We start from the raw sequence: 144,179 nt of genomic DNA, 5'->3' as shown, positions 1-144,179 counted from the left end.
TTAGCCCAGCTTTATACAGGAAATTTCAGTGACATAGCTGAGAATGTAGAGGTGGCAGCATATAGCTTTTCATGTTTATCTAAGAAAATCCTCTGATGCAGTGCTTCATTTTCCTTTCTCTCTTGAAACGCCAGCTTAACAGTAGTATTGACTGGGCACAGCATGGTTACAAGACTTGCGGGCTGTCTCGCACAACTTCAGAATCTTCTATCACTAGACCATATAATCTGGTTTTAGCTGATACTGAGTAAACATCACATTCAAGGAACTCAGGATGAACAGACTGCAGACAGCAAGTGTTAGTTCACCTTCCTATTGCTTGCATTTGCAATTTTTAAAATGATTTATTGCTTGAGGTCAAATCTCAAAGGGAGTTTCCCAAGTGAGAACAAAGCTAAAGTTTCTTTTTTGGGGTTTTGTTTGGTTTTGGGTTTTTTTGTTCTGTTCTGCTTTCTTAAAGAGGACTCCCTGTTCTTCCAGCAAGAGCACGGAATAACTAAGTAAGTGGATGGTTCAAATAGTGTCAGATGTTGATTTTTGAGAAGTTCCGGGCACTCACAATCTAGACTGATGCCAGCAGAAGCTGCAATTACTCCAAGCCTTGAACAATCAGGGCTTCACGATAAAGCTTCTTATCTAGTGTGCTTTTCTTCACAAAGCATTCACTGTAGAAATGAAAAGCTATTTTATAACATGATTTACTAGAGCAGATGTAATCTTTACAGACTACAGTGAATTTTATCACATGTAAAATACTGAAAAGATTAACATATGTCACTATGATCTTATTAAATGTTCCTGTAGTAAATAAGATAAACAAGGTGTTCAGTAAACTAGACTAGAGGCTGTTAATAACTATTTATTCTAAAATAGAGACAGAAATTCACTTATTTAGATCCTTCACATGCAACTTTAATTAAACAGCAGTTCCTCACAGTGATCAAATAAGATGTCACAGTCATGGTCTGAGAAGAAAATACAGACTTCACTTATCTGTGCAGACTCTACTGATAAACAGATAATTTCCTCCAGCATTTAAATGGTGCATATAGTTCCTATTGGTAGTGTAGAGAGTACTGGAAATACTACAGGAAAGTTAAGAATGAATTAATGGTTCTTTGTTTTAATTGAATCTGTTATCTTCTCCTTTAAGACAAAATACTGCATTTCAGCTTGTTATTTAAGTGAACTATTTTATGGCCACTGAGCAATATTTTATGAGAATTACTATAGTAGAGCGAACTCTGGACATCATATTTCAGTTTTTATTTAAGCATGCTGCCATACTGAATAAGCAAGCCTTTAAACGGAATATATCCTGAACTTGAGAAACACACATCAAAATGCTTACGTCTTGCTTAACTACAGACTGTCTCTAGACTGTGCTGTTGTTAAGAAAGTGAGTCTGATTTTTCTTATTGTGCCTACAGTAAGATTTGTGTCTACAGCAGAAGAATCCCAATTAACACACTTTTTGTTTCGAAATCCTCATAGGAAAGAGTTCTAAAACCAGTAGCATCCTTCCGTGCTGCCATGTAAGATGGCTGTTCAAAGTCCCATTGTTTTCACAGAGTTTGGGAGAAGGCCAAAATATCCAGTTGTAATCAGATTTTGTGTATAATGACACGACTTAATTGATTGTGGATCTGGGGTTAGCTCTGAGCTGAAAAACTACTTTAGAAAATACTACATCCTGCCATAATATCAAGGGGAATTTTTGGAGGCAATTAAGTCAAAAAATACTAGTTAACTTCTAATTTTAAAAAATTAGAAGGTGATGGAAGATTATTTAGATGGCAAAAGACAGAAATCACTTAAGAAAACTTAATGCAAAGAGGGATTTGATTAGTTCCAGAGATCATAGTTTTTTCCTTTCCTTTTCTCTTTCCCCTCCTCCATCTTTCCAGGTAAGGATCAATAGAGAAAGAAAGGTCTGAATTTCATACCCTGGCCCTCTTTAGAACAGAACCATCTCTTTGAGAGACAGTTGCAGGAATCCAAAATATTGCTCTCATTATATCCTTTCCAGCAGTCACAGGGCATAGAAGAGATTGACAGTCTCATTTGATTTGTAGTCATAAAAGATAGGGCTCCACAGACTGAAGAAGAGCACACCATGTCAAAACACAGTTTTACTTGAGGAGAGACAGACAACCATGACAATGTGTGAAAATGTCACACCCCCTTTAATTTTGGGATAATCCGTTTTAATTTGCGTAAGTATGCATTGGTGCCATCACGTTTTGCTCTGTATGCTGCTACGTTTCCTCCCTGGCACCATGCAATTAAGGAGTGCTTTTTCAGGGCTGGCAGTTCTGAGTTCTTCAGCAGACCCTGCCAGTGGTCCACCATGTCTTCCTTCTCCTCCAGTGTAGGATCTGTACCGAGACAAGGAGCTGTTGTGGTGCAAGCAATAGTGTTAGATGTTGTTAACAGCTATATTTACAGAATTTCTTAGCGTTCTTACTGGAAAAGACTGATGAAGAGAGCTTCTCAGCCTCTACACTATTTGCTGTGATGCGCTTCAAGATCTGACAAGTTAAAGCTACTTCAGAATAGTTGTTCCAGAGATGTACAACGATGTTCCTGCCAAACACTAATTCCCTTTTAAATTTTATTGATACCACGTGTAATTGGCAGCACTGTGCACTGAGTTAACTCAAGGAGAGAACAGCTGCACAAAACTTAAAGCTCCTTCATCAGTGTTTCTAGTTTCTAGTTATCATAATTCAAAAGTTTTGTAGCATTCTTGTAAGTATTCTTCCAGGATGCTAAGAAGAGAATTGAAGTGTTATGTTCCTTTTACATTGTCTCTCTTTGGACTGAAGGATGACCTGTAAGCCAGCAGGGCCTCACAGGCAATATAAGGACATCAGCCTTCTAAGTAATGCTTAGGGAAAGTCATAATGCAATAAAACATCAACTGTAGGAATACTGTATACTAGGTCTTTTTTTTTTTTTTTTTTTTTTTTTTTCTGCTTTAAAGCCATAACCTAACCTGAATAGACTGTGACACTCCTCCCTTCATAGGCCTATCATTGTTTTCTCATGACTTTTTAGGGTTGATTTATGCTGCTAAAGATTTTAATTAACTTTTGTTGCTGACATACTTGTTCCTTCAACAAGTTTGCTCAGTTTGAGTCTTAGTGCATAGTGTTAGGGGGCTTGTCAGCAATTGGAAAGCTATACTTTTTCTCCTTAACCATCAGGACGCTGGTAAACTGCATGATGTTGGAAGCTACTGGCAGGGAAGGTTTGAAAACTCGAAAGCATAAAAGCATAAAAGTAAAGTATAGTAGGTTTGGGCCACAGATGCTTGTAAGGAACAAAGGGAAGGCAAAGAGAAAGAGGAGTACAACTGGAGTGCAGATAGATTGGTGCCAGCCTTCTGAATCTGCTCTAGTCATTTTTGCTGCAAATCTATTCATTCCAGGCCCGTACTTCAGACAAACTTGTAACCGTGTGCTTAACTTAAAACATGTGCTTGAGACGCAAGGAAATTGATAGCAGAGTGAGTGCCAGGACAGAAAAAGATGCTGTTGATGCCCTGTCTGTCAGTTGGCTGGTACTCTCGTCCTTTTGCTGCAACTTACATCAGGGACTTGTAAGCTTATCTGCAATGTCTTTAGTGGTTGCATAAATTTTCAAATTTGATACTGACACTTGAGTAAGGCCACATATTAAATGGTTTTGTTCCACCAGAAAGATTTTGGTTTCCATTTCATTTTCCTGTATCAAGTCTGTTCTGTTAACAGAGTTTGGTTAGCCTGCACTGTGTTTCTTCTGAAACAAGAGGTATATGAGGTCTACATCCTTTCCCAACGTGACTTATTTATGAGCAGAATTAAATAAGCTAGTCAGTGCTTTTGCTCCAGGTTATGACTTAACCCTATGTTTCGTGTATATGAAGCTTTGTGATATTTTAAGTTCTCTCACTCAAAGTCAGGATGTTTCTGTTCAAATCCAACCAAAGGTCTCCCAGCAGAAACTTCCTGTTCCACACATAATGGTGAGTATACCTAGCAATACTCAGAGGAGACTAGAAACATGCAGGGTATTAGTTTACTTAATATCCCATTTCCTTTTACATTGAAATCTAAATTTCACTCATATAAGGCTCCCCAAAACATTTGTTATATGTGGGAATATAGAGGGTTTTTTTTATGACACAGCACCAGAAAAATCATAATGGTATTACTAAGTACCACAGTGTGAGTTACACTTCAACAAATGTGTGCTTTTGGGAAGGTCTTTTTCTTTCTCATTAAATCCCCTGTCCCTTGCTGGATCTGAAATCCCTGTGATGCAGGGAAACTTCTCTGGTAGCACAGAATTCCCTTTTTTCCTGCGTCCCACAGTGGAGAATCTCCTCCTACCCCAGCAACCTTCCTCCCTGGTGCATCACTCAGCTCATATGCATGGCATCTTCCAGGAAGGGAGAGTAATCTCTCCATTTCTGGAGAAGAGAATGGGCACAGTGCACTTGGGCAAGCTGCATAAGTGGGACTCACTAGATGTAGATTCTATTGCTCTGACCATGTAATTTTGGTACTGCACATATTTAGATTTGTGTGACAATGGTGTGGTATCGTTATGTTGTGTATTACTCAACAAGATGCACATGTAACATGAATTGCTTTTTATTGGTTGCCTGGGTATCTTTCTTACTGAAACTCTAACAACTTAATTTATTTTAGGGATTCAAGAGAGCTGGGTGAAGTTATGTTTTAATGCTACTTTTGCAGCAATTAAATGAGATCAGTTAATAAATATGCTGTTCATGTTGAGCGTTGTTTTTAGGCATTTCCAAGGTTTGACTGTTCCTGGTGTTTGGGGATTTATATTTAGCCAAATATTAGAGTTTTGTAAATGAATTAGAGACCTTTAACGGGAAAAAAAAAAAAAAAAAGGTGTTTTACAGTTCTCTTTTCTACTAAATCTCAGGTTCACAGGTAGTTTGGATGTTGCTGAAAAGATATTTAAACCATTTAAAACTCTTTATCCAAGAAGCGGAAATACTGATTATACACATCATAACATAGACTGGATTTATGAGAGTGAGGTCATCATACTGGAAATACTTGGTCTTGTTTTATGAACTTTTTTTTGCACCTATATTTATTTCTGAATTCTTGAGTAATGACTGAGGGTGCTGCTTTCCTCCTAGCTTTACGATCACCGTCTTCTGAGCAGAAAGATTGGACAGAATCTCACTTTGAAATGCAGAAGCCTAAGGGACCATCACAGAGTGCAAATGTGCGCTCTGTTCCCACATCACAGAGACCCAGCGCACTGCCATTCTGATATTCCAGATGCTTGTTTGTTCTCTTAGTGCTCCTACCAAAACCCTCGGGACACGTAAAGGATTAGGTCTGAACTTGAATATCAGAGTTAGAGTAGGTAGTCTTATCGCATGTCAGTGAAAAGCTTTTTCACTAGTTATCTGATCTAACAATCTATTATCCATTGTTGAATCAGAATTAATTTATTAGTTCTAGAATGTCTTAAATATTATATCTCCCCTAGTTCCTGGGAATCCTTTCTCATGCACCAGAAGGAACCCAGTTATACGCACGCAAGTTCCTTCTTCACACTTATGTTTGGTTGCAGCAACTATACTCTGGCATTAAAAGAAGCAGGGATGACATTCCACACTGTGCAAAGAATCCAGGATTGATTTTAAAATTTTTTTATATTGGTATCTATATAATGCCTTTGCATCTTATTGAAGAAATTTTTAGGTCTTAAGTATGCAACCATCAAAGCAAGCTGTATGAGTGAAAAAGGGCTTTTTCAGAGTATCTCATACATCACCCAGAAGTATTACAGGTCTCTTGTATACTCTCTACAAAGGGTGTTTTTGTTTCCCTCTTTAACTCTTCAGATGTTTTTATGCATCATAAAAAGACTATCACAGATTACAGAAAAGATTCAAGCTCAGATTCTCCAAACACAGATGTCTTGTCTGAGAAATACCTATGGGCTATATCTGAAAGAATGCATGATTGTGCCAGTTGCTGTGCAGCATATAAAGAGAAACTGTTCCCACTTTAAGTAGTTTGCAATATAATTTGAAAAAGACAGAAAACAGTGGAAAAAACCCAAGTGTTTCTTCTATTTTACATATGGGGAATTGAGCTGTGATTAATTGCCTTGTTGTGAGTTTCTATAGGAAGTCACCACTGGAAGTTGACTCTGGATTTCGTAAGGCTCGGTCCCGTATGTTAACCACAGAAATCATACACAGCAGTAGTACTGCTGTTATAAATGCTGCTTATGTATCTGGGTGTTTCAGAGTCTACTAGTCAACTCACGGGAAAACTGGAAGGTAGAAGAAAAAAAGATTTTATATAGAAAAGGAAATCTGTTCTCATTGTAAGGTTAGAGAACTTTGATTTATTTATTTATTAAAATGTAGCTGCAGTTACTCATTCTACGGCTTCCAGTGTTTAATGTTACTAATAATAGAGAAAACAGTTTAGGCAAGTACATCTTGGAAATCTGGTGAATTAAGAAAAAAAAAAATTCTGAAACTGCTCTTCACATAATGTTACACTGGGGCAGTTTATTTAAAATCACAGGCAAGTCTGGTCTCTTATTTGGAGATTTAGGACAAGAATTCTTATTTGTTAAAAGTCTTCAGAGATTCAGTCTTTATGCTGACTATTGTTTCACCTAATAGAAAGAAAGGGGAAACCACGGGCTTTTTAATGAAAGATGGACAAGGATTTCTTATTACCTCTTAGTACTTCTCCTTCTTTGCAATTAATTTAGCTTCTAATGATCTTTTTTGATATGAAGTAGAGGTAGTTGGGAACTTGACAGAGAAAAGTTAAATTAGAAAATATGTATTTGCTCACACCTTCCCATTCAGCTTTGGGCAGGTATATGTACACCAATTTCAATAAGGGCAGAATTTAAAGAAAAAAAGAAAAAAAATTAAAAGGAGAGATCATTAAACAAGCATTCCTCTCCTAAGTTAGGCAGAATGGGCACTTGAACAAATGGAAATGGTTCAGTCAATCAGCTAGTCTACACCCTGTCTTATCTTACTTTAATGTAATTTTTAAACAAAAGTAAACTTCAAGTTTAACTGCATACATTAAATACAAGTACTCAGAATTAATTTGGCCACATAATAATTTGTGCACACAATTATTTGCTCCTCTGTGTCAATAAGATAAACTCATATGTCTGTCAAATAATAAAAAAACCTCTCACACTTTAGCTATGAATGAAGATGGTTTAAGTTTATTCAGTCAGTTAATGTTTGCACCACACTTTGTAAATGTAGTGAGTTACATAATGCTTGGAGTAATGTTTATCTGGAAACTTAACTGTTTATCTTAGTGAAAAGTAACAGTATTAATCTTTAGTTTTGCAACTCAGTTTCAAGACTGCCCAATTCATGCTGTAAGGAACGGGCTATGCCACTTATTTATGTATAACATTATGACTTTTTAAACCAAATTTGTGCCTTTTTATTTTTAAAATGTAATACGTAGAATTATTTACCCTGGCTTCTCTAAACAGGTCAGATCTATAAATACCAAAAAGTATGTAAAACTAAATATGATACCTTCATCTTGCTTCTAAAAGTAGCTAGAGTTTGTATGCTAATACAATGGATTCTTTGTGCCTATTAAATCCCATGCTTTTCTTTGAAATTCAAGTTGATTTATGGTCTAATATATACAAAATTTATATATGCCCTAGAGAGAACATCATACAACTACTTGAAGCAGGTCAATAGCTTCATGCTCAAGTCTGCATAAATATTTCAGTAAGATGATCTTAATCAAAGGGTATCTTATCTTGCTTTCTGTAGTACAATAATATCCTGTAATCACACATGGTTCACGCATGCAGAGCTGTGATTATAACTATAGCGAGGTATGTCCTTATGCATAAAGCACTTCATGACTGCTGCGTATAATGAAGAGACAGTTCATGTGTTAACTTCCTTACTCTAATTTTTATTTTAACATCCTCAAACTGTTCTGTTGCTGCATAACCAGCAGCTGGGCATAGATCACTGCATTACATCAAACCAGTGAAGCCTTCAGCCTTTTCTGAGGGCTGCTGTATCCCTCAGGCCATGCAGCCTTCCCACTGCCTTGCCCATATTGATCTGTTGGGAATGTGTCACATTTCATTCAGTTGCTCACAGAAGTCTGCATCTTACCTCTTAACTGAACAGCCTGCATCAAGCCTTGTATTTATCCTTATAAGAACATAAGAAATGCTCTACTGGGTCAGAGCTGTGGTCCATCCCAGTTAGGACAGTGTTCTTGATAGGGGCAGTAGAAGATGCTATTTCGGGAGAGCATCCTTGCCTAGTCTCGAAGCTTGAGACAGGCTGGAAGCAAAGCAAAGCATGGCTGAATGAACACATGTGAACACAAAATGAAATATTCAGGGTCAATCTTCTCTGACTTCAAATAACATACACAAGTGTTGATGCTTTGAGCAAGTTTGCTCAGCATCTAGAACCAGCCCCTCAGTTCTGGGGGAACCAAGACAAAACAGTAGTAGAAATCAGTCTCCAAGAGAGTTTCTTGGCTCCTGCAAGTACTTTTACATTCTTCCATCATGAATGATGTGAATCTGTGTGGAATATTTAAGTAGAGCAAATATTTTCAGCAGAAGGTTAGCTACTATTTTACAGAAGAATTATACCCTCTTCCCTATTTCCAGGTCTTGCTGTGTAAGAGATGTGATGAGTTTGCTTTGCAAGATGTAACTGTCTAAGCCAGAGTACCTCAGCCTCCAGAGTTAAACATGCTTTCAGTATGTATGATGGGCAGACTTGGGGAAAATGACAGCAAGTTTAGGACTGGAAAACTTTCCCACACAGTACTTAGTGTTGCAACATTATTTCAGCTGGACTTGAGAACTGTGGTGAAGGAAAAGAATAAAGAAATAGTTAAAAGATTCCTCCTCAACCAGCACACATTATGGTCAGCTATATAATGGCCACTGCTGAACACCCACTTGAGGGATCACTGAATTACTGAAAGCAGTTCAATGACTTGTTCCCTGCATTTTGAATGGGCATGGCAGCGTGAGACAGGTGGGTTGGGAACCTTGTGTCTTGACCATTGGCAATTGTTTCAGCAGCAGATAGAAAATGACAATACAAGTGAAAAACACAGTCAAGAGTGTGCCAGTCACCTCTAATGATGGCTCAGAGCAAGGGGGGATTTCATGAACTACTGCAGAAAAGGGCAGAAAAGTTGTACCAAGGGTGACTGGCAGGCCTTGGAACTCACAGTTGTTGAAATTGTTTGACAAATTTGGTTCTGTATGCTTACCTTCTCTCCAGCTACATAAATCCTCAGGCCCTTTTGGGTTGCTCACAATGCATGATAGCGTATGTAACACTGATTTAATTGGGTTTCTCTGAAGTTTATGCTTTGTGGATGGGACTTCTCTAATTTTATAAACTCTGCATTTATGATAGAAGGAAAAAAAGATTTTTTTTTTAAATTATAGCAGCTATGCAGACTGGATAGCAGCTTTCTAGGAATGCAGAAATTTCACAAGGAGAAAAGCATCCTATTTTCAGATACAGCAGTTCAGCTTACCTTCAGCTAAAATGTTTACTTCCATAACAGTTGCTCGTTTGACTTTGCACTATGTTACAATGCCTAGAAGCAGAGAATAAGTACTCAGAATACTAACTATGCAGAGAAAGCTCTAGAAAAAAGAAAATGCAGCCTAGTGTTCACTCATACAAATTCTCCACTTGTTCACCATGAGTTTTAAATGCCTAGTTTCTCGCTTAACTCAAGAAAATTAATGGAAAAATCAGAACTGAAATAAAGTACACTTCAGATTTCACATATAAGACTCTTAACTCTAGGAAACCTTGCAACCTGTAACACTTCTTCCTGGAAGTGAAGAACATAAGTGAAGTTACTCTCATCTGGGAATCCCCTACATTTTGAAACATAACAGAGGTCCTGAAGAACATACTATTTTACTGTAAACTCCTGATTCTAATTCTGAATTGAATGGTGTGATACAAAAAAACTCCATCCTCTCTAAAACCATGACTCTGCTAGACCTGTAATAAGAGCAAATAGCAGCAATTGCCCGAGGCTAGTTTACTTGGACCCTCGCAACAGTGGTTAACTTAACAGATTACATGATCAGATGCATATTTTCTTAAGGCAAACATAGGGTATCTGAACAACAGCTGTCAAGATAGATTGCAAATAGACTTCTTAGTGTTATGATGTACATTTTCTGCTGTAATTCAACCAGAAGAATAAACTGAAATGAAGCCAAGTGAAAGAGATCATTTTAACAAGTCAAAGAACAAAGAAGCGTCCTTCAAAAATCCAGAAAATTGTGCGTGAATGAAAACGTTTTAAGAACGGGCCCTAACTTATAATAGAAATGTGTCCTGTATCTCTCTTCTTAAGTCCAAGAAAGTATCTTTGAAGACAACATGGGCCAATCTGGAAAACTGGCTTTCCTCCTATTTCACTGAGTTGGTGCTTTCCTACATTATCTTGTGAAAGAGTAGAGTTTGTTGCAACTTTTTAAACTTTTCAGTCTACTTTCTCTACATTTTTTTCACTTTTCTTCCATCTTGTCTGAGTTAACTCTTAGCTAGCACTTTTTTTCTGTCTTAGCAAATTCAGGGTCCCTCCTGCTCCAGATGCTTTTCTCCCAAATTATTCTTCTGGAAATAGAATGGGTGTTACTACTGTAACAACAGAGAAGCCAACAAAGCCTGCTTTTCTATAGTTTCAGCATTTTCAGTCCTCAATTTGATCTTAAACTGTCAAAAATCTCATTTATGACTTATGACTTAAGATTGGATCCTCTGTTGTCTAATGAAGTGTCAGTTTGACTGAAAACTATTCCCTTAGGGCACTTACAACATCTCTCCTGTGTGGATGCTTTGGTGCGTAAGCAAAACTGACCTAACACTCAGCCTTTTCCTACAGGTAATACTTAATAGGGTCACTAGTGTCTTCTTTCATGAACTGTATACTTTGATGGAAGTTGACAGTAAGCTCCAAAGTTACTGTGGGTGACATGAGATGAAAAGTGATTAAATAACCCTTGTTTCTGAAGGGAGAACCTGGGAGCAAAAAATAGAAGAAGCTGTTTTCAGTAACTTGCTGTTCCATTTATATTTTTCTCACTCTTAATCTCATAACACTACTTCTAGGATGTGTTTAGGCTTTATTCCAAGACATCAAAGGTCTCTAGTTCTACCAACCTCTTTGAAAAAACCTGCACTATGACCTGGGGCATTACTCATCTATCTTATTTGGGAGATGATGTTTTATATAACCATGTCTCTTGTGTCCTGCATCTGCAGAAAATTCATTTCACTTCCCATCCTGGAATTTAATATTTATCTGTATTTCTTTGCCTGTTGAGCATTTCAGGCATACTTTGCAGTAACTTATTAAAAAACCCACAAAAAACACCCCCCAGCCCCCAACCCAAAGAAAAACCACACTGCCAAGTGTTTATGTATTTTGAGATCATGGTTGGTTTGGCTGCTCTAATTAAGTTATTTTAAAAGAGTTAAGTTACTGATTATGTTCTTAGCAGGTTAGACATCATGAAAACATCAGTAGAGAAATACACTAAATTTTTGAATAGGTATGTATGGGATGAAGTTTTCACTCTATCTCTCAGGAGGAGGATACACCTTTATATATATATATATTTTTTTTTTTCTCATCCTATTAAAAGAAATGAAAGGCTACATCTGGTGGGCTTAATTAATTAGTTTTTAATTCAAATTCCCCTCCCATCCTCCCTCAAGAAATTCCTTTGCAATTTGCCATCACAGCATTGCAGAAATCTTTTTTTAGATCTTGGTAGTTGATGTATGATGTAAAGTTGCCTGAGAACAAAAGCTACTTTTGAACAGATTAATCTAAATATACATATCCAAGTAGAAAAAAAAAAAGGGAAGTAGACACCCTAGATCTTCAAAACTGACTTTCATTTTAAGTAGTTTCTTGAAGTTGGAGGAGAACCTCAGGTATTACATCATGTCTTTTCAGAAATACTAATTTTTAAACACCAGAAAACTTTCTTTTCTGATCTGATTTTTAGCCTGATAGTGTCTGTTAAAATTAAATCATACAGACTTAGAAATATCATTTCTGACAGAAAGAGATGAGTCTAAGCATATCAGAGCCAACGGAAATGCATGCAGTTTAGGGATTTTGTTGTTGTTATAGATCGTAATATTCTCATAATACAAGAGAGATTATGGAAATATGGCATAGTCTTATTTCGTCTGACATTGTAAAGAAAGAAAGACTTAAAGGATTAGTCTTGGTAATTTAGCTGTTCCTTCGCAACATATTGTGATATAATAGGAAATAATGCAGTACATATCCTGAACATGAAAGAGAGCCTCTGGTCAGAATCTTGTTAATGCCAGAAATTATTTAAAACTAGCTAGAAGTCCCATTTTTCTGCCCCAGAAATGACAACACAAGATGTGACACCTCTTATTCTAATGCTACATAAGAGCATATCATGCATATGATTATGATATCATTCAACATGACTAATACCTCAAGATTCACTTCTCTTCATTGTTAGAAACCTGAGGACAGCACAAGAAAGCAGGATTAGGTTTTAAATGGAAGCTGCTACTTTGACAGGGAATGAAAGTATCTTTTCCAATGTCTGTTGAGAGGGATGGGCTAAGGAGGCAAAGTGAACTGTTTTTCACTCACGTCATCTGAGCACCTAATTTACACATTCATTGGACACAAAGCTTCACTCACTGTGCTAACAAATCACCATAATGAAGCATTTGCACACCCACACACATTTATACACATGCTGTTGCTCAGCTTGCACCTGCAATGATGGTGAATAGATGTGTAATTGCATATGTAAGTTGTTGAAAGCACAGCTACTAGGCAAGGTCTATATAGCTACAGTAAGTGGCTGCTTTTTTTTCTCCACATCGCTGTGGTTGGCAACTTTTTGGAATCTGTTTTACCACATAAATCCTGCTCTTCCATTATACAACCCTCAAAGACTTCCAAGGAGCTTGTATCAGCTCTACAGGTGTTGGTATTGAGTCATGAAAATGTTGGGTAACTGCTCCATGGATCATGTCTCTTGCAGAATCAGAGCGCTGTGAATCTCCCAGCTCCTGACTCTGATATGCTCAGAGCACAGGCCAAGTGCTAGAGGGCCAAAGTTCAAGCATGCGCAGACCTTACAGCTAAATGAAGTTGTGTAGAAGAGGTCAAAAACTGGTACTAGAAGATTCCCCTGAGAATAAAAAATACTCTGGGCTGAAATCAGGAGAATTTGTCTTGTATCTGTTGCTAATGGAAGTACTGTATTTCCTGCCTTCCAAATATGACAACTTCCAAGTCAGATCTTATGGGCACTTATACCACAAATCAGTAATTCCATCTTCAGAGAGGCCGCTAAACTGCTGAAGTCATACCACTTCATTAAACACCCGAGTCAGGTTCAAAACCTTAAAATCATGACTGTTACTGTGAAATTTTTAATTATACCTTTTCCAAATCTGTTTTTTGTTCCCTCATTTCCCGTGTAACGTACATCTGTGCACAAAACAAAATCATTGGTAACTTGGATGTTTTGTATCCTCCAGAAGTAGCACTGAAATTGCTTTGTAGGGATTTTACCATTGGAACAGGCTTGGCTGACCCAGTGCTCCTGCTCTCATCTCGTCATTTGGTTAGCTACCAGAAGGTATGACTTCAAAGCAACTCTTCCAAAATAGTATGTCTGCAGTGGTTTTAGGTAGCTGCTTTGTCTCTTTGTTGTTCTGCCTGTAACACACTCTGCCTTCTGAGATGTGAAGAAGGCTTCATCTGTTTTGCTGCCATCTAAGTCGACTTGAGGTGACAACCTTGTTATTTGGGATTATTTCTCATGACAGGTAGGTTATTTACAGCAATTGTTTCCCAAAGATGTACATAGTATCGTTTTCATAAATTGTCCACAGCTTTGGGATCACAAGTATCACAGTGTATTTATTTAGTCTTATCCATTCATCTGCAAACCAGCAAATTCAAAGGGGCTCCAACATCAGATACCAACAGTGGTTTGAATAGTAATTATATCCTTCTTTTTAGAGTTTTGTCTGAAATGTTACTGTTTTAACTGTACGTTTTAATGGGCATTTCACGTCTGTGTTTGATACCACTGTCCATCAGTTTGTTTGACTGAGGATAATGGAAACTCACAGTTGCACACCTAAACTCGTGCATCACTGCAAAACTATTTGCACTTTAAATGCATGACACTAAACTGTGATTTTTTCTCCGGTCTCGTGCTATCATATAAACTATATCCATTGAAAATTGATCTCTTATGCCTAATCATTGTTTAACTGTAGTATCCCCTGAGAAGGCTATTTTATGTAAGTGAAAATACTAGTGTAGGACAAGTATATGGTTTTCTCTAACAAGCAAGCTATTCTGATTACCCCGTCCTAATAGCATAATTGCATTCTGTATGGTCTCTCCTCAACAATAACTCTGGTAATTGAAGTCTACATGCGGTCCAGGTCCTGATGGGAGAGGAAGGGGTTTGGGGTTTTCTTGTTGTTGACGTTGTTGGTTGAGTCTGAATTTTGGAAGTATGTAGCTAGATTTTTCTGCACTGTAACTCAAGCTCTAGGATAAGCTTGAGGATAAGGGAGGGTAACCATCAGGTTTTATGAATTTTTCAGTTCTTAACATTGTTGCTGAAAAAATAATATGTACAGCCCTTATTGGTGGGGAGAGGTGAGAAAAGGAGAGGTAAGGAGGGGATAGGAGCTGTCACCTGTTAAAACTTTATATTTTGGTGTGTTTTCCTGTCAACGTATTAGGTGAAAAAACACAACCCAAAGGGTAGCCTGGATTTCCCATGTTTCCTTTCTTCATGGCTCACGTCACTATAAATCCATCAAGCCTGCAGTCATGTCCTCAAACTAGCTCTGAGTGAACTTAGGAGAAGCCAATTTAGAGAACCAACTTTGCCCCTAATATCCATGTATGAGAGGTTGCTAAAACTCCCGTTATATTTAGGACTGAATTTCAGCTGATGAAGTACTACTACAAGGGCTGTTCCTCTAAAACAATTTAGAATTCAGAGCCAAAGATGAAGTCATTTGGCCATCATAAGAGATGAGAACAAAGCTTTTGGATTCAAGAGGATTTAACTGTGGAACAGTCTTTAGAGGTGCTTGGGCAAATCTAGTCTGATTGTTCTTAAGAAATATTACACAATCATCCTCATTTTCCATTTTTTCCCAACAAAAATTACATTCACAGATGTAACATCCATTCTGTTTCCAAAATATCGTATTCTTATTCTCTCATCCCTGAAAAAGTCTCCAGAAAACCCAACCCCAACCAAAATCTGGCCCCTCAAAGAAGAGCCAGGCAATTATATGTGGAAGTAACTAAGTTATTGCTAATGGTTTTATGCAGGAAGTGCTTAAATACTGGGATCACAGACAGCATAAAAAAAAAGCATATAACAGCCCTAACAGAACACCCAAGGTTTGAAGGAGCCCAAATAACCCATCCTGGTGATGTGACTAAGCCCTGATAGGAAGGACTGGAAGGACAATTTCACTGCTATTGTATGTGGAATTCTTGTTCTGTAAACAACAGAACCTCAAATCTTCTGGGAATGCTGCAGTCACTTCAGGAAAAAAATATAGTCTGCAGTTTGTTAGTTCATGATATGCACTTTGTTTACTATACAATAAGAAATTTAATGAAATGGCTTGGGGACTGAAAAAGAATTTTTCAGCTATTCGTAATTTTGTAGGTGATTTAACCATTCACCTAGAATTGTGATGCAGAGCAAGTAATTGCACATGTTAATGACAATTATAATAACTAACAGGCATAATTAAGTGGTTTGCATATGCACTCATGGGATTTTTGTGCATACAAATGATTTATATATTTTGGCATCTGATTTTACGATTTGTCTTCATTGTATGTAAAAGAACTCTTTTTTTTATATTTTGTTGCCATGCCTATTTCATTTTCCACAGTATATTATACTAATCATTGAAAGCATTTAAGCACACAATTACCACAGGTATGTATTTCAACCAAATGATTGTAACTGACTGCTTAACCAGATTGGTTGAATAATGGTGGGGCTTTTTAAATCAAAGACTGATTCTTATGTGTTTGTCTAGTTCTTTGGTAGATCGAGGAATGTCTTATTTACTAGAAATGCACAAATTTTAGAAACATGGTTTTGTAACTGAACTTTGAAAAAACACCTTTATGTGTCTTTGGGGTCTTTCTTGAGAATCTGCCTGTCAAAGAACCTACTTACTAAAGTGTTGATAGCACAGAGGTCAGAATTTGCCAGACTGCTTTTCTTTGGTTTTGTTTCATTACTTTATTTTTTTTTTTTTTTTTTTTTTTTTTTTTTTTTTTTTTAGACTGAATAAGTCATGCTACTAAATGATGATCCCATTCCTGCTCTTTAAGTTCTGTTTTCAGTTTGTCAACAGTCACTTTAATCTTGTTGCAGGGGTTTTAAATGTGGCAAACGGCACTGATTCTGAACTGGTAAAGACAGATTATTGCACGTTGGTTGAGACAGGAAGGGCTTATTCTAGAGCTGCGTACCTCTAGGGTGTGATCATCTTCTCAGAAGAAGAAGAGGACAAAGTCTTTTCACTCCCATTTACAAAGGGACAAATTTTAGTTTGAGTGGCTCCCAGGTTTGTCTGAATGAACCATAAACACAGGAGCTGCCATTAAGCTTTTTCACTATCACTGACTCCTGGTTTCTCCACACCTAAGATGGGCCACTTCCTTTCCAGAGTGAGACAGGTAGAGTCCTCCCAGAGACCACAGCTGATGTGACTTTGTTTGGTAGGGTAAGGGGGTTTCTCTATATATTTTCACTTTTGGAAAAAATCTGCTGAGATTTGCCAGAGGTATCTGCATAACCCATTTCACACTGAAATGGAAAAAAAGAAATGGGAATCAATCCCCTAAATTCAGAGAACCAGCTTACATAGGAGGACAATCCAGAAAGTTTTAGCTGTATCAGTTGTATTGCTTGGCAGTTTTATAATGCAGCTAGACTGTTTTTTCAGGGAGCAGAATGACTCACTACAGAAGAGACAGAGATAATGATGGTTGAAGAGTTCTAATGATGCCCTTTGTGTACAAACAAAGTACAAATCCATTATATTCTGCTTTCATTTTATTAATTAGTCATTCATTACCCAATGCACTATCAATTAAGCTTCTCTGAAGAAATTTGTAGTATCCTTCTGTTCCTTTTATTCATAATAAATATATTAGTCTCTGATTAAATGCCTGACTCGTTAGAACAGGTTTAGAGGATACAACATAGTCTACCTCTTTACAGTATGACCCAGGGCTCTGATGACATAATTCAAGCATGCTCTAGTGGACAGACCAGCTACCCACAGTGTGCATCCTCAGTGGTCTCATCCAGAGTCATAATGGTTATGGTTCCAGTCTGTGCTGGAACGAAGCACGTAGTAAAACCAAATAACAATCCATGTTTATTAAAATCACAAATTGTTATTTCAGAGCATTTGCAAATAGGTAAAATATTTAAATTCTTACAAGCAAGGGACCAAATGGTCATGTTAGTCTGGGAACGCACTCAAATGGTTCAATCTATTCTAATTTGGCTAATTTCTCCTAAAAGTTATAGTGGTCTCGCCCATTTAACAAAATTAGGCAACATCTGTACAAAGCAAGGTTTGAATAATCAAGCATATGTTTTGCACACATGCAAATAAAGTTAATTAAGAGTTGCACTCAGTCAGAGTGAACTGACATAAGGTATTGGACTAGAACTGAGCAATGCCACTTATATTTGGCTGCTGAACTCATACAAGACACATTTTGAACACTGCAGAAATAATCTAGCAAGTAGAAGTTGATGATAGTGTCAGGAAAACTAATACAATCAAAGGGAATATGTAGATAGAAAGTAAGGTGCAAATATATTCCGCATCAGTAATTATTTGCTCAGCTATAATGGATATCATTGCATCTTACGGAAACAGTAAAGGCTGTAAAACCAAATTTGGGTCATTCTGTAACCTTAATTAGTAACTACTAATCTTCCTAAATTTACTGACTTCTCAACTAGTCAAAAACCCCCAGACTCCTGCCTCCAGTTCCCCAGATGACCTGTAATAACTTTTCAGATTGTATTTTATTTAACTGATGCTGACTTGAAACATGAACAAGTTCTATCCTTCTCAAAAAATACAAAAATAGCTAAAAATAAGAATTAGAAAGCCCTCCTTACTTCTTTTTATAGTCACAGTCTGAATTTCATGCATGGGCAGTAGCTCTAAGGCATTGAAGCTATTAGATCATTTTTAGTTCTACCTATTATGTGAACTGTTTTAGAAGAGAGAAAAACCTACTCAAATATATTTAAAGATAAAAGCAAAGCATGAAACACAGCATTTTGAATGTAAGCCAGCATCTGCATCAATGACATTCATGAGCCAACTGCATTCTAAAACGATCACGCAGAGCCTGAATTCACAGCCATTAGAGCAAAACCTGCCAGATTTAAAGTATGAAGTTGTTTAATCTCCACTGTAGTATTGCAAGACGGCAACCATACATCCCAGCCACAGTGTTTCATTTTGTCATTAGTTTACACCAGTTTTTACCAGTCACAGCAGTGCAAAGGGTGGCTTTATACTCAAACGGGGAAAAGTTGTTATGAGGGAAGGCCACTTAGTTACATACGACTGGTACCAAAATACTTGAGCACCTGTGATTTCTAATGGCCTAGATTTTTAGCTGGTGGAAAATGGCTGTCTTCAGTGGAATTGGGAAGAGTTAACTCAAGCTGAGGAACTGGTATGTTCTCTTTTCTTATCTTTCACTTTCTCCCACATACACCCCCATTATCCTTAAAACATTTTAACTGCTTCTACTGGGCAGAGGAGGAGAAGAGAAGCAAGGTAGCTTCTTGTCAGAGTGACTGCCTTGTTCTCTGGTTTAATTGAGATGATAGGCCTATGTACCCTCACATTCAGGAGAGCAGTCTTGAACTGCTGTTGAAGAACCAGCCTGGAAAAGTCATCCAAATATGTATAATGAAACATAAACTGAATGGGGTGCCTAAACCCCTCTAGGGTATTGCCTTTTCAGAGGGCCATTAATTCTTAGAACAGCCTGGAGTATTGTGTCCACACCTGAGTTTGCAAACATTGCAATGCCTGCTGCACTCACACAGAAAGTCTGGGGTAATAGGACATCCTCCTGCAAATAATGCTTGTTAGTACAAGCTCCTGGGCAGTGGGGAATACCCACATCAAATTACAGAGTTGTCTAGTTGCTTATTTTCTTCCCATATACTAGAGGCAAATGGTTACCTAATGAAAGGTAAAGAGACAGCCTGGGTTTTTTTTGTTTTGTTTTGTTTTCTGATGTCTCTAACAGTATTTGAGCCAGTTGTGCAACTTTTCCTATTATATTTGTGCTACCATTTATTTCAAAGGGATTTGGGGGTGCTTAGTGTTTCACAGTGTTTCAGACAAAGCGTATAAGCGAATGTAGAATTCAGACTTTGGAAATCACTTCTGCATAGATTCCTGTGAAATTCAACAGGAGATGGTCTTAGAAATAACCACTGCTTATTAACATTCTACTAGAAAGACTGCTTGTGTTCCATATACTATTTTTTTTTTTCTTATGCTTTCATAACCTGTGGCTATATGGGTTATACATATTTTATATACGCTGAGTTTAGCTAAAGGTATTTTTGCTTTAAGAAGCTCCCATAGCATTCTGATTGGCCTTGTCCTCTGATCTGTTACAATCTCTGGGTTGACTTAGTGCACTAATGATGTGTTCCTGAGATACTTCCTGTACCTAAGTCACACATCTGTGAAACAAAAAATTGAAATGTACAGGGAGTCTAGTGAAGATCAAAAGAATCCATATCTTAAATTTCATCTTTCACTACTGCTATGCCAGTAGGAATAGAAAAATATTTTGCCTGTCCTCCGCATCACATGATTTTAGACACAAAGATCTTCATTCTGTAGATGTAGTAGAAAGATACTGAAACAGATTTGTTAAAAACTACCATTCACACTATTTTTCTAATACAAGAACATCTGTGTTTTCATGAACAGAAGTCACATGTTGCTGAAGTAGAAGTTGAAAAGATCTTTTAGTTTCCATTGAAGAAAACAGTTGAACTTCCATCTACTTCAAAGAATCTCTATATGTACTCTTGGCCATTTTAATGGTTCTCTCTAGTAAATCTGAAGGCTAGAAGATCAGTTGTCATGGGAACTGGCAACAGATGACTCAAGAAAACAAAATTATATGTTGGCTTGATGTCAACAGCTAATCTAGTGCCCTGCCAGCTGAAATCACAGTTAACACGAACCATGCCTAACAAGCTGTGATTTGAACAGAGTTGCAGCCAAAGATAGAGTTTCTCACCCCATGAACAGAAGAACATTTTAAAAATTTAAACTAATGAGGGGACCCGACAAGTTTGGGAACAGTGAAACATAAAAAAACATTGTTTATAATTGTTGAGTTAGAGCCTTAACAGCTATAAATCAGTTTCTTCTTTGACATCAAAATCATGATATCAAATTAATTACCATTTCTAGATCTGTCTTAGCATTTTCAGAATCCATAAGATTGATTCGTGCTGGGACACAGTCCAGAAATTGTTTCAAATTGTGGTTTTAGCACATCTTTTATCTAGAAAATCCAATTCTTATGCTATAAGCTATTTTGCAAAGAAACATCTTTAAGCACATAATTTTTAGACTTGGAATTTAAATAAATACTATTTTTTTCTAAAGAATCATATCTATCATCTTTTGTTCATCATCAGTAGACTTTAAGACCTAAAGGGCTACATTAAGGACTGTAATTCAGAGAATATATAAAAAAAATGTCTTTTATATACAGTAATGGAAAATAGTCTCAGTTAAGAACAATCCACTAATACTTGGCTCCTCCTAGTGACTGTTAAATTAGCCCATATGGAGTGTAATAGAAAATAGAACAGTCTTGAAATAACATAAAAGTGTGTTTAGAGCTTGTTTACATAAACATGGACTATGAAAATCCATGCAGTTTAATTTATGAAAGTACAGTGGATTAATTAACTATTAAAATCTATGTGGACACTCATGTTGAAAATTAAAGTGAGCTCAATTTAATTTAGCGTTATTCTTTTCCAAGGTAAATGAACCTAAATTGAATTAAGATTAATTCTAAGAGAGAGCATTCATGCAAATTTAGTGTGGTTTAATTAAACTATGCCAAGCACACATGGTGAGATAATTTGGATTAGATTTTGTAAGCTTTGCCACGTAAAAAAGCCCTTAGAGTCATGTAAAGGACAACCTTTAGGCAGTACTGTGTGCAGTACTGCATCAGTCTGGTTACTTCTATAAATGTACAGTGATTGACTTTACTCTTGGGTTTGGGATTTCCCATGTGCATTTTTGCCATGTTCTCACTCGTGATACTACATATTCCAGGCTGCTGTACTGGGAACATTTTCTAACCTTACTGCAGTTTTCTTTTTTTTGGACTATGTACCAGAATTGTCTACTACCACAACACAATCATCTACACAATGACTTTGATGTTTTAGAAGTTTTATACTGTCAGTATAGCTTTATTGTCATTGGTGGATTGCCAAAGTCTTCTTCAGAACCTATGAGACAACTCATTCCCTTAAAATTAAAGCATTCTTTGGCTTGATATGTAATAAATCTAGTAGGACCACATTTGCCTATTTGCATGTATAAAATATAGAGAGGTCTTCCGAGTTAGCATTTCACATGCATTTAGATCAATTTAAGGTCAGGAATAGATTCATCTCAGTCTACCCAATGCATCTCCATGTTTCAAGTCCACATTCAAAGGAAATATGTCAACTAAACCTACACAAAAAATCTCTAGGTTTGTGAAAGACTACATACATCTGTTTAAGAGAATGAAAATGTATATCTGTCTCAGTCTGCATACGAGAGGGCTTACATGCAATCTGTTACCTATGACATCTTTCTTCTCTGGAAGATGAAATTGAGGAGTAGACAAGGAGAAATGGAAAGACAAACAGACTCGTCGTAACAGTGCAATGCCCTGGTTAGTGTGTGTGTCTGAGACATTGCAGGCATGCTGCAGACTGCTTCTGAAAATGTTAATTTGTGGCTGGCCTATCATGAAGCAAAGAGGGAGTTGTGCTACAATATCATGTCTTCTGAGATTGTGCAATTTATGATCTTTGTTCAAGACTGTGCCTAAAGGCACAATTTAGCCCATATTTTGTACACAGGCAATTCAAAGAAAAGTAGATGCAAGCACAGTGCACAATTCATCTGTTTTATCTTCCACCAGACATACAGGTAGCTGCAGTGTGCAGTACTAAGAGTAAATAATGTTACAAAAATACTGTATCTCACATCTAACCTTTTGCATTGTATTCCACATAGAATGTTCTTTAAAGAATACAGTTAAGGAATGAAAATTCAGGTTTAGATTTTTTTTTTTTTTTAAATAAAATCCTATCAGGATTGTTTATTTCCAAAAAATGTTTTATTAATTGGAGACTGCTCTATATTTCTGATAAGAGTTTTGACTTTTTAATGAATCAAGGTCCTTTTTGACAGGTTGTGTATGGTCCTGAGCTGACCTTGGTGCTGAATATCGGAGTGGTCTCCTCTCGTACAACTCGCTATATCCCTGGTACTCCCAGTGCTGGAGATAGATGTGTACTTATGAGGATATATATCATGTTGGTATATATTATTTTCGTTGGCTGATTAATGTATAGCAGTTTTTGAGGGAGGCTGATGGAGAGCCTCAAAAGAGCAGTTCATGAAAGCAGTATGACCAAAGACCAAGGGGTCCTGCACATGGGTCAGGGCAGTCCTCAGCACAAACCCAGGCTGGGTGAGGAGTGGATGGAGAGCAGCCCTGAGGAGAAGGACTTGGAAGTAGTAGTGGATGGAAAATTGCCTGTGAGCCAGCAATGTGTGCTCACAGCCCAGAAAGCCAACTGTGTCCTGGGCTGCACCCGGAGCAGTGTGGGCAGCTCCCACTGCTCCGCTCTCGTGAGACCCCCCTGCAGTGCTGTGTCCATCTCTGGGGGCACCAACATCAGAAGGACATGGACCTGCTCGAGCGGGGCCAGAGGAGGCCACGAAGATGATCAGGGGGCTGGAGCACCCCCTGTGAGGACAGGCTGAGAGAGTTGGGGGGGTTCAGCTGGAAGAGAAGGCTCTGGGGAGACCTTAGAGTGGCCTCCCAGGACTGAAAGGGGCTACAGGAAAGGTGGGGAGGGACTCTTTATCAGGGTGTGTAGGGATAGGATGAGGAGTAAGAGTTTTAAACTGGAAGAGGGCAGATTTAGATTAGGTATAAGGAAGAAATTCTTCCCTGTGGGGGTGGTGAGGCTCTGGCACAGGTTGCCCACAGAAGCTGTGGCTGTCCCCTCCCTGGAAGGGTTCAAGGCCAGGTTGGACGGGGCTTTGGGCAACCTGGGCTAGTGGGAGGTGTCCCTGCCCAGGGCAGGGGGTTGGAACTAGATAGTCTTTAAGGTCCCTTCCAACCCAAAACATTCTATGGTTCATGATTATTAGACAAAAAATCAACAGTTCATGACATGCTGATTTTGATCTATGTATAATGCATAAAAATATTAGCCAGATTTAGTCATCAGAGCAATGAAAATATGATTTCAAGCCTATGGCCTCTGCAGCGTACAGTATACTTATGTTCAGTTGTTTAATGATTTATCCTGTATAGAGAGGACAGAAGTCCATGTTTTCAGAACTGACTGCAAACAAAATGCATACTTTTACACAGTGTGCAAATTGCCTTCTCCTTGATTATTCTCTTGAAAGATCATCACAATTTCAAATGAAAAGGCAAGAGAGATTGTGAAGTAAGGCTCATATAGTGTGAGAAGAGATAAGAAAAAAAATCTTGGAGGGAATTACAGTTCTGTGTTACTGCTTTTTGACATTGCTTTTTTCACTCTTATGTTGGCTGGTGGAAAGATGGTCATCTGTGTTTCAAGTGATATGCTCTGTGGTGATGAATGTTAGAAGTTACAAGGATCTTATTTTAACAGGTGAGAAGAAAAATACATATTGTGTGTGATATTAGATAATATCTGTAAAGCTTCCTTCAAAAATGTATTTGGAGCTTAAACTAGCAAGTTCAATTACAAATACAAAAATTCATCCCAAGAATTTAAACAATGCCAGCTTTTGGTTATCAACAATTGTTCCACTTCTGCTCATTGTATTTTATGTACTGAGCCAAAATGAACCTGACTTACTATTTCTTGTTTTCAAAAGTTACTCTAACAGTCTAGAATACTGGATAATTTATAGGCTTCTGAGCTTTTCCAGCTTTGGTCAATTGGAATTTTCTATTGCACTTCAGTGTTTCTGCCTGAAGGTCAAAAACATACATTTGGGACATCTGTAAAAATATAGGTAAATAAGTGATGCCTGTGGACATGGATTTTATTTGTAAAGGTTACATAAACAGATCATAGGATCATAGGTGATTCAGGTTGGAAGGGATTGCAGAAGATCATCTAGTACAATACAAAGGTTCTGTGCAAGGAAGTTATATCTTCTGATTGCAGAAACAAGAGTATAGCATGATTGCATTTCTCTATTCTGTCAAATACCTTACGATGAGCTCTTATTCCTGTGGAAGTCAGTGCCAGTGAAATAAAAAATGCAATGTTAGGTCTTTCACTTCTTTTGGAGTAGTACTTACATATAATCACTTTAGAGTCAAATTATCCAGCTTTCATTCATAGACTAATGCTTTGCTGTATAGATAATCACAACAATGGTCAACAAAAATCTGTATGATGTAGTGATGTGAGAGTAATACTGGCAGAGTCTCCCTTTGCATGAATTGCTCCCTGATCCTCACTCTGAATAGCTGTATATGCTGGCACAGTAGCTAATAAGCTGTATCAATGACAGCTATGCCAATCGGTAATATTTCCCATCCATTGTATTCATTTACAGGATTTTAATGAGCACGGATAGAAAGCCCTTAGGTTCTGACTTTAGTGCAGTTGGAATACTGCATTTATCGTTCTGTTGTTAAGACCAGGCTTAATGATTTTCATAATAGCTCAGCATTACACTGAGTGACTTCTGGTTGGAAAACTAACCATGAAATGGAGCTAGCAATGGTTGACATAACCATTTCAGACCTACGTAAAACAGATATGGTACTACATATTCCCCATTGGCTAAATTATGACTCTAGGGTCTTGACTCTTCTGGGAACAGACAGCAACTATTCATTCCTGACCCCTCAATCTAATCTTCTCTTCCCTTTCACCCTCACAAGGTAACAAAGAGAGTAGCTACTCAAAATCACATATAAAAAGATACGAATACAAATAGAAAGCACATTTAAATTCTCAGCCTTTCACCATTTTGCTGTTTCCCCCTTACAATAATTTCTGGATTTGGACAGGATTTTATACAATTCAGTTGCATAACACCCTTTCAGCGAACCATTAAATTGCTTACACATACAACAAATTTTTGTGACAGATGATAAAAATAAAAAAATTACAAAAGCCATTATTGAGAAAACAAAAGAAACTTATTGCCATTTTAAAACCCCAAAATATCCTAGTTAAGGCTGATCAAGAGACACAGGGATAGTGGTATATGAATTCTGTAGCTTTTGAAAATACTTTTTAGGACATTTTAAAGATACTTCCAGGAAAATATTGGAATATTTGGTCTCTCTTTCTACTGACCATAACATTAATTCCAAAACAGAAAAGGTTACAGATGTTAATTACTGAAGTAGTAGCAAAGTACTCCAAGCCTGTTAAGTGTATTCAAATGAAAGAGGATTTAAAATAAGAGGGATTTCTTCAGGTTTGTGACAATAGGGGAACAAATGTTTCATTTTAAAGTCTTTCTAAATCTAATCTCGAAGTTTCCGATTTTTATAAATATGCCTCTTCTGTAGTTATTCATTAAATCTGATAGAAGAAATCCCAAAATCAGGTCCAAACACAATTTATGAGTATTTAAGTAATACTGATTAAGTTATAGTCCTAATTCACCTAATTTAAAGCCTGTTTAAGAGGGATTCCACAAATGCCAGTTTTTCTTCAGCGTGTTTCAAAGAGTCTACTGATTCTATTTGAAGAGTTCTAAAATTAGCGCTCAGCATTCTGATACACAGACAAATTTCCATATGATATTTTTTTCTTGAAAAACAGAAATCGGAAGCCAAACACCTTGAATTTGCAAGAGGTAACCTTGCCAATTTGCATCCCCCTCTTCCTCAATGGGGAAACCAGGTTTCCAGTATCCCCACAGGTTTTGTATGCCAAGTTTGTGATACATCAGTTGCTCAAGCCATTACCTAGTAACATTGACAACTGAATCTCTTTTTATTGGAAGACTTTTAAACAAGCTGCACAATAAAATATTGGAAGATGGAATGTTGCCCAGCTTTAATGAAAAAGGGTTACCATTTGTTACCAGCAAAGAATATCTTGTATTTTAGTTGTAATCCAAAGAAGATCTATGATCTCATAAATAAATGAATGTCTTATAACACAGAAATACAGACAGCTGAAATGTAAAATATTATATCCAAAACTATTACCACATGCACACAATTTTACATGAAACATTTAGAATGCTTTATAAAATTCACATACTTGAAGTATGTTTGCTAAGAAAAGCTTAAAACTTAGTTCTCCAGTACATGGAGAACACCAAAGTGTATGAGGGGAGTTCACATTCTTAAAGAGATTTTTAAAAAGGCATGAATTCACTGTAGAGAGTATTTATTCTTATAGTTTAAATTGCCAGAGGTGCTTCATATATGGAAGTGTAAAAATGTGAGTTCTGAATCTCATGCAAAACGGCAAGATTAAAGTCTGAGTCCTGTTAGGGAGGAATATTTCTATTTTATTCATGGCAATGGAAAATCTGAATCTGAAGTTAAGCCATTCCAAGGTTTTGGGGAATTTTGCCCATCAGTAAGAGTACAAAACATCAACTTTCTCAATATGTTCATTCATTAGCTCAGTCCTGTATCAAAAGTTTTGACTTGCCTTGGTTGCTACAGTCAGCCTGAGAAGCCCTCCAACATTACCTGTGTGGCCGTGACAACTTCTCTGTTGGTGAACAACCAATTCTGTTGGCCTGAAGAGTAAGAATTCATATAAACTCCTAAACCAGAAAAGATCTGTTTTGTATTTCAGCAAAACATTTAAGAAGCTTTTGCCAGATTTTCAAACTTGTGTGCCTAAATTTCAAGTATTTAGAAGTTTAGCAAATGTGGTTTTAAAACTCAAAGAAGCATGTTTGCGCATAAGGCATCTCACTGACAGATGATTCCTATTAACCTTGTTAGGACTACGTGCTTAAATTTAAGCACATGTTTGGGAATTTTGCTGGGTCAGAGTCTTTAATTTTTAATAGAGATTTTGCTTAATATTTTATATTTACATTTGTAAGTTAGGCCCTTGGTTGTCATAGCTTTTTCCAGAACTTCAGTAAGTAGAAGGGATGAATTCTGTACAGAATAGTGAGTTAGTCCTTGTCTTTTTTTTTTTTCTAAATTAACTAAAGACTTCAAGTAAGGAAGCACACTTTTAGATAAGAGAATGTTTGTCCTTTTCCTTGTTCAACTTTATCTTACACTTTACCCATCTTTACCTAGCTGTCCAGTATTCTGATCAAAGTCTTATTTACCTCCCCAATTTTAGTATTCTTCCATTCAGGAATCATTCAGAAAAAGCTTGATTTTCCAGCAACAAGGTGAAGAGACTTACAACATGACTCAACATCCTTTTTTTTCTCTTATGGTAGAACACAGAAAGATCATTAGAGTTTGCAGCACTTGCCTGAAAGATTATAATGGGAAGAATTTACTGAATATCAATTAGATTAATGGCCAAATACTGATTGATAGGTCAGGATAATGCTTGCTGGCAAACTTCTACTAAATACTAAAGAAAAATTGGGATTTTTTTTTTTTCAACTTGTCATTGCATTTAACCCCCTAGGATATTTAATCTCTTGTCACATTACAGATGTAATTACATAAAAGCAATCAGGAAACCCAGATTTATCAAAAAGCAAAGTTCCCAAATTTCTGGGCCTGGCTCCCATTTTAGAGAGAATCAGATACTTCTGAAATGCAAAAATTATACTCAGAAAATGTAAAGAAGTTCTTAGCTAGAACATATATATGTGTATATATTTTAAAATATATAGATGTATACAAAAATTTTGACCTCAGTTATGCCATTGACATTAATTAAAAGACTCCCAATGATGTTAATAGTCACTGAAACAGTACCTCATTCAACTTGTTCCTTAAACTATCCCTCAGGGAATAAGTAACTGGCTGTCCATTGAAGTCTTGTTTATGACTGAAAATCTATGGCTGTGTTTTACATATGTTCATTGAAATAAATCAATCTTACATTATTCATATGATTAGTGCACTTTTTTCAGAACAAGGGATTTATCTGAGTTGCAATGGATCATTCAGTCACTGACTAAACTATTCTGGAATATAAATGTGGGTGGTTGTAGAAGATGCGTAAGAAGTCTCAATAAGAGAAAAACTGTTAATATATCTTTCATAGGGTAAAAAAAGATGTGATATAGTTTAAATTCATAAGATTAAAAAAAAAAAAAAAGAGTTTAGATTATTCTCCCTGGATTTTGGAAGTTCACTAGCCATTTTCAATGAGCAAGAGGTCTGCTCAGTGCTCCGAAGTGGAATTGTTTGCCAGAACACTATTTCAAGAATTATATGACCTAGTATCTACAGAAGCAGACAGTGCTCAGTTTATTTAAAAAAAATATTTTTCTGTAGAACTGAAAAATTATAACTTTGGAATATGGGTTTAATGTCCAACATTTCAATCTGCTAACAGCTGTAAAATAATACTGCTTGAGAGTATGGACAAGATATTTCTGTGCAGTCAACAAAGAGCTGAAGCAGCTGCAGAATGAGACTTCAGCGAAGAGCTGTGAATAGAGATATTATATTTGAAAGCATATGAGAATTCCTGTACCTGTGTTTTTAGCCAGTTCTGTACAGACACCTTGCAAGCAAATATCTTCTCAAACAAGAACTGTGTTTCACTTTAATCTTATTTTCTGTATCGCTGGGATAGAATACTTGAACAGAACAGTCATTGTGGTTTTAAGTCTGCTTTTGCCTTCATGCAAGGAAGCCAGTGCTTTTAAATTTAGATGGTAATAATATGTTCCCAGTGACAAAATAATGTACAAAACCATTCTGAGACACGGCTTGCGTGAAGCTGAGAGCAATGCAGCTGTTCACTGAGAGTCATCTCTTGTTTCTTTTAAATCTAGAGCATCTGCCTTTCCAAAACACTTCAACGTTAAGTCTCCCTAATGAAGGCATTTAGGACTGCAGGAAGGAAAGACAGTTTTCCTGCATTCTGGGAAGTATGGTTAAGACTGGGTGGGGAATAATATGAAATTTAAATATTCTAGAAAAAAAACAGTAGGGGAAGAGCCCAGCACAGGCTTTCACTACTGTAATTTAAGCTGGAATCTTTTCAGACTGTGCTGAAGCAGTTTGCTGACAGTGCTATAAAACAAAATTGCCTTGGGAGAGAGGAATCACAGGTTTGATGTGGTAGCTGACCGAAAGTTACAGTGGGGTTAGAGGCACTTTAATGACCAAAACATCTCTAATGTGTTTGTTTTCTGGTGTTAAACCAAGCCTAGAGGTCTCCTCCAGCATTTCCAATGAAAAATCCATACTGGTTAAACAGTGACTTCCAGCTTCTTCTACAGAAGAGAAAAAAAGAAACTTTTGCAACAAAGAAAAGTTGATTTGCAGATTTTCATCTGGTTCTTCATTTAGAAAACTGAGCCCAATTCTGAGCATTACGTGGGTTTTCACAGTTGCATACAGTATACTATTAATGATCCAGGCGCCTGTCAGTGAAGACATGATTTTCATGGTTAAAATAGGAAATGCATTCATCTGTTTTACATAATATAAACAGACCCGGGTAGAGCCCACAGGGTCCATCCCTGTATTCCTATGCAACTTGAAAAGAAAAAAGTGAAGGAGTTTCAAGGGAGAACAGTAACAGAGGGTGAAAGGAAATAACTGTTTTCTTCCTTGGATTGAGCTGGTGCATTCTGTGTGCTCCAAGCAACAGCAGCACTCAGAGGTAAGTAGCAAGGAATAGAAGAAATTAATAGAAAAAATGGATAAAAATTTACTTCCTGCTACTGATGCCTTATTTTGTTGAACCGATCTTGGAGTTTTAACCGAGGTGAGTGGACATTATGTACCCTAAAGCTTTGGACGTTTTTTTAATATTTCTGAGATTCTGTATTGAGGGTATGCAGCTAGCTTTTAACCTTAAGGAATTAGGACTCCTGTGATATTTTGCTTGGGATACGATATGCAAAAACCTGTTATTTCTGTGATCATTAGGAGTATAGAAAAAAAATTCCATTTGCTATCTTTTAGCTGAAAAAGTAGGATTGTTCTTTCATACTTTGTGCTCTGAAATTCATACATTTCATAACCGTGAATGTGTCCCTGCAAAACTAGGAATCAGTGACGGTGCTGGCAGATTAATTGCATAACTGTCTATTACACGTGCTTCATTTCAATATTGATATACACACTTTTTTCAACAGGGAGAGGGATTTATGTCTACAGTTATGTTGCAGAGAAGCTGGGGGGGGGGGCAGGGAATGGGGAATTTTTCCCACTGCAAGTGTCACAATGCTTTTTAGTTTAGTGTGTTGGTTAGCTGGTGTCTTTCCTCCTGGCACTGATGAGGAATTTCTCTAAACGAGCCAACAGAGTGAGAAAGTTTATTTCTGTGAAACCTTTAAATCTGGTTGGGTAATCTCACGGTTGTCCAGCATGCCTATGATTGCATTTTGCTGTATAGTTTGAAGATGCAGAATGTTTTCATGTTACCTAGTACTTCAGACATTGATGTATATTCATTTTCAACCTACAGTTGAAAAAACATTTGAAATGTATTATTTTGTAAAATATGAACTTTTTCAGTAATATATAAAACAACATATTGAAGCATTCAGAAGGAGATCCTCTTTTTTTTAATATAAATTTGGTTGTGCATTATGATTAAAATAAAGTGCCTGGTGAAATTAAATTCACATAGTTAAAAAAAAAAGTCATCAATTCCCTTCCTCTCTCACTCTTCCTACACATTATTCATCTGGTATGTGAAAAGCTGTTCTGTGGCTTCCACACAAAAGCAAAGTGAAAAGAAAGCCAAAGATGTTTTAGTTAAATAACGATTATTCTTCAGAATCCTTTTAAAGCACAAAGCTAAATGTTCTCCAGATACCGAGAAAACATCACATACGTAGTTTCAGATAATTACATGTTATACACCGGAAAGCCACTATATTAAGAACACATTATTAAGATTTTAAAGGCAAGCACTAAAAAGTTAGGAAATGCCAGAATTATGGTTGTCTGTGCAACCTTCATTTGGTTCTTTGTGCATATGCATTGTGATGCAGCCTTTAAGTGCATGATCACAAATGTTTTTCTTCAGTACTCTATGAAGGCAGAATTACTGATATATTCAGAAGCTTTTTTTACAGTGCCTGTCACTACAGTATCTGCTTCACAAAAGCCCTAAGTAGTGTGGGGCTGGTGTGTCCACCTTACATAGCTGAGGAGTGTGCAGAGCATCAGAGGGAGATTTAAAAATTCTGACTGCCTCACTTGAGATGTGTATGCTATGATTTTCCAGAATTGTTAGATAAGGCAGCATTTTAAACGCTTTAAGAATAATGTCTACTAAATTCTGCTGTGGATTCTTACCTACCTGAAGATTTGCATGTGAACTGTAGTTTCAAGATGAGAACCCTGTTTAAATTACTTACTCCTCTCCCCCATGAGCAGTCTGGCAGGGGTAAGGAGAGAGAACTCAGTTCTCCAAGTCCTTCTCCATCTACCTTTTCCCACCTTTCCCTGGCCCATTCACAACTTCTGCAGCAAAGCCATCATACAGTTTCTCAGTGAACGACTATAGAATATTGCATTAAGATTATGTAGCCAACAGCATGCATGTACGAGTTGTAGTAAAGACTTCAGAAGTTAAGTTAAAACAGCACCAGACCTTCTGCCACGCAGATCAACCTTACTGTTTCATTGGCAGTATTTCAGCCAGTAGATCTGCAGGGAATAACAAGGTAACTGAACTGAACCAGCAGATAGGAATGAAGATGAAACCTTTACCAGCACCCATCAAGTATTTTCCCATAGAGGAAATGTGTTCTGAAGTCTTGGATTCCATTTGAGGCTCTGGACAACAGTGTGTTTTGAGTTTAACATTTTTTTTTTCCCTTTAAATTTCTTCAACTGAGTTTTGCTTCTATTGAAATTTTGGCTCCAGGTCTCTCTCATTCGTATTTCTAATCCTACACCATTCCCAGGCACAATTTTTCTTCTCTTAAATCTAAGCCCAGGACAGTTTCAGGACATGTGCTTTGAAGGCAAAGCCAATTAAGAAGTTGTTCTGTCCTTCATTTTTGCCCACTGAATGATTTCTGAGGCAATGTTGTGAAGTGTAGCACTGAAATAGGCCAAGTTAAGAGCACCCTTTAAAAAATAAGTTAAATTATACACATTAAAGGGTTAAGGACACTTTCAGTGGCTCTTGGGGGTAACAGTTTTTAAGTAAAGCTACATAAAATATTTTAATCTCCCTTTAAATGAACAATATTGGTTTTGCCATTGGATTTATAGTGTTAGTCAACAGACTGAATCTGTAAGGTGTAATTCCTAGTAGCACCAATCCTCATACCTGTAATAATCTATAGTGGCTATGTTGTCAGCATTAAACACAAGAGCGTGCCATGAATGCTATATTATTATTGATATTATGAGTTGATAGATGATACTTTATTAATGTATGGATCACAAATGTGTGGAAATATTTTATCCACCACCAACCCCTTGTTTCTGCTGGCAATCCAGCACTATTTTGCAATTATAAAGCAACCCTGAGTTAACAGAATGTGATTTCTGTAGTTTTTGTAGGGTTGAAAAGGAGCTGATTTATAGTAGAGTTCCATGTGAGTAGCAGCATGGTATTTACTTCAGCATGGTCTTGTCACAGTGACACCTGCCCAATACAACTTCAGACTTGTGTGACTGGAACACTTTTTTTCACTCTCCTTCTGGTGTTAGAGGTGAACAAATCTCAACTGAGAGTGGGTAAAAGATTTCCAGTTTTGTGTGAGTATTTTCCTGTTCTGAGGTTTTGACCTAAACACTTAACAGGCATTTGTGGTAAAGAGAGAGAGTGGGGTACAAGCTGTTTGGAAGAAGAAATCTACTAACCTAGGGAAATAGAAATGTTTTCAATGAATGGACATCATCTGGAATCAGATTAAGCTCATAAAGTATGAAAATCCCAATGGCCCATGTGGTGAACTGAATTAGGTTGCTGTTTGATTTGTAGGGGTCATTTTACCTTATTATTGCACTTTGCTTTTTCTATTTCTAATCTCCAAAAGTGACATCTATGAGAGGTAACTTTGCAATCGTATGACATTTCCCATCCTTTTTTGTACTTCAGAATAAAGACTCACTTTTCACTAAAGCAGCTGGTAAGCAACTTAATAGTGAAAATGCTTTAGCTGAATAAGATGAATGACTGATCTGATTTAGGCAACAGTTCCTACTATGACCTGGGAAAATTGTTTCCGAGCATTTAAAAAAAAGGTTCTATTTTAACATAATTTTGAAAATTATGCATTTTTTTCAAGGCACAAGAAATCCTGTTACTGTCTATTTCTAATGTTTATGAAAGCACTTTTCATTTGATGTATATTTTTTTGCTTACATATTTTTTACTGGAGAGTTCTGTGGCAGATCCTCGGTTGATATAATCAATAATAGATCAACTGATTTCATAAGTGCTGTAACAATTTATAACACTGTGAGTCTGCCTTTGAAAATTTATTTTTGAAAGTGCTTAGTTTTCTGTGGTAGGAAAAAATTTTGTGGTTATAATACTGGACTATGGAAAGGATCTGTTCTATATCCAGTTTTTCAAAACTTTGTAAAAATCATTAAAATCTGTGCCTGTCTTATAAAGTTTAACTAACTCTTTTTTTTTTTTTTAATAGTTATATTTCAGTCGCTTCAGAAAGACACTTTTATTTATCAATTATTTTCTTGGTTGCTTTTACAGCTTATATCTTGGAGTGTTATATGGCTCAAAAAAAAAAAAAGAAACAAAAAAAGAAAAAAAAAAGAAACCTGCCCTGCAACTTTTACAACAATCATTTTTGAATTCGACGAGGCAAATTGCAAAAATACCCCACCTCCTTATTTGACATGATTGTAGAGCCCATCACTGTAGATAAACCTGAGCTGTTTACAAATAGGGGCCGGTAGTAGTGATCACACAATAATCATGTTATGACAGAGATCTAAAACAAGAATGAAGATGTCAGAGCTACCTAGCAGCAAATGTAAATTTAATCTTAAGATAAAAGCATATCAAATATACCCGAGTGGCTTATTGCCAGAGATGCTAATTAGAAAATACTGTATTATGCACACAGCCATTTGTTGTAAATGGCTCTTCAGGGACCAGGTTAAGGAGGCATTTCTCCTGTGTGGTTTGTTCTTGTTTACAGAGGTTGTTAATATTTGCATAACCCTCTCAGTCAAAAAATATGTTGAGTGAATTAAATAGACTTATATGTGACACTGGAAATTGCATTTTTCAATGAAAAAACTTGTAAGACTTCAGGAGCTGAAATTTTAAGGAAAAGCTGTAAATTACAGACAAGTATCAATAGTAGAAGATTTCAGCTCCTCTTCAGGACAAGATATAGGGATAAATAGTTATGGACACAGTAAATGACTGCTTCATCAAACAGCTAATCTTAGAACCCACAAGAAAAGATATCATTCTGAATTTCATCTTGAGTGGTGCCTCAAGACTCTGTTCAGAAGAGGTTAAGTGGGTAACAGCCAAAACACATTTGTGGGGGGATAGGAGGCCAGCATACAGGTACTTAATTTCTAGAAAAGGGACTACATAAAAATGAGGTGAAAAATGAAATCTTAGAATAGAAATCCAAAAAGCAAGATGCCTACCAGATGCCTTTAAGTTGGTAAAAACATACTATGTTTGAAACCCAGGTGAAATAAATGCCCATAACTCAGGATGAAGCTGTCCTAAAATACCATGAATGGAAATGAGAAACTTAAGGAGATACTATAGGGAGAACGTTGGCATGCAAAAATTAAAGTTTGCTCAAATGAGGAAAGAGGATCACCTTAGAAACTCCGTGCATCTTTATCATTTCCCCCTCACTAGCACTGCATGACGCTAAAGCCATCAGATTTCTCTTTGCCTAAAATGGCATTGAATAGCTCCTGTCACAGGGAAGGCATCATCCTGCCAAAGCAACTGCCAGGAACATCCTCTCTATTAACCAGACATCCATCCATTATCTTAAGAGTCCAATGGACATTGCAAATGATAGTCATACTTTTCACAGTAAATTAAAGTACTCGTATCCTTTTACTCAAAGAGGATACATGAAGCCAAGAGGGAGGAAACAGGTTGCTTAAAGCCACCAGACAAGTCAGGGGCAGGACTGCACTAAAAAAATATCAGCAGTACTCCCAGGTATCTTGGCCCATGCACACGGAGTGTCTTTATGAAAAGTGAGGCAAGAAATGTAAATAGTGCCCAATTTATGGATAATTGTCTGAAAAAAACCCCCACACTGTAGTGCAAATACCATAAAACTGGGGGTAGAATCCTGAGCTGGCAACACTGGGTGTGTCAGAAGAATAATTGATCCTTCTTGATAAGGATTTACTGAAAACCAAGTGAGCTGCCCCTTAGCAACATTTTTTCCTGATATATCCACCAAAGCTGGCTATGCTATGAACCACTCCCAGTCATAGCAACGCCATAATTATTTTTGCTAAGCATTTAGCAACTGTGTTGCCACGTGCCATTACAAATAAATAATGCATCTTCGAAGTGACAAGTAAGGGAAGTGTGAATGAGGAGTTGTTACAATACTTTCACCTGGTCGGCAGTCAGCCCAACCTGAGTGAGGGTGCCACAAGCTGTTATTGGGGACCCTCACAATCGGAGCAGCTTCCAGCCCAGAATGCTCTGGAAAGGTGATTAGTTTTGGCAGAGCTTTATCTTATCAAAAGCCAAAGGAGCAAACTTAGTAGTATAACTGCATCCAGCAAAGAAAAAACCTGTTAATTCCCTAATAAAATAATGAACCCTAATTTGAGTAGACCAGAAGCCCAAGGGGAGGCTCTGTACATCAGCTGGGAACAACCTGACGTTACCCAGCAGGACAAGTGAGCAGGGCGGTACAGTCTACACAGGTTCCTGCCACACACTTAGGATTTCAGGTGCCTGCATCACAGATTTGTCATCCCACAAGATCTCTCTGACTTTAAGACCGCCCATTGGATGGCCGTGCTGCCTGGGGAAGCACATTGCTTGTGAAGATTTTACCACAGCCGTTCCCCACCCTAACCAGCTGTTTGCCCACTGGTCACTGCTAAACCATGCAGGTCAGGGGAGCTACTGGTGGCATTTCCTAGGATGAGAAGTCACTGAAAGGTCAGGGGCAGTTTTACCACATCCTTTCTGCCTCTTATGCAGTGCAAAACCACTAAGCTCTGAGAAGGGGAATCCATGTACCCTGTGCCACAGCAGCTCCTGGAAGCACCTCTTTGCTTTTGCCCTGGGCTCTTACTTGCATTCCCCTACTCAGTGTCACTCAGATCCTAATTGTGCCTGTTCAGAGCAATTCTTGCTCTCCATTCTGCAATGTGGGTGCACATGATGCTTTATTATACCTATCAAGGTGGTCTGTAATGTACTTGCTCTTATATATCCAGCTCCAGATTTACAGAGAAGCTGTGCAAGCAGATGCCTCGGTCCAGTTTATATATACAGCTGTGAATCTATCCCATGTGCACAGTTATGACAATTATGCACGCAAGCTGGATAATGAAAAAACAAAAATATCTAATTAAACATGAATTTGCTGTTATGCAGCACGTAGTACTGTGAGAGCTTATAAATAGTGTACATAGATCTCCCTTGCTGGATGACACAGGATTACTGCTGTGAAATTTTTGCAAACCTTTGAAAACCCTGCAAGACAGGGCATCATCAGGCCAGTATAGAAAGAGATGACAAAGAGAGGAGGAGTCTGAGCAGAGACAGTTGTGAGAGAAATACAAGACTGGCCTTATGAACAGAAAGCTGAATTTCTCCCGTTAGTTAAAGACACTGTATCACAATCCCTGCTCCAGCCGCACTACCTTCAAAGTTGTTTCAGTTTTAATAGATTATCTGACATTTAAAAATACAAGTGTGTAGAGAGTTGCTAATACATTTAGCCTGTGGAGCTTCATTTTGGTCATCTCTGCCTCTAGCTTCCTCTTAAAACATTTAATAGCAGCTTCATTCCTTTTGGCTTCTATGAAGTGGGGATTTTAATTTATTTATGCTGATGAGGAACTTTTCAATATCCTCTTCCCCTCTTGTCACCGTTCCAGAGAAGAGGGCAATGATTTTTAAAGGAAACTGTTTTTTATGTAGAACATGCAAAATTTAAAAGATACTTGAAAATGCAACATAATTCAGGCTCACAGAACTCTGGAGACCTAGTTAAAGAATACCTGTTAATGGAATTAATTTTTCATGCTCCACATATGCAGAGGAATGTATTCCAGGGAATATATAGGCCTACAACATAAAATCAGAGTCAATTGCAAAAGTAATGTGATGAAATGGCAGAAAATTGACCTGATGAAAGTACTGATTTGTTTAAATATCCCCTGACTTGTTAATTGTACAACAAATGCTCAGCTTCACCCATTGTGCAGTGGTTGAAGAGGAAAATGCCACATGTGAATAATCTGACAGTTGCTTGTAAGATTTAATGCAGTCAGCCTCCTCTCAACCTTCTGCTTCTGGTTAATCTATTTATTTATAACTTTGCTGCCAAGTATTACTTTAAAACTATAACCAAGGACAGGATTCAAATATGAAGCATGGGTCACTGCCATCCCATGTTCCCCTGGGGCTGCTTGTGCTGGCTTTCTCCAGATTTTGTGCACCAAAGTCCTTCAGATTTATTTCTCCAGTCCTTCTCTGTTCTTTAATTCTTTCTACAGAAAGTTTACCTCCCTCCTCAGAAAATCTGGAGATTTTCTTAGAAGTCATGTAACTTAAATTAAACCATGGGTTATTGAGCCTTTATGACTCACTTTACCAAGCTCTTCTGAATAACCATGTGGGCCAGAGAATTAATTAATTTGGAAAATCTATTAATGTTCTTCAAGCTCTGTCACTCACAGAAAACTGAACTATCAGACCCCAATGTTATTTTTTCAGCAATATATTTTTCTCTAAAACTAGATCTCAGTCTATTGCAAGATTATCCAGGTGTGGTCACCAAGCACCATCCTACCTAGGCAGCACTTTGGAAGATTAGAAAATATATTCAAGTATCAGAAACTTTAAGAATACAAATTTCTGATTTTCACTTTTAGAGAATAAGCCTTGAAAATCTGATCCACATGCACCTTAATGGTTCAGAACCCAGACAGCCAAGGAGATCCCTCCGCCTTGCCTCTCTACCACTGAAAAAAATAAAGGGGAGGGGATGCAATTTTCAAGAAAATGTTACAATTCAGATACCTAGCGATAGTAGTACAGACAAGCCAAAAGTCTTCTCCCTCATTTGTAGTGCCAGGGAAATAGGACTAGGCCTATTTGTGTGGCACAGGCACAGTGCCCTTTGTAGAATATAACTGGTGTGCTACACCTACACTGCCACTGGAAGTCAGATATAAACAGCTGCACAAAGTAAAGAGAAACAGCAGGATCCTCTCAGCTCTCCATTACCCCAGATAATGACAACTTTTCCCAGTTTCTCTTATTCATCTCAGGAAGATGAAAGATAGATGGTAATTCCCTTTCAATACAGCATTTAACAATCATCTGAAAGGCGATAAATGCCATATTCCAGAGGGATTAGCACAGTGAAACCCAACTATAATGAATATAATGAGACAGCAACTGCAACAATCTGCAAATCCAGTGATCCTTGGAGCTGTGGAAATGATATTTTCTATGCTGGGAGTTCTGAAAACATATTCTGTTTGAAGGAAATGTTCAGCATTTCATACTTTGAAAAATTGAAGTAAGGTGAAACATAGTTTCATAACAAAAATATTAATCGGAGTTTTTTGATGGTGGAAGGTCAGGATACTCTTCAACTAAAAGGTGCCACCGAAAAATTTTATCTAGAATATTTTCTCCAGCTCTAGCTTTTGCTGTCTCCAGCAAACTGATTGTATAGGTTAAAAGGCTTTGGATCTGCAGAGCTGTCAACTAGTGAAATTTTATAATGAGCATCACATTTAGAATTTGGAATTCTGGAATCAGGAATTTGCAAAGAAACTTCAGTTTTCATGTAAAAACCTGAACTTTTAAAAACTCTTCCTGACTGCAGACAAGAAACGAGAAGGCAACCATTAGGCTAGAGAGTCCTTGAAGGCAAAATAAAATCCGAAGTCAATCAATCAGTCAATCAATCCTGTGATTCTAGATCTCTTGACTCCTGATTTTAAGTAGTTTGAGGCAAAGAAACTGGTTTGGCCTTCCTTAGAATAGATGTTTACTGTGGATACGCACTTCTGTGATTATTTAGAAGGCATTTTATGCCAAAAGACACACCATCTTATTTTATTCCACTGAAACACACTTTGATGCTTTTCCCACTGGGCTACTTTTCGTTTTATAGTAGTTCATTATTCATGATTCAGAATTCATAATAGAAGGCAACACATCCCTGAATAACATTAAGATTTTAGGGACCATCTGTAAATGAGGGGCTAATATATAATAGTGCAGCTGTAGTCTGTCTACATAGCTCTCACTTTTCTCAGTTGGGAATGGAGCTGGGTTCATAAGCAAACCAGGAAACAACCCTTCCCTCTGCCCTGAAAGGCAGAGCCCTGTTTGACAGTGGAGAAAATCCCAGGAAATTTGCATTGCTTATCAGTACACAAATGAACATTGCTGAAGCTTCAAAATAGCGCTTGGAAGATGCTTGTGAAGTTCTTTGAATGAAATACTGAACAGAGGTCTAAAAATGAACTCTGGTTATTCCAAGTAAACAGTGTAGAAAGAAAATTAGTATTATTGTAGAGGAGAAAGGAACTGTTTACTTTTTATGTTTCTGCTCATTAAAAGTGTGATTAAATTGAAGAAGGCGAGATGAGATAGACCATGTGTCATGTATTTCCACTGAAGACAGCCAGGCAGCATCATATTTGACTTCGAAATAAATTCCCCTGTAGCTGTGCATCCTAGTAGGGCTTGATTTTATTAAATGTCATGCTAGAAACGATTACTTTGCTGTGTTTGTATGAAGTAGTTACTGGTGCCATCCCATCTGTGCCTCAACCCTCATTAGCCTCTGCTCTCAGAGATTAGTCTATTTTGAGAAAAATCATGGCAAGAAATTATGCTTGTATAGCAAGGTCTCATTCTGCAAATTGTGAGAACTGTGAAGTTGTCCTTCTGTTTGCACTGAATCTAAGGCCACAATGTCAGAGAGATGATTAAATGAGTCTGCAAAAAGGCGTATATTGGCAATCCTTGGTTTTGCTTGTGTAACTGAGCGGTTACATGTACGTAATCAAAACTGGCCAAGAATACAGCCATTATGTGATTCATACATACAGCTGTGGCAACTATATATCAAATTAGGTCTAAATATGCACATACTTCATGTACAGCTGCACACTACAATAATTGAAAATATTTTTCTGTGACTGTCAGTGCAGTCATTCTACACACCATTCAGGTCTGTTTAAAAAATCCATTTGTGCACCTTTGGCTTGCACTCACTCCAGTGACCTCACAGCTTCAGAATTCTTTCATGTTCATAGCAAGACAAGATATATCATGGACAATGGGCAACTCTGTGAAACTTCCTCAGTCTGTGACTGCAGTCAGAATTTTCTAGGCTGCAGGATTTAGCTAAAGAAGCTGAAAGGTAGAGTGCTGGACCAATATTCAGAGGTGATGGTTCTTTTTCCATCACTGGTTCAATCCGAGACAGGTCACACGACACCTTGTGTTTTAACTTTCCTCCTTTGTAAAGCACTTGGGTATATACTTAGAAAAAGGGATTATGTAAGAGTCAGCTGTTATATTAACATAACAACTGGAAAACACAATATTAATACGTGATTATAAGCTATTTCATGTGGGGTTTTTATAATTTTTAATGACCATAGAGTATTCAGGTAACTTTGTAGAACATGATGCCAAGGACCACTTTGCTGAAAAGTTTGTATGTCTCGAGTGGCTTTACAGTTGCCATGGTAAAATTTATTTGCTGAGTGCCAAAGTGCATGGTTGGGGAAGAGAGTTGTTTTCCTTCTTAAATGGTCAAAACCTAAGTTAAACCTGCCTTTAGGCAGGCTCAGTGTATCGTGCAGTCACCCTGGAACATTTTCAACAAATAAGAAAAGTTTGCAATTTGAAATAGGAACATTTGGGTTTTTTTTTTCAGCTGGCTTTGCCAGTTTTGGCTTGGGAGACACTTAACTGTCAAAGCTTTTCACTGTTAATGTTAACTAAATACTAAGTAGTACTGCACTTCTCCCCTTGCCCTTCTGCCAGCTCCTGGGGAGGCGGGGGGGAAGAAAAAGGAAACACAAAAATCAGAGGAAAAATCTCAAGGAAAAAAATAGCAGGAGAGGTGAGGAGAGCTAAAGAACTCTTTAATGGCAACTTCAGTTCAACTCTGTTCACAATCCTTTCACTGTGCATTTAGGCATTTGAGTGTTACTAACATGAACATTCAAGACAGCCCTGTAATAGATGCCAAAATTTAACTTCGAACTTGTGCCTTATCTTGTTTTATTTGAAAGTCATCATACCTGCTACTAGGATGAATTAGGTGCATTACTGAGAGTGGGTTAGAAACAGCATGGCTAACCTTGTTAGACTTTGCACTGGGTTCTGTTAGGACACATCTGCTAGTTCACTTGGTTGGATTTACAATATCTCTGATGCTGACTATGCCACCCTAAAATCAAGCTCCCAAACCCTCTCTCACTCTGACCTACATGAGAAGTAGCTATTTTATAATCAAATCCATATTATCAGCAGACTTCTTTACTTTTTTTTTTTTAGATTTTTTAATATGTAATTATGTAATATAATGTATAATATTGCATGCATACATATATACACTGTGTGGATACAGACACATCATACAATACTTACTGAATTTGGGGAGAGTAGACCATGCATGCATTTGTAGTGCATAACCAAAAGGCTCAAAGCCAAAACCAAAGAAAAGCAAACATGAGGAAAAGGGTGGTCTATTTTGCTCTGAAAATTGAGGTGTTCTGCATCACCCTGCTGCCTAGCTGAATGCAGCAGCACAGCATAGGCTCATGCCCTGCAAAAATATTCTCCTTGCTGTTTGTGTAGCACGTAGCTGCTGTTGAAAGGTGAGATCACTGAGCAGAAGTGATCTGTACAGAGGCTAGAGCCACCATGTGATGTCTCATTTTGCTTCTTGCCCCCGAGACCTCTGTGCTGGGGCAGCAGGCAGAGACGTTCCATTAGTTTCACATCACCTTCTGGCACTGACAGGCTCTGCCGTCGTATGAGCGGCTGATGTTAACACCAGATCTGCGCACGGTTGTTTTTAACAGCAGTACAGGTTTCATCCAGATCAGGCATGGGCAAATGACCATATTTCTGTCAAATCAGCCAGAGCTGTGATACAGAGTTTATGCCAACTCTGTGCTTTTATGCCAGATTGATGCCAACTGTGGGAAGACAGACAATTGCTTGATATGGCATAAAGTGCAAGTGGCACAGACAAATGATACCTGATCCAGCAAAAAGCTTGCAGGAACAAAGTTGACTGATCAACATTTTTTGAACACATTTGAGAGGGCAGAATGAATCTCTACTGGCTCTGCACTTTGCATCACTGGGACCATGATAGTTTTGATCTCATACTAAATACCCTAAAACTAGATTTATTGGATACCAGCCCAAGAGTTTGTAAATCAAGGCCTACTTCTTTGTGTCTTTATCTTCTAAGGTTTTATCTTCTCAGGGTTTATCTACTGTGTGGAAGAGAAGCTGTGTTAGGGAAGCTGAGCTGCTGTATCTAATTCAATGCTATGCATAGATCATGGAAATATATAACTCCTTCCCATCCAGCACCCTGCTAACTGACAGCACTTCCTAGATCTCCGTTTTAGAGCTCATAGCTGTACAAATGCTGCAGTGATATTTAAGCACCCTGGCTTGTTTTGGTTACTCGGACATCTCTAGCACAATCCCTCACTGTACATTTTACAAGTATCTCATTTCCATTTCCTTATTAAACAGCAGAAAGAACAATAGCATAAGATGTATTTTATTTTCAGCTTTAACCATTCTGTTCTGGTTTTGGCGGTTTTATTGTGAATCATGTGTTTTAGGTAACATAGCCATGTGTTTTTCCAAATACGATCTCTGAGTGATCCCACCAGGAATGCCCAATACACGTAAATCTCATCACTCCAGAGTAAATTGCTAGAACGGCACCTGGGCCGTGTGGTCAGCACGTGAGTAAAATCACCGAGCGCCAGCACATGTCAAAGAGGTAAAGCCTAATGGATCAGGTGCCTGGAAGCAGGATATGAGCTATTCAGTATAAAATGTCCTCTTTAAACTCCTGGGGAGGTATTCTGTTTGCTGATTTATTGTGACAGGAATTCTTATTCCTGTGCCCACACGAAATGTCATCACAGCTAGTATCAATTTCATACCTCTGCAGGAAGATCATGGGGACAGACTAACACCTGCTCTGCTAATCATGGGCCATTTAGGTCAGGGTCAAGCTTTGCTGATCAGCAGCGTGGGGGAGTTACGCTGCTTCATTAGCTGTGCATGAAGAAAAATCTGTAGTTTTCAGTGCTGTCAATCCAGTATCCTCAAATTTGCTTCCCTCAGCACTAAGGGACAAGCTGGGTGGGCTTCTAGCAAATATGCAGCCACTGCATGCAACTGCGTGGAGAAGGGATGTCTTGTTGATCGTTCAGCCTTATTTCCAAATAAACGTATTTATTTTAGAACCACTATCTGAACTCATCATCCAAAGGCTATAACCGATAGCCAGATGTCAGAATCTTAATTTTTGTTCTTTCAAGCTTTTCCCCAGTAGCTTTAAATAGAAGAATAAATTTTCTGCAGAGAAAGAATCTTCTATTAATAGCATTAGATCATTTCAGCACTTGAAAGGAAGAAATTAGTTGATTTTTTAAATGCTTTTTTTTTAATACTCTTTAAAATATTGTAAGTTCTTTTATCGTGCAGGCAAGAGTGTCCGCCTTCAGAGTTTTAATTACTGGAGAAAAAAAATAATTCTCTCTTTCTCTGAGTTCAAAAAACAAAAATAGTGAATGAGACTATGTGAAATGGCTTAAAATAAACATCTTCAAACAATCTGGTCCTATGTGTCAGTTCTTTCTTATGCTTTGATAATCTCATCTCAGTTGTTGAAACAGATTTACACAGATTGCACAGGAGGCTTGAAGATAATTGCATGGACTACTGCTTATCTGGTGCAGCGAATTGAAAATAAGAGGTGTTGTTCTAAAGGGCAGTCTCAACAAATTTCCTCACTATATTTTCTCATAATGGAAAAAAATTGGCCAGTTACACTTCCGTGATCTCACATTCTAAGATCTCTCCTCATTCATTTAAGAAAATGAGAAGAAAACAAGCCGTAGGCTTCTTTGCCTTTTCCAAATAAATTTTGTTATCCTTTTATGTAAAACACTAAGAGAATATTCCAAGTGGCAAAGAGCTTTATACACAGCTTCACTTAAAAACAAAAACATAAAACATGTTTTGTTCTGCAGTCACAGAAATTTTAGTCATTTATTGTAATGAATGGGCAATGTCAAAGGAACATATGGTATTTTAAGCTCTGCTTCATTACCCAATGTGGTAAATGAATCCTGAATACTTGTAACATCTGAAAGTTTTCTCTGAGAAGAAAGGCTTTTCCTGCATAGTCTTGATTAAAGTCAGACTGTTAATGTCCAGAGGATCAGTAAACTGTACTGAGCAGGAAGAGAAGGCTGCCTGCAGGATAATAGTCAGCTCTGTACAAATGGTGAAATGATAGCAAAAACCAGAACTGGGTTTAAAAGCAGAATGTGTATAGAGAAGAGGAAGGGTACCCCAGTGGGAAAGGGAGTAGTGTCTGATGGGAGACGTAATTTCCGTGTGACAAACACCTTGTTTGACCTTATGTTCAGGAATTTAGGACTGAAGATTTATGTTAGAGGCAGATAAGCTTAAGCTAACATGACTGAAACAGGGCAGTATAAGGCATAATAATACATGCCTGTAAAGACAATAGAACTGACAGGCACATTTGATACCAATATCCTTTGTTAATATGTTTCACAACATTTTTTTACTGTTATGTTTGCCATATGAGTCCATTTGACCTGCCAATGAGTATGGTTTATGCTTGACTAAGTGGACCAACCTTTATTTTTCCTCTCTTATTACACAAGATCCTTGACCTGGTTTGATATGCTCTGCTCAGTCTAGACATGAGCCAAAGTATGAGGGATCTGGCTTATTCTAAACAAAGTTACGGGTTTTCAGAATGAAGAATGGTTTTCTGCCATGAGCTTCCCCCATTGTTTCTTAACCTAATATTATAGGTAGCTTCGAACAGATTTGGTTTAGATATAACTTGCACTGTATAGGAAAGAATAGGCAACAATCAATGTTAGCTCGGAATAGAGTGGATCAGCGTGGCAAGCACTGAACACCCTTCCAGTTCTCATAAAAGCCTGTGGATTCCAGAGTTTCTTGGAACGTCACAGAATCAAATCCAAGTTATGCCTAGACCAGTGAAATTCAATACCATCATTACACAAAACAATCCACAAAGTCAACAGCAGCCTGAAATCTCTGCAAATGCCGAAGAACAATAGCATAAATTTCAAGACAGAGTGATATGGAAATCTTTAAATATCTTAGTTTTCATTACACTCATAAGTAATCAGTTTTTGCAGCTAAGATATTGTAACTTCCTCTATTAGTTCCTATGCTGGTTTCTGGCAGAAAGAAGCTTTCAGGAGATTTTTGTGTTTTTTTAGTGGTATACCCCAGAACACACATAGGCTTCCTCATGAGGAAGCAGTTATTATATTGGGGGGGGGTGTCTTGTTTCCAGCTCTCCATGACTCATGAAAGCAGCTGAGAACACAGTTATAAAATGAAAGCTGAAAAGAAACTGAGAAGAGGGAGTAGTTATACCACTTCTCTTTCTCTTGGAAGAACTAAAAAATACATAAATTTAGGTCAGACAGGGTAAAAATATTCCACACTGTTTTTCCTTCCATGCTATTTGGGCTTTGTGAGGCTTATAAAAACAGGCCCAGGATATGGTTGAAACGAACAAGACTATTATTTACTTGTTTAATAAAAACCTCATGCATTGAAATAGAAATTCAGTTCATATTCTGTGGTGGTTTTAAAATGAAAGTTTTGTCACAGATCTGGTTCTCTCTTTTGCATAAAAAAATAATAATTTTTTTTTTTTTTTTTTAAAAAAAGAGAAGGGAACAGAATCAGAGGAAAAAGTCAAAATGTTCTTGCTGATGAAGGGCAATGGTTAGAAAAACATTCATTAGATGATTCCTTCTCAGAAACATGACCCAAATGAAAATCAACAGCTGGAGACCAAAGAACTACCTGGGATTGTTACTTTTAAAAAGCCATGTGAATTTAAAACCTGTTGCCAGGAAAACTAGCAAAAGTCATCTGTACAAAGACAGACCCTCCTGACATGCTTTTTATTTTGAAAATGGTAGTTATTTTTTATTCTTTTGCTTAAGCACTGACTAGCAGAGTAGAAGCATAATCCTGTTCTCCTAGACACTTCTCAATATCAGTATTCTTTTTTACACCATTACATTATAAAGTGTGTAAATGTAGAATTGGGGCAATCTGTAGAAGAGGATTTTGATCAGCAATTTCTGTATGTATGTGAAACAAGGTACTGAGAAAATTTGTTATGCCAAGGCAGATTTGAGCTGCTCCACATTCCCCATGCTGGCCCTGACCACTAAGTTGCCTTGACAAAGCCATGGGAAAATTTATTAGTAGGAAAATAGAATTGCTACAGCCTCTCCTGTTTCACCCACAACCTGATCTAGGGTGAGCAGGACAATGCCTGACACATCAGCCAAATGGTGACACGTATGGAAACCTTCCAGGCACTTAAAGGCAGATGTGGGGAACTTTTACCAATGCTGCAATAGACTTCTAAAAGCAAATGCTGCTAGTAGACTTTTAAAATATCAAAAGAGCCATTTCTCAGCAGTTATCACTTATATTTTAGTTTAGCTCATGGCATTCTTTGTACCCACTTTGAATATGTTTGTATGCTATCTCCTTCCTCCTCTGTTTATATCAGTTTCAAGTAGTTCTTTCCAAGATGGTGTAAGTATTGTAGTCATTAAATATCATGCTTGTACATAACTATTGCCTAATATTCCTAAAGATAGTAACCATCTGCAAACATACTGTTGAAGTTTATTATGTGACCTTTGCAGTTGTTGTAAACAGTACAACCTAACTAGCCCACAAAGTTTATCTTTGAAAAGAACATGAATATTAAAATGGCATTTAAGGCATTTCTCTCCCCGTCTTTCAAATGTAACCACTTCAAGAAATTATTATGATGCATTTTCTGACTTGTTTCTAGCAACAATTGTCTAGTTTGTGCGGAAAGAATGTTTTATGAAGTCAAAATTAATAAAAAATCAGTTCTTGTACCTAACTGCATAAAGACTCACTCCAATTAATGAAATCTGTTGAACCTTGGTTAAATGCAAAGCCCTTTCTCCACTAAATTCAGTGCACTATAAACCTTAGAAAAGAACAAGCTAAAAGAAACTTGTCCATCTGTGCATTACAGTAAATTTGCTTTTTCTGTCACAACCAGCACATCATTCTAGCAAGTTTGAAATTCTCATTATATTTATTTTGTTAATTTATGCATAGCAATTTCATTGATGCTAAAATGTCTTGCTGAAGGCCTCTAGGAAGATATATGCCATCCTGGTCATAGGGATATATAACAGACAAGTGTAGTATATGGATATTTCAGATAAGCTGTAAGATGGGCTAAGACACAATACAAGAGAATTTTTACATTACCAAAAATTTAAGAAGCAAAGTATTGATGAAAGTTAGTGACTTTCAGTACCAACAACTCATCAGAATTTGCATGTGTGTTTAGGGACTTAGTAAGAGAAATAATGATCTTTATCCTTCCCGTGGAAAGAAAGTACAGGATTTCTTAGTTCATTTTTTGGATGGATGTATGTTTAGTTTGGTTGGCATTTTTGTTTTAAAGAAGAATCTTGTTTCCCTTGCACTTTGTAAGGAAAAAGAGCTCCTTCTCTGTCAAGTTAGAGTCACAAGATCACGCTCCTTAAAATATGCACGCCAGATGATGTTGAGTCCTCAGCACCAGCTGTTCACAGACCCACTTCTAATGGGCTGTGTTACTTGCTAATGTAGACACAGGCAATGTATTACATTAACAAAAGGAATAGCAGTTACTTTCATAGTTGTTCTCCCTGCTTGGCTTCTGGGCGACAGAGAGAGTTAATGGACAGAGATCACTGTTCTCTTGCCAGATTCTCATTTTGTTGCCATTTGGGACATTGTCTCTCTATTCTATTTCTTACAGAGGGCAAAGATTAAAACTCAGTAGCTTATTTTCCTAGCTCCTATCACACAAGAAGAAAACAATCTGGAATGAAGGCATTCCAGGAGCTGCAGAAGAGACAGCTTTATATGTTTTGAGTAATTTCCATGTCCATTCCTTGCCCTGAAGATCCTGCCATTCCCATTAGGAATAGATTGTGGTCTTGTTCCAGACAAACAGTGATAATCAATGCAGTAGATCTGATAAGCAGTTATTTCTCTTGGCCCTTGACCAGTGAAGAATTTTAGAAGGCATATTGCTCTATTAGTACTTTAAAGATTATTAACCAGAGCCCATCAGTTTGGAAGCAGAATCTCAATTTTTAGAGAATGGACCTCCCAAGAATTCATTAATTTTTAAATATACTCAGGGCTCTACAGTTAAGCATGTTGTAATTTTGTTAGATCAGTGCTTTAAAGCCCTTATCTGAACCTTGAGATTGTGCCAGAATAAGGAACAGATAATATTAACTTTAACACAAGATTTAACACTTGAGAAGTGCCATCGCCCATGGGGACTCTGTAGTATCTGTCGTTTTGCTCTGCGTGTATGCACATATTTGTGTGTCTTTTCAAGGATGCTGAGGACAACAGAGGGTTTGCAGTACCTTGCCATCTTTTGGAGAATGCTGAGTATTTAGTATAAATTGCCTCTTTGGAAAATACCAGTAGACAGTGGGATAAATGGATCTTTAAAAACAATGCTCTGCTCAAAGTATCTCCTACGTTTGTCTCATATTTACATAATGTCACGTGAAGCAGACCAAGCCATCTCTAGAAAGTATTTAACCATTCATTCAGGTGATATGACCTCCTGAGAAAGGTTTCATCACAATTTACATACCAACCAAATGTAGAAATCACTGGCAGCTTTATAACAGTTTTACAAGGAGCCAAACTGGATGCATAACCTTTAGACAAAAGTTGAATTCAGTCACTGTGTCTGGTTTCTATCTACCTTTCTCTGTAGCTGTTCTGGTTTATGTCATATTTTTGTTGTCTAAGTATTTCTTCTTCCAAATTTCTGCCCGATTTTGTATAGCAGGCTTGGAATATGCACCAGAGACTGTTGACTAATGTGTATTTGTTGCCAACGGCTATAAGGAAAGTGAAAGTGCAAAGCAGCAGGAGTGATAAAGGGAAAAAAAAAAAAAAAAGGTGGATGCTTTTGTGTTTCACAAAGCAAAAAGAATGTTTTCTATCTGCAGTAGTGGCATTGAACAGTGACAGAGCTCCAAAAGAGAGCTGTGTGTTTGAGGGAAGGAGGAAATTATGCATTAAATTACAAGAGCATAAAAGTGCATTGAACATGAGGATTTGACTATTTCTCTAATATACAAGTTTGGGATGGATGTAAAGTGAGAGATGATTTTATGTCTGACAGACACAGACTCCCATAAACAGAAGAAACTCTAAACAGGTCAATTCTGGGGTATGAATCCCAGAAATAAAGCCATGCATAGTTCCCAGTTAGCAAGCATGATGCTCTGACACCAATGACTTCCCCGGGTGTTACACATCTCTCTCTAAATGTAACTTCTGTCAGGGATAAGCTGCAGTGAAATGGATTTGAAGGTGCCTCCTGGAGACAGCACAGGGCGTGTTTCAGTCTGCAGACTCCCCGAGGAAGCTATAAAAAACATCCTTTCAACAGGTTTGCAGCAAGGCTACAGCTAATTAAACAACTGCAGGTGATGAAACACTGGTCCTGCAGTGCAGACAACAGCTCTACTGCGAGTGCATGGTAAACCTAATTCCAGCCATTCCTGCACTTCCTGGGCTTGGCCTCCCTGTGTCCTGCAGAGCAGCATCTCTCCAAGAGGCTTGGGGAAACCGCCCAGTCCTGGGCATTTTTAATGTGTGTGGTACAAAACCCTTTGCAGATGCAGGATGTACAGGGCTTGGTGCAGTCTGGCTCTTGGCCCTCTGCAGAGGCAGTGCTCATTTGACTTTATTTGAATAGATTTTTTGTGAATCTCAGGAGATGCTGCTCTGTCTGCTGCCTGAGCAAGCCCTTGCTGGGTGCGAGGCATGCAAATATCAAATTTTTCCTCTCAAAAGAAGACACTGTACAGGCTCAGGTAACTAAATTAACTGTGATTATACAGCAGTCCTTCATGAGCCTCATTTTCGTACCATTATTTAGTTCTTTCTTATCCAGGTAAAGCATGTTGTAGGTTCCTTTACACAAACACTGGAAAATTTACTCTGTTAATGAATAGCTAATGTCACACTGTGCATTGTAAATCACAGGAAGTGCTATTGGGACTTGACACAATGATCCAAAACCATGAAAGGTTCCTGATTAATTTCTTTGCACCTTGGCTCATATGGTGGTAATGCGGTTAGGTGATATGTCAACTTCCTGAAGGAACATTTTCTGGAAGAAATCACAAATCTCAGGCATATAAAGTGTATTTTTATCTAAGAGATTTAGCTGGAGTTGCCACTTCCCTGCTCTCTTTCCTTCGATAAGTATAATCTGTTTCCCCGTTCATTTCAGCTAAAGCTGGTTTTAAAATCCAAATACTTTGAAGGGAGGCTCAGCATGACAGAATGGAAATAAACTTCCCTGGCAAGCACAGCCCCCTCCTACCACCCACAAATTATGTTTGGGTTTTTTTTTTCCTCCTTCAATTAAAGAAAAATGTTAAATCATAATTTAACATACTAAAGAGCAGTGGAAATTATAGAACAAGAATACATGGCAAACGTTTGCATACGAAGTGAAAATGGAAGCTCAGACTCTGGAGACTGCAAGAAAGGTAGAGGAAAGCACAGTAACTTGCATTTTTGTGCAGGGAAGTATAAAATCAGGATTCATACCAAACAGCTAAAAGAAAGGTGATACAGCCCAAGAGCAGCCTGTGTGCAGTGGAAGCTGAACCTGGAGCTGTTTTGGGTATGGTGCTTATAAAGGGCTCTATTCCCCTTTGTCATTCTGCCATTTATCTTAGTATTTTCAACGTGCCTTCATGTATCTATCTCTGTGAGTCTACAGTCTGCACAAATTTGCTGTGCCAGATTTTCCCCCCAAGGTAACTCGGTGACTGACGTAGTTATCATGTGGATGAACCTGGCCCACTATCCATCTGGTTCCTTATGAGATTAAACTATTGGGTGAGATGAAATCTAAGGGGAGAAATCATGAACATAAAGGATTACAATTCTGGGAGCAGAGTGATAAGAATTCAAGCCATTTTTACCTACACTATTGACCATACAAACCCTAAGAATTTAGATAGATAAATGTCTGAATTTGCACCTCAATCCTGTAATTTTCCTTACTTTGTTTCAATGTTTTTTCTAGTGTAACAAATATGATGTGTCAGAGCAACAGTCTATGTTATGTCAGCAGCTGTGCATCCAAAATTAGCTTACAATTACATTAAATAATGTACTACAGGTACCTTGTCTTTTCTAAATAACTAAACTGTACAGAACAAGGTTTTCTGCTTTACAAAGGATTCTGTATACGTCTTTCCATACCAATATCGAAACACCCACAGCTTCAAATACAAGGTGCTTCAAATTTTAAATAAATTTCAGGTTCATCAAAAGCTTTTTTCTCATTTCTAGTTTTAATTTCTAATTTCTAACAGCCAGTCAAAATTGGAAAAATCTAAATACTCTATGTTCAAAAAGCTGAAATGGAAACTTCAAACTGAAACATTCCACTGCAGTTTTCTTTCAAAGAGACAAGAAAGAGAGCATGTCTGCAGAAATGCAGGTGACAGAAAACATTTTTAGAACAAGGAAGAGCTCCATCACAGGAAACATCTAACTAGTGCAATAAAAAAGCTCTTCAGTTTGAATTCTGCTTCTCTGGAACATGACAGAAGTGTTCAAAGGCTCCCAGACACAAACAATTTACCCCTATCCTGCAGATTCAATCACTGTGATCAGTTCTTCCACTTTTAGGATGCTAAACTAAGGAAAAAGGGGTTTGTTCCTGCTGCTAATTCTCTTTCCCAAAGCTCAGGATAGTCCTTACTCTAAAGCCAAGACAACCTTTCTGCCTTCTTTCCCGTGCAGGTTTCACTAGATAAAAGTACCCTTTGTAGAGAAGTGCTGCTTCTTGGCTAACCTCAGAAATGTCTGGCTTGCATGATTCAGGACTGACCAGTAGTAGACATGAACCCTTTAAAAACTCACCTCTCCCTGTGACATCTTCCTTAACATCCTTTTCAGAGGTAGGCACTAGTTCTAGGCAGCACTGAAAGCTAGTAGTGGTAAAGGCACCTGTATCACAAAAGCCCCAAAGGTCACTGTGATTCCACTCACTGTCTCTACCCTCTGGAGTGGACCAAAGGGAACCTTTTTTTCTTTTTTAACTGTATCTGAGTTGCAAGGACTGATGCAATGACAACAAAGGGGAAAACATGCAGAGCTGCATTACAAACCAGTTCATCAGAACACAGAGCACGCCTGCCTTACAAATTTGCCTGCAGCTCTTGTCTGCTGTGTTATTTTTAAACTGCCTGCAGGTTGCAGATTTTTCAGTGGTCCTTCTCCTACCAGTGTACACAGAGGATTTAGCAAGACACAACTTCCATTACCATGAATTTAAGTTACCAAAATTCCCAGCACATTAAAATTCAGCATCCTTCATCTTCCCATAAACTTCTTGCTGCAATTTGCGTATTCACGAGAGGGCATCCCACGTCTCTTACAGACTCTCTCCATGGCAAGGTCAGGATAACTCGGCTCTGCATTCCTGATATTCCCAACTGCCTGTGGAAGTACATCAGCCTGTGGAGTGCAGCTTGCAGTTGCTATAATCAGCAACCCAAGCATCGAGCTACAGACTCTAGCTCATCATGAAAAACCCAAGAAGATAGACCCAACTGCCTGAACCCAAAGCTCGTTTTCACAACACTGTTATCACTCAGACATGATCGCTTCAGCACCAAAGCATATGCTGTACAAATGAAGGCTACGTGCAGGCATAGGGCACTCATCCATCACACATCCAGGACACAAATTTCACGGTACTCCCAGCAAACCTGCCCCACTTCTCCGGGGGGCTGGAGGGGTTTAGAGTCAGGACTTGACATATGTAAATGAGAGAGCTCTGTGTGCAGAAAAACTTCACAAGCCATGCATAATTCCTATAGAGAAGGGACTAACAGGAAGAGTAGTCTATTTATGTCACCACGATATTTTAAGGAAGAAAGCAGCGGGGCATTTTTCAGAAACACTGATCGTCACAACTGCTGCTGATGTAAACAGACGTCATACCTCATACTTACTATCTGAGGGGTGAGACCCTGCAGCCAAATGTTCTTTGTTGACTGGTTTATTCTGCAGCCCAGAGCACCCATCATGTCAGAAACTCTCCCCTCATCTGATTTGGGATGTTTCAGACATCAAACTATTCACACTCTTGACCACTGCTAGGAGCTCTAGAAATGACCCCAGCTGACACTGTAAGAAGCACTTGCCCAGCTTCATCAGCAGGGGCATAGCTACATTCATTGCTACCCCTTTGGTACACACAGAGCAGATGATGGGTTTCTGTGCCATGGGTTAAGCTTGTACTTGCTTGACCCTGTATAACCACTGTCCCTCATCCTTCTACATTACACAGCTAGTTAAGCTGTTGCTTATTTCTCCCTGCTGACTTGGAGAGTCTTGATTTGGCTCTGGGATGTTTATATTTTGCAGACATCCTCTATATAATTGCATGGCCTGGCCCCAGGCTATCAGGCTCTGGGAGAAATAACCACATTATTCCACAGAACAGTTAGCATAATTAAAATATTGATCGCAGATTAAAAAAATGTGCTGAATATTTCACAGAGTGGTTGGAGACTTGGCAAGTCTTGGCAGCTTGTTGGCTACAGGAACTGGCTGATATTTAGGCGTGCCTTCCCCTTCAGTATTCATTGCTGTACGTGGGAACTGCTTTTTGTGCTGTCAACTTCTTATCTTCCAAGCAGCCAACCCACAACCAAGAAAAACTGAACTGACTGGAAACGAGGAGCTCCAAGGGCTTTCTTGTGATTCTTATTGCCAGTGAGACCATTTCCTTGTTATTTATGACTTCAGGACATCTGTCTTACTGTGTCTCTATCTATTTTTATTTGTGTCCATCTCTCCAAATGCACAGTGTAGGAACTGCATATGGTGAGAATGTACCAGGTGATAAAACCATTTGCTTAAGAACTGTCTGTACCATATGAAAAGCATTAATAAAGTTTAAAAGCCCACAAAAACCTCCACTGAAACATTTGTTTTAGGTACTATACCTTCTGTGACATTTGATTTCTATCTGTATTTCATCTGTAACCAAAGTCTAAGGCATAAAATCCTTACATTTCCACAACCAAGGGGGCAGAAGAAGATGGGAGAAACCCAGTTGACAGGGCTGATAGAAACTACAGAAGCAGTGTTCACTCCAGGGCCCTTAGGAAATTCTTAGTGCCTTTGCAGTGTCTCCCCATTTTTTTTCTTAGGGGCATATCTGGGAAAATAAAGATTGCTACAGACACACAGGTTTGGGTTTGAATGACTTCCTGGTTCTGTCTACATCCCCTACTATCTGGCAAAAAAGGTAGAACGATCTCATGCTACCAGTGTTAAACAAAACATGTGGATGATGCAGACACCTACATCCTGAATGAAATACAGCAAGATCAGTAACTTGCCAAGGTACTGCTTTAAATCAGCTTCTGATTTAATCTTCACTTACATGCTTCAGAAATTCCTGGAATGGTAGGAAGTGTCTGAGCAGCAGTGCAGTCTCACAAGCAGGGCCAGGGATGGTGAGGCTGAGCTATCCTACTCCACTGTAGCTTCCAGGGACAAGGGTCTGATTTACAGTCTGATCTGCAGCGCTTTTGAGATGAGCTAATTTTGTGAACATTTCCATTCCCACTCAAGGGATGTCACAAGAAATGGCCAAATGCTATTTTCTGAGGCTTCTATTACAGCTTTAAAGCAATCATAATAGCAAATTAGCAGACCTACTCTGCCATTTTCCATTCTCCTTGCCATCTCTGTAATCAAGAGCGGCTCTACTTCTTCAAAGCTTATTTCTGCAATACTTCTCATTTTTGAATACGCAATTAGGAAAGGAGTGTGATATCTTGGCACTCCAGCTGTGGTCTGTAGGCTACGGCCCTCCTTCTGTGATGGGCTTATTGCTAGTTTCTGCTCTCAACTTAATATTGACCTCCAAATTGTAAATCATAAGTATCACCTTGGGTAGATGCCATTCTTTCAAAGGCAAAAATATATTTTTGCATACATTTAAAATCTCTTCTAGCTTAAACCCCAAGATAAGCTCTGTGAAAGGAGACAAAAAATGCTCTAAATTCAGTGTATAGAAAGAGAAATTCACTGGGCATGCACGGGGGGTGGGGTGGGGGCAGAATTGTTAGAGCCTGTTCTCTGTTCTGATAGTTCATATGGCCACGTTTTTAGTTGTCTCCACTGAATGATTCATCTCTATTACCAGTATTTTCAAAATTAAATGGAAGAGAAGGAATGTGTTCATTCCCCTGCTGTGTTTAATAATCTTCCAAAAATTGTTTCCTGTTTACTTGGAAATCCCCACCTTCATGCTGTGATTTAAGCATTTTCACCTGTTAACTTAAAAACAGAGCTTAGATGCTGTATAGTTTTTATCTTGCAGTCACATAAAGCGATTTATGATAAATGTTGTTGTTCCAGGGAAAAATTACTTGGAAACATACATATGTTCATAGCTCCACATTGCTCTTTAAATCGTAACCGATTGTTGAAAAAAATTACAAATCGTCATTCAGTTTTTATTCATGGAATGTCTCTGATGACTGATGGCAGCTTCTATTTCAACAATCACTGTCTTGGTGCTCAAATACAAATCTCAGTAAAGACATCAATAACCCCATTTATGGAACTGGGCTACTTTCATGGTACTGGCCAGCACACAACTGTGAATAGTCAGTATGTATTTTTTCATGCAAGACTTGTCTGTAAGCAAAACTTACAGTGTATTTTCAAGACAAAATATTAAAAATACCTAAATTGCTTTTCCAGCTAAAGCATTATCTCTGAATTCCTGTGGCTTGGCTGGACAAAAGGGAAAGAATTTTTCCCTTAGGTTCCTCGAGGAATAAATTTGCACAAGAGTTCTAAGATTTTACTTACGTAGCACATATCAAACAAACTCTTCTTATATAAAAGGTTTGCATTAGCTCACACAAGCTAGTGTGTTCTGTGTTAGCTTATGTGGAAAGAGTTCATTTAAAAAGGCAGCAATATCCTGTGGCCCGAGAACAGAACTGGAAGCTGGGAATTCAGAAGGGACCTGAGCTTTCTCACACTTCCTCTCAGCTTTTCATAAAGGTCTAAATTTTTCTAAATGAACATTACATTTATGTGATTAACTGGAGGCCGCATGGGCCTGGTTTATAGATACGTTAAATTTCTACTGCTGTTATTAAAGCTATTGGGAGCTCTCAGCTCTCCATGTTTCAGGAGGCTGTAATGCAGTTAAACGCAGCCCTCGGGAGGGAGAGTACCACCAGTACCTTGGTGAGTACCAGGCACCGACAGAGGTAGGAAAGAGACGGAATAAAGCATAGGGTGTACAAATTCAGCACACCCCACTCTCTATGGGCCTAACAGCCCTGATTAATGCATGAGGGACAGCAACAGTGGAGATACTGAAGTATTTGGCATCCGGACAGGTACTGTGCAAGACCAGAGTCAAGAAAGCAGCTGGTAGGAAGCACTGGGCTGGCACACTGAGGTTGAATGCCTCTCTGGCTGGTGGCCCTCAGCCTGGCCGCCAGCTCCAGCAATGCAGAGACTTTCTTTCAAAGTCTTGCACTGCTTATCTTGGTGACTAGACTGAATGCTTGTTAGTTGGTGAGCCTCCATTTGTCTCCCCTTTTCAAGTCTATGCTGAAGCTAAATGTCTAACAGCTGGCTTTCCTCTCTTCCCCTCTCAGATGAGATGGAGCAGTCCCCTGCAATGCGTTCTGACTACTTGGTCTCAGGGATTCGAACTCCACCAGTGAGGAGGAACAGCAAACTGGCAACACTGGGCAGGATCTTCAAACCATGGAAGTGGCGGAAAAAGAAAAATGAGAAGCTAAAGCAGACGTCTGCAGGTAGGATGAGAACAAGAGAGTGATGCTGCACAGAGCAAAGCTTAGCTTGGGTGAAATTTGCTTACACAGGAAATGTTAATGGTGTCCTGATCCATACCTAATTCAAAGGTTTCAGAACGTTACAGATTAATAATGTTTAAGGCTAGAAAGGGCCCATACAGGCTGACTACCTATATAATACAATATAGTACATTTAGAAGGAAAGGTCAAAATATGAGTGGAGCACAAGCCTCGACACAGACTGCTTTTCATGGGCTGTCTCTTCTCCAAAATAGGATACATTTATGGCCCCAAGAATCATCACCCCTTTTATTTGGGATGAAGACTATGTAGGTCACAGTAATATTACGAGAAATGACAGGAGGGAACTACAGCCTGTAAAATGCCTTCCCTCAAGCACCGGTCTCTGTGGTGAAGGAGCCCAGCACACAGCATGCTCTCACTAGTCCCCAGGGATGTTCCAGGAGTTCATTAAGGAGACAAACTCACTTGCCTTAAGATAGGACGGTGCAGTTCCCTCTGCTTGCCCCAGTATCTTGTGGAGTGTCAAAGTAAAGGACACCGCTTTTTGAGGCAGCTCCCATGAGCCATATTAAACAGCATGAAGGCTCTAATATCCTCTAATATCCATTACTCTGCACTCAGTATGATCAGAGTGTAGATTAGATCATAAATCCTGGCTCTACCTGTGGGTGATTTTACAGCTGTTTTAACAAAGGAAAAGGCACAAACAGGCTGACCAGTCCATGTTCCCCAAAATGAAATCCCTGCAGTTCTTTCCGAGCACACAGTAGCTGGGACTAGGGGGAATTTCCACATTGCATCTTTCTCACTCCATTATATGAATACTCTGTTGTTAACTGGTGCTGTCTTATGCTGCTATTTCATGCAGTGCTGGAGAAGAAGATGACAGCACGACAAGGTCGGGATGAACTCATTAAGAAAGGCCTTCTGGAGATGATAGAACATGGTAAGTAACAATTCTTCATCTTTTTTATCAGTCTTTTTTAAGACAAAAGGAAACACATAACTTTAAAAGAAGAAACCTAACAAGCAAATTAATAAGAAGAAAAACCTTGAATCCGAACAGAGAGGAAAATTCGGTATCTGAATCAAGTATGTTCTTCTTCAAATTCCTCCCTGCTGCAATCAACCCATGCAGTTTAATTTTTGATGTTTTACCATCTTGAATGCAGCTCCATCTTTGCTTGATTTATACATGGTGCAATCTGATCTTGTATGTATGTTTTATGCAATTGCTCTAAACCTAGCTAAATCCTACTGCCAAGAAAGTCAGCTAAAGCTGGTATAAAGGTATAAATATAACTTATACAGATGCATTCAGCTAACATGTACAACCCATGAATCCAAATCTCATGAAACTATATTAATATGATGTTTTCAGCTGTCTTTCCAGTAAATGAAGTTTGTGACAAACCATATCACCATTCTGCCTGTTTTTCATTCACATGGAAAAGTGAAGCATTTGATAGTGTCATTTTAAAGCTTTCCCGACACAAACCAGGTTCAGCAGTAGTCACTGAAGTGTAAGAAACATGCACAAAGGATTGTGGTTCTGTATATCCCTGCTCCAAAGCCTTGATGGATGTTTAAGGGAGACAGAGATCTGAGTGACTATTCTGCAAGATCAAGTGAGCTCCCAATGTTATGGACAACATCCCACTTGCCATTTCCACCTAAACAGAGATAAAAAAAATAAATCCACCTTTACTCTGAAAAGATTATAGCAGAAAGTACTATCATGAAGAAAGACTGGCCTTTTAAATTTGACCAATCTGATAGATACAAATTACTTTATTTGAAACTAATAATTGCGTTTCCTTGTATAAAACAAATGCCATGCCTATAAATAGCCTGTGGGACAATACTCAGTGATGCTATGCTGGCGTGTAACCGAGCAACAGAAGACTCAGAAAAAGAGCATTTTAAACATTTTTTTTTCATTGCAGTAGAGCAATTTTCATATTATGTTATTTGATATATTTTAATATGAGTTTTACATTCAAGTTAAAAAAATAATCTATGAAACCATCAGTTTATTCTAAAATGAAAGTTTTCAGAAGGCTCATTTTTACTTCCTGTCCATTGAACTCTTTGTGTCTCTCATAATTCTAGATAATCAGTTGCCATATTAACATATTAGCACTATTGGATAGAAAAAGACACCCTATTTCTGTTAGGAGTATGAAGTTTCCCCATAATCCATGAATCTAGAGCTTTGCAAAAGAACAGTAAAATAAAACTTCTGTAGAGCACATTAAAAGGTAATAATAATAGTGAATCAATAAACCTCTTGCATGCATAAAGAACTGCTTGGGAGAAAAACAGATGATCCTAAATTGCAAGATCATGTTAACAAAATTAAATTGGTTTAAGTAAATACCCATCCAGTCCAATGAGGGGTGGTGACAAGCTGTGCTTTTAAAGAGGCAGCTGCCAACAGACTGCTTACCTGTCTGCAAGAAAGTTGCCTAGAATCCCTATAAATGTCAAACAAATATCCAGTACCACCCTGCTGCCCAGAAAGGCAAGAATGGCTAGCAGTCAGTTGAAGGACATCGCAGGCACCTGCAAGTTATTTTTCTTTACTGAGTGTTGTGAATCTCCAGGGTTCTTTTATTATATTATTAGTAGAAGCAGCTTATTAACTGGAATAAAAAATTGACCCAAATAATTCTCAGTAAATGATTAGTGCCCTACTTGGACTGAGCTGAAGCAGCAGCAGTTTCAAGGCTAAGTCCTCATTTATGCAGGAAGTTGTAATTGTTAAAGCAGTAATACTATGCTAAAAGACTACAGTAAATCCTAAAATCCCTCTATTTCATCAGGCTCTACTCCACTTCCAGGGACCTGATTCCTGCTCACTTTCATAAATAGCCCAAACTGGGATGATGCTGTAGTCTGAGAAACCTCCAGATCTGCTTCATGCATTTACAATAGCTGTGTCACACTCCAGTTTCATAGCACAAGGTCTGTCAAGCAGCATTTTGAACTGGACTCTTTGGCTCAGAGCAAACCACAAAGCTAGCGCAGAATCTGCATCAATCTGTGAGCAGCCCAGGGTGAAATTGCACCGTCCTTGCTTTGGTGATGAGTCATCCTAACAGGTTATGTCACCCTTTCTCCTCACACAACCCCAAAACCCAGCCGCCCTGTGCAGTTGCACAGTCTGGGCCCCTTCTCTTCTTCTCTCCAGCTCCGCTCACCCAGACCAAATGCCAACCTGACCCATGGAAACTCCTGAACCTGAAATACAGCTTCACTCTAGGGAACCAACTTCCACTCCGTAAGAGGTTATAGGGTGCAGGGCCTGGCATACAGTGGGATTCATTCCCAACAAAATTACAGCCCTACTTCTTCTACTACTTTACAATACTCAAGACTCTGCTGCTTTCCTTACCAGTGGGTCTAAGGTCTGTGCTTTCTCCTGTCCCTGGATGGTCTCTAAAATATGGTGTTGGGACCCACTGCCAATCAAAGCAGCATACCCACATTGATCTAAGCATAAGCTGATCATTTCTGACCAGGAACATCGCTGTTGTGAGTCTCAGACACTCCTCAACAGAAGTTCTTCAACAGGGCTGTCTTCTGCTTGTCGTTACTTCATTAGTCATTACACTTTCCATTGGCTGGGATCTGAAGGAACTCATCTCTGACTGCAGTTTCATTGTGGCACAGCTGTCAGCAGCTTGCCTTTCCACGGGATGTGAGGAATGTGCAAAGCAGAGTTACCTTGAATACATTTAGGGAGCTTCCCCTGATATTCTCCCCATTGTGAGCACAAAATTGATCAGATGTAGCCGTACTTACAGCAGTGAGAGATAAGGGCTGCCTGTCAAATAATGCAGGCAGCTGTTAATACACCGATGATTATGTATAGGCTGGATTCACAATGAGCTGAAATGTAGGCAATGAACTTTTTCCCCCTCCCCTTCCCTGTATCATAGCAACTGTGCTACTGCAAGGGCTATTTTAAGAACAGTAACTTTTCACCAAACGTGATTATGAGGCAGACTGAGTGAGCTCAGCGTACAAAAATACTGCATCCCTTCCGCAGCATCTCTAGGCCAAAATCTGATACCCTTACCCAAAAGCACAATAAATTACACTGCAGATTGACCAAATAGTATTAAATAGGGGTAGCCATGAATGCCAGCTATTTTAAATCAATGTTCAAGAAACTTGTCATGATATCATTGCAAGAAAACATATCCCTGTCAGGAGCTTCCAGAAAGGAGTGTCTAGGGCCGAGAAATACAAGTTAGGAGGTCAGAGGTGGACAGCAGCAGAGATGTCCATCAGCATGGAGCACTGACTAGAGTGGAAAGTAATTGCTTTCTTTGGTTTGCAGCAGTGATATAGATCTTGTAAATTCTGAGACAGTCGTGAAGTAAAAGGATAGTTTGTATTCCGAGGACTCTTGCCTGAATAGGAGAATACTAGAAAAGCTTCAGTCATCAAGATGCGTACAGCTGCAGGGATCACTGGCACAGAAATCTTTCAGAGTAAGCAAAGGGAGCAGTATCTAGGTCTGCATGAAGAGGGATTTGAATTTCTGATCAGCTCAATCACACAGGACATGCTTTTCAAAGCTGAGTAACTAAAACTATGCTCAAAACCTACAGCTTGGTAGGGAATATTAGCAGCTTTGTCTTCGGTAAGGCCTCGGCATTACTGCTGGGGCAGCTGGATGGCAGCGTGTCATGCACGGAGCCTGACACAACTCAGACATGTCAGACCAACCTGTGAATGTGCTGCACAATGAGCTCTGCTCGTGCAAGGAATTGCCTTCTCCCAGAGAGCTCAAATTTCCCATACTTGTGCTCATCTCCTACATAGCAGATGCCTCCAGAGTACAGTGGCCTTCCTGTACATGCACAATGGCCATTTGTCCAGGCTGCTGGCTGCTCACAGAAGAAGGTGCCCCCTGAGAAATCTGGGTGGATATTAGTATCTTGATACGCTGGTGTCCACAAGTTTTACCTTACAGATGCTTAACACTGTTAGAGATCAGGTGCTGATCTAAGGCAAATCTCAGTCCCCTGAGCACTACCAGTTTGAGACTCACTCTTCTCAAGACAGCAGCAGGGAGTTTCAGGTTTCACTGCTCATGGTTTAATTAAGATTAAGTCATTTGCTCTTTTAGATACTGAAGGCAAAGCCTGCACTGGTGATGATGCCACGAGAGCAACGCAGAGTGACCCTCCAGCTCCTGTGTGCCAGGCGCTTGCCTCAGAAGAGTTGCAGCAAGAGAGTACAATAGCAGCCACAACGAATGTGACCTCGTTTGGTGAGGAGCTGCATTTGGATGAGCTGAAAGAAGATGCAGGTATCGGATGCAAAATTTTTTCAAAAAACTGTAAAATGTTAAAAAAAAATAATTTCTGCTAATCTATTTTATAAGGAGTCAAATATATCAGTGCATTAAAGGGTCAAACACCTTGTTCAGCTTAGCCCATACTAGGTTAGCAATCGGTACTTAAACCCAGTGATTTTTGAGACTGCTACCAAACTGAGGGACCACACAAAGCTTGGCATAATGGGATTAGTTGGATTATGAGACGATTCAGTTTTGGCATGGTGCCCCTTTGGTATTAGCAGTGACTGCTGTGAAGATGAAACACGCTTCTGAAAAGCATTTCTTAAACTTCTGTGCCAAGCCTGAAATTGTTTGTCCTGGCTCCGGAGAACAATGTCAATACACAGCCCACACTGTCCATATCATCACCCTGTCTACAATATGCTGCAAATACAAGTGAAGTTCAATACCAGGAACACAGATAAGCTAAACCAGGCTCCTTTCATGCAACCATGCTCCAGCAGAACTCATCATTGACAGCAGTTCGTGGGACCAGAGCAGCCAGGCACAACCCATCAGCAGGAGGGTTTCCATTTACTTCCTGATAACCAAGAAACGCAAAGCTGCAGAGATAATGCTTTATCCTAGTTTGTGAGGAGTGCCATGTAGTGAGTGATTACAGATCTTCCTGCCCTCTGGTCAATCTTTACACCTTCTCCATCTGCCCTAGTTATCTTTTGTTCCCCTTCCCACCGTGTCATGCCCTGCTTTCTCTGGGGTCCCAGACCCTGGCCACTTTCAGCGAGCCCACCCCTACCTGCTGTGATTTGCTGAGCAATGCTGTCTGCTTATGCCCTCAACCTGCTTCAGCAGCTCAGAAGGGAAATAATTCTCTGAAGCATTTTCCACTTCTTTGCTTTATCCTTTCCCACTTCCTTTTCCTCTGGTCCTTTCCATCCCCATGACTCATGCGATTTTGTTCCCAAAACAGCAAAAGTTTTGCTTTTATATAACATTGCTCTTCTGGTCCATTTGTAGCTCCACTCCACTCTTAATTGCTTTGACAACGGAAACTATTCTGTCTCCCTAAAAGTATCTCTCCTCATGTTTGCTCATCACAAGGATTTTTTTTGTAAGCTTAACAATACCTTTCCATCACCCATCACCTTCTTCATTTCAACTACATGTGTTATTTCATCAAGAAATATACCAAAGCACTGTATGTGGGCTTCTAAAGATTTATCCACTCTCTTTTTTGTCTCTCAAAATAGAGACACAATAGAGAATTGGACATAGACAGCCTCTATTAATACATGCCCTTAATGCTGTTTTCCTTTCTCTTCAAACTACATTTATGGCTGTGTTTCATTTTGTATCGCCCTAAGAATTGATTGAGGCAAAACCATTCATCTCCCCGTTCTTAGAACAACCAGATTAAGATCTTTACCAGAATCCTTCAGGTCTTTTTTTACTCTTTTCTAGAGCATTTCATTACATATTGCTAAGGAAATTTATCTCTGAACTTCTAATTCTTATCATTGGGACAGGCTATCCTGGAAAGATGGTACTAATATCATGTATTTAACCTTATGGCTCCGCAAAACCTAGTACTATGATTTAAAATTTACCTTACACTGCATTCAAAATTGTGTATTGAGCCTTTCAAAATCATCCCATTTCTTCTGTCTCTTTCTCTAATCCTAGTTCCTTTTATTGTGTCCCTGGCACTACGTTTTCTCTCTTCTGTATTTCTTTTCCTCCATTTTTTGAGGTATCATTTCTCCAGGTTCCAAAAAGTAACAGTGGGATTACCTTCTCCCGTCTCCCTGGTTTGCAAGACTCCACTCCTATTTGTTGGAAATCTTCCTACCTCTTTCAGCAGTGGCCCCTGGCTTTTAAAATAATTATTGTCAATCTAGTCTTTATGTGCTAATTTATCCCTGTCTGTGCATTCTAGCATTCCTGTCTCTAGTGAATCCGCCTTAAGGAATTCATTGGGTGGGAAAGCTCTTCAAAACTGTCAGTGTATTGCTAAGTTTATTATAATGTTGAGTTTATTATAACATTTGTCCTTGGGCTCAATCCAGGCCCAGTGCAGTAGGTGTCTTTCCACAAATTCATATGAATATTTGACCAGCTAGGGACAACATGAATATATTTGCTTTATACTCAATATGTTGTATTTTATCCTGAGGATGTGGGATGAAGGCCTGGGAGGAGGAGAGGAGGAAACAAAAGGAAATATTTGTAGACTTCATGTTTGGTTAATACACATAAAAAGAACAGGCTAGGCAAACAGAAAGCAGTTTTTCCCACCTACCCTAGCCAGCAGGCTCAGGGGCAGGATTTTTACCTGGTGGTGAGATGGTATTTTGACTTGCATTCCATGATAATTCGCTACTCCAGCAAGGAGCCTAGTGTTGAGGACTCAGAATATTTTCAGCAGGATAATATTCACTCTGCAGTATGAAAACTGTTAATAAGTTTGTGCACTCAAGACTGTGGTCTGCCTTCAGACTGAATCAAACGTGTGCTGCTGTTACCAGAAACAACCACGGAAAAAAACCCAGAAGAAAACTGTTCTTTGCAGGGAAAGTAAAATGGCCATTCTTTAGACAACAGTGTGCAATGCCAGATTGTTTTTGTGATACCACTCTCAGAACAGGATGGAGTTCAGAAACAAAATGATCTGTTTGACTGAGGCCGAATCTGTTTTGGATCCACCTTCACTATAGGAAAAGTCTCACTATGGCTGCTCCTCTGCATTTGTGTCAGCACTTCATGTCCCAGGGAGGTCTACTGATTTCAGTGAAGTCACTGCCAGAAGAAAGTATCACTTCACTCAGGGGAATGCACTCAAATCTGACTAATTTTTCCATCAAGCTACTAACATCTACTGGAGCTCTTGATCTTTCTGTAATGTAACCCATTAGTGACTTTATTTTTCTCTTCCTCTATTCCACAGTTTGTTTTCTATGCAGTAGGCACAAAAACCTGAAGTGATGTCAGCCTGGAACAAAGCATTTCCCTGGAAGTATATTTAAAAGAAAATTATTTCCTTGTATAATTCAGGCAACTATCACATAGAGCAGCTTTCCTATAAAGCCAGATTTCACAAGAATTCCTGTTAATGATGCATATTCATTCTATTTTCCTGTCTTTTTGAATGATAAATATCCCTCCTCTTCTAGGCACTCTCATTAATCTGTTTGTCAACAAATTCAATGCTATTATCTTGCCAATGCTATTGTTTCCAACTGCCTAAGTGCTCTGGTGCCCCCCGCTGCACTCTGAATGCGAGGATGCTGAATGTTCATTAATACAAAGTTTGTACTCCAAACAAGACATAAAACTGAACCAAGAAAAGAATTGTGACGTGGCAGCTGTGGGTGCCCACTGCTGTGAGGTTTTAGAAGATGCCCTAGAATGGTTTGGAGGGAAAAGCACTTGGTTTAGACAATCCAGAATGCTAAAAGGAGGGGGATTTGCTCTTTAACCAGCTCAGGGAGTTTGAACATCTCATGTTCTGCTCTGGTGAGACCCCACCTGGAGTACTGTGTCCAGCTCTGGAGTCCTCAGCACAGAAAAGACATGGACCTGTTGGAACAGGTCCAGAGGAGAAACACAGAAATGATCAGAGGGATGGAACATCTTTCCTATAAGGACAGGCTGAGAAAGTTGGGGGTTGTTCAGCGTGGAGAAGAGAAGGCTCCGGCGAGACGTTACTGCAGCCTTTCAGTACTTAAAGGGGGCTACAGGAAAGATGGGGACAAACATTTTAGCAGGGTCTGTTGCAATAGGACAAGGGGTAATGGTTTTGAACTAAAAGAGAGTAGACTCAGACTAGATATAAGGATGAAATTTTTTATAATGAGGGTGGTGAAACACTTGTAGATCCCTGGAAACATTCAAGGCCAGGCTGGGCAGTGTTCTGAGCAACCTGATCTGGTTGAAGATGTCCCTGCTTAGTGCAGGATGGGTTGGACTAGATGACCTTTAAAGGTCCCTTCCAACCCAAACTATTCTATGATTCCGTGCTGAGGAAAGTCTTTAACACTGATTTCTCCATTAGGATGACTGCTTCACCTGCTAGGGTAGGAAAAATAACCCTCATGGCCACTACTGAGCCCACAGTGGCTGGAAATGCAGTTTGGAGAGAGCCTGGCTGTGGCCCTGGATCAGTCAGTCTCAAGCATCTCTGTGTGTCCCCATTTATGCCAAGGCAGAGATCAGGACATGTAACAGAGCATGAAAGTCAGACAGTGAGGCACTGTGTGAGTTTAGGCACTGCCAGAGTCAGCTGGCATCTGAGCATGATTCAGGGATGTTAATTTTGGACTTCATCACTGAAATTCCACCTATGTCCTGCTTCAGCTTCATGCCTTTCTGGATCTATTCCCCTGTGCCCTCATCAGAGCCAGGTCAATTTGATGAACTGCTCAGTGAGTCAGCCTGCACTAACTTTAAGAGCTAAGTTCTTTTACTGTCTTTCAGGGGACAATCCTGAAATAAGTACTGCTTCACCATCTCAAATTAAGGCTTTAGTGACTAAGGTTTTAAGTACTTCACTGATTCTCTGTTCCAAACTAGCTGCTGAGATCCAATGGCAAATCTTTTTTATGACAGGCTTTTCTCAGTTATCAACTTTAACCTCAGGAAAGACTCAACAGTTCTGGAGTCAGGTACAGTAAGAGAAGGCTTGAGATGCAAGTTGAAGACATGTAAGAAATAAGATAAAGTATAAATCATGAAAATAAATGTGTACAGCAAACAACTGGGAAGTCAGGTTTGATACTCTTTGCCCTCTGGCTGTGTGTTCCTAGCACAGAAGAGTACTCACACAGTAACTGTGCCACCACAGCTACATGCTGTAAGAAAACTCATTGCAGTTCTCAAAAGTTGCTTTGCCTTGCTGTCTTCATTATTAAAAAAAAAACCAAACCAACCAACAAAAAAAAAACCTCAACAGAAAGGGAAAAAGGCTTTAGGGAAGTAAGAGAAGCTCGTCAGGTTTCTCAGGAACATCAAAACTAAAATTTCTTCAATATCCTCATCTGTTTTCTTTACCTGCCTTGGCTGGTTGGCTATTACACACAATAATTATTTTCACTATGGAAAAGAAGTGCTTCTAGCTGTGTGCCATGTGTTCTGTTTTTCTGAACATTCCTGGCATTGTCCCCTGGCCTATCATTATTAACTTCATGTTCCATTAATTTTACTCATCTTCCTACTAGCCAAGAAACCTTCAGCACCCACGGAAGAATTAGAAGATGCCAGCCTGCCAGCATCTGAAGACAGTCCACAAGCCTTACTTGTATCTGAATCCACAGATTCCCCCCAGAAACAGACAGAAAGAAACCCAGCACAGCTTCCCAGCCCTCCGTTGCTCCCAGCTCCACCACCCAAGGCAATCTCCAAAATCACAAAGAGCATAACAGGTCAGTCATTACTGATCAGTAAAGACTTCCCCATCCTTTATGTGTTGTTCGCCTACACAGCACAGTGTATATTTTTTTTTTCTTACATCCTTTTTTAAGCCTATTGCCACAAACTGCTGTGAGTCAGGCTAGTTATCCTGAGTGAACAGAATGCTAATGATTTCCATGAACTGAGGTGTCCGGTTGCCTGATAGCACTGCACTAATCTTTGTACTTCATATATTTGTCTGAATCTTTCAGGGGATTATTTGTTGCGAGTTTATTGCACTAAACACATGTAAAACAAATCAAACCAACTGCAAACATCTGCTGAATCAGATGCTCCTATCGATATGCCATAAAGCACAAAGAAGATTTAAATGTTTTCATTACCTGGACTCCCGCTGGATAACAGTACAACGGCCAAAATGAAGTTCAAGTCAATAGGTTCTGTAGAGGTCGCTGTCTGAACAGTTTGCTCTCTAGGGTGGGTTTAAACTAGAGCTATGAAATCTGGTCTAGTTACACAGAACACACATAAGTGATACACCTGGCTCTCACAAAGCAATCCTCTGTGCCAGACTTCATTTAATGTTTCAAGAGCAATTCCTCTGGGCCTGATTTTCTAATGTATTGCCAATGTTGTTACATTTTCCAACATTTTGGCACCGCAGAAAGGGTGTTAAAGTGAATATGATTTCAGTTTGTTCCAATTTTAGGGCCCCTACATATGGTAAAAGCAGTTAAAAGGGCCTTATTGCAAATTAGAATCAAGTCCTGACATCTAAATGTCAGACCTGTTGGATATTTAGACTTTTAAATGACAGCCATTAGCTCAGTCCTGATTTGCATCCACACTCATCTACTGGCACAATGAGTAGGGATTCAGTCACCAGGAAGCAAAATATCAGAGGGGCATTGTGATCTGACCAGTGGGGTGCATAGACAATATTGAGGTTTTCAGTCTTTTTGAGGAAAATTACAAGTATTTGTTTCCCATGAAAAATATCCATATTTCGTCCATACTTAAAAGCCATAAGAGTTTAAGTGGGAGCTGGATTCAAAATAGTATCACAGTGCTCCTTAGGAGCTGTGGTCCAGATTGCTTCAACATTCTGTGCTATAGGTCAGGCTTTAGCCTGCCCCTTCCACCTTGCAACACGAACAGGCACAACCAGGACACCCCTTTGACTTTGCTCAGCTGAGAAAGCAGCCATGCTCTGCTTGGGACGTAGGCTATTTGGAAAACCTGACCCATAGAGGGTAACGAGATTACAGCTCCACCAGGCACTTCACAGCATTCTGAGTCTAAATATTTTGCTGCTTAACCAAATTTATTCCTGTAACATCTAATATATTCTGAGTTTTGGTATTTCTTTCTCATCTAAATTTTCCACAAAGAACAACTCTTCGCTCTCAATTACTGCAATAACTATAGACACTTTTTCAAGAGTAATTATACATTTGTTTATTTTTGTGTGGATGTGAAAGCAGTGGTAAGTTAAGACTAAACAAATACTGTCAATGAGTGTAAGGGAATACAAATATATGGGGAGAGAGAAAGAACAATTATGAAAGAAAAGGAAGATGAAGAGGTTGAAAAGCTCTTTTGTGTTTAGTTTTCCGCCCCTTAACAATGTTAGAGATGCTTTTAGCAGAGGAGTGAGGAGTAAGCCAAGCACCAATTAATCACAGAGAGAGGGGGAACAAGGCGAGATGCCAAGACATCACTTTGCAAGATTATTCACTAAACAGCTGTCATTAGGACAAATAAGGTATGATCTAAGGGAACTCTCAACTCTCAATATTGGCCCAAGCTGCAATGAGGGCAAAATTGGCCCTTGACCTGTTCCAGGAACAAGCAGGAATAAAGATAAAACAAAGTCTCCTCCCTTCCTGCTTTAGGGTTGAGCTGAACCCAGGATTCTTGCTGTGAGAAAACATGGAAACCCTCTCTCACTGTGAAGTGGTATAAAGTGACTTAAGAAGTGGGTTTTTTCATCTTAGGCCATGATTTAATGGGCAATGATTGATCATAGAAGTAGCACATAATCAAAATGCCCTTGAGTGCCAAAAAATCGTATTTGCTTAGCAGAGGTTGGCTGTCTCCTGGCTGCAGCAACCACCATGATCGGTGCAGGAGGAGCTCAGGGGTGAGAAGCTGTCTCATTGCCAAGACATTGCACGTTGGGCACCTAGACACTTGAAGAAATGCCCTTGTGCTTTCAGACCTTTCAGATTTTAAATAGATTAACTTTTAGACTAGTTTGACCCCTGTCTTCTAGATGCACAGAGGTGAATGAAGCTCTGGACATTGATTAGGGTTTTGGGTTGGAGGGAGAGAAATGTGCAAAAATACCTTCCAAAAATGAAAAAAATGACGTTAGATCTTTCTTAGAATGAGAAGATTTTATTGTGGATACAACTCTCCTCATTGAAGGATGCTCTCCTCACCCCTCAATTGTGAAAAAGAGACCAGGCTTAGTGTTGTGACTCTCAAATTTTTGATGTTTGGTTTCAGTTATAGCTACCGGAGTTCTTCTTCCTACTTGTGCTTTTGCTGTTGTCCACAGTAATTCTGTCCTCCAACCTCCAGATGCCCAGCTCTGTTTCAGCACTACCCTTACAGAGCTGTACCAGATTTCCAGCAGTGAACTTAAGAAAAGGCATGTAGTTGGTAACTATTACGCAGCATGCTAGGTCTGAGAGGAAATATTTAATAACCAAAGTTAATATTCAAACCTACTCCAGTCTTCTAGCAGGCTACCCGGCTAATAGGAACCAAGTCCTTTTTACATGGGTACTTCAGTACAATAATTCTGGCCTGAGCAGAATTGTTTCTCTGCTATGTTTTATCTCAAGAGTAAGTGAAAAAAGTAAAAATGATCTGTGAAAACAAGTTTGTACAAAAGCTGTACAAGCTGGGTCAGTTTAAATTCCTGTTTAAAACACTAGGTGGCAACAAGAGAAAAGAAATACTCTTGTACGATGAAGTCGTATTGCCTTTTTACACCCACTGAGCTATTGGTGTAAACAACACTATATGCCAGAGGCTTGGGACAGAGATATAAGGGAAAGGGAAAAGGGGAAGAGAACCGCAGAACAGAAAAACTAATCAGCATCTTTTTTGAGCCAGATGTCCAGTTATCTTGGGGAGTGTGAAACTATCAAATTAACAACAAGGGAAGTGTCCACTGTGTTCTGGACTCAGGTGCTAGAGAAATTTGTATATCAAAGTTTAATTTCATACAAAATGCTTACATTACATAAAAAGTACCTGGATCGGGGGGGGGAAAAAAAAAAAAAGAATAAATTGCTCCACCCTTCTTTTTTCTTCTTAGTGCTCAATACCACATCTTTCATTTGGATTTAATTTGGCAAGTTTTGTTATGGGAACATTATCCTCATATTATAATGATTTTGGCGTTTCCTCAACTGGCATATGAAAGACAGAGGTCTAAAGCTGTGAAGCAATCACAGAGGAACAGATAATAGACACTGGTACATTTTGTCCTGATTGAGAACCACAGTGCATAAATTTTAATATGGTCTGCCAGAGTCCAGCAGAGAAAGTGCTAGATTGGACAGCCACCGCAGTACGAGCCATTGGTGGTTAGGGGGAAAGGAGATTCTGATACTCCTGGGAGGGGAAGAGGGGAAATAGGCATCTATTTTCTACTTCAAATATCTAGACCTGTGTAGTATGAACCTTTTGAATTTAGATATTCATCTTAACCAGCTACCTCCTAGCATCACCATTTTCTTCTGTTCAACACAATTAATTTCAGTGCAGACTCTGTGTGTAAAAGAATAAGAAGCATTGAACAACATCTCACCCATTTGTGTTTTGACAGCAGGAAGTGAAATAGATGACCCAGCCATGAAATCTCCTCCTTCCACCATCCTGAAGAATTATGTCATTGTTGGTTCCTCCCAAATCTCAGGACAAGCTGCCCTCTTCCATTCCTCTGGCCAGAAAAGTTCAGATCCCCATGTCAGAGGACAGGTAACAACGCCAACCGGTTCCCCTCACCTGGCTGCTGTCCACCTGCCTTTACCTCCCAGCAGAGTCATTGAAGAACTCCACAGGGCTCTGGCCACCAAACACCGGCAGGACAGGTACTTTAGCTGTAGCGGTGCATGAGGAGAGTCATTCCACTAAATGTTCCTATCCTGTTATTAACATTTTATTTACTCTTGAACAGCCACCTCTGGTTAGAGCGCTTAATTTGGCAGTTACTTCAAAGTATGTTCTTCCTTTATAAGGAGACTATTGTGACATGGAAGTAGGTTTTCAAAGGGGTAGAATCATTTGATAATCCTTGACCTATTGCAGAAGAAAATCTCCCTACAAGATACCAAGTTAGAGTAGCTAAGGCATATCCTGCTCTAAATATCAGTACTCTACATATGAGAAATGCTACTATTTCAGATCTGTCTCTTGGCTTATACATGAGCATATACGGTATCCATTTTTAAGACAAATGCTTGTGTGGGAGTACACTGGGTACTTCGTCTGGTTTTCATTATGAGCCCTCCCATGTATTAGAGGAGGACAGAGATAACCTTTTCCATCATAGAGCTTTGGAGTTAAGTTGGTAACATTTCTCAATTCCATAACAGCTGTTGTCATGGGGAATAGATTCATATGATATTATTTCCAGGCACTGTTAAACCTTTGTCGTAATCATAAAATATCAGAATGGTAATATTTCATGCCATGTATGTTTTACATTAGAAGGACGTGCTGTGTGGTTTTTTTTTAATCAGTACAGTATAGAATGTGGCTATATATCAAAGAAATACATTAGTCATTGTCCTTCTGGACCTTATTTTTATGACAGAGATAGGAAAGCTGATCCACGTTAGCCATTCTCAACACAGTCTTGAAAATGCCATCCCATGTTGTCCCATGTTGAACTCTCTGCCCTGGCGTTTACAAGCTACAAGAGATTTTGCTCATTTTCATATAACAATAAGTTCCTACTGTGGCAATAAATCAGTCTTTTGTAAAATCTGGGCTGTGCACCTTCCACCGACAGCTTCCATGGAAGAGAAAGCAAAGGCTCTCCAAAAAAAAGAGTGGATGTCCGTCCATCCAGAACATCCAGCATTGAGCGCAACAAAGAAAAGGAGAACTCACTGAGTTACAGCAGTGATTCAGAAAATAAGCGTAACTCAGTTAAAGAGTCGGATGAGAACAAAGAAAACATGATCATGAACTCAGAGCTCAAGGAAGACTCTGTTTTTTATCAGGATGAGGAAGTTTTGAATGACTCCATTATTTCTGGTAAGGAAAGACACTTATTATATTATAAAGCTATACTAATGTAGCCTAACGGAATGCTCTAAACAAGGTAGCATGCAACAGAAAACACTGAGCAGCATAAATTCCTCTATTGTCACATCAAGTTTTTCAAGGAACCCTGGTGAAAAGCTAAAGTTAAAATTTGAGTCATAGTGATTGTGGTCATGTTACTCTTGGTAGGTACTGCATACTAAGATGACGTTTAGAGTTATATGATAAGTCAATGTATCAGTATGCTTCACCCTTTCAGTTACTTACGTGCCCTTTATACCGTGATATATGAATGGCAGCGCTTGCAGACACATATCACTGTCAGTAGGCAAAGCCTTCTGTATATCTGGTGCCAGTGCTGTGGATGTTTTGGAAGCATCCCATTTTAGGACTGTTATTCCAGTGCAGTGATGGTATAGTGAAAAGTGGAAAAGGCCAATGAGTCTAGGAAGGACAAACATACAGAAAATATCTTGAAGAAGAAAGTTGCTTTCCATTTGGCCCATTTTGCCCTTTCTTGAGACATACGGGGAATGCATTGTATAATCCTGAGCCATTATTTAAGTGGGCTTTGGCAAAATAATCAGCTCTCATTAGAAAATTTATTTTTCATTCAAGCTTTTAATGTTTTCCATGTCAGCAAGACGAAGATTCAGTCTGAAATGAATCCTTCAATCTCTTCATCGATGCATTAAAAGAAGTCAGGCAGAGAAAAATTCATCAAAAAATAATTGTTATAACAGATGAAGGATGAATTTTAAAAGGTGCCTATTAGAATGTATGAGCCAGCAGACAGGACACGAGTTCTGCTCCTGTGTCTTAAAGACACCTAGTAACAGAAGAGACTACTGAGACAGGATAAAAGAGAATCCCTTGCATAATTGCTGTGCATTTAAGGAATACCTAAAAAATAAAAATCAACTTTTAAGTTATCTATTTTTTTTTTACTCTGTGTTGTATAAAAGTGGTCTCCTTTAGTATAAATTCTAAGAGCTAGAGGCAGCCAGGCAAAAAAATTTTATCCCCTACAAGTAAAACCAAATCTGAATCTTTTACTGTTGAAGATTAATACTGTATATATTTAAAAAAATAATTATACACTGTCTGTGAAGACGGAAATTATGATGATAGAAGGACACTATTGTACAAATTTCAGTGATATCTAGAAGCAGCTCTTGGCTTTGTTAGAGTTCTGAAAATTTTCTGCTTACTACAGTTGAACAGTTGTTGTATTTGTGATGGCTTAAGAATCATTTAAACGCAGCAAGTTTTAAAGGGCAACATTAGGCCAGCTGAGACGGTGAGAAAACCAGACCGCTTTCAGAGATATTTTGGCCTTATTGTATCTGCAACGATCTGCTGCTAAGCACAGAAGATATTGAAAGATGCCATTTGAAATACTGGCTATACAGTATGAAATAAAAATAAATGAGATTGAATAGAAAGCTTTTTCTCCTTAACTATATAATTGATTTAAGAAAATACTATGTGTATGTATAAATCTTACGTCACACAACGTCTTATGTACTAGGCATGATTGGTCATGTATTATGACTGGGTAGGGTATGCCTGCTAGAAATTTAGAAAAATAATATTGGATAGTAGAAAAATTATTAAATACATTTTTGAATAATATGTGAGTACTACAAAGATGTAAAAGCTTCATGACAAGGCTTATAGGACTATTTGGTAAATATAATGAGGTGGGGCTGATACATTCTTGAATGTTTTAGTAAGATTAATGGCCCAAATTTAAAATGTCAAGGGCCAGAACTACACACAGGCTTGCTTCCCCTGTTCTCATGATAGTGTCCTAGTAATAGAAATGCGTATCTAGACAGCCAGCTAGATACCTTACCTGAAAGACTGAAAACTCATGGTTTTTATGAAATTAGGTAATGTGATGATTATATACAGATTAGTATTTACCTACAGATGTAAACCAAGGGCAAAGAGAGCAAACAAAGATGGTTTATCATTGGATAAAGAGGCCCCAGATATGACGGCAACCCCCTTTTCCATGCAAAACACTTTCCAACTTTAACAAAAATAATTTTTGGGAAGACTTTTCTTTGTAGCTACACATCCTTCTTCCTTGTAATTAATTGATCTCATTCTTTGGCATTCAAGTCTCTTCACAACTAAACTGCAGTCACTACACCAAGAAGCCTGTTCTATACATCCCTAAAACTCACACAAGTCTTCATAAGGCTTGACCTTTATGCATAAGATCATATTATTTGAAATGACTGAAGGTCATTGTGGACTGCCTTGTTGTTGGAGGTTGTAAATGTGCATTTACAAAAGACATAACTTCTTGTACAAGCCTGGTGCTTGCTCTGTCGGTGTTTAAGTTCAGGGACATTTTAGGGGCTCAACAAACACATGGGCTATGCAAAATTTCAGCTGTTTGATGTCTAAGGAGGCTGCCATGGCTGGGTACTGGGAAAGCTGGGCAACAGAGCTGCTTAAACCACACAAATATCCTTAGCACCTCAGGAGACAACAGCTTCGGGAATGCAACCGCTGCCGGTTTACTCAGCACAAGCTGGGACATAAGCAAGGCGTTTCTGGTCTGACACTGGGTGGCACTGCTTGTGCCAGCATTCATTCAGATGTACTCCGTCTGCATTTCAGAAAGGAAGGAGGGATGCAGTAGTGACAGGGATAGCACCAAAATATCTCCACATTCTTTCTAGTTTTAAAAAATCTGGGCTGATTTGCAATTCGGGAGGTAAAACTGTCCATTGATCCGGAGTTCCTTTACAGTTAGTGTACTGCCTTGTTACATCACCAGCTTTGTCAGTGCCAGTGCGATGCAGAACAGTGCATCAACAACCCTGTGGTTCCAGGGAGATTGGTACAGGTCACAGATAACTCTGGAAAAAGTCAGGAATTGTACCTTGGCCTTTCATTAGCACCCTACTCAATAAATCATTCTCTGAAACCTCTAAAAACACAAGGTAAGACAGTAGTCTTGTGTATGAGTTTAAAAAGTAATGTAACTAGCATGTAGCCCACAACTGATAACTAGTGCAAGCAAGGTCTTTCCATCAGCGTGCAGTATCAAGATTTGCCTTTTGCTTGATAAAAAGAATACTAAACATACAGGAAATTAAATGTCATGATTCAACTGAATTAAAACAGGAACTTTTGTCAGGAACCTGCAGACCAAGCATGAAAAGGGTGTGAATTTTCAAAGCATTTATTGTTGATCTAGCCGAGCTGCCATAAATCATGAAACAAGCCACAGGCAAGATCCTGACTGAGATAGCTTGGTTGTGGGGCAGACCGGCATTGAACATGCCTTATTGACTAGGAAAAATAACCCTTAGGAAGAAAACACTTAAATAAGGGTTCACTTTCTACTGAGATGGTGATCAGGAAGGAATTTGCCTCAGGGTGCTGAAAATGGATGTGGGGCAAACTAGTTTGGGGTTTTATTTCATTTTTGTTCTCTGGTTTTGTTTTGTTTATTTGTCTGTTAATTCTGAAACATCAGATAGGGGTTTCTGCAGCAGGTGGACTAACAGAACTGGCCATCAGTGGGCTGGTCAAGATGAAAACATGAATTACACAGTGTTTCCTGGCATGTCTTCCTGAATGGGGTAACATCATCTCCGTCTTTTCACTTTGTAGGACACGTATTATTTTTCAGGAATTAACCCAATTGGTCAGGCAAGGGGAATGCCTCCTTATACTAGCAGATGAACTTAATCCAGATCTCTTGCATTTTTATTTGGTGAAATACCCTAAAGATTAATCAGTACCCAGTGCATATGGACCATGGGAGTGGCTATAGCATAAGCCTTTTAGAAATCCAGACATCTGGATGAAGTGAGCACAGCTTATCCTGAGTGGGTTATATGCTCTACACTCCTCTAATACAACAGCAGGATTTGGGTTAAAGTTGAGATTTTTCAGATATGATTTGTGTTTTTAATTTCACAAAGTAGTAGACTTCTTCTAAGTGTATAGCAGAGCAGCCTGGGAGCAGTCAAGGCCCTGAAGAGCAGCTTCATTTTACTTTGTTTCAAGCGAAATATTGCATTGTTCTGTCTCACTTTGAAATACAAGCCTCTAGGGCATACACTGAGCTAGCTTAAGCCAATGTCTCCACATCAGCTTCAAAACCTGACTTCTTGCAGAAAGGTCCAGTGTTATGACTGCGAAGTTATCGGTTACAGCTGACCTTCAGTGAGATGAGGGATAGCAGAAAATGAGCCCTGACCTCATCTGAGCAAACAGTCACTGTGATTCAATTCAAAGATTAGGTATAGTACGGTATGACAAGTAGTTTTATACAGCCTGAAGGGAGTAGGGGTAGTCCTACATGCTCATACTTTAGCTGTCACCAATGAAAGGGAGAACTAACAGTTTAGGGTGCCTCTCCAAAAAAAGTGTTTACTCCATATGTAGAGCTCCCTTGTTTCCCCCTAAGCACTTCTGGACAGAGACATATGCATGTGATGTATAGTGTCTGCATATATTGCTTTCAGTGCACCCAAGATGCACTGAACTGCCTGCAAATGCACTACGCAGACGGCCAGCACATGGGCGGACGTCTATCATGGTCTGGAGACACTGGGCTTAATGGGCATGTGCAGTCTCTCTGCAGCAATCTCCTGACATGCCCGGATTCCTCTTACCGCCTGTTTAAAATTTGCAGGTGAAAATGAGAACATGTTCAGGGATACCCGGGAGTTTGCTAGCCCCAAACGTGCTTCAGATTGTTTCCAGAAGGGATTCTGTTGGTTCCTGTGCTGTACGGATCGAGCACTGAAAACGCCCACTCTGCACCCACTCCCGGTGTGGTGGAGGCTTGAAAAACCTTGACAGAGTCCCAAGTCTGTGGTTTTGTGAGCCAAATGTTTCTGATGGAGTCATATATTCAGTTAGCAGAAGGCTCTGTGTGGCATCAGCCAAATCATTTAACTTCTTTACCCATCTGTTAAATGTATACCTACTACTTCACATAGGGCTGAGTGGCTTAATTTAATTAATGTTTCCAACAGACTTGGAAAGAATCAGGAGGAAGGTGCTAAACAAGGGCACAGCTTTTAGACTGTAAGTGGGGTTTTGAGCTGATTATGGTTTCAAAAAAGTTTAATTTTTAGACCACTGCAACTATCAAGAGACTTATCCCTGCTCACACAGTGAAACCATAACTACTCTCTGCCCCAATCTTCCCAACATGTATATGTGGATGTGATATAGACCCTTCCTCTCTGCATAAAGAAATTCAAGATCAATAATGATAATAATACTGTAGGTCCACAGATCCCTAGCATATAAAACCCCAATATTAGGGAATGAGAATCTATTTAGGATTTAGAATCTTGGCAACCTCCAGAGCATCCTTTAAAAAATAGACTTTAATCCTATCTCAAATGCCAAACAAAAATACCAATTAAATGTCATTTTCTTCAAAAATAAGGTGACCTTTTGTAGAAAAGGTGAAGCATTAAATTAAAAAAAACGCCTTTAAAGTAAAAAGGAACCAAACCAAAATAACCTCCTATTATACCCCATGCTCCCAAGATGAAGCAAATTCAAAGATTTAACTGTAGTTCCTGTGTACCCTGACAATACTCTAAACCCCATCTGACTGGTGCTACTTTGCAATGATAATTTTCACACTCTGCTAAAGCCCTGGACTGGACACCAGAAAAGCCAGTTACAGCATAGTAGAAGTGTGCAGAGATCTGGTGTAAATTTACTTGCTTAGAACCTGCATGTGACATGATTGCTAGAGGACAGCAATCCTAGTAAGACTCAGCAGCTCTCTGGTTTTAATAACACTTCTCTCTTCTTTCCCCCCCATCATAAGCAAGCTATCCCTTATCAGATACGGATATCACCTCAGACTTTCAGTCTGCATTTGAAAATAAAGATGGCTTTCTACTTTACAGCCATTTTATAATGTACCTTTCCAAACACATGGCAAAATGGTTTTGTAAGCTCAGGAGTCCAATTTTCATGTTTAGCATGCTGAAGTTTAAAAAGTTACACCAGAGTTACAGAAACACCCAAGCTCAAACACAGCTCCCTGAAAGAGGGAAAGGAAAGGATGCTTCTAATGTCATTAGAAGGGCAGCGTCAAGGACTCATCATCCCTCACACTGAAGAGCAGTGGACTCCTACTCAGAACAGTTGCTGCATGTTCTCCTTCGAACAGTTCTTTTGTAATGGCAATGTATTAGGTTGTCTGGTTTAATGGAAAACATGTGTTATTCTGTTTTTACAATAAGCAGAAGAGGTCATGCAATCACAGTAAGTATTTGTGTCTCTTACTGCCCGAATGCCCAATCAAGTTGCCAGCATTCTGCAAATTCTCATAAAACTTGGCCTTTTCTTTCATTCCTTGGAATATTTGCCCCTGTTCTCTTCAGAGGGCAAGGCCTAATGTCAAAAGTATAGTATTGACTGGTAAATGAAATTCTGTTATGACACACCGTCACACTGGACAGGATGTAGACATACTTAATGGCTTATATTTAGCATTAGTCACATATGGGGTCTGATCACAATTCTGATTTTCTGATTTCTAATGCCAGAAATCCAGAACGACATTTTATATATGGGTGTCTGCACACATATGCATATATATACACACATGCCAAGCAGCAACTTTGATTGTTTCGGTTACCATTATCTATTTCTGGTTATACCTGATGACCCAAAGAGGAAGGTTTACATGTCCTGGCCACTGAGCAATCCAGTCCTTCTGCAAAGGACTAAATGGTTCAGGAAATAGGGATTGCTTTGGGCTATAGGGATGCTCAGAGGACTGTGGCAAGATGCACAGCCTTTTACTTCTAAACTAGTGACATGAATCATGTCTCAGCTGCAAATAATTTTCACCTGACAGCACTGCTTGCTTATAATGGGTAACAAAGATAACAGATGAATATGATCCTTTTGCATTTGTAAGCAGTTTTGTGTCTTGAGTCCTGCACAGCTGTAGTGCTACTTACTTATATTAATGTATACAACTGCTCATTGCACACCAACATGCAGATCAGTGTCACTCTGTAGGTTTCCTGCTTTTTATATGTTCAGGTTTCATCTCCAGGAGCTGTCTTTCTAATAACTTTCTTTTCAATGCACGTCCCAGGTACTTTGCCAAGAAAATGCAAGAAAGAACTGCTGGCAGTAAAACTACGAAACAGACCAAGTAAGCAGGAGCTGGAAGACAGGAATATTTTCCCAAGGAGGACAGATGAGGAAAGACAGGAAATCCGGCAGCAAATTGAAATGAAACTCTCAAAGTAAGTCTATCTAAGAAGAGGGAGGAACCTCCCTTTACAATGGAGCGTCATCTGAGTACTGTCAGATGAGACACTGTCACCCACCTCCAAGTCCATTTCCTGCACTGAATCATACACAAACTAATATAGCACATTTTCAGCTGCTCATTAGCCACATGAAAAAAATCTTAACTCCCTCTTTAGTCAGGATTCCCTTGATTTCAATAGAAGACAAAGCAGAAGTTACTGTGGGAGACAAAATTCTGCCAAATCTACCTGTAGCCCTACTGACATAATCAAGATTTTGAAGTCCTCCAGAAATGCTGGTGCTTAAACAAAAATAATACCATAATCATTTATTAACCTGATTTTGCTTTGTCAGCACCAGCTGAATTTGAGGAAAAAGGCAATTGTTATGGCTGTATATTTACTTGAACAAGAGAAAGCTGCTGTATGCATTGGCTTTATTTCTGCTTTAAGGAAGAAGTAACTTCAGCAGCATTGTCCTCATATGGGCAAGGTGTTTGTGTAAGTCCAGCTGCAGGGATGGCAGGGATGGTCTGGTTTTGATCAGTAACCAGGGCAACAGGGTAGAGTTGTGAGAGAAATAGCATTACTGTGGCATGTAGCCTAAAGCAAAGATTTAAGGTAACTGTGAGGCTCAGACTGCACCATTTGGATTTTGTGTGTGTTTTTTTAAGAGCTACATTTGGATATCTGCAAACATGAATATTTTAGATGAGACAAAGTGGATTGTTAAATAATCTGTGCTGTGCCTGCCCACACTGGGACGGTGAGCACTGCTCGCCGCCAAAATGCTTGGAATCAAATTGAGAAACATGAATGGAAGTTCATTTTCAAGGCTTATTAAATATTAAATATCTCAAGCCTCTCCTGAAAGAAACATTTATTGATATTTAGACTAGCTCATTCATGTGTGTGCATTTGATTAAATCTTATCTCAGGGGACAGGGAATGAGATGCACGCATATGGATCAGAGCACAAGTCCTAATGGACCAGAGCTAATGGAGGAAAACGTGACTGCCATCACCATGCTTGCCCTCAGCTAAGAAATAAACTGCTGAGTGAACATAGATGAGATTTTTGGGTGCACTTCATGATGCCCCTACAATGTTGGAGATGGAGTAATCACCTTCCTCCAGTCTCAGCGATTGCTGTTTATTCTTTGTAGCATGGTAGCACTTTATACCCAGAGGAGAGCAGTGCATTGTGCCAGTGATTGCAGAAGACAGAGCAGATGACTGTCCCTGTCACTAAAAACATGTACGTCCCAGAGAAGTAGAAAATATCACATTACAATTTACATTAAGTTCCAAGAGTTACAGGCAGAGAAAATCACAGATGTGCCAAATTAATACCCATCGTCTTAGAAAGAAAATTGTCATGGACCTTAACCATGGCCTTGAGCATCCTGACCTTGCAAACCTTGTGTATTCATTTCAGGGAAATACTTTAAGGTGCATTCCGATATTAACTCCAGTATTTTGGCCAGTCAATTGCTCATGAAATGTCTCTGTAGGTCAGGAGCCCTATTTTATGTGGTTTCCACCCAACTGCATCCCTAAAACCAAGTTCAACCATCAATGAATATTCACTGAGTGACAAAATTATCTCATATCCAGCCACACCTCTTATTGCTGAAATGCCTGGAAGGTCACATCTCTTTTCAATACAACCTCACTTCTCTTAGTGTGAAAGATCTAATGGAATTGCAGCTTCAGCAGGTATAACTACAGACTTTATCCCTTTCTTTTCATTTACCATTTAGTTTGCTTAATAATGAGCCTAAAGAATCATTTTGAAGGAGGCATACCTAAAGTCAGTACAAGGACTTAAAAAAGAAACTGCTCTACTGGTGAAAAAAGGGCTGATCATTACTAGGAGCTAGGAAATGTACTGTCTATATGGAAATTGAGTGAAGGAAGCCTCCATACTGTCTGCTGTGGTCTTATGGAACAATCTGTGGTGCAGGCCATTAGTCTCATTGATAATGTCTAGAGGATGGCTGAAAGCCATCTTTGTTCCAAGTGCTGGAAGACAGGCTTTCATTTAGCTCCTTCCTCCTGGAACATGGAAGATTCAGCACATCTTGGGGAACAGACGGTGCAGAGATTGCTGGAATAGCCAGGAATGGCAAAACAGATTGGAAGCAATCTCCCACACAACTTTCAGCACATATGTGCACTGGCAGAGCTCAGCTCAGCTCTTAACTCATCCACCAGAATAGAACATGACCGTGCAAACAAGCTCAGGTGGTGGATGCAGGCAGGAAAATATTTACAACAGGAAAAGAACGTATGTGTCCAAAAAAAACCCCAAAGTAAAAATGGGTACTGGTAAAGGCCAAAGTGGTAAAGCCCTAGAGATATCCCTCTGGAGGTTCTGCCTAGGACTGACTAGGTCTCACCCCACAAAACCCAGACCAGCGCAGAGTCCCCACTCAGAGCACAACCTGGCATGTGGTTACATGGAAATGTCACCACACTGGGAAGAGTGAAATTCTTGGATGAGATTTTGAGGTCTTTAAATTCGTTCATTGCACTGGTATTTGTGCAGCATAGTCTCTTTGTGATAATTTGGAAGTTTATAGCTAAGGGATGTACTGCTCAGTGTTCAGGTGTGAGATACTGACTGGGATATGGGATCCAACAGAAATGCCTGTTCTCTGTATGACTTTGCCGCTACCGATGCAGATAAGAGATGTTGCTGCTGCTGCTGCACTACTAGTAACACTTCGATAACAGCAATGAGACTTGCCGGCTCATTTATGAATCCACATGTAACATCAGGCTGTAGACCTGTACTTCAGCACAAAAGAATAATGTACAGGCAGATTACTGAGCATTATCTGATGGCTGTCTGCGTAAGAATGGCAAGTAAACAGGCAGTGGCTTTCAAGATCATTATTTTTCAGCACATTTGTAGGGATTTCAAAGTCTATAGCTGTCTAGCAAATTGCCTCAGTGCCACAGCTAACACAGCCTAGCTCTGTACTCTGGAGGGAAAGCCGTGCTGATGTACGTAACGCGCAAAACGTACCGATTAATAGTGTCTATGTAACTTCAAAAATGGAGAGACAAAAGAATAACATTTTCAAAACTGCTGTATTTTTAAAATGGTCCTGATTGTAACACATTTCAACAGTAGTTGTGAACCTGCTGAGAAAACCAACTCTCTGCTATCATGCTGATGAATGTTAATGCAGTCGAAGATAAAATCCCCATTTTTCTTCACTTTCCCACTCTTTTGATCTCAAAAGAGAGATTAAGAAATTCCGTTACATCTTTTAGGCCAGATTCTACTTTGACAGCAGTGCAAGTCCACTGACTTTAGATTTATTACTGACTGACAGCAGCGTTGAGTACAGATTCAAGTATTCATTTATGTGCTTGCTGCTTTTGAAAAGTGTATTTCCCATATTTCGTACTCCCAGCCAATTTAGTGTACCACTTGTTGCCGTGGAAACATGCATTTCTCCCTCCCCCCTCCATCCTAGATGGCAGTATTCCATTCTCCCCAGAATTCCCTTTCCAGTAGTGTTTCTCTTACTAATTCATGCATCCCTAGTGCCCCAGGCCATGGTGTGCACTTGCAATATCCGACTGTGCATTAGGCAACAGGGCTCCCAACAGGTCTTGGTTCCCATTATTATGTGTTCGCAGTGTAGATAATAAGCCCTCAATGGAATTCAGTGAATTGAGAGCTCTTTGTGTCAAGAGGCAGAAAAGACATTTCCAAGTACAATTATTTGCAATAACTGCTTTCTGCCTTACAAACTCACTTTGTTCTAGAAGGGGTTTAAACCGAAACCTGGGGGAGTAAAATAGTTGCTAGACTGAAGAGTGATGCAGGAAAATATTGTTTAATTAGATTTGATATCTGACTGTTTAGAAAATTAGTGTTTGAACTGCCTGGGTGGCTGGTACTTCTCGAGTATGCCTTGTATAACCACAGTTAAAGACACTCCATTATTACTTAATGTTTCAGTGAAAACATGAATTCCCGGAAAAGATTATACTTGTAATTTTCACTTCATGTTCTGTTTCACCTCCTTGGATATTTGCGTAAGTAGACACGATGCATTGAGCGGCACTTAAAAGAATATGGAAACAGGAATTCAGGTACAGAAATGTGGGCATCAAAGAAGTCAGACAGGAAGAATGATGATTTTGTGGACTTAGAGCGGAACCAAAACTCCAGCACCTAAACCTGATCTTTACCACATTGAAAATCTTGGCATGGGTAAGTGGATCATGCTGGGGCAAGGTTTCTTGGCAATGTTAAGTGAAAAGGAGGTATCTTTATTCAGTACTTCACCACATCTGGAAATCTGTAGTTCTAGTGCTGCCCTGAGGTTCTTGGAAAGGCATTTTGAGTTGACTTGCCCAGAAACTGCAGACGTAGCTAAATGCACACCCAGATTAGACCCTGGTTTGTACCTCAGCCTCATGTAACAGAGCGTGAAGTTCACAGTGCTGCTGGAGACAGAACAATACCAAGCAAACAGCACTTCAGATTAGCAGCCTAAAAGCAGAAAGCGTGACAGTGCAATACAGAGCAATCATAAAGGAAAATTTTACCTACTGACAAAAGCTGGCCCTGTTTCCCAAGAATGGCATGTCCATTGCCACTTCCTCAAAGAAATGTCTCAGGGCAGCTTTGCTTACTGAAAAGGCATCTGCCCTCCAGACCGATGGGGATTCAGTGGGAAACTGAGCTGAATCCACAGAACTGTGAGGATTATTTTATTTGATTTCGAGCAAGAGAGGGATGTGTGTGCGTACAAACTACTAATAGCCCTAATACTGAAATTAAGTAGATACTGAACTGAGCCCAGTTTAGAGACTAGCATAAATTCACCTGGAGATTATCACATTTTTTTGATAAAGCTCCGAACTTCCACTTACTGAACTAGAAATCAGGGAATTGCCCTGATTTCAGAAGGCTGGGAAGACTTGACACAGATTTATTCCAGAGACAGAAAGGCAGGGGCAGGCACAAAGAAAAGATCAGCTGTCACCGCTAATTAGCTGTGTATAATTTAATGTATTTCTTTCTTATTTGGTAGGAATCATCCAGGTAACCTTGTCGCTGATGCTAAAAATAACCCCAGCGAGCACAGCGTGGGTGTCTGTGAAAGCCTCAGCTCCTCACATGAGATGGGAACTATATATAGAGCTACAATTTAATTCTGTGGGCATGTGTGTAAGCCGAGGGAGTCTCCCGTTCTCCTTGCTCTGCACTAGACAGCAAGATGAGATGCTGGCAGCAGGGACCAGCTGGGGGGCTGCTGTTGGAGATTTGTGTGTGGATGCAGTATTTTATTAACAGCTTGCACAGTGCTAGAGTGCTTTTTAAACATGGTGCTGTGTGAGGATTTGGGATTTTTTTTTTATGTTTTGTCCCTTTTCCATTATGGGCTCAGCTTTTCAGGCTAGAGAAAAGAAAAATACTGTGGGGGATGGGGGGAAGGATTGGAAGAATGGGGGAGGTGCAAGTGAGAGCTGAGATTTTTGAAGCTGCCTCCAGTATTTAGATGTCTGGACCCTACAGGCATTAATAGTCCCTATGTCCTTCCTTGATGTCAGGCCGTGACACACAGTTGGAAACCCTGTTACATACCCAGTGACAGCACTGGCCTTACAGGCAAGGAGCTGAGGTTTAATGTCTGCTGCCACAGTTAATCTTCAAGGATAAAAATCAGGGAGGAAGGGGAGAAAGCTCAAGTTTTGTTAACGTCTCCAAGCAATGAGTCAGTTTAGCCTCCTGTTTATGGGGCTTTTCAGGCACAAGGGACCTGCAGTGCAATCCAAATACATGTATTAGAAGCAGTTCAAGTACATCTATACATGCCATACCTTGACTACCCTGTCACTTTCTCTTAAGAGCTCTTGAGAAAAGTAGCCTTTGTTCCCTTTCAGGTATTACACTTGCAAAAACAGAATGAACTTCACTAATATGAATCCATGGTCAGCAAATAACGAACCTAACCACGGAGCATGTGATCATAACAGATCATCTGGACAGAAGCTTTTTTACCAGAGGTGCCTGCTTGCTTCAGTAATGAAGCAAAGTGTGTGCACGATTAATTACGGAGCACCCTGTCAGCTCTGGGCAAGAGCCATGATCTGCAGCTGAACCAGAAAAAGCAATTTGCTGTCTCAGACCAGCCCACAGCATGTTTGGCAAGAATTTTTGAACACCCTAATTCATTTATAAAGGGTTGCAACAGAGACGACTTAGTCCTGTGTGCTAGTTTTTGATTTGAACAACGTACACATGACTCAAAGCTGCTCTCAGTGCAGGTTTGTACTGCTAAGGATGCAGCATGCACCTCCTGTTGAAAATGTTGGGTATTTACTTTGTGCAAACATGGGCAAGTGTCATTGCAGAGGGCAGTAACTTCCACCCAGGGATAAAAGTTTCACATGTCCAGGGCACAGCTGATGAGACATTGTCTTCTGGGAAGACACTAACTCCTTGCGCTGCTCTATTCTACTTCCTTGGCTCCAGTGCTGGGAATTCATAATCAAATATGTTTTCCACAGCACGGTGAAGGCAAAGGGGCAGCAGGTCAATGCACAGCGGGGAAGGGAAGAGCAGAGCAGCAGGTGTAAACACAGAGAAATATCCAGGGCCGTTTCTGGGACACAGCGTCAATTCCTCGAATAGGTCTTCTGGTATAATTGGCACATGTGAAAATAGAAATAAAAATATGAGAGCTCAGAAAGCTGTGATGTATTACAAGGGACCATAATTACATAAATAAACTTGCAGGAAAAAGGCTAAAGCAAGTGTAATTAAATAAGGAAAAAACATTTTAGGGAAGAAAACAGTGCACTTGTTTTGTCCTGCAAAGCTGCCTCCAAATAGCAGCATGTGTTCAGGGTCAGATCCTCTCTCAGAAATTAGGAATCTACACATGCCTGAAGATCTGGGCCCTAGGCCTGTGAAGTGACAAGCACTCACAAACCAAAATGGAAACGTGCAGAAAGCCACTAATGCTCTCTACAGCCTCACCTTACACTGGATTACAATTCAAATCCTTAAACTAGTTTGGATCTGCAGCACACGTAATTACAGAAAGAAATTAATTTAATTTGCAGAGCTTAATCAATAGGGACCAAAGTAAGCTGCTCTGGTTGTCACAAGCATTTGTGCTGTTTTATGACAAAAACCTGACCAGAACAAGGTGCTGTAGCAGTTAACTGATAACCCAAGGGTTGAGCAGGGATTCAGGCATTCACAGTGACAGCCCTCACCATTTATGGGGACAGTCACTGTCTTACCGAAATTATTTAGGATTAGGTTTTTTGGTTTAGAAAGTCAGGAAAAACGTTTTATGCACTTAAAGCCAAGTGCTTACTTCACTGTAGTTGAAACAGAAGCAAGATATGATGGACAGTGTGTATCTGGAAGACTATGAACTGGTATAAGCAAAATCTCAGCCAGAAAGGGGTTTTGGCTGCATGTTTTTCAGTTTTAACGTACTGTTTTGCCAGTTATCAGGCCTAGCATAAAGGACACAGCCAGCATAAAGATGAACCAATAACCAAATTGTATTTGATACAAAAGGGTCAGTATATGGGTGAGCGCTGGGGGTACAGACAAGTCAGATTATACATAATCGACATCGATCCCACTGACCCCAGCAACGACACCGCACGACCAACAACGGGTGGGATAAATGGTGAAATGCAGTTTCCCAGAGAAGGGACGGGAGACAACTGAGTCAACAAGCCAAAAACATAAGACCAAGGAAGCCACACACTGAATCTCTCCACAGCCAGCGTTTACAAAAGCCAGACCTGAGTGGAGCCCAGTCCCAGGGAGGTGGGAGGTCCTTCCCCAACAGGGAACTCTGCACAGGGCATCCCCCTCACAGACAGACACTGCCCCTCCTGCAAGGGGTCCCAGCTGTTATCCCTGCGTGGGACACCTGACCTTGGGTTACTGACTGCGGGACCCCTGGGGCTCCTTTACCCAACGGCTCTGTCTGCCAGGCCGGCACCACCCTGGGGGGAAGCCTGAAGGGAAACTCACCCCCCTTTGGGAAGGGCTGTGGGAATCACCCATGTGTCAACCTTAATCTGGGGCTTGGGGCTGAAACCCCAGCATTTCACGTACTCAATTTCAGACTTGCCTTATATTCTTGAAAGCATATAAGAACGAAAGAGAGAGAGCAGGAGTTTTGGTGTTGTGTTGGTTCTCCTCCCCCACCCTCCTTTCAAACCTAACCAGACTTACATGCACATTGGATATAAATGAGTTTCACCGGAACTGTTGCTGTGAATTGCCTGCAGAATACCTAAGCAGACAGAATTCACTTCTCCCACAAAATTTGTAGTGTGGCTTTTAGTCTGGGGAAGGGAAGAGCTAAAGTTTCCTTACTGCGCAGTCACATTTTCACTGTCACATTTTCACACACCATACCTGGAGGACATATGGCTAGCACCAGAGCAGTATGTTATCACTGATTTATGGGGCAGTGTTGTCAGATGAGTCATCTACACCTTTGTGTGAAGAACTAGAGCATGTTTTTGGACTCTCTTCCAAGAACTGGCTCACCACATGTGATCCAAGGAAACTGCGATTCATACAGCACAGTTGCTGGCCCTCCAAATACTACAGTTTCGTCCTCCCGCAGCTCACAGCACAACTTCTGTAGCCTGGTTCATTCAAAATCTTACTTCCTCCCAGGAATCAGAGGCTGAGGTGTGCTGTTTTCCTATAGAGAAACTGGGTCAGTCTAGCACAGTTTCTACCTTTTTGAAATAACCTTAGAGAAGGCAAGGGGAGTGGAAAATGAAAGAAATAAATATTTAGAAAACAGGGAGTGGGGGAAGGAGAGAAACCAGGTCAGAACAGGTCATTGTTTTTAATCAAACACTACTTAATAAATATTGTACAGTCATATCAATTATTAAAATGTAGTTCTAGATAAATCTTGTCGATTCCATTGCCTGTGCCCACTTGGCAAGCTGCAGCTGTATAATCAAGTCTTGTGGGGGTTTCCTTTCTCTTTGTGTAGCTTGGGAGCTACTTCGGTCAAGCAAAGCACTGCAAGTTTCCTGCAGTATCTGTTTTTCAGGCTCCAGTATCTGTTTTTCAGGATAATTAACTCATCCAAGTGGCCAGCACACTTCCTTGACCTCTCCAGACTCCGGAGAGTGTTTTTTTTCCCCTGGAAAGCACTCTCATTTTCTTTAGCTGTCACATGTAACACACCAAAAGACAAAAAAGGACTTCCAGATTTATCAATGCACGCTCAAGTTTTTATCCAGTGAAAGACAGACACCACCTTTGGAGGTGGAGGACCTCCTTCTGTGGAAGTCCACTTATGCAGAGGACTGTGTCAAGGCAACTGGGCAAGAAACCTGCTTGAAGAACCAGCACATTGGTAAAATCTGAGTCTTAAATTGCATCAGAAACAGTTTACTCCAGTTAGTCCACTGTTGTACAAAGATGTGGCAGTTACTTTGTTTTGTTGATGCTATACAAAATACTACTCAGCCAAGCGATATATACACCAGAATAAAACCATGAGTGCCTCCCTGTTGAACAAAAAGCCCTCAAAATCAAGACTATATAGCTCACAGATGAACAGCCATTGTCATTTACTTGAGATGATCATATTCATTAAGCAAATTAAATTCTGAATGAATTAATACTTCATTAGTTTTTCAGAAATAGTGTTAAAAAATAAAAAGCCAGGATCTCACAACAGTCTCTCCAGATAGCAGCTGGTCTATTGCACAGAGATCAGGCTAATTTGAGGGTGTCTGCAAAAGCCATATTCTGGCCAGGCTGCACTGCAGCCTTATTATTATAATAATTATCACAGGGAGTGGCTACAGTACTTCCAAATACCACCCAATAGGGGAAAAAAATCCTCCTTCTCAAGGAAAGGTTATACAAACTAGTACGAATGTAGTAAGGAAAGTTATATTTGTGGGCATCATCCAATGAAGTTTAAAGACATCTTTTTGCAGCCTGCTTACAAAATAAGGGAAAAAGATAACAGAGAATCATAGGTGTGTGGAAATATCAAGCTTAAGTCTACAAGAGCAGAAAGCTCAGGGTTAGCAGGGACTTTCTGGTGGACTAGAGGTCCAGCACTCAAATGCAGCATTAGCTGTGACTTGCTGTGCATCAGCTGCAATGAAAAAAACATGCTACAAAAGCCTAGAAATCTAGTGTATGATGGTGGTTGTCTGCAGAGTCAAGGTCTATTCTAGTTCTGATGAAGTCACTGCCACTTTACATTGCTCTGCTTAGCTAACCCCTGTCCCAGCAGTCACACAGCAGACAGAAAGCAACTCCAAGGGGGCATGGATGTGGTAAAACTGAATCCTTTCCCAAGAACATGCAGACATCACAGAGGTGTTCTGTTGCAGCCTTGCACTCTGACAGTAAGACAGTGTGTATTCTACCACAACAAATCATAGCAGCAATGTCAAAAGTAGATGTTCAGGTCAATAGGAAATGTCACATAATTAGATTCTTACATTTTATTCAATTGAGGAACCCAGATTTCAAAAGCTCAGAATTTTCTGTCCTCACTGAAATTTGCCGACGACCTCTATTTGGATTTACACCACCATAACTAAACACAGGATCCTAAACGTTTAGGATCATAAGGAGAATCACAAAAAGCTTCAAGGAAGAGCAGACAGAATATGAGGATGACATTTTTATATTTAAATCCTCTCTGCATTTTTGTATAAGTTAGCCTGTTTGTAATGCTCAGTGTCATGCTTTGTGGCATCAAGTGACAAGTCATACTCCTCACACAGCCCAATTTAAAACCAGAAAAACAGTATCACTAAAATACCATTTGCAGTGGGAAATGAATAAATCCCAGGAGGGTCTGCAAGTCTTGTTTTCCAGACAAGACAATTTGCCAGATTTTCCTATTCTGTACAGTCGAGAGAACTGTATGGACCAGCTTTGCAGAGCACTATGAGATCTGCTGGTGAACTAACTATAAAATAGAAGATTAGTCGTGTCATTGTGACCAGGGGACTCACACTCCTACAGAGTGCTTGGGCCACATCTTTTGAGTTGTCAATGGAATTTCTCATTTCACTCTGACTGCTGATAGCGGGAACACTCTTTGCATTGAAAATCAACAAATAACCTCAAGAAAAATTTTGAAAACAGCAAAAGATTAAAATAAAATAGATGGGAATGGAGTAAAGGGGCAGGATTCAGAGCATGCTGTGGGCAAAGGCTGCGTGGCTCTGGCCAGCCTTGGTTAATGACAGCACGGGGACAAGCTGTTGGTCTAGCTCTGTGCTGAAAAGTGCTGGGCTAACAATAGTGTGCACGAGAGAAACAGAAAATAGTACAACAGATGGTGCTATGCTATCTGAAGGCAGGGATATCCCATCCTTTTGGAGATGCTGTGTGGGTGAGTGACAGGCGAGAACTAGAAAGTACTTGTGTTGCCAGGGAGAGTGTTCCCAGAGAGATTCCTGCAATTTGACAGCAGGTGTGCAGTCATACATATGGTCCCAGCAGGGACTGTCTATCCCAGAAGCATTTTCAACTTTAAGAATCACTATAATTTATTTTTTTTTCTTTAGGGATTACACAAAGCCAAGAGTGCACTGCATTTTCCTTGATTTACTTCAGTAATTAAGAAAGCTGTTCCTTGGCACAAAGCCTGACATTACAATCAGTTTGCAAAGTGCAGTGGCATGCCCCCTCCTGTTAGGGTTTGAAGCTGCTGGGTTAGTAGGCTCACACAGTTTGGGACTACCAGCTCTGGGGTAAATCCTTGCTGTTGCTTTATGCAACACCTTGCAATGGCAAATACGCCTGTAGATGTTTGTCACTTCACAATATACAAATACAGATTGCAGGGAAGAGAGAAGTCTGTTCTCCAGAGCTCACGTTGCATGGGGAAAATCTCAGCAGCTTGTATCCATGGCAAGAATGGCCATTCTCAAATAATTTTGCATTAAATGAGGGGGTGGAGGAGAATTTACATATAGTCAGCAGAGGCAGGCTGACAAGCTATGCATACCAATCTTTCTTTGTCTGCTTTCTGCAAGTCCAGCTGTGCTTTCTTCCAGTGACCCAAATCCCACAGTTGTACACTGCAGTGGCATCTGTTGGTAGGAGCAACTGTTTGTGGGTTGAGTGGACAGCAAGTGCAGGTCTTAACACTGGCTGTGCAACAGTGAGCATCCTAGCTGAATTTGGGACATTTTGGCGCCCTTCCATCCATATACAATATCTCTATTTAATGGACTCTGAAACATAGTTAGCTAGTGCTACAGTCCAAATGGACATGTCTTTCTGTCCTCCTGTCCATCTTCCCTTTGACTGCAGTGCTGAAATTTCATTCCTGGCTGCCTAGAAGCTGAGTCGTGAGCCTACAGACATTGCTTACAGGGCTCAAGGGTGGCTGGCAAGCCAGCCTCAGTCTCCCTGGAGGAGATTGAGGCATCTTTTATTTAGTGAACTTAAAGCCCAACTTCTTTTCTCTCTCTTTTTTTTTTTTTTCCCTCTCCTTTTTTGTACATATCATTACACAGTAAGCATCCAGGAATATCGGGAAGCCTCAGTAAAGTGGCAGTCCCCATCACTGGGCTAAGATTTCTTCTGGTCTACCAGTGATTGACTTGCAGACTCCCTACTGTTGCTCAAGCAGTTGCTATCGGGGTTGATTTTAGTATCACTTCAGCAGTGGCAGATGTCTTTATTTGATATAATGGTAATACATACATAATGGGATAGAACTAAAACCCTGGGATTTATAGGATTCCTTTTGTTTGCTTGTCCTGAAGCATCAAGCTCACAATGTTCTCAATTTGCCCAAATCTGAGATACGTAACACTGTCTTTTTTTTTTTTTTTTTTTTTTCCTCTCTGTGGGAACACAGAGCTCCAGAGTTTTACTCCTGCTTCAGAGAAAAAAAATCCATTGCTTTGCAATGAAACATTATTCACCATTTTCAGTGACCTGCACAGTGTGACCCAGATCACAATCAGCATGTGGTTTCAGTTGGAAGACCCTTCAACATACATTTTAATACATAGCCTTGAGCCCTCATCAGCCTTCAGCGGAGGAGTTGCACTGGGAGTCTGCACCACTTACACTCTTATTTGAAGAGCATGTTCTTTCAGCAGTTTTTCTTCCAGAGCTATTTTTAGCTTGAATGTATTCCCCAAACCAGTTCTTTGCCCAGCTGCAAAGGCAAAGCAGAAGCAAGTGGTAGTGCTGCTCACGCTTGCATTGCTACTGAAAGAAGCACTCATCAAATTAGACTCGGAGCATGTCTTTGACTGAATAATCAGTTGTACTTTTGTCACCCTAATGACTAAATATTGTCATTTTATTACAAACAGGACAGATCCACCATCTAGCAGCCCTGTTAAACCATGGGGGAGCAGATGGAAAGGAGAGGAGAAAGCTCCTGTTCTGAAATAAGCAGCTATTAAATTTACACCCTAAAGTAGGTACATTAGTTCTTGTATATTAACTAAGAGCTCAACTGAAAATTAAAACCCTTATGTTATGTCAGTCCTGGAATGTGCCACAACATCCTCCAAGAGTCCTTAACTGCATGTTGAGAGAGGTATGAAAGCTAAGGCTTCCTGAAGGTGATGGAAGGATGCTCAGCATCTTTAGTGAACTTTGCAGCAGGCCTTTGAATTGAGACAGGCTCTGCTCTCCAGCTGTGTCTGGCTTTTCTTCCTCACACATTGAGAAAACTATGAAACCAAAGGTCAAATGCAGTGGGGCTTTCACAGGTGGTGATAACAGTGATTACCATAAAGCCTTCTCCATCTGACTCTCTCACATAATTATATCCTGGCTCTGTTGCTGTATTTCAGGCCACACGGTGCTTATCACTGAGGAACACTATGCAATAGCAAACCTGTCACTAGGATGTAGGTCGTACTCGGACTGTGGGTTATGAAACAGGGGTCATGCAGGGCAAGTATGTAGTTTTTATTCCAACTGAAATCCAAACTCCTCATTGCAGGGCTTATATCACAGAAATTATAATGATGGACAACTGTAATTGCCTGGGAGATGAGTGACAACATAATGAACTGAACTGCTGATTTGCAGCCTTGAAAATCCACACAAAACTAGAGGCCAAACAAATGAGTAAGATATGTAATTAAGGGCATATATACAGCCTCTGCATTTATCCAGTATCTTCTACTGGAGACCCAAAGGCAGTGTTCTTATTTGGACACAAAAAAGTTTATGAAGGAATATAGACACAAATATTGGGCAATTTTAAAGTGGTAAGGTTTTTGTATGCAACTTGCATAATCTGCCATACCAACTCACCCTATTCATACTGCTCTTTAGCCTCCTACCACCAGGGAATGGCAGCAACTGCTCTTGTTATGGTAAACGCTGGCACGTCACTCAGCTACGACTTTCTACATGCTCCAGAATTACCTTGGGGTAAAAAAGAAGTTTGTGTCTCAGTGTCTGCCTTCTAATTTTTTATAGGCTGTAAAAGGCAAGCACCTCCTATCAAGGATTTACTACTACCCATAATTGTACATTGCAAGCAGTACTGCACTGCCATGGTGCAGCGTGTGGGTGACTCAAAGCCCTGGCACACAGTCTTCAAAGCTACTTATAGGAAGGATGAAAATAAACTTCTTGTTGAACATGATGTTCCAGTAATAGAGATGCCAATTTAAGAGGCAGAGCCTTTGCCTCCTGATGGGCAACAGACACAAACTGCTTTAGGAACAAAGCACAGGGCACTCCCATTTCTCCTCCCTTGGCCTGGACTGGAGCTCTCGTGCGCATGTGATCCTCCCCACCCCTCCCGTTCCCAACTCCATCTGCAGAACTACCTGTCACAAGAGACAATCAATGCAATTGCTGCTGGCTACAGCTCCCTTACTGATGGCTGGATCAATTGCTCACCTGTCAGTCCAGAGTCCATAGGCACATGCACGTGTCCAAGTCTACCCAGTCTACCCCTCCCTTTACAGAAAACTATCCAAATCACATGGATCTAAGTAAGAGCAGAAACAGGATTCCAAAGTATGTCTTTTGGCTTCAACTACAAAACCAAAAGAAATCCAGTTTTATGACAATCATACATACAGATACTGTGCAACACTGTGCAAAAATGTATTTATGAAACAAAGGAACACATTTTGAGGACAGATAAGAAACCCTGCAAACCAAGAATGTGAGCTTTTTTTTTTTCCCCCCCACTGGATTCTGCTGAATACTTTCTAGGGTCTGCCATACAGGTGAGGCTCGAGACTAGCAAGAGGAGTGAGAAAGGAAGGACTGAGGTGTGGGAAGCCAGCATAGTCCCATACACATACAGGTGGGCTGTACCTGTCCCAGATTTGTCTCTCATCAGCTATTCTGCGCCCACACCTGCAAGCCCACAGCTTACTGTGGCTGGCTTTGCTGAGATGCAGTTCCCACAACGGGCAAAACAGACACTTCTAAGGTTAACTGTGAGGACAGAGAACTTGGCAGTGTCTCCTGCTTGTAAGACATATTGATGCACTGCCCATCTGATAGCAGACCCTGTGATCCTAGTGACAAACGAATCCTCAGGCTGCTGAGGATTCAGTCACCTGTAGCAGTCCAATACTATCACCCATAGTTTAATGCTGCTCCCAAAACATCAATTCCCTTTAATGTGAAGGAGACAATCTGACCGTGTGAAGCAAATATTGATCTATTGATCAGCAGTCACAGGCACATGTGAGAGGTGTTGGGCTCATGAGCACATGACCTTGCTCCAAAGGAGACAAGCAATTAGTGCTTTTCCCCTGGCAGCCAACTCCAGTGTCTGCGCTCGTGCATGCGTCAGACATGTTAGTTAGGACCTCAAGCCAGACTCCTGTAGTGGAGGGCTGCAGCCCACTCCACCAGACCAGCCAACAGAGACTTCCTCACATGGGGCTGGTGGGGGCAGTACTCCTCATCGCCCTGGGCAGCCTGTTTTGCTACAATCATACACAGTGTCAAGGGAAACAACCAAACACTCATAGATTTATTGCTCCTCTCAGAGCCAGCATGGAGCACTTATGAATGTTACAGCATTACCATGTGCACACTGCATGGAGAAAACAACCATCCTGAGGCCATGTGCAGGCTCTCAGCACCCAAAGTACTTGGAGACCAAGAGTGCACATGGCCCTGCCAGCAGGGTGTTCTCAGGGCAAACCACAGGTGACTGAGCTAACCTGCAATGACCTGCTCCTCTCACCCTCAGGACTAACACTGCAGAGGACACAAGAACAGGCAAACTCTTTGGCTTCTGAGAGATGGCAATATGTAAGCTTATCCAGTTACCTTTCTGACACCAAATTACTGGAGAAAACAGTCTAAAGGTAATCTGAAAATACCCCCAGAACACTACCCAAACTTCAAACAGCTGAAGAACACCTGGTGCTTGAAGCTTTATGCTCACTTTGCACAGAACAACAATAACACAAAAGCTTTGTTATTTTTCTGAACTTAAGAAATAACTGTTTGTGTAGTGTTGTGTATCATCATCTGTCCCCATCATCCCTTGTGCGTCCCCCCCGCCCCAACTTAGTGAGATTGCTTCAGCATTATGAGAAAATATTCAGATTTTGGTCTCTATCCAGAATTGCCGCATCATTGACACATGTACAGCAAGCTCTGTCTGAACTGTATCCAAACATCATTTACAAGGAAACAACATTGGTGTGTCCAGTTCTGCTCAGTTTCCCTGAGGCAGCTGCACTTGCCTTGACTGAGGTGCTGCCAGCTCAGCTCTCCTTACTTCTGCTCTTGGCATCCCTTGGTGTAATGGGGAAAGAAATTCCTGGAGTGGATCATCTTAACATGAGACCACAGCAGTACCAGTGACAGTCCATGCATTTACACCATGGGGGATCTGGACAGAGATAGGACTTGCCCAGGAGTTACCTGAGAGTTTTCAAGAAAGTTTCACGGCCCTTCCAGAAATGGCTTGCCCTGCAGAGGTGCTCAGAGGGCACTCTTGCCTCAGCAGACAGTACAAAAATACCCAAACCTAGATTTTAATATCACCCAAGAACACAACAGCATAATTGGATGCTTTTCCCAAAAGCAAGAAATAGATACCTAAATTTAAATCAGCTGAAAAGAAACCATTACTGTGACACAACAGAAGTGGTGCTCTACGTTAGTGCTCTCTGTGGAGCTTACAGTCACCTCCCTGAGGCGAGTCCCATGTGGGGCTGAGCCCGCAGGTGAAAAAACAACAAAAACCACAAGACTCACCCAGCCACGTCCACATCTGCACCGCTGGAGCCTCATGGCCACCTCAGACCTTCAGATGCTCCTCCGGGCAGAGCTGCAGAGCAGCCACGGCACCCGGGCCGGGACGCTGCGGCCGCCCACACTCAGGTGCAGGCACTTTACTGAAGCCAGGAGAAACGAGCGAGGGCTCTGCTTCAAAATGTCCTGCAGCTCTGGAATACAAAATTATCTCAGTGCAAAGCTTGTGGACATCATCCACAGCCCGCTGAGGGCTCAGTCTTCAGTCTTTGCAAAGGCTCCTTCGTGGCAGGTGCCTGCTTCATCCTCTGGGATCACGCACGAGCTCCCCCGCTGTCATTCAGCCTGCTGATAGCTGGAGTTTGCCTCCTTTAAAAGGGAGATTTGAGCATCCCCCCTCTAGAGCCTTGGTCTCTCAGTCCCTGCGTCCTGGCCTGCGCTCCCCAACAACAGCGTGAGGCGAGCTGGCCACCATTCCCCCAGGCCGGACTGCCTGAGGCGTTTCTGAGGCCATGGCGCTGCCTCTCCGCAGGGCCGGCCAGCCACCTTCCGAGGAAACGCACCGAGCTCGACACGCAGGGCGTGCTTTCTGGTTCTGTCAGAGGAGGGATTTCACATTTTAACAGCTTCAGAGAAAAACATGAAATAAATATCCAAAGTTGAGCACTTGTTGCCCAGAGAACAGGTCACCCAAGCAGAGGCACAAGCTCATCCGAAACAGTTTCTTATTTAAAAGCTCCCTTCAAGAGGGACATGCATTTTTGACAAGGGTAACCTGCGTCTTCCCCTGCACTGCCCTGAGCTGCTGACCTGAGAGAAACCTTCAGAAGTGTATTTGTCCTTGCTCCAAGTGAGTTTTGAGGGAAGTTGGCGGTATCAAGGGGGACTGCGAGTCCCTTTCTGAGGAAATAGCGTGGCTGGGGCTGCTCAGTCCCCTGTGGGGGGATGAAGCACCCTCCTCCATCCTCCCAAAGCAGCTGAGCAACTCGAGCAGGACAGGCTCTGCCCACAAGTCCAACACCCACAGCAGCAACTAGTGTCTTGCTACAGTGGATGATCAGGCAAGGCAGCACACTCTGCAACCAGACACACTGCTCACCAGACATAGAAAAAACCCTTCAGCACAAGGAGCCTCTCATATCCTGATTTATGCCGGCACAGCTCAGCAGAGACACGTGCCCCCCTGGCCCTCGCCCACCTGGCTGGGCCGGGCTCACAGCTGCTTCCCCTCGTTACCATCAGCAGCCCTTGGTGGAGGCACCTGGAGTCCTTCACCTTCACCGATTTGTGCCATTTCCTCTGCCGGGAGCCCAGCCACCACGTAGCACAGCTCTCACAGTGCAGAAAGCAAATGAAAGGGATTTCTGGGCAGAGAGGCTTCTCCTGAACAGAATAACAAACTAAATGTTGCTACTCAGTTGTGTTGCCACTTCTCATGGTTTGATCATGACTCTTGCTCTATTTGGTGTTATTACTCTGTCCCCAGCTTCCCAAAACCCTCTTAGAATTTAGTTTGAAGAAAAGTCCGTATCTAGTTTCGTGACTATGACAAAAAGCTTGGAAGTATGGTCCGTATGTCTGAAAAACTCAGGGAAAAAAATGCAATGCCTACTCGTGCATACGCCTGTGTATAACTGCACCTTTTCCTGCTGTTGTGGGTAAAGCTGAGGGTGTACACAGAAATATGTTGTCTCTGTGCACCTCTCATGTATTTATCAAAGCCAAAAGTGAAACAGGGTTTTAAATACTTAACCATCATACATAACTATACATATATATATACATGCTATACAGGCATTCATATACATATGCATTCTCACACTGCTGTAATCATTTCTGTTAGGCTTTTAATCCCCCAGTTTAAAAGGGGCCTCTGAAATCTAATGTACAGATTCTGGTAGAATCTATAAATCTCACATGGAAGAGCTGTAATTAAGAATGGCTTGAGATAGAGGCATGTGAGCAGCAGGTCTGTTGGACCTTTAATTTGCAGATAAGCTCTCTAAGTCATTCTTCCCTGATTTATATTATAAAATGCACATTAATCTCTTTCAAACAAAATCTAGCTAGAGTTATATCATTTCTAAGACATACAGGGAAATGACTGAGGAGGAAGGAGCCCAAGGGTAACAGGAATTTAAATTACATATTTAAAGCCTTTAGTAGGGCATTTCACCACCCTTCCTGTTTGGATTATTACAACTTCCACTGCTGGAGTATCCGACTCATTAGTCCAAAAAGAAATCCAGAGACCAGGAGAAAAACCTTAGGTGATACAAAATGTTAGGTAGGAGGAACGAGAGTTAGATTGTAGGTGTTTCTAAGCATAAGAGTTCATCATCTAAGTTTTCTGTTGGTGTCAATCTGGTATAGTAGTTGTGATACCTTCCTATTGCCAAAGATGAGAGCTTTCCCAGTGACATCAGGGAAATTAATTTAAAAAGGATAAGGAGTTGCAGTCATATTTTGGGCTGCTGGTCTGATAACATATGAATACAGAGCTGATTTTGAACCTATATTTGGTTAAGGCTTAAAAAGCAAGGAGCAATTAGAATCAGGTACTTTTACCAATTCTTTTACAGGCTGTTAACAGTTACTTCATTATTCCATCTCTTGTATATATGACAAAAGGTAGATCTTGTTATAGCATCCCTTTATAATCATTCCTTTATTTCCTATAGACAGTAGAGGGATAACTACTGCAGCAGTGGTTTGCAGTGTGGTCCCTGGTCTGAGCATTTCTTTGTCTCTGTAACTTCATCTCTGGCTTGGCAACATCTGCTGGAGAGGAGACGATGAGAATCCTTAACATTGCCAGAACCATGGCCAGAAAGCATCATAAACTCTTTCCGATCTGCTTGCTGGATTATTACTTGAAAGCTAGCAAATGCAGCATGTGTGTGTGTCTGCCTAGGGGAGGGGCTCAATTACCTGAGATTCTCTGCAGATATTAGCAGTGTCTCATGGGGAAGTCTCATTTAGTATGCAGAAAAAAAAATCGCTATGGCACTGATCATATGATTTGAAGACTCAATCCTGAAGCAGCACTACTGAAAAGGGGAGGTGAAACTGCATAAGACACTCCGTTCAGACAGCATGAGGCTGTGAGCAGCACACGAATTTTATTCAGCAGGCAGGAGGAGAGCTGCTGGATTGGTCTGTTAGATGTGTAGTCGGGAAACCACAGGAAAGCTTTATTTCTGGCAAGTCTGCATTTTGTCAGGATGCACCACTAGTGTTACTAGAGAAAAGGAAGCCCACTGCTATGTGAGATTAAAAGGTAGAGGCAGCGGTAGCTACAGAAGATCACTGTGAAACTCATTTGATAACCACCTTAAATACCCTCACAAGAGTGAATTTAACCATTGGAGAGCGCTGGTTCCAACTGACTGTCTGGAAAGTATGGTGAAAAGGATGCACGTTCTGAGGGAGCATTTCACTGACAGCAGAGCAAACTAGAGGAGAACTTCCACCTGCATTGCTGACATTTGGGAAAAATAATAGAAGAAAACATTCTGGTGCCAGGATTCTTGTATTGTTTTTTCTTCCTCTGTCCTGGAGAGGGATTCTGTAGTCCCCTCCCTAAGGAAAACACCAACCAGAACTCAGAATACTGCAGACTTTCCAAAGAACAGGCATGGTACAAAATGTGATTTTGGTGTTTTTCCGCAGGCGACTCAGCCAAAGACCTGCTGTTGAGGAGCTAGAAAGAAGAAATATACTTAAACGTGAGTATTTTTTTCCTGAAGTATTTTATATGTGTTTGTTGAAACCAGTGATTGCATTTCTAGAACATGTTATTTTTAAATAGACAAATTCATTCACTGGGATTATTTTCTGTACCTAAAAGTTTTAATTTTTCACATGTCCTGGGTTTCAAATACTGCAGGAATCACAATTTGCAACTTGATAAAGGCAAGCAATTTAGTCCAGGAAAGAATGACTTGTTCAAATATATGCTTTCAAATAATTTTCATTCTGATTACACTGTTATGGATGTCTAAGAGAGGAACACAATTTCACTGTCACACAGTGCAATGAGAATTGGACTGACATTTTCCAAGATGTGGACTGTCATGGCAAACTGTACACTGAATTGCCACCAAGGCTAAAGTTGAATGGAGGAAGCATCCTTACAGAGGTGTGATTCTCCTAGCAAGTACTTTTGATCATATGATTAAAGATCTTCCCAAAGACAAGTCAAAGATAGATCATTCTGACATATTAAGAGTTGTTAGAGGGACAGTTCGAGGCCTTCTATAGATGCTGCCATGGGGGAATGTTCTCAACATCTCTCAAAATAAACACAAGACAGAAACTTGCAACTCTTTTCCTAAAGATTCTGACCTGAGGCTCAAAGAAGTGATGAACATAATCCCTTTCCTTGCAAGTGCAGGAAATCCTCAAAGTTAGGGGAAGGTGAGAGAGAGCTTTGAAACTGGCTCCATTATGAGTCACAAACAAGAGAAAGGGGGAGGCCATCTGCTTGGAGGAAAAGTACATTGCTTCTGTTATTTTCATGGTCTAGTGTTGAAAAACAAAAAACAATTATGTGAACAATAGTTTGTTGCTCATTAAACAGGCATAAAACATAACGCCACATAAGTCTGTAATACAAGCAATGCTGCCTCTGCTACTTTAATTCATATTTAATTATTGTGATTGTAATTCATTATTAAAAAGTTATCTACATTTTTTTACCTAAAATTTAATGTCTTAGAACTTTCTTAGTAGTTCATAGAAAAAACCTTATGCTCTTGCCATTGAAGTTACTGGGGATTTCGTTTCAGTTTTAACACGAAGGAATTCCATAGCCAACTTCTCAGTATTTTCAGTACTCTTCCAATGCATACATTGCACACGGTAAAATTACATGTACCTAACACGTGCATAGCGAAATGAGAAACAGGACACATTCTTTGCAAATGTGAATGGATGAACTTGGCCTAACTTCACCTGTCATGTACCACAAGAGACAAGAAAAAGCATTAACTCTAGATTCTGAAATATGTGGGGCCAGATTTTCAAGAGTGAGTACCTAAGATCTCTGAAAACCTGTTTCTCTGTTTTTTCCTGGCTAAGGAAGAGCTGATCTCTACTGAAGAAATCTGTTCCTTTATGTTTACTTTTTGGTGTGTGCTGTTTACATCCTTAATCTGGGTTAAACTGACCAGCTTTAATAATAAAAAAGTTTGAATACATTCATATAATGAGCTTAGAGAGAGATAAAGCAGAAAGAAGATAAAGCAGCATTAAAGATATTTCCTGAATGCCAGCTACATACTGGTCTAGATTTCTATCTTATTTAAAGTGCTCCCAGCACGGAGCAAATTTATTCAGTTTCGTTGCTCAGGCTTTATACAGGTCCGTCTGAGATCAGAACCACTTCCATTTCATTTGCCTCTTCCATAATATAAAAGGCTAAGTATCTTGTAAAGATCTAAGGTCATCACTTAGCTGCATCAGTTGTAATCTTAAAAGGCCGGGCAGATGTAACAACTCTAGTCTCAGTATTGAGTGAATTTAGAAATTAGTAAAGTTTCTTTTTATTAATAGGGGTATCAACATTCTTGTTAGGTGTTAGGAATAAACGCCCTTCAGTGAAATCACTGCAATCTCCTCCGGGTTGTAAGGGTTTGTACAGTTGCACTGTAAGTTTCCTAACATCTTTGATGTTCAGAATACATACTCCTAACAGAAGCAATGCTACCTCCAAACCTGTGTTAAGAACTAATAATTCACATTTGTACTCCTCTGTCAAAATCAGTGCCTAAGTGCAACTACTACGTTATTTTAAAATAAAGCTCAGTAAGATTTTAAAAAGTGACTTATCTCCCTTAGGGAGATGTTTCTGAGATAAAAGTAATACTTAAACAGCAAACTTAAAGCCAACAGTTCCTCACAATTTTGTTCATCTTCTAACTCCTTTATCTATAGAAACACTGCTGGTTTACCACAAAGCACGAAAAGCTTAGGAACTAAAATCACGTTCCAGGTGTTCACACATCTTCCTGTATTCAGCAGAAAGCTGGCAGTCACATTCAAAAAGGCAGCATCTCTTAAATCACACTGTGCAATCCCCGGTTCATTCTTAACACCAGGAATTGTTTCAGTGTCACGCACAGCTAAGAGTTCCCTGAATAACTCATAGAGCAGCAAAATGAATTACAGTACTGCACATGCCACTTCATAATTGGGAGTGTCTCTCTACTGAGGTTTATAAAACCAGCCCTCACTAATGAATGGATCTAAGTGTAGGCAGAGTGATGTTGATGGGAAAAACCTCTCTGGGTTGTCTCTGTAATAACGCCTGAATTTTATAATGCCCTTGCTAGCATTTCCTATCAATCTGTTGTTTGGTTTTTTTTTCTAAAAGAACCATTTCTTATATTTCTTGAAGCTGGGAATAAGCACTGAACCTCAGAGAATGTCTCAAAGAAATGGGTCACTATACATGTTCAGTATGTCTGGAAAAGCATTTTTTGATCAGAAATGTGCATTTTTATTTTTCCTTTAGGTATTCTCTCAGTGCATATCACAGGAATATGTTTAAAAAGCACTCTGCCACAGGAAATTCTCTTTGAATAAAAATACATAGATAGGAATATCGACTCTAAAAGGTGTGAATTAAAACTGAATGAAGCATTAGTAACTTCTTGCAGGTATCTCTACATCTTAGAATATGCTCCACTTTTTAAAGCCTGTTCTCTTTTTAAACATTCCAGACTTAAATAGCTGTTCATCCCTGACAGAGCACTAATTTTAGCTGTCCTATTCTTTTAAATGTGTGCCTTGACACTGAATTGCAATACAGCACATTATAGCATTTTAATTTGCATTTCTACTATAGCTAGTTGTGGCTATGCACTGCGATGTTATTTTAAATAGATACTTACGACTGCATTTCAGTGTAAACTAATGAGCGTAAAAATGAGAGAATACGTCATTACTAAAAATATCATTTTGGAAACTCATCTGCAGTGCTAGTGTTTTTTCGAGGCACATTAATAATCACGTGTGCTTAAACACTGGAAATACCTAATACCAGTCGTATAATAAACTTCACAGTAGCATCTAGAGAATCCCAGAATGGTTAAACATTTTTCACTAGGTCTTCAGCTTTGTCAGGTCATAGGCTCACACCTTAATTTAGTAACAGATAGTACTCGAAATAGAAACGCCATTAACTTGTTTCCCAAGGCAAAGGATATATTTCACACAGTGTTACAGCACTCTATTTTTAGACCCAGTGTGTAGGAGTTATCACGGCTTGAATGTTAATAGGCACAACACACAAAAGCGAGCTGGCTTAGGTTAGAATGGAACGCTACAAAAGAAAACCCCATGAGGATAAAGAGGTTCTAATGTCAGTGACACATCCTGAATATCAGAGAAAAAAAAGCATGCAAGTCAAAGATAACTGCCGTGGCAGTGTGACCATCTGAAGATGTGGCCTGAGAATACGGTTATAGAGGAAAGAACATAGTTTTCCCTGGAGCTATGCAATGAGTCTTTTCAGCATCTAACAGCAATGAATGGCTTCAGCAATATAAAAAAAAAAAAAAAAGATTAACTATGGAGTATTTTGATTTTCTTTCTGAAGTTTATACAGTTGGGGAGTTACTGTGGCTGCTGTTGTTTTATTAAATCTCCTTAGAGTTTAGAGCACAGGAAAAGCTGACGCTGGCACCAGTAAGGTGTCCTTACAGAGAGGTAACTACGTTCCAATAGAGAACCAGGGAGATGTACCGAACTTACAAAACAACCAGCTACTAGTTTTTTTTTGCACTCTTAATTTTTATTGCCTGGAACTTTGGAAAATACTAATCCTCATGAGGAAACTAATCTTATTTTAAAATATTTTCCACAGAAAGAAATGATCAAACAGAACAGGAAGAAAGAAGGGAAATCAAACAGAGACTGACAAGAAAGGTAAAATCTTGCAGTACCTTCTTTTAGCTTTTAGAAACTTAGCAAAGCTAATATAACATCAACCAGTCATAGAGGTCATTATTACACAAAAAATCCCTTAACATACATCCTCCTCAGCAGTGTCTCAGGCATATTTAGTAATACGAATTATAAAAATATCTACTTTATCTCAGCTACACGAGTCTTATTAGAATATTTATATATAAGCTTTAAATCAGAAAATGGATATTTGCTTGCACACTGCTTATTTTCAACTATACTGCTAGGACTACTTCATTCTCTGTAGCCATCAGGAGTAGAGCTGAGTCCCTGCTGAGCACCAGGTGTGCTCCCACAATAAATTTCTCTTCGCATTTAAGGTATTCTCAGAATCAGAAGTAGATCTTGTTATTGTTCTGTTCCTAGAAACCCTGACTGAAATTATAAGCCAAATATGGTGATAACTTGTTAAAGACAAATTGAAATTCTTACAATGGGTCCAGGCCTGAAAACCTTACGCAGCCAATCTGCCACTGACTGTTGTAGAACACCCTACAGCATATGATATTATACATAAATCATAAATTCATTATGATTTATGTAATATAAATTAATTTTATCAATATCCAGGTTAAGATATTTTCCTCTTTTGTCCATTATAAAGCCACTGTGCTGTAGCCCACAACTCCATTTAAACCATTACTACTCTTCTAACAATCTTCTGAAGGGTTGTGTATTTCCCTGGAATTTCCAAGGGTTGGGGTTTTTTTCATATACATAAATGCACACTCAGCTAAGATGGGAAGCAAAAAACATTTGTTATTAACACTCATTTTATTTTACCAAATATTTAATACAGCTTAACCAGAGACCTACAGTTGATGAGCTAAGAGACAGAAAAATCCTGATTCGATTCAGTGATTATGTGGAAGTGGCAAAAGCACAGGACTACGACAGGCGAGCAGATAAACCATGGACAAGACTATCAGCAGCAGATAAGGTAATGACGTAATAAAGTGACATATTACTGCTTTCTACTTGCTTTGTCTATAATAATACATCAAATTCTGCAAAGCCATTTAACCTCCAGGACATTTATTCTCTGAAAATGTTACCATTATTTTTTATGCTGAAACCCCACTGACCAATGCATATTATCATAAAAAGTGCTATTTATAAAAATGCCTATTTAGGACTATAAAGGCTTCTACCCAGCCTTTATAGTATTAACATTTATCCTTAGACTGGGAAGTTTTGTCCCAAACATGTAAATATCTTCCACTGTGTTTCTAAACACACAAATATTTCCTTTCCTGTTTCCTATGAATGCTCAAGGAGTCGCTTGATCCCACATTTTCACAAGCATAAACAAATACTCATTTCTGTTCCATCACATACCAGCCACATAGCTGATTTACATCCTAATTTAACTTTCACATTTAGGTGCCTTAAGTAGTAAGAAAAACAGTTCAGCTTGATTCCAGATAGAACAGTTGATGAGTAAGTTTTGAAGTTTCAGGGCTGCAGCAAGCAGAATGACTAGGGATGCTGAGGTAATTACTGGGTAAAATGGCAAATATTGGCACTGTTACCGCTTTGTTCTGAGGTGTGGAGATCAAACACTTCGTTCTTCTCCATTCCAGTGTCTCCCCAGTAAAAAGTCTAACAAATGTTTTTATAGGACTCATAAAAAAGGAACAATATATTTCTACTACAGTAGCTGTTCTCTTGAGCTCACTAAAAAGGTGAATAAGCTGTTATATATTAATCAATGAATAATGATTTTGTATTTTCTTTGTATGTACTGGTTATGTATCAAAATTAGGCTTTTCCTAGTTTCACGGTTTTTATATTGTTAACTAGGCAGGTTTATAAGCTAAAAAGAAAGTGACACAGTTCAATGCATATACTGGTGACATATGTCAGGAATTCAGGGTCAGGAGTTTGACCATTGCATTTACGACTGAAAAACTTCTTTTTCGGAGTAGACAAATACATTATTTTGCCTTGTTTTTCTTTTAATAAGCCAAATCTGATATAAAACATGAACAAGGGTATAAGTCCCATCATTTTACGTAGCTAAACAATGAAGTACCAAATATAAAAGAATATCTGAAAACACCACTCAGTTGCCATTTAAACAGAAGAATACTCTCACTTTTATAGTCTTGAGTTTCATTGTATTAAGCACCAAAAGAGAACATTTTTCTTTGCTTATGACTGTACAGTCCTATGGATCCTGGTGACAACAGAGTCTGGACTGGTATTTGGAAACCGTGATAAGGCAAACAGTCTGATTTTTATTTAAAAAATGACACACATTGACATTCCATGAAAATCAGTTGACCAGCTAATCAATTTCTCAGCAAATTCTCTTAATCTAGACAATAAGCACTGTAGTTTTATTCTATCAGAATTGCTCCTAGACAGGCATAACCCTGGCAGCAATCACTAATGAATAAGCAAAAACATATCACCAATCCATTTAATCTACATATTCAGCATCTCCACTGGCACAGTGTGCTTTGTTATACCCAATACCTATTATTTCTACTTTAGAAAACTCCTGTTCTGCTCTGCAAGTCTGGTATCTTACAATGCTTATAAATACAAAATTGTTAACCACCTTCTGTTTTCAATTACTAGGCAGCAATTCGGAAAGAGCTAAATGAATACAAAAGTAATGAAATGGAGGTACATGCATCAAGCAAACATTTGACAAGGTCAGTGTTCCAGCTATTTATTTCCATTGCCTGCTAAAAACAGTCTGCTTGAGTCCTGAATCTGTAGATTTTGCTCTTACATGCTGGATGTGGGAAAATATGCAAAGGAAGGTTTATTTTAAAAGAAAGTATTTCTCTTTCTGGCCAGAACCTGGCTTTCCCCATTTTTTTTCTTTTGATTAGCATGTGCTGAGAAGCCCCCAGACCTTCTCCAGAGCAGCACTCAGCTTGCATTCTTTGCACTGAAGATTCAAAAGCTATGACAAAAAATGAAATGTAGGGTATATAATTTTTTTAAGGAGATGAACAACTTAATATTTTATATAAAGGTTTTTGAATTAAATGTACTTGTGTGTGCAACCTTATTATCACAAACACTGCAACTTCCCTGGTAAGAAATCTAAAATTTAAAATAAATACTGTAAGAAATATAAAATTTATAAAATATACTGTAACAAGACATACTTAATGCCCCTAAGTAACTAACTGAATTTATTGTAATGGGTTGAGCCTGTATGTTTCAGTGTCCCTTCAATGTCAGCCCTGTTGCTAGTGGAAGGAGTGCAACCCCCCGAGCACATGTAGTGACGGACCAGCAGAGAGGGCAGGACACAACTGGTTTGGACTCTTGGCACTCCGAGTGGTGGGGCCAGTGTGAGCCTACTCAGTCTCGTGCTTGCTTCATCTGCCAGCACTGATGACAGGCACTATGTTTAAACATGCATGAAAACATTCGTTTCCCTTTTCTAAGTGGGAAAAAATGTGAGAGGCTGATTCCACAGCCATCATTGCTTCCAAAAACACCTTGTTAGTTAGAGAAAAATTGAAACAGCAAGCAGTTATTTCCTAGAGTTTCTATTAGGTCTCTTGAGCAAGCCCAATTGCTTTTAAAACACAGTTTTAGGAGTTGCTGGGAGCAGAGTGTACTCTTGCCATCTCGGTAAGCATTCTCAGGTGTGCTGGCTGCTAAGGGAAGTTGCCTAGCACTGTACTAAGGAACGCAGTGTGCAGTCCCATGTTCTGGAAGGTTCACTTCACCAGTCCCAGGCTTATTTCTGAACTTGGAATCAATTCTAGCTTCACTGAGCTTTGGCTCTTCAATGAAAATACGGTCTAGGCAAACACACTTGAGTTGTAAGTGCAGTGTACACTGATCTAAAGGCTGTATTGATGTAATTCTAGAATGTTCATGCAATTGTTAGGGTCATTTTAACATTAAAGGACTCAGACTCTATGTTTATGGCAAGACAAAATGAAATATAGGGGGAAAAAACCTGGGATGGCTGCAATTTAAGTCTGAAAGGGAGAGATACCTTCTCTAACTGAAGCTACCTGGGGAGCTTAAGTAGATGATAATATTTTGAAATTTGTTCAGGATATTAAGAGAAAACAGGATTACAATTTACAATTGGTGCTAAGGCATTACAAATGATTGGGACTTTAATTACGTATCTCAGCCAAAAGAACAAGCCTATAGAACGAGTAGATTTATTCCAGACAGACTCTTAAGACTATTGTACATTAAACCAACAGTATGTCCTCATATTTTCCAGAGCATTAGCTCAACATTGCTTAACTCTTACAAAATAACAAGATCACTACACAATAAAGAATATTTCTACCAATGATGAGCTGTGGCTTAAGAGGAAAAAAAAAAACCAACCAACCAACAAATCAACCCTACACCTATAGTTGCACTTGCACTCCCCAGTAACTGTAAACTGGTTAGCCTGGGCCATGAGGACTGTAACTGCCCTACACTCATGGCATACATGTGGAAACGTGGTGGTGAAAATTAAGACTTCAGGTTGCTAATGTTATTCAGTACTGTTACCGTAACTTTAAACAGAATGAATACTGTTTTTTTAAAAAACATTTTTTGTTAATCTAACAGAATTTTTTAAAAGTGCTATTTTTTTATTTCAAAGTGGTTTGAAAAATGTCTCTTATTTCTCTTAGATTTCACAGGCCATAGAAATTTTCTTCTGAGAAGAATCTGTCTTTACTTTTTGATACTGCTGCTGAACACACATCAGGGAATATATAAGTCTTTCCCTAAAGTTCAGCCCTGGATACCTTGATGTTTATGTGAAAGAAGGACTCTGCAGATGAAGTCTCTGCAGCACTTACGTACAGAAAGAAACACCAGAGACGTACTTCGCTCTGAAGTCAGAAGAGTGATGGCCTGTGGAGTGGGATGATCTGCTGAAAAAGACTGAAGTAAAGCTACTTGAAAGAACCTACTACTCTCCTTTAACACTTTGTTAAACTGTTTTGCAGTCTATCTTGGAAAAGGAGATGTTGTGCATGTACAGGCTTTACCATTCCAAGGCCTCTGACATAAATGGACATGACACACTGTCATTCAGTATTGCTTTGACAAGACATTTTGAACTTACCACAATTAGTTTGTAAAACACTTAAGTTCATGTTCTAAAAACTAATTTAATGTATTATAATTTCATTCTTTTTTATATAATGTCTAACAGAATCACAGCTGCAAGCATTTTTGATTCCTGTTACTTTTGTTCTTTAATTAAATGACTACTTATTGCAGGAAATGAGCATGTTTCCTAAAGCTCTTTTTTTCCCAGGGACAGTTGGGAAGGGAAGAGATTACAATTCTTATGCACCAGATCGTATTGCTTTATCAACACAGAGTCTTCAGAAGGATGATCTTAACTAAGCTTTGCCATCTTGTGGAATATCAACGTTTGGGACCAGATCCTAACCAGCATAACATGATTGTCACTCTACACTAGTTGAGGTTCCGGCCCTCTAAAGAATGACAATTAAGTTCACTGTTGTTCTCATTCAAAATTGCTAAATTGGACAATCACAGGTAGAAATGTAATAATGTACTTTGATGTTTAGCAAACAAATGAATTTAATGCTTTCTTGACAGTAAGAAGAAAAAGAGTCACTAAATGCTAATAACAAAGAAAATAGAACTGGTTGAGAAAATGTAAAGCTAGATATTCTAATATTGCTTGATATCTAGAAGCGTCTGAAAATTCTACCCAAAATATTACTAAAGGGAAAAATTTAGAAAAATAAAATACACTGATAGCTGGAATGTATGCCTGACAAGACAGCAACAAAATGGCACATACGCTCACAAGACAAAAATTTCTGTGCAAGAGTCTTAAATGCTATCCTTTTAGGAAGTCATTCAATGTTAGAAACTTGAAACTCTCAACCTCATAGCTTTGTTGAGATGATCTCCATGACGTATGGAAATACCAAGGAAAATATGGTATGTAAAATTGTTTGTATAGACTGCTACTAAATTGCTGCAAGATGGTGAGCAGAATCAATGCAAACAGTGGATGGACTAACTTTCAATTCTCTTCTGCTGCTCAGTGTGGGGACGAAATAACAAAAGAGAGTTATTCTTTGGATAAACGAACATTTAAGAATGGAAGGTAAGAACATACAGCGCAACACTTAAAATATATGTGAGTAAAGGCAATGCTAGAAGAAACTGAGGAAACATGGGAGATGTGCTGCCCAGAACCAACAAAGATTGCTAACTTTGTTGTAGCTAGCTGTAATTTTGTAAAACTTTTTAATGTTTGACTTCTGTGACTATCAGTTAAACACCTGAATTACCCAGTTACTTGATCCAAAGATTTTTTTTTTCTACTTAGTGCAATTTTATAGCTTGCTGGCTTTTCACAGAAATATGTAGCAATATAATTAACAGTATGATAAAGGCTAGTTATCAATCCTCTTAATTTTATTATTACTACTACTAATTCTAAACAACAATATAATGATAGTCCAGGTGTATACAAAAAGGGTAAACAGAAAGGAAAGTTTCTTCAACAGAAAAACCATTTTTAGTTTCAGAATAGTAGATAACCCACTGCTGACTACAAACTTGGCTAATAATCCGTTAAAGTAACACACTCCTGGTTAGCAGCGATGCATACTTTCACTGGTAATAAAAATATTGTATAAAACACATTAAAATAAAGTTGAAAAATATAATAAACAGGAAAATATTTTAAGGGTAACTTAGAGCAGCTTTTTTAATTTCCAGCAATGCCTGTGAGCTGCATTAGTAATGCGACTTAACCATCTTGTACTTATGCAGCAATACGCTTTGCTTCTTACACCGGTTCTCAGCTGCCCTTCCATCGCAGACATCCCAGCCTTCCATCTGGTAACAGACGGAAAGTTGTGACTGTTTCAGAGCCACACGTGATCACTGTCAGCTACCTACTGCCAGCTTTCTGGTAGGCAGGTCTGTGAGGTTGTTTGGAGGCTCCATACATTCACTGGGCCATGCCCTGTGCTCGGTTCCTGCCAGAACCTGGGTGGGCATCCATGAAGGCAGGTTTAGATCTTCTGGTGCTGCTTCTTCCCAAGGGAAAAAAGAAACAGGCCTGCAGCGCACAGTTCCTGTCACTGCATTTAGGTGTCCGTTTTGAACCACCCCTGGGGTTTCCCATGCACAAAGTAAAAAATAAAACACTCAAGCAAATCTCCTTATGCTGAACTCTGCCTGTGTGAATACTTCCTCGTGATATGCTTCACATTTTTACATTTTTAAAATTTGATTGCACCTGCTTAAAGTTTATAGAAGTTAATGGGGTGGGGTACAGACTGATAGGTGGACAGTAAAATTTCATACTTCTACTTTATCATGCGTCCTCACTAAAAGTAGCAATGGTATTATTTTCCCAATATGCACTCTCTGTAAGAAAACTTGGCCCTTGCAGGGCACTTAACACCTTGTATAGTTAAGAGAAAAATAATGTTTCATACAGAGATAAAATTCAGTTAGACCAGTAAAAAAGATTTTAACATCTCATGAGGTCCATCTAGTGGAGATGACAGTGATCACAGGCTCAGAAAAACAAACAAAAATCAGAGGCTCAGAAAAATTAGAGAAGGTCTAAGTATGCTTACGTAGATGGGATTTCAATATAATAATTTCAATGTAATAATTTCCAGAGACAACACAGCCTTGTGTTTTTAAAATTAATTCATTAAATATATTTATAACTATTTCTGTTTACAATAAACAATATCCCATCAATGAAGTCTAAGGCCACCGATTACTCTGCATTCTACTCTCAGTGCACGTTGGATAGAAATCTATCACATCCTTTCTGATCTAAAAAGTTGTTTCTTAAAGATGGTATTTTTAGTAAGGATAAAATCAATCTTTTTCATAAAGCCATAGATTAACTGGTTAAAAAACTAGGTCCTTTCCCAAGGTCATTGGGTCCCACCCCTTGCTGTGAGTGAGGCAAATTTTGAAATGATTGCTCAGTGAGTGCTGAGTTCAGGCTATGATCTACGAGTACAGACTTTTCTTTTTTCTTTTATATTAATATTGATGTTAAATTAAGACAGACAAGTAATTTAGAAATCAATAGATTTTCCCACTCTGAGGACCTCTGTCAGAGTTTGCTACCTTGAATTTTAAGGTAAGATTATTTTTAAATCATGTCATTTTTCTCTCTGAAAATAAACTTTAAGTGGTTACTTTAAGAAATAATGATAAATCAAAGATATGTGATGTACCTGTAGGACAGACAGATTGCATGGGCAAGCCAACAGAGTTAATAAAAGGAAACTGGTTAAGTGTCACCAAAGATGCAGGTAGTGGTAAGGTTCAGCAGGAAGCTTCTACTGGATAAAAATTTTGAAAAAATGATTGGTGGGTTGAAGGAAGCCAAATCACCATGAGACCTAAATAACAGTCAACAACTTAGAATGATAAAATCCAGACTTAAAAAAAAATATTAGGCAATAGTAACAGCCATATAGTGTAATAGCAGCATTCAGAACTAGCAGGAATGAAAGTAAGAAATATAGACTCAGTGGTTTCAGTATGAAAATAAGAGATATAGACTAAATGGTTTCAGTCACATGAGAAAAAAAAAAACAAAACCAAACACTACTGTAAGTAAAGGTCTCTAGGTTAATAATAAAAGCAGTATTAGGAATGTAGAAAGGAAACCGAGGAAAACCAGAAGAGTTCAGAGGCTATAGGGGATAATGGAAGACATGACAGAGAAGTGCGTATGATATTAAAGACAATGAAAGGACAAAATAACTGGTAGAATATAAAATAAGGGCTATAAAGTAATTAAGTTGTGAAGAGCTGTTACCACAAAATTGGCTAATATATTCTTTTAAGACCTCTGTGGTCATAACATCAGCTACAGACAAGCAGCTCCAGCCTTGCTCCAGAAGCTGTGAAGCTGAGTTAGTGTGGTGCTGAGGCCAGGGAGACGCTGGGAGCGTTAACCTGGAGTCAGTCCCACAGTAAAGAGGCAGCTCTGCAGGTGGTAACACAGAATGTGCATGCCTTGGAGCCCGTCTATCAGTTACTCTCTACATCTGATCAGCTGTAAGTTTTTACTCCCCATTTTTTAAGAGAACTTAAATGAAAAATATTAAAAGGTACTGTTCTGAGCCTGAAAAGTTTACAGGATATACATGCAGGACTGCAAGTTAAAAAAAGATTAAAAGGTTGCTAAGGAACTGTAAGATGCAAGGTAGTTTTTTTGTAAGCAAATTAAGAGAAGTATTAGCTTAGAAGTTGCACATCAAATATTCAGAAGAAATCTAGTTGATACATGGCAAAACAGAGAAATGTATGTTATGACAATGGTAATTTTCTTAGGAAACCTTCTAACATTTAAGTATATGAATAGATTGTATTAGTATGTAGGATATGGATGTATTTCTGAGCTACAGATAGCAGACCCTTTGCTATCTGTTGCCTTACACAAAATACTTGTGCAGTAGTTAAGTTTTATTTGACTGACATGCAAATATGTATTATTGACTTAAAGCAAAATAGTAATGCCATCATTCTGTAAGAAAAATCCAGACAATATATATTTTTCTTGAAATATTTAATACAACTATTTGCAACGCAGTTCAACCACAAGTGTTTAGAGTTTTGTGTTCTCTTAGAAGCTCCTCTTGAAGTCTAACACCACAGACAAATAGGGCTGAGATCAAAACAGGCATTTGATCCCTAATTTCTGACTGTATTCTGGATCAGAGAAAAGGGGTATTCTGTACACACAGACCCAAAACATAGATTCAAAGTACAGTTTGAAGTGATTCTTCTGAAAGTCAGTTAAATAACCTATGAAAATTGTTAAAGACTCCTTCAAAAATAGCATGTGCTAAAAATAAAAACATTTACATATTTTAGCATATTCAGTAAAATAATTCCAAGTCTCACATATAAAAGGAGAAGTCTTATCCACAAAGATTTTATATTATTAAGGAAAATATGCTTTCATTACAATAGTTTCCTTGAGTGTAAAAAAAAAAAAGTTGTCAAATTTTACATTATAAAAGTGTGTTTATATTCACGAATTTCGGGAAGGCACCTGAAAATATTACTTCAGATTTCTATCTTCTAGTTGAAACAATGTCTGCAATCCTCTACGAACATTGCAGAGTTCTTCTTCTTGCTGTGTAAAAAGCATTACATTTATCACATGCTTTAAATACAATACTTTAAAAAAAGGGAAGATTTTAATTGTGGTGCATAGTGTATCATATGTTTTGTTAAAAGCAGCATACTTTTCCATGTCAACATTCAACATATTAGAACTCAGAACTAAAACAGTATATCCATATCTACCTGCTGCTTCTATCACCCAGATAAGGTTTAAAGTGTTACATGACAGCGATACTTGGATTCTGACTCATTTTTATTTTTGATAGGGGACTAGAAATTACTTTTTAGTAATTCAGTGTTCAAACACCTATACTTAAACAATAAAAAAAATGAGGACAAGAGATCTTAATTTACCATTTCTTTAAGAAGTTTCTCTTGAAGTCCTTTTATGTCTTCTTTCATCAGATGCATCTACAAAAAGATATTGAATACATCGTCTCTTCAAAACTGGTAACCCGTTTTCATGAAGACAATTAGATCCCTAAAAATGCCTTATAACAGAAAGATACAGATGCACATGCATCCACCTGCCTAAGGAAAGGGATGTTCATTTTAAATTTGTTCTTTCTTGGATGATTAACATGGGTAAACAAAGGCACAGAATACAGAATAAATCTTGCAGCAGTTTTCTAGACAACTGCATACACCTTCTAATGGGTGAAATCTAGGCCTAAAACACTGGATATTATTACATTAAATGACATTTTATGAACATGAAAAACTGCAAAAATACTTAAGTGGCATTTATGCAATGCTGAGGATAAAGTTTTCTTTGGGAAAAATGTCAAAACTGCTATCTGTTGGTAAACTTGAAGAATAATAAAAACAACAAACAAAAGTTCATCCTACCTCTGCAGTAAAAATATGTTCTTCATAGTCAACAGACTGGTAGATGTTCTTTTCAAATGAAGTTTTAAGACTCTCAATTCTAAAGAAATAAAAGGCTGTTCAAGCAGCATTACTACATATGAACTTTCCACACATATTTGTAGTCTATTTGTACTTAAAAGCATGGATAAATATTACCATCGTTATTACTACTGGAATAGTCCCTATGGTATATGGAGAAATTTAGATGGAGAATAATTGCATTTTCCTATAACGTAACATTTTAATTTATTTTTCTCATCACATCTACTATCTCTATATTATGGAAGAGAGAAATGGCATAGAGAATAGTAGTTAGCCTAATTTATACCTCAACTGAAAGAACACAAATCTCATCCTGGGATTAATGAAGCCTACTAACCTCTGTTGCTCATTTTTCCTGTATGTACTAAAAGTATGTGTATGTTTTTTCCAAAAGGTCTGGAAAGGAAAATATTAATAGATGATAATCAGTAGGAACTACTATGTTCATCTAGTATGAACAAAGCAACCTACAACCCCAGACTCAGCACAAAATGGAGTTATACAGTGACCAGAGAAGCTTGATAAAAACAATAAGCTTAGCTAGCAGGATGAGGCACTTCAGAAATTCTACTTTCATGGAATCAGTTTCAGCAAAAATCTGTTCTCCATAACAGTTTCAAAACTATGAAAAAGAATACGCATAGCATTCCCATATAATAACTTCCCATATAATTTAAGCCATGCCTTCAGAGTAAAAGAAAAAAGCAAATATAGTCTTGTGTTTATATGAATATTTGTATATTAACTTTATATTAACTTTTACATTACAGCAAGTAGCAGACCCATCGTGTAAACTGGCTTGTCACAGAACACACAGCAAATCAGGTTCAAATGCCTACAGACTCTTCCTGAAATACAGGCCAGCTGAAAGAAAAGGCTCATGAAGTTGGGTAGATAGCCCATTAAAAGTAGTAGTAGTAGTTTATTCTAGGAGGTAAAAAATATAGTGGTGATCTAAAAATCTAAGAGCGTAGCATTAGCCAAGCCTAGCACTTCAAATTCATTATCTGAAATTTGACCCAACTTTTAAAAAGCCTTTATCATTCTGCTTAATCAGAACTAACGATCTAAAGATGCTATGAATAATCTATGGATTCCACAAGAATTTGCTTTTCTCCATGATCAAGCAATTAAAATACAAACCAAGAATTCTTTTTCCATGTTTTTCAGGGACTGAGAATCTTTCTCAAAATTCTCAAGTTCCTCCAGAAGAGCAAAATGAAATTGGTCCAGCTGCCTGACCCTACCAAAACAAAATGAATTATTTTTAGAAAGTATTAATTTTAAGGCTTTTTAAGGGTGTTTTAAAATAAATCTTTCATTACAGACCTGCATTCACGAAGCTGGTAACTCATTGTTGTCAAATGCTCATGGGCAATTCTTAATGATTGCTTAGTAAAATGATCCATTTTCCGTGAGCGGCTCTATGAGGATGTTTCAACATTAAATTCAGATTATTTTCACTTTAGGAAGAAACCTGTAGTATGTTTAATACTGTAATTGCTTAGTATCATAGATCATGCTGAGCAAACCCCCTTTTTCTTAAAATTATCTCCTTATCCTTTAAGGAAAAGGGTTTATGTTCTTGATAAAATTCTACCTAACAGTACCTTATTTGAAAAATAATTCTTCAAAATAGAGAGCATACACATGGAATGAATGATGTGTGCTTACAGCTGTCTTAAGATGAACAAATGCATTATTCAGGCTCATGTTTTCCTTTCTGCAAACAAATCTCATTCATGGGTTTGATAATTTGGAAAAAAAATAAATCAAAATGCAGCACAGTCATTACTTTAGATACATAAGCTTGAAACAACAGACAAAAAAAATCCCAAAACAGGCCTGGGAAAGACAACCATTGGAGAGTTAGATACATAAATGAATTGAAAGAGGCACAAAAGGAAACTTAAATTCTGTAATTTCTTGACGTTCTATGCACATGGCTATTTTCATGTCCTTTTAAGCAAATTCTGTGGTGTAAGACAAGCTGTCATTCACATGCACATGTACCTCCCCAGACAGCTAATATTGTATATGAAATGTCTTGCCTCAATTTTCTTCGTAAATTCTTTTTGGAGCTTTCGACATACACTGATAGTTGAACAACCAGGTCCCCAGATTTCCCCATCCAAAACAGACAGATCGTTTACAGATAGTGTAGATATGCTTTCAGACACTGCAGACAAGTAAAAAAAGATAATGTCACAATTCAGTATGAAAAAGTATCCTATCTGAAGTTACAACAGGGCCTAGAACAGCTTTTGTTAGATACAGATTAATTTCACCAATTAGATGGCTGACACCAGTTTCTATTTTTTATCAATTTCCGACTTTTTAAAAGGCTATGGTTTTTAAATATGTAGCATTTCTTTTTTATTTCTTTTTTAAACATGTAAAATGCTTTTTTACGGATATTATCTTTACTTGTTAAAACTTTGTTACATTATCTTAAACTTTTGCACAACTGTAGTCAACTTTCACCCCATAACTAACCTCTGTAAGTAACAGTATCATCTGTTTTAAATAATTTTCTAGGCTGTAACTTTGTTCTTCTGTTTCCTTTCTTTTCCTCCTCTTTGCTTGTTTCTGCTTCATCAGAATTGCTTTCTGTATCACTGTGGTACCTTCGTTTGAGAAATGTCTGCACAGTCGGTCCTTTAATAAACATGATAGCAATGCTTACTTTTAGGATTATTTAGAACAATGACATGGGAGGATAAAGAATAATTTATTGACCCTTTGGATCCAAACTCTAGAAGTATGTGCCTTGGCTTTAAAGCTTGAGGACTATATAGGAATGAATAACCCTTACATTTACAGAGGGCACGTTCAGTAGCTATGAGAACCTGATGTAAAAGAACAGGATTTCAATGGAACACAAAACTCTTTGACCCATGCAAGACTCGCTCATTAAAGACATTCACCCTAAGCCCTCTTTTCTCAATAATACCATTATCCCCCACTTTTATTCCAGTGTTGGTGGGAACGCATCTAACTCATTAAGAGCGCAATTAACTCTTTAACAGTACCTACGTACTGTTAAAGTCCAATTTTGGTTTTTTGAGGGGTAATTAAAACAGCAGAGAAAAATGAGAAAAAAGAATAAATACAGAATAATATTGAAAATATATAAAAGAAAACAAGATTAAAGAACTTGGGCAATATTTTTATGCCAAATACACATTTTTCTTAACATTTACAGAAACACATAGTAAGTCTTTTGATTTAATTTAAAAGTTTGTACCTGACTCATGTATGGGGCCATATGGTTCTTCACTCCAAGACTGTACTTTACCTCCACTGGAAACAGACGATGGAGATGTTGGTACACAATCCTAAAAGAAAAGTCACTGATTTATTAATCTCCAAATTAAAGAACTTTTAGAAGTCTTCATCTGAAATCCACATTTATGTTGCTTTTCATTAAACAGGAACATGAACACAACTACAGTAAGAAATAAACCCCAACACATAATGCATAAATTACTACTAGGTCTCACTAGATGACAGAATAAACTAATTCTTCACCACGTTAATAATTAATAGTAGCAGTAAGTCAAATTAGCAATAAGGTTTAACTGTTTCTTGCAATAGGACGCAAACAAAATTATTTTTTAAAGGAGTCATTAGTGCTTTTTTCACCAGAAAAAGTACTAATGAGAAGTGGTTTCAAGGTATACAGTAGTTTTTATTTATTGCCAATACTGCACTACTTTTTTATATTGAGTAGTACACTAATGATAAAACTATGAAAGCACTTTTTCACCTCACGAATTTTTCCATACAAATGTCACAATTCTTTAATTTGTGAAAAAACATTTCTTTTTAATTGAAATCAATAATAAAATACTTATTCCCTGTTATTTTTTAAGATATTACAACTGATCTTGTTAAGATACAATTCTTTCTTTGTATCCATATGATAAACAATTCCCTAATTTATCTCAAATATTTAAAAACTAACTAGTAGGATTTTCCAAGAAGGTCACAAGTAAACATTATATATAGTGTTTAACATTAAAAAAGATGCATTTCCCTTAAACCTCACCATCTGTAAAATAGATAAAACACAAGAAAAGCTGCAGCTCTCTTCTGAAGAACAAAGAATTTAGTATCATACCTCTTTTCTTTTGTTGATAGGTTTAGTGATATCTTGTTTTCCTTTAATAGAAAGGGCATCTGAAAAGCAAGGTCTGAAACTTGAATCTTCATTATTATCACATGTTTCAGATACATTTCCCTTTGCATGTTTTCCACTGACAGCTTTATATGTTGTTAAGCTGAGCTACACATTAACAAAAAAAAAAATTATTGAAAGGAGAGGCACAAAAGCATGAAACAGTTGGCAGCTGAATAGAACATTTTCAGTTAAAATAAATGTAGAGTAACTTTAATATTCTTACCAAAGACACTTCAGTTAAAGCTGGTGACAAACTTTTATTTCCAAATGTTAACTTTTCAACAGTCATCTCAGGAGACTGATTAAGACATACACTTTGAATATTCTTTTTTTGTGGACTGAAACTACTGGGAGAGATTCCTTTCTCAAAGTTTAAAATTTCCCTTTTTTCTGGTGTTGACTCCTGAAGACCAGGGGATCTTTCACTATTATTGTGCTCTTGAGTAACATCTCCTTCTGATATTCTTTCAGCAGCTAGAAAACAGTTACTTAACTGTCAGCATGAGGAACAGAAGTTAAAAAAGGCAAGTTAAAGCCCCATACTGTTAACTGTTTCACATCTAGGTATCTGCAAGTCTCAGATGTGTGGAATTTTACTTTAAGTGTTAGCATACAACTTGCCACACTTGCACTCTTTGACCTCTCTGCACTATCTTAGCTGTTACCAGATTCATTCTAACAACTATGTATTGCACTTCTATATAATGCTGATGTCAAATAACTGCACCAACTTATAAAAGTGTTAGTGTTGTATTAATACACTTCCTGAAACTATGTGGTACACACTGAACTAGGGGGTACCTCCTATTTTAAAAGCATGAAATAAATGTAAAATCATATTACTGTGATAATCCTCATTCAACCTCCAACTTTTGATACAGTATTGCTATAAATTAAAAGCCAGAATACCTACATCTCATTGTCTCAAGAGATGCAGGACTCTCAGATGAAGGAGTTTCAATTTCCTTTTGTTCTGCAGAATTCTTTGTTTTAATAAATACTTTATGTACATAGTTAGCTACTCTTTTTGGCTCCATAGATACAACAGTCTGGAGTTCCTTTTGCTGATTATCATCCCGGTTTTCCCAATTCATATGTTTCTATCAAAATACAAATATATAAACATTATTTGTAAACATACAGAAGTACATATATATGCAGGTAAAGAGCACACTAGCTATATGTACCATTGAACAAGCAGAAGGTCCAGAAAGGAACATCATTAGAAGTACTTAAATTGATAAGGATATCAGGTGTTCTGATATCAATAAGCACTGAATTTGTTTAATTCAGCACCCAAATTTCTACTCGTATGAACTTCTTAAGTGTTGGAGCCAATTACTGTGAATCAGTGTAGTTTAGACTTACCCATATACATGAAATGTTATGCTAAAAGAATTAAAATGCCCAATGTCATTGCTTAATTTACCAAAAATCCTATTTGGATAGTCAGCAAATGTATTGACATATCCTCTACAAAGTCAGCATTTTCTATTGTACACAGAATAGGCATAGCATTGTCAAAACCACATTACCTAAAAGAACAAAATTTAGCTCACTAAAACCTCCCATTCCATAGACATTTTCAAAATATTAGTTTTTAAAATAAAGGACATAGTAGTTCTTTGCAGCAGAATAAATTTCATAAATAGAAACTGAAATACTGTTATGACTGAGAAGATTTATTTAGGACTGATTTTCTTAGCAGCTAAATACTCATTATTAAAAAAAGGGCTCTTAGAAATAATAAATAAAATTAATTTGAGCTTGCTTATGTTGGGCACTTAAAATTCAGAAGTCCTAAGTACAAAGTAGACCAGAGCTTGAAAGATATGGAAGAAGTGGATTTTTAGGAATGAAGTGCAACCATATACCTGTATTTTTGATTTCTCCTCCTTAAAGGTGCATGCTGGAGATTTTCTTTCACTCTCTGACTCAGAACTGGAAGGCTCTTTGTAATTTTTTGCTAATGCTGCTCTTCGAGGTAGTTTTTGTCTGGTGGTTTGTTCTACCATTTCATCAGGTTTTGGATTCTGTTTTTTACATTCCTTTATCTTTGGAAGAATAAAAACATCTTCAGCTTATATTAGAATGATTAATAAATAAATATGTAAGAATAAATGGCAGGTCACTTGGTTTAATTAGTTGAAATCCATTATTTCAAAACAGCTAAAAAAGTTTAACTTTACCAAAGCTCTGAGAGTCCAACCATCAGTCTACTAAGCATTTGGGGAAGATAATTTTCACTGTAGATAGGGCACAGCACAGTCAGGAATGTAAGGGTCAAAAAAGTAGAGGCAAATTAAATGCCAGTTTTGAACTACAGCAAAGCTGAAGTGGGTTTCCAAAGCTTGCTCTCTGAAATATGTGCACATTTAAATTAGACTGTATCTGGTTTGAAACAGAACAAAACCAAAAGCCTGCACAGTGAGCAGGAACCAGTCTCCATGATCATCACTTCTGAACTGATTGCCTTAACTGCTACACTAGAATCAGTTTTCCTTTCTATCTGTCCCCCCTCTACATCATAACTACAGCCACTCTACACAGCAGTGTTCAGAAACAGAGCAAAACATGTTCTCACAGAAAGTACCCCAGGGATCTGACAGTAGAAGGGATCTAAAATGTAAATGCAACAGCTGTCAAGACTAGAAGAGATTTGAATTCCTGCCGCCTACTCTCTTCAAAAGTACTCTATGCAAAATGTACACCTTCCTAGCCTCCTCATCTCCAAGGCCAAGTCTGTTAGTGGCTTCCTGGGCTTCAGATGGTCTCCATCTAAGTCTGTGCAGTAGTGGAACCCTCTAACTCCTCAACACAGGCACTTTGACCTTGGTTGGGTAGACCTGGGGAATTTTGCTACTGAAAAGGGACATATAAGTAGACAGATTCAGCACTGAACAACTGAAACCCTCTTTAGTTTTGCTTTACATGGACTAGACGTCACCACCAATACCTACACATGGTGATCATATTTTCGTACGCATGATTGACACCAAGCACACGTATGGAGTTTCAGGCTATTGTGTAGTCTGAGAGACCAAAAAGTACTCTGGTGAGTACAGGGGAAGGTTTGGGTTTTTTTCAGCTGTTGTGTTTTTGTTTTTTGAACTGAAGTTTACAAACACATATAAGAAAATTCCATTAACATGTTCATAATCACTTATCATTTACTATACTCCCAACTTTAATACACATATTCTGCAGTTATTCTGTCCGAACATCTATAACATTTTTGCTTTCACAGGTTCACTATGTTACATATGTTCACTTAAAGAAATAATCTCAAAGGTATTAAAATTCAGTTAAGCACATTAGACACATGAAAACCCTTGCTGAAAAGCTAATGGTATATTGAATGCAGATGGCTATTAAGCCGTAAATAGACATAATCAATAATTTAAAGTAATAAATCTTACAAAAGCATCAATGTATAATAATCACTCTAACTCACAGCTAGTATTATGTCTGAAACACCAGCTAAATACTACATAAAAATAATATAGTACCTGAAAAGAACAAACTGTATTTAACAATTGATCTTAAAATAAGCATGAAGAAATGGCACATATTTATGAAGAATTATTTAAAACCAGTTTCTGTAGTGAGCTAAGATATTTTGAATATGTATTACAAGTCTAGTTTCAAATTTACATTTACCTTCTTTTTTGTATTTTTGCCTTTATGTTTATCCATGTGGCAAGTAGGCTCAGAAAATTTATCTTCTGCTACAATACATAAAGTTAGAAAAATCAGCAAAGTAGTTAAATGTTTTCATTTAGAGTTTTAGCTGTAAAATCAAAGAATCACTTTTGTGCCTTCAAACCTTCTGATTCAGTAAACTGCTTGCAGTACTTTATTTTAAAAAGCCGAGGTTTTTTTCATCAACAAACGCCACCTCCGCCTGTCCCATCCTCTAATAATTTTCCCCATTAAAATAGACTTTTTGGAAATTAACCTTTATAAATTATAAGAACCAATTTGAAAATTCCTTACACTTCGAAATAAGACAACAAAAACATTCTGTAACACAGAACATTACATGCTGTGCAGTATATAATGCTATGGAAAACTTCTTGCAGCATTCTTAAGAAATAAGAAAAAAGTTTCTTACTTTTCTCTGTGCTTACTGATTTTCTTAAGTTTTTATTTCTACTGTAATCAATTAACTGGACTTTAGGTTTTCTATTTGATTCTTGCAGCCAACTAATGTCTGTCTTGCTGTCATCACCTCTGTATTCTGTGTCTGTATCACTAAAGAGATGCTTCTTGTTTTGATTGTTTCTAGGCTACAAAAACCAAAAAAAGTTACCGATTTACTTTTAATATACCTTTCACTGACATAATTGGTATTTGAAGGCAGGAAGACAAAGTATAATATTCCACAAAAATCTGAGCCTTACTTTTTTTCTTCCTTTCACTTCAGTGCTAGTTTTATTGTCACTTGTGTTCCTTAATTAGAAAAAGAAAAAACACCTTTAAACAATACACTCCAAAACACTTGTTCTAAATCTTTCTGCTATTCATGTGATACGTGGATTAAGGATTCAAACAAATGTACCTACTTTTGTTTTCATATCCATTTTGGAAATATCTGTTCACCTTAAAGCCCAAAGGATGCGCTTATTTCCTAATGATCATTAAAACACACAGCATTTCCCTTTGCAGGTTGGTCATTAACAAAAACACTATCCCCCTCTATTCAGGAATTTATATCTCCATAGTATTCAATGACAAGAACTAAAGCTGTTCTCTTCATGAAACACATTCTTTCCTTTTTATCAGCTTCCCAAGGAAAATTATAAAACAGCCTATGAGATTAGAGCAGCTATTTCTGTTGCTTGAAAAAACAACACAGTCAAGATATTACTGTCAAGTATCCATTCCCTGGATTTTCATAATGGAATGCTGGAGAACGCAGACAGCACTATTCTTGTAATCAGGAGACTAGGAGACAATATAACTTCCCTACCCTTTTTTCTTGGGACCTGTATGACCATTCAGTTCAGTAACCTGCATTTCGTGGATCTAAAAATGTAAATAAATAAAACAAATGAAGGGTTTCATTTGTTATACAATTTGAACAAAATTAAACAGGTCACCAGACAGTAACAGGAAAGGGCTTTTTTTCCTCAGTTTTTATACTCATCAATTAACTTACAATAATTGATGTATATCTTAGAAATTATATAAAAACAGTACTGATAGTTAAAACCAACTGGAACTGAAGCTTTCAATATCTCAAACTAATACACTAGTCTCCATCCACTTGCTTTGCTACCTTCACCAATTCAGCAGGCTCCTCTTAGCCATAAGAAGCAAAACTATCTTTTGTGTCTTTTGCTTTTTATCTTAGCTTTTGACTCAAACATCTGGGCAAAGATGTCTTTCCAATGGGAACTGGGAAGATGGCAATAATGCTTTCAGGATAATACGATAATTTAAAAATAAAGATACTTCTAACAAACTGTTTTATTCTTAATTCAGAAAAAATTCATAATAGCTTGAAGTGGCCAAGACCTTGGGATAGAGTATATCATTATACATTTGAAAGTGACGGAGGTAGTTACATGGCAAACTTTCCCCCCCACTTAGTTCAGTGATATAATCTGCATTTTCAGATGTTAACTATCTTTTCAATAGACATAAGTTGACTGAACTCCTTTATATTCTATTCATAACATATCAGTTTCTGTTATATTCTTACTCCAAGCTTTATTGTAGGCTCATCAAACCCACTGACGGTAAAGTTGTAGACATCATCCCTGTCAAACAGACACAGAGATCAATTTTATGACTGAATTAATGAACCTTTCACAAAGTTAGGTATGAGTAATTAGAAAATGTGTTTGAAAATGTTTTAACTACTTACTTAATATGACCAGCAGTTACATTAAGAGAAGTAGTGTTTTTCAGGTTTCTATCCTGAACTTCTTCCTATTCATAAATAAAAAGTTAATTCATATGCCAAATTTAGACTATGCATTCATACAGAGTCATCTCAAAAAGCAAGTTCTTCATCATGAACATATGAAAAAAAAACCTAGCAGCTGCTCAGGCTACCACTTGATTAACAACAATACAGTATGGCAAAAGGGGACAAGATCTAGTAGAAACTAAATCTTTTAGAATTTATCCTTTAAGAATATCAACAAAACCTCAGAGATTTTTCCCCAAACATTAAGACTAATTCCTATGTCCTGGCTATATCCCATTTAAGGCTTCTATAATCTCATTCACTGAATTTTTATTTTAACTATTTAGCATTGCCATGTTCAAAAGGAGAAGATTTGATTATATAATATGTAAACAGAAATAGTTGCCTGTAAAATTATTATTGCACATAAGTAAACATATATAAAGTATTTTTAGTATATATAGTTAATGTATAATTAACATTATGTATACAGATATTTAACGTTCAGCAATATTTGTAAACTTTCACTTTATATCTACTAGCTACCACCACATATGCACATATATCCAATATGAAAAAAAATTCCAACAAAAGCAATAATACATTACCTCACGGATATGGGATTTATTTAAATGTGACCTAAAAAAAAGGATGCATTTTGTTAAATGATAATTAGAATATATGCATTAGAATACTGCTTATATAAGAAAAAAACTTATCAAACACAACAGATTTATTCAGGCATTCAAATACAAAACCAGGTGGATTAAAAGACATCAGCCCCTTTCACTTTTATGCTTTAGAAATTCATTCCAGACCACACAGCTAATACTGCAGGTTCTACATGTCTTCCAAGCCCCTATCCAAAAGGTTTAAAAGGTGACATAGCCTAACTATTCCAGTCTTTTGTCATCCAGTTACAATCAAACGTGGAGAGCATCTAATTATATGTAAAGTATATCTCCCAAGCATCAGTTACAGCAAGATAAGACTAATTTTATTATTTAAGAATTTGTTACATTTAAGCTCTAACAGTCAAATCTTTGGGAAAGAGAGAACTAGAAACTTTAGAAAATAAGAAAATTGATGACCAAATCCAAGTTTGACTCCCAAACTATGATGATAAGATGGAGACACCCAACACGTGAAATGGCCATGATCTATCCCAGGTAACTTCTGTCCAGGAAATGTGTTGTGAGTGAATAAGCAAAAGACCACTGAACAGACTTTCTAACAGCCTTTGTGGTTATTTCCACTACTGGAAATATTCAGCTACTAGTCTCCTACTCTTCAGTACAGTAGGGTTTATCAGAAGTGAACAAATGATTCAGACGAAAGCAAGATGTGAAGTAACTGTAGACAGAGGGGTAGGTCACAGACAAAGCCACACAGACAGAAAGAATAGGCACAAAAGTAAACAGTTCACATCATACCTGTTAAAACCCAAGGAGTCTCTTGCTTTGCTTTTCTCATCAGTCTTTACTTTATATCTGTCACTGATTTTACCAATCAGTGATTTTGTTGTATCTGCCACTTCTTTAGACTTTGTTTTCTATAAAAATAGAATGAACTCAACTCTGAACCCATTCAGGAGAAGGGCAAAGCTGCAAACAGAACTACAGGTTCCCAACAATCACCTGAACTTCATTAAATATCTTCTAGATGTACTAAAATCACCCTGCTTTGAAAACCATGTTGCTTGCATTGCTCGAACAGTGAGCAATAAAATGTAGATTTAGCAGATATTTTCTTTTAAATGTTGCAGTTTTGGGTACTGTAACATTCAAAAGTGAAAGAAGATGTGCATGAGAAGCACAAGTTGGTGCTTAATTATTTATTGAAAAGACTATTTTTGAAGAGAAATGCAGAATAAACTAATCTTTAACAGGTCACACTGTAAAAGTAAACAGTGAAGCTGACATTATTTAATTCACTCCATATTAGTGGTAAGTCAATTAAAAATAAGTTTGTGACTAAATGAAAGTAAAATATAAAGTTTTTGAAATAATAAATATTTGACAATTTTCTTAATTGCAAATCAAAGAAATTAAGGTAAGACACTCTCACCATCTTTGATTGTTTTGGATTTGCAGTCTCTTTTCCAAAAAGATCAGGTTCACCTCTTGTAAAATCAGGCTGCAAAAATGTTTCAGACAGTCTAGCTGAAAGAAATATTTTAAATGGTAAGTTTCAGTTGTAGTTTAAATATTTTCCCCTTCTGTACTCAACTATTTCTGTGCCAATTAACACTCTGACTGTTCACTAAGTGTTTTTGCAGTTTCCCTCGTGGTATCAATTTAATTTTCTTGGGGTTTTTTCTCTTTTTTCATTTGTTTATCAGGACACATACTTCAGAAAAATTGAATAAATGCTTTTTGTTTCACACCTCTTTCACTAACAATAGAAACTAATACAGGAAAAAAACCCCAAAACAAAATAGCACAGCTATAGGTTAAAAATTAATCTGAAACTTCTTTAACACTAACAGTTAACAAAATGTGAACATAAGCTGGATGGGACATACATGCCAAAGATGGATTTAGCTTTTGCTTGTCACCAGTTATATTCTTCTCAGGAACAGAACATGCTCTTTTTTTCAATGTTTTGGTTTTATCAAAAGAACTCTCCAAAAGACCAGACAGCCTAACAAAGATAATACCACCTTAATATTAGTGAATTACAGAAAGCAAGTCTTAAGTTGTAATAAACATGCATCACAAAATAGGAAGACAGTGGGATCCTGTAGATTTCAATGCATTTGACATTGGTACCTAAGCCTGCTACCATTGTTCAATTAACCAACGCACTGTAAAACGGCAAACCTTCAGAAGCAACATCTATTTTTAAGTCACCTTCAAAAAGGCAACAATATCCTACAGTCATCATTAAACCCCGACCCTAGATAATTCTGTTGTGTTGTCTAAATCTACTACTTGGCACAGGTTACTTATGTAAACCTCATGTCATTTGCATCTTAACTTCTGATGTTATCTGAAAGAATTGCTCTCCTTGTTACTACTAAAGCTTACTTAAACTCCTACTCTGATCTTGTTAATGAGTGCTAATTTCATAAACAGATTTATCAATTTAAAGTCTTTGATTAAGACAACAGAATAGTATCATTCATGAAGTACTCTTAGCAAATATATTTAGGAGTGCTAGTTTGGTGGCATGAATTTCAGAAAAAAAACCCCAAACCCTACATAATAAAAGTGACCTGTCTTAGCCAACAGTTCTTAATGCAATTCTCAGGGAAGACAAGACAATTACATTCTGGAATTTTCTGAAACTGTGCAACAAAATTTCAATTCCAGCAATACTTGAAAATGCTCCCTTCAAAGTGAGTGACAACAGTGACTTGGTATTCTTTTGCAATACTTACAAATGATTGCTGCTTTTCCCTACTGGTTGAGAATCAGGAACAATATCCAATGCTTCATCTAAATGAGACATTAATTTGATATCAATTATTATGACAGGAGAAATGGTTCAAAGTCAACACTTGGAAAATGACTTGCCTAAAGCTTGCTTTTGTGTGGCCTCAATTTCTGCCTCTTCTACCATTCCTAAAACTTCTTCAGCACACATTCTCTACAGTGGGATAACACCCAAAAGAAAATTTTAGTGTACAACTATAAACAGTATAATCTCATAAATTTGTATTTTCCCTAATAAGATATGAAATTATTTTTTCATTTCATAGAAGGTGTTGATTCCAGTACCTTTTCAGGCAGTTTTGCCTCATTTCTGATATTCAACTTCCTGATTGTCTGTTCTGTTTCACAAAAGTCATTGTCTAGTGTACATCTTTGCCCACTCTAAAAAGCACAATAAGTAACACTGACAATTACAATCCATAAAAGCAAAAGAAGTAAAATTCTCCTAGAAAGTAATACTTGAAATATTCTAAACTACACATTCGACATGTTAAAGACTTTCTAAAGCATGGCCATATTAAAAGATGCTTCAGAATCGCATAGTCTGGGATTTGACCTCAATCTGACCCAGAAAGATATTTAGAACTAGAAATAAAATTAAAATGTTACTTTGAAGTCTTTGTTCAAATGGAACAGAAGCAAAAATACTTAAACTGCAGTGACACCTATGTAGTTTTGCTTGATTTTAGCAAATGTCTAATTAAAAATGCACTAAAACCAATGCTATAAATGCTATATCCTGAAGACATTAACATTTCACAACTACAGCCAAATGTATTATATGTTTTAAGAGTATTTCAAACACTGGATAAGTAATTTGAGATTCTGTGCATACAGGGCTCTCATTATACACAAAGGAAGAATTGTGGCTCTAGTAAAAGCAAGTTAACTCTGAGGTTGGAACTCATGAGTGAATGCTAGTTTTAGCTAATTCTATAAGAGTTCAGTCTGACTTTATTAAACCTGAAAGCTAGAGGACAAGAAAACACTATGAAATAAGGTAAAACACTATTTTCTAAAATGGAGTTGCTGACTGCAAAACTCTACCTCTTTAAAATATGAATTAAGAACAAATTAGAATAGAAATTCATGTTATTCCAAGTAAAAGACTTAGCTACGGATGACATGCATACTCCAGTAGGTTCCTGATAGAAATTCTTTGTTCTGGTCTCATTTACCACACTATTGTTAGACCTTTCAGCAGAGCTTGTCATTTCCAAAGGTAATTTAAATCGTCCTTTATAAGGGGTAGCTGAAAACAAACCAGACAAATCAGAAATTTACCATTTCTTCTATTACAATTACTGTGCTGTCTGTGACATCAATAAGAAGAGTTTTGCCCGTGAGCCTATCTATTCCATAAACTTTTAAAAAAGTTGGCTAGTATTTATGTCAACTCATTAGTATCTTTTATAATTCTAGTGATTTCAATTAAGTTACATGGAGGTTAATGAGCCCATAAACTGTGAATGTCTGGACACAAGTAATGCAATTTACAGCCTGGCTCTGGTGGAAAACAGTTCATCACCTATTTAAAGACTTTACTGTAATATATTTTTGCTGGAATAGACTGTATAGTTAATTTCCAAATAAAAGTTACAGAAGTTCTCTGTCTTGTTCCAACCTGATCTGAAGATGTTTTCTTTTTGAGCCTCTATTACTCTTAATTTATATGTGATACATGGATATACATAACTAAGGATACTGATGCACTTGAAACAGTTAAAGAGAACTAAGTTTGTTAGTCATGCTGTTCTGCCACTAGTTGCATCTTCAGCCTCTACTGGTCTTACAGACCTCTCCCTTGTAGAAAGTATTAAATACCTGTTACAGGAAGGCTATTAGTAGGAAAGTGATGACTCTCTCCTTTTCTCTGTAAGAAGCACTTATTGATATAAGCATCAGTAGCATTGGACCTGCGCCTCAACCTTGCAGTGGATCCCACCTTGCTCACTACCCATATAATCAACTGCCCCATGAAGAAACACATGCAGTTTCTAGATAAAATGCAAGTGATTGATGCACACATTGAAGAAAGCTGATTTTCCACCAGAACACTAACTACTGAGAATTCTTTAAACCAAGAGTGTATGAAGAGAGATGAAAAACCACTTGTTTTAGGTCTTCTAATCAATTGCTGACTTCTCAGCTTGCTCCAGCACAACGAGCTGACTGACAGCAGCAGTAAATACGAGAGGTGGCCTGAATTCAGCTGTTTGGAACGTGCGTGCAGATACGACCATGCAGCGTGGCTGTGGACAAGTAGCAAGTAGGTTAGATTAAAATCTCCCTGGCAAGTGCTTTAAACTTGGAAGATTTTACAAGGTCTACTTTTCCATTTCCAGCTCTGCAAAGGATCACAGTTCATGACTGTATTTCAAAGATGATTTATAGCATATTTTACTGTGAAAGTACTTGCAAACTTACACGTGGTAACAAATGCCAATGGACTCCTTGTAGAAAATCTTGTAGTTCCAGGAATAAGCATGGATGCTTCAGACACTTTCCTTTTACAAGATGTAGTTACCTTGAGGAACAGAAAAAACTTAATCATAATGCACAGATTTAAGGATGACAACATAAGATTTTAAAATAATCTATTCCCAAAAGTCTTTTGACAGTTTCTATTATTGGAATGTCAACTGCTGTTGCTGCACACATGAGTGTAATGTGATTTTTATGCGGTTCCCTTTTTAGAGAAAGTTCACCAAAATACTTGAATTATATACTTAAAACTAATGTTTTTAAGCAGAGATCAGTGATTGTTGTTTACTAAATTGGTTCAATAAAGTATGAATAAATCCTGTTGCTGGTTAACAATCAAAGTCACCAAGACGATTCCCAGGAGTTTCTGCAAAGCTATCACATAAGCTGTAAATCAGCAGAACCTCAGGAACAGGTTTACTAGACTACTGCTAGCAAGATGTGCACTGCATGTCTATTGCACATGGTGACACTGCTTCATCTTTTCCCCCCATCTCTAGCATATCTGTAGTTAGTCCTAGTATAACCGTAATATAACTTATAAGTGATTGTGAGGCAAAAGAAACACCGGGTGTAATGAACTGGGCTCTTCTCAGTTTAAACCAGAGAATCAGCTATGCATCGGAGTAGTCCCAGGAAATTATGATTTGAATAACCAGGACACTGGATTCATCTTGACAACCACATGTTTTTTTGTAATCGGTCAGTCTTTGGAAATGTCCAGCCTATAGTACTTGTCTCTAATTACAGCTATTACTACTGCTGATCGTTAGTAAGTATCCAGAGCCTATACTAGACTTTTGTATGTTGCAAGACATCTAAGCATGCCTTGGAAATATTTCTCTTTAAAGAGAATTTCAGAGCCTAATAGTCTAACAAATGCTAACAATTGCTTTTTATTTTTGTCCCTTCGTTATAATTTCAAAATACACAGAAAGAATTTTTTTGCAAAGGAATTTATACAGCTTAGTGTCAAGTCATAAGAAAAACAATCAAACCCTGTATTAATTACATTCCAATCTCAAAAATAACAGGGTTTTTACATTATAAAATATATTGACTTGTATTTTTTATGTACTGTTTTGATAATTCTGCTTACCTTGGAGGAACCACCTCCACTCTTTTCTTGACTGTTATTTTTATTCAGAGTCCTCAAAGATCCAGGAAGTTGTTGGGTTTTGTACTTACTGAGTTTCTCCACTTCTCCAGATTTTTCTTCCAAACATGGTGACAACTGACTTTCTGGTACCAGAACCTATATAATATTTTTTATTTTTAAAAGTTTTATATAATATTTGGATTTTATTGTTTTATAATTTATATTTATACAAATACACACAGAGCAACTTCTTTACCCCAAGCAATACATCCCTCACTGATAATCTTCAGACCTTATATACTTCTAGCTTGAAAAGCATCCAACTTAGTGAAAATAACAACAAGGATGGGTTACCAATTCACAATTCACATAAAATGAATTGGTGCATATTTGTCTGAAGTATTCTATGATTTGGATATTCATACTCTTATCTTCCCAAATATACAATGCATACTTATTGGAAATCACTTAATGGGTTTTAGAGTTATCTTTACTTACTGTCATTTTAAAAGTCCTTGTTTTTATGGTGAATGATCATAAACTAGCTAATAATCAGACCAAATATAAAAAACAAGAAAACAACCATCCAGCATACTGAAGTAAAATACCTGTGATCCACTTTCATCAAAGACAACATGTACAGTTGTTTTGGCAACTGATGCAGACTGCTTCTTAGAAAAGCCCTACAAAGTGAGTAACCATCTATGTAAGAATACACACTTTGCTCATTTTTTTAAATAAGAAACAGAAAGAAAATATTTAAATCGGAGATTGTAAGTGTCTGAAACCAGGTTAGAGGAGAAAATAGATTCTACAATCTCAGAGCAGTTCCATTCCTCATGAGTTTCTCAATCAGAATTCAGGGCAAAGTAGTTTGTTACAGGCAGTAAGCAATAAGCTATGGCTTACTAAAATTTTTTTTACTAAATGAATAAATCCATAACAGTGGTAAGCATACCACAAAATAGGATAGCTGATGAGTAGTTTCTGAAAGACTTCCATATTTGTAAGCATCCAGTCCTTGTCCTTCTGGAAAATTTTATATGCAAAACTTGACATTAACCTATGCTGACTCAGCCACTTCCCTGGGCAGCCTGCTCCAATGCTAGACAACCCTTCAGTGAAGAAATTTTTCCTAATGTCCAACCTAAAACTCCCCTGGAGCAACTTGAGGTTGTTTCATCCTTTAGGCATATTGTTCTGTAGTGGCAATGTTAATCAGAAAATCTCAGTATAAACAGATACCAATAATCACAGTTATAACAATATTTATATGGCAATGAGACATTTCTTTTGAATCAAGGAAAAACTATTTGCAATCTTTAAATGATTGAAAATTGAAATCTTTAAATCTTACCTTACATTTACTAAAGCCATAAATCTTTCCAGTTACATCTTTGATTTCCAAGATAGAATCAAAATATAAAAAAAATTTAGCTCCTTCTTGATCACCGACATTCATTGGGCTTTTTAGATCTATTGTTAATAATTTCTTTGAATCTTTTTCTGGACAAAAACAAAATTGCAAAGTAGTTTCATTACAAACAATTTGTAAAGACATGAAACTTACTTGTATTCTTCAGTTCAGCTATTAAGATGCATATTTTGTTTAATTCACTCTAATCTGCAATAGATTTTATTAGTGAAACAAGATTCAATCTTTTAGAAATATTTATCCTGTATACTTCTTTGAAGGTTATTTACTATAGCTGCAGGCAAATTATAGAGTCATTTTGTAAATATTTAACTAGTTTAAAAGGAACATTATTATGTCATTATCTCATACCTTATTTTGCACTGAAATAATATAAGACATTATTTTAAAATTATTTTAACAAATCACACCTGCATACCTAAAATGCAAATGTGACTGCAATGCAATTTTATCCCTGATAAAAACAGTGCCTATAACATTTTAAGTGGGAATTGTGCTTTGCTGAAAATTGAGTCAGTACTTCAGGATTAATCAATTTGAAAATCCAAGCTAGTGTGTATCAAAAGGTCACATTTGTGAGTGCCAATACCTTCAAGGCTGTACATGTCCACCTCTTCTTCTGGTATAATGACTGTTTCCCACTGATGATCCTTATATAAAAAAAATATATTTTTAAAGCTAGAAAAGCATTATATTACAATTACATGAAGTGCAGTGATTAGAAAGTTATTCAGTGAGGAAAATTTTCTACTTTTTAAATCCTCTGTTATAAAGGAGTGACAATGAACATATGCTTCATTGATAACAATGTTCTGGAAGAGCTTTGGTAGAGACATTAAACAGTTTAATCACATCTACAAAAATTATAACTGCCATTTTGTAAATGGCTTCTTGCTCATATTCGCAACTGTTCACAAACAGTATTAGGAAATCATTACTTTGAAATTGTTTAATCTAAATATGTACACCAAATCTAGATTTTTCTTTTCCCCTCCACACTACAGATGCACCCCTAACTTCCTCATGTTGATGTGGGGCAAATTTGATACACTTGAAAGAACGTGCATCTTCTGCCTCAGAACAAGAGAACAATCTAGTATGACAGACAAAAATAAGCTTACTGCATCATCTGCTGCCACATAGAAAGATATACTTTTGCTACCAACATTGAAATCAATCCAAAATTCTTCAAGATTTTCATCCAATGGTATCTGTAGCTAAAACAAAAAAAAAAAATTAAAAAGCGTAAGAGCTGAAAGCAATGATTTATACCAGCTAACAGGCTTTGTGTTAGTCTGTCAAACTTTAAAATACATGCAAATCTGTATACGTCTAAGAAAAAAAAATTTTCTTACCTGATCCCTATTTTTTCTTAACTAGAAGGCAAAAGAATTATTCAGCTGCACAAATGAAAATGTGTGGATATACAATGAAGTCTGTAACGTACCTCATATTTATCAAGAGCTGCTAATAAACATGGATATGTAAAGACCCTGTAAGGAAAAGATATTTTGTCAAGAATCCTAAAACACTGTAAATAAATTTTGCGTATCTGAACACAGCAACTGGATTGATTTCAGCACAAAACTTGCGTGCTTTAGAGACTAAGAGACCACAGCAATCAGAAGAGCAATCACTTGGCTGCACTTCTTTCCCCAAAGGAGGTAACATGAAGTTTTATATATTCTCACAGTTAAAGCAGCAGTCTCACACCTCTTGTGACTATGTTCATAGTTCCAGCTTATCGGCTGATATTTTAAGAACAGTATTCATATTGAATATACACCTGATATAAAGACATACCAATTTCTGCTGTCATGACATATAAAAGTAACATGCAGAGTATATGATCATATAGATAAGAAAAAAAGCTCCTATTTTCTCTTCCTTTTCCTGTCCTATTCTCATTGATCATTATCTCAATGTACATATCCTAAATCAATAAAGGAATATGTATCAACAGACTACTAGCTATTGTCAAATGTTTGCTGAATTAACAAGCATCTCAGGATTTTGCAACAGAACTAAGTAAAATACAAAAACTAGCTCCTTATAAACATTTATTAAAGTGTAGCATACACTTTATATTGTTTAAGAATGTTTTCAAATTAATGTTCTTACTTAGTGAACAGTTTCTTCAAGCTGTTACCTAATCTGAAACTTACATTATGTTTGTCTTTTTTCCAAATACAGGAAAAATTAACATCTTGATAGAGAAGATGATGACTAACAATGTGACAAAAAGATGGTATTAATTCCTTTACTATTTAATATTTTAAAATATCTTATCTCTGTGTCGTTCCTTGACTTTATACTACAGCAATATTAGCCTTATTTGTTTGTATTATTTTAATACAGTTTCCCAAAACCAGTTTTTGCGATGCAAAGGTTATGGCCATAAAAATCAAAAAAAGAAAATATATTAGCTTTAAAAAAAATACAGTTTTACCTTCTTTTGTCTCCAAGCATGCCATTCACTTGGTTAAGAAATTTTCTGCAATCCTATTAAAACACAAAAATGTCTTAAAGAATTGTAAAACAAAAGTTGACCTCCCTGGAAAGATTTTTCATATGACTTACTGTTTCAAATTCAGAATCTTTAATTCCTTTAAATGCACTGGACACAAACTCCATGGAAAACCACTGGCATGCCAGTTGTCCTCTTTGTTTCTCTGATACCATTCTGCATAAAGCTTCCGTAATGGCTACTTGCAGGTCATAGTCTACAGCACAATACATTTTGCAGGAACAGTGATTTTAATGATACTACTGATGTGAAAAAAAATGGTATTATGCAGGAAACTGGTATAAGTAGTGCTGAACATTTAATATCATGTATCATGTCATATATATACGTAACCCATAAAGGATATATAGTTAAAGAACTAAGTGAATAAGGATAACTAAACAACTTATTTTTCAAAATGAAATATCAATCAAAGTTTCAAGGAACGTCAGAGCAACATTAGGCATATAAGCAAGAGATAAGAAGTTTTCAGCTTTCACCTCTCTAAACTGGGAAATTGTTGGATACCAAAGCGACCCCTGAGAGAGGTTATGGTACTACTAAACATGGCTAGCAGATAACTCTCCTCAAAGACCGACCTCCTTAGGAGCTTTTGCTATTTTACTATATTCTACATTCTAGAGAAGAGGACCAAAAACTTAGCCATACACTGCATATATCTGAAACACTGCAGTTTGCAGATTATTTCCATGCATTATCTGTATTTTTTCAGAGGACTGTAATCACAATATTCTGCAACTTCTAAAAGTCTTCTCTGGATTTTTAATGGCTCTGCATGTAATTTTTCAGAAGCTCAAAACTGAATTGTTTATTAAGTCCCATGCTCACCTCCAGCATCCAAAATTCTCCTCCCCATGTCACTCCTGCCAAACGCAGTAACGTTTCATTAAACATGACAGCAACGCAAAGCATAGGAGAAAAGTTGATTTCATTATAAGCTTTCAATGTATGTGACAAAACCCTGACTCCACTAAACTATTAGATTTCAAAGGGGTACTTCTGTTATGCTAAGGATATACATCTAAAAGTACCACTGGGGAAGTGAATCACCTGATATCCTCACACACACACATATATATATATATATATAATTTTTACTCTATTTAAATGTTGTAAAAATTTTCCCAATGTGAACAGCTTATCCTTCCACAGTGACTGATTCACTGTGCTCTATACACATTCTTATAAATAGCAGTTTATTTATTTTAAGAAAACTGTGATGAGAAAAAGCCCAAAGCAGATCTCAAAGAGGTAAATTTAGGCTTGTAATGGATAACCCATGAGAATACCTGCCCACAACCATTACCACTGGCAACACAATAGCAAATGCAAAATTGAGAGAAACAGGGAGCAGTCTGCATGCACGATAAACAATATTATTAAAAATTGTCTTCCCAGCTATGCAAATGATGTAACAATTTAGAAATTATATTGAAGATTATTTACATGACAAGCAACATTTCCTTTGTAGAAAATATCTTTTTCTTGGCATCTCGAGGCACGTTGTCAAGCATTAAATTAAGTTTTCTTACTACCTAAGAACAACATTAAAAAAGGGAGCAAGATTAAATATAAAATAAGTTGTGAAAGTTTAAGTTATTCTTATTTTGGGCCCTTGTAATATGTTCATACCACTGAAGAAAATAACATGCTTAAATAATTGCAAAATGAGAAAAGACTACGAGTTCTATCTGAACTTAAACGGTATTTATCTTAATATAATTACCTCAATTTCAATAAATTACATTAGCTTTAGTGTGAACATCAGTTGTTGAATGGTTATGTTCCTTATTTGCATGTTTAAATACAGAAAAATCTCTTCAAAGCTAGAGTTCTGTCTGCAGTTGATTGCTGAGATAAAGGGTATCTTAAATTTGCATTAAAAGGCCTTTCCTTTGAGGATGTAGCCTTTACAGAAGGCTTTTTTGTACCTTTCACCTTCTTTAGAGAGGAAAAAAACCAGACAACCTGAAGTTATTGAAATAAATAGGAGAAATTTGCAGTATACTAGAAGGTATGCAAGTTTCCTGCAAGTATCTAAAGAATTTACAACCAACAATCATAGTCCTATTTATAGCATTTATAATAGAGCATATTGTTTCCTATGTTTTACACAGCTTTCTTACCAGAATCTTAATACCAGTTTTGTAATTTACTGTCCAGAACATTATAGGTCAGTAATCTGAAAAAAACAACCACCCTGATGTATAAATAACAACGAACATTACCAGAGAAACGTTAAGTCATCCCTGACACTAGAGCACTACAAGAGTCTTTTTTTTTTTTTTGTAACATCTGTACCTTCACAAAGTCTGTTAAAACACTAATCAGAAAACTTGATTAGAAAGGTTTACCTCGTGCTGAACATAAATACTAATTCTTACATCAGCGATGAGAGTACATGTTCTCAGAACAAAGTTTTCTAGTATTTGTATTTTACCTAATGAACAGGAAAAAAACAGAGTTATCGAGTGTATTAGGGTGCTCCCTCATCAGCATTTGGAAAAAGATTTATTCTCATTTAGAAATAAAATGTAGTATGCCTTCCTTTCCATAACAGGTTACTGATATTTAAAAAAAACCAACCATCTTAAACTTCATGGTTAAATGCAAGACAGATTAGGTACCTCAGTTTATAGTAAATACGGCTCTTTATGATGTCTCTATTCCTGTGCATCACCATGTAAGTCCCCTGGGCATGAGATCATTATTTTAAAAATATAATCGGATCAATTCCATGACTTAGCTCTCCGAGATACAATTCAGACTCTAAAATTTATCTTCTCAGGGACAAGGAAATGAATCTCTCATTTTGACTGTGACGGCATAATATTCTGTAGTGACTTTCTACCTAGTGCTATACTGAGAGGTAAGAGCAGTGTGATACTCATAACAAGGTCAATTAAAGGACTACTGTGCTATGCTGAGTTATAAGAGTATCTTAGAAACAACGTTCTTTTCCGGGAAAAAGTTCAGTTGCCATCTCTGAGAATAGACTATCCTGCTTTTTCATTACTGACATCAGCAAGTTATAAGGAAATCTGTCAGTAGAGAAATCTCAAAATAATCAAAGCTGCAGCTGACATTCAAGATTTTTTCACATGAATGAGAAACGTAGTGCTTTGTGCACAGAACAGCCCTCTTGAGGATAAGCCCTTTTATGTTACAGTTTATTAGCTGAAGCATATAGACCTGGTGGTATATTTACATCAGATCAAGAAACTTTGCACCACCCCCACTATACATGTTCTCAGATCCACCTTGCCTCAAGATGGCTCCACAAGTATTAAAGATTTATTTTAACACTGATGTGTTAACACAAAATGTCTCTCTGAGAACACTTTAACTATTATATCCAGCATAAACTTTTTTTTTTTAAGCTCACCTTCAGGTCTGCTGTCACATATAGCCTACAACAAAAAACCAAAACAAACCCCATCATTTTGACACTGTAATTACAGCATAAAGATCAGGTAACATGTACATAAAGTAAGTAATGAAAAGCATTTAAAATTTTTAAATTATTTCATCCTTAATGAGGAACATGAGACAACTTCTAATATCAAGCGTTGCTTCCCAAAATTATATTTCAGTTAAATGTAAGGAAATTTTTTCCCAATGACAAAAATTTTTATGAACAAGAGAAAACACAGATCTTATAAACCTGGGGTCCTGAGATTAGCATACCAATAATTTATATCATCAAAATTAGACCAAGATGAAATTTTTTTGTTCAATGAACCCTTACATTGTTGGATTTTTAAAATTTTATTTCATGATGCTAATCGTGAACAGTATGAACTAGTATGAATTCTAGAAAACTATTTATCCAAGAAGACTTATGATCTACTTCAGAATCCATTGTAATATTAACTTTAGAAGAATATGAAATAGGAACAGATTTGAATGTCTTTTTGTTGCTACACTGGTAACATTTTTTTTCCATATACACACAACATATTTTATTATCAATATATTGTTACCAGCAAGATGTTGAAGAAATCTTCAGCCAGACTTATAAGCATTTCATTCTTTTTATTTCCACTGAGGATCAAAATTCCTTTTACCTTTTCAAACCAATTAACCATGTAAAGGGGAAATAAAAGAAAATCTATTTTAGTAGCATGAAAAAGGACAATAGTTTGTATTATACTTATGTAAAATTATACAAACTATACAAAAACAACAGCAACATTACCAGTCTGAGTATTTCAGCCCCAGACTGAATTTTTTCATTCACACTAAACTAATGTAGGTGATTTCAAACTAATGTAATTTCTGTAGCTGACTTTAACACAAAAACTAGAGATCTACTTCTGCATCTGCCATCACTGACAAAAAGAGCTGAAAATGGGTAATGGCTGAATGAAAAACTGTGGTTGTAGGTATGAATATAAACATAAAGTTACCACCATGCCTTTTTTTTTTTAATTAAAGCAGTTGAGAAGGCAATTGAGTAACACTCATCTAACATTGCCATTCATTTTCTTCAGTGAAATCTCTAGTGAAAGCAATAAGGGGTGTCTCTTTTTCAGTATACTTATTGTTGACTTACAAATAATTAATGCATTTAACATGCAGGTTGGAATATCAGAACATAATCAGAGTAATACTTCTTTCAACAGACTATAGTGCTAACAAAAAGATTATTAAATTCCACTAGGAAATTCCAATTCCTGCCTCAAAAGCAATATAGCAAGCTCATATAAAAAGGTATCCTGTAATTGCCGTAAGCATATCTAAATTAATTACATAGTGCATAATTTGCAAAACCTTCAGTGTGGTAGAGCAGCATCACTTTATAAGAAGCCACTTGTCAAAGAACATTTAAATCTGAATACTGTTTATTGCAAAGTTATGGGAAACTCTTAATTCAGAAACAATCAGGGATCAAATCGAACACTAAGTTGCTCAGCACTTAAGTACTACTCATGTATGCTTTATGGTTTTACTTATCTTTCCAATAAGGCCATATTTTATCATTGCTGGGAGCCCATCTTCTCCTGCGATGCTGATTTTTTTCCAAAATTTCTGAATAGAATTTAGTAAAGTAGAAATGCTTTTGACTTCTTGTTTGTCAAGCTCCTGAAATTGAAATTATAACATAAGCTTTAGTGTACTGTTCTAGAAGAACCTGTATTTAATTCACCCGATGCCTTTTTCTTCTCAAAAGCCACTTTTAATTGCAGCTTGAAGTTGAGATTTCATTCCTAAATTTTATTGCAGTTTTTCAAATCAACTGCAGGTATAAACCAGGCCAAATGGAAAAAAATCTTTTTCAGGCTATTACAATGACAGTATAGATGGTTCTGATGTAATGATTACATTACCCAACACAGAAGCTTGTCTAGTTTGTTGACAAACTGCTTGCTGCATTTGTGAGAGACATTTTCACAGTCTTCTGTTACCAGAAATTGTTCCAATAATTGGAAATCTCTTTTTCGTGTAGCTTCATCAATTAACTTTTCAAACTGTCAACAATAAAAGAGCAACTGTATTACTGTATGCTTAA

General features: G+C 38.2%; 2 protein-coding genes across 4 annotated transcripts; one reads left to right on the top strand and one right to left on the bottom strand.

Annotated features, from left to right (window-relative positions):
- Positions 1–24,091: 24,091 nt before the first annotated feature.
- PHACTR3 (phosphatase and actin regulator 3) lies at positions 24,092–111,793 on the top strand. 3 transcript variants are annotated; one of them, XM_026862231.1, is made up of 13 exons: positions 24,092–24,138; positions 57,879–58,040; positions 58,933–59,010; positions 63,208–63,390; positions 68,595–68,798; positions 72,632–72,896; positions 73,820–74,067; positions 81,194–81,347; positions 102,268–102,323; positions 106,466–106,527; positions 107,366–107,506; positions 109,153–109,229; positions 111,189–111,793. In XM_026862231.1, the coding sequence occupies exons 1-13, from the start codon at positions 24,102–24,104 to the stop codon at positions 111,202–111,204; spliced, it is 1,683 nt and encodes a 560-aa protein (XP_026718032.1). In that variant the 5' UTR covers positions 24,092–24,101; the 3' UTR covers positions 111,205–111,793. The 3 variants fall into 3 exon arrangements, with proteins under 3 accessions (XP_026718032.1, XP_026718033.1, XP_026718034.1); XM_026862232.1 differs by having other exon boundaries at positions 24,115–24,138; positions 72,635–72,896; XM_026862233.1 differs by lacking the exon at positions 24,092–24,138 and adding an exon at positions 30,138–30,252.
- Positions 111,794–116,608: 4,815 nt separating this feature from the next.
- Positions 116,609–142,697, bottom strand: SYCP2 (synaptonemal complex protein 2). The gene is given in 40 exon segments (XM_026862273.1): positions 116,609–116,683; positions 117,028–117,084; positions 117,523–117,601; positions 117,923–117,981; positions 118,729–118,828; positions 118,915–119,009; positions 119,637–119,764; positions 120,082–120,243; positions 120,833–120,923; positions 121,709–121,873; positions 121,992–122,242; positions 122,682–122,868; positions 123,592–123,816; positions 125,423–125,496; positions 125,883–126,057; positions 126,172–126,220; positions 126,741–126,796; positions 127,476–127,533; positions 127,641–127,705; positions 128,294–128,324; positions 129,119–129,237; positions 129,753–129,847; positions 130,210–130,328; positions 131,068–131,125; positions 131,204–131,276; positions 131,408–131,503; positions 132,256–132,374; positions 133,550–133,649; positions 134,706–134,861; positions 135,314–135,388; positions 136,063–136,211; positions 136,730–136,790; positions 137,262–137,357; positions 137,588–137,633; positions 138,590–138,642; positions 138,721–138,863; positions 139,496–139,530; positions 140,114–140,202; positions 142,053–142,077; positions 142,651–142,697. Coding segments are annotated over 40 exon segments (3,936 nt in total).
- Positions 142,698–144,179: the final 1,482 nt, after the last annotated feature.

This window comes from Athene cunicularia (assembly GCF_003259725.1).
Source record: "Athene cunicularia isolate RWA chromosome 20 unlocalized genomic scaffold, athCun1 chr20_part1, whole genome shotgun sequence".
Classification (NCBI taxonomy): Eukaryota; Metazoa; Chordata; class Aves; order Strigiformes; family Strigidae; genus Athene; species Athene cunicularia.
This window is presented reverse-complemented; position numbering and strand designations above follow the sequence as displayed.

Bases quoted from the DNA above. Each gene is read 5' to 3' on its own strand.
- PHACTR3 (XM_026862231.1), top strand. From the start codon at position 24,102: ATGAATGTTAGAAGTTACAAGGATCTTATTTTAACAG. The intron at 72,897-73,819 runs GTACTTTAGCTG...TTCCACCGACAG, and splicing joins ACCAAACACCGGCAGGACAG to CTTCCATGGAAGAGAAAGCA. The intron at 74,068-81,193 runs GTAAGGAAAGAC...TGCACGTCCCAG, and splicing joins GAATGACTCCATTATTTCTG to GTACTTTGCCAAGAAAATGC.